Source organism: Capricornis sumatraensis, chromosome 12, assembly GCF_032405125.1.
Source record: "Capricornis sumatraensis isolate serow.1 chromosome 12, serow.2, whole genome shotgun sequence".
Lineage (NCBI taxonomy): Eukaryota > Metazoa > Chordata > Mammalia > Artiodactyla > Bovidae > Capricornis > Capricornis sumatraensis.
Window position 1 is genome coordinate 74,018,838 of NC_091080.1, and position 144,179 is coordinate 74,163,016.

General features: G+C 36.8%; 1 non-coding gene across 1 annotated transcript; it reads left to right on the top strand.

Annotated features, from left to right (window-relative positions):
* The first annotated feature begins 60,426 nt into the window (after positions 1 to 60,426).
* On the top strand, positions 60,427 to 60,499 carry TRNAS-GGA (transfer RNA serine (anticodon GGA)). The gene has a single exon. It is a non-coding gene; the product is annotated as a tRNA-Ser (tRNA).
* The last annotated feature ends 83,680 nt before the right edge of the window (positions 60,500 to 144,179 follow it).

The following is a 144,179-nucleotide window of genomic DNA, read 5'->3' on the forward strand; positions in this document are numbered from 1 at the left end:
TTTTATCTCCCTGTGGCCCGTGGCACTGCCTGGTAGTAAGGAAAGGACTTAAGAAGACACTCTAAATCGTACATACTCTAGAGTGCCATTAATGCCACTGAGGCAGTAGTGCACTACATATACTGCTGTGTATTCAGCACAACACAGGCTTCTCAGCAGGTTTCATGATCTATATATTTTACTGTTTCTATAAATCACAGAAAGAATATCAAAACAAATGTCCATTGGTCACGCACTTTGTGTATATCTTTGTATCATTAAGGGACAATATATTTACATTTCTAAAGTGTAACTACCAACTTGTGCTTATGGAAAGGAGATCAGACTTCAATCATAAATTTTAAGAATTATAACACACCTCTATACTAAATGACACAAATATTTACAAGATTCCCATTTACATTTCTGAGGGCTTTCCTGGTGGCTCAGATGGTAAAGAGTCCACCTAAAAAGTCCACCTGCAGTATAGGAGACATGGATTCAATCTCGAGGTCCGGATGATCCTATGGGGAAGGGAATGGCTACTCATTCCAGTATTCTTGCTTGGAGAATTCCACAGACAGTGGTGCCTGTCCATGGGATCATGTGGTGTCAGGACTAACACTTTAACTCTGTTTTCAGTTTAATATTAAATAGTTGGAATTTAAAAACTGAATGAAATTGTTTTCATGTTACATGGCATTCTGCCATATTTACTTCTAATTACCCTTCATGTGTTGTTTTTGATTTTCATTGTTAGGTCTTTGATACACCTGGATTCCATCCTTTCATGTACGACAGAGATCCAATGAGGACTATTATCCTAAATAGATGCTACAGTGAAATCTGAATAAAAATTCATAGTGGTCACCATTAAATTTATCTTGAAATTCTTGTTTATCATTAATTAGAAACCATGTTTTCAGTTTTAATTAACATATCAATATTTTCATCGTCTTTCATTTTCATTGTCTTTCCTATGTATCCTTAGGTATTGGAATTCTTATTCTTGGTCCTCCAAAGAATTCTAGAAAAGCAGTCAATTTTTCAAACTACTATCGAGTCACAACAAAACATGCTAATTTTTATTGCAAAAATCATGACTGAGAGTAAATAACCACTCTCTTTTTTAGAAAATGAAGTTTTATTCATTTTCATCATTTTGAGTAAAAAGAAAAAGTGAAGAATGCTATTAAGTTATTTTGGATGCTTTAGTCCATTATTATCCATTTGATAAACTGTCTTTTAAGAACACTGATTGGTAATGTACCTTCTGTAGATCTGTAATTTACATTATTTTTTTCTCACAGTGAGACATGACAATAGAGAAATTAAGTAGTTGAAATGAAGAGTAATTCAGGTTAAAATTAAACAGTAACTTCATAATGGGTTAGAAAATTAAATAAAACTTTAGAATAACAGTAACTTTGATAAATCCTTTTATGTAGCAGAAATTGGAAGTTTATGATCCATAGACAAAATTCTAAGGATATACTCCCCAAGGTGTAGGAATTTCTGGCTTTTTTACTCCTGGTTTATCTCCAGCACCTGACTGCAACATGTATGTAAAAGGTGCTCAAAAATAAATGATGACTAATTAACCAAGTAAATAGTGTTATGGATAGATAGCTGGATTAAAGTTTAATGGAATTCATTATGATTTTACTGATTTTCATATCTTCATATAATTATATGCATTTCTAAAGGGATGAGAATTTAGGGCAAGGAGATGTATAGCTGAAAACAAATTTGATAGAAGTCTAAGATCTTGGTGAAGGTAAACGGGATTAACTCTTTGATCAGCAAAGAATAGGTTATTAACATAAAAAGAAACAAGCTAACAATTGGAAAGGGAAACAAAATGAGAATTGTAGAATAAGGAAAATCAGTTGTCTTTTAAAAAATCTTATAATGCACACTAATTGAGGTAAATGTAGGTTCTGTAAAATTTACACAATATTTTGATAACTCTTACTAGTTTGATAAAACAGGTATTTTTTTTTTTGAGGCAGAAGTATAATATTAAGAGTCTGAGCTGTCCTTTATTTCTCTAGATAATGAGATGACCAGAACAATATGAATATATCTAACACATCTACATATTAAATATGAACACATATATATGAGTAGTCATTTAGTACACATCCATACCATAAAACTGGCAAGATATATGAATAATTTAACATCATCTAATTAGCATTTCAGAGTACATACCACTTCCTTGGGAGAAACTTTCAAACATTAAATATATTTCTTTCCTCAGAAAGATGACAACCTAATCCTTAGCTGGTATCAATGTGGCATTATATGATCTATTTTAAATAGCAGTTGTTTACAAGAACATAAATAAAGAGAAAACTAGATTTCACTGAGTCTGAAATCTCAGCAGGAAAACAACATACAGCTTTGAAAATAAATGTATTACTTGGAGAAAAAGAGAAACATAAAATTTCAGTCAATTAAAATTTAATGAGCCAACTGTTCTTTCAACCCTTTCTGATAGAGATGTATGAAGTATCTGCTTATTGATTTTTAAATACATAAAACAGTTCATGTATGAAAGCATTAGTCAGCATTCATCTTAGTTTTCTCATCCCTCTCGACAACGTGGGTCTGCCTTTCCCACAAGCAATGTTCTTTTCTGAGCAGTCAGTTCTCTGATCAAGTTTGTGACTTTAAGTCAGCAGCAGTCAATCGTATGAACAATTTAACAAGGTACATATTCACAAAACAGGCACACAGCCTAGAAAAGCAATGAACATGAATGAAGATTCACATTATAGGCAGATGAGGGTGACTACAACAGGTTTTAATGACTATTCTAGTAACTGCTTCACTTGAACTACCATAAACTTTATATGGGACACAATTAAGTCATTACTAAAATTTATCAGATTTACAAATAAAACACCTAAATGTTATTAAAGTATGACTATCAAGGTCTTGGTGCAAATAACTAAATTTATTTTAATTATTATTTATTTATTTTGCTACACTATGCAGCATGTGGGATCTTAGTTCCCACACAAGGGTTCAAACCCATGCCCCCTGCAGTGGAAGCATGGAGTCTTAACCACTATACCACAACCCCTTAAAAAAATTATTGACATATAGTTGATTTACAATGTTATGTTTAGTTTCAGGTGTACAGCTAAGTGAATCAGTTATACATATACATATATTCACTCTTTTTTAGACTCTTTTTCTCATAAAGGCCATTACAGAGTACTGAGTAGAGTTTATACTGTGTTATACAGTAGGTCCTTATTGGTCACTTATTTTAATACAGTATTATGTATATATCAATCCCAATCTCTCAGTTTATCCCTCTCTCGCAATTACTCCCTGGTGACCATAAGTTTGTTTTCTATATTTGTGACTATATTTTTCAGGTAAGTTCATCTGTACCCTTTTTTTATAGATCCCACATATATGCACTATCATATAATATCTGTCTTCTTGTCTCTTACTTCACTCACTACAACAATCTCTAGGTCCATCCATGTTACTGCAAATGGCATTATTTGATGTTTCTTAATGACCTCAGAAATGAGTTGTTAATTTTTTCACCTCTTTATACAAATAAAATCATTAATTTAATTGGTTAACAATAAACTCCCCTCATAGCTCAGTTGGTGAAGAATCCGCCTGCAATGCAGGAGACCGTGGTTCAGTTCCTGAGTTGGGAAGATCCCCTGGAGAAGGGATAGGCTACCCACTCTGGTATTCTGGCCTGGAGAATTCCATGGACTGTATAGGTCATGGGGTTGCAAAGAGTCGGACACAACTGAGTGACTTTCATTTCACTTCCCTTCACTTCAAACTTTCTGCTGCTGCTATTGCTGCTAAGTTGCTTCAGTCGTGTCCGACTCTGTGTGACCCCATAGACGTCAGCCCACCAGGCTCCCCTGTCCCTGGGATTCTCCAGGTAAGAACACTGGAGTGGGCTGCCATTTCGTTCTCCAATGCATGAAAGTGAAAAGTGAAAGTGCAGTCTCAAGACCCCATGGACTGCAGCCTACCAGGCTCCTCTGTCCATGGGGTTTTCCAGGCAAGAGTACTGGAGTGGGTTGCCATTGCCTTCTCCCTTCAAACTTTCTCCTAAATACAATCTAGACTAAAATTATGATATATTATGTACCTTGACTTTCAGTACATTCTTTTGAGTAGTAAAATATTTGAGATGCATTAAGAGTAATCTAGTCTTCTTACAGATTTAATATGCACATATTTAACTTGTGGCAATAAAATGTCATGATAGAAAATTCACGTATTCATTGATACGACTGTGAAAAATATTACTAGAAATCTATTCAGAGCACTGAGTGAGGCTAAAAGGAAATGTAATAGACATTAACATGCTCTATACAAATGAGAAGAAAATTTTGTTTAAAGACACTAGGAGAAGGACCAAATTCAGACTAGAGAGTAAGGGAACACAAGTCTGATATTTAAACAGATATTATGTGTGAATAAGTGTTAGTCAATTCAAGCTTAAGGCAAACAGTATTTCAGACACAAGACAGAATATCTGTTGAAGTCATAAAAATAAATAATTTTGTTATGCACTGAAAGTATTAATAGATCCATATTAATGTATAACCAATAATGGGTGACCAACTCTGCCATCAATTCAAAAAGCATATATTGTGGGACTATAGCAGATACGGGGGCTTCCCAGGTGGTAGTAACACCTAGCAGTATTACTCAAGACTCTTAAGAGTCTTCTCATAGAAGACTCTACAGTAGTAGGCACTAGCAGTAAAGAACTCGCCTGCAAATGCAAGTTAGACATAGAGATTCAGGTTTGATCCCTGGGTTGGGAAGATCCCCTGGAGGAGGGCACAGCAACCCACCCCAGGAGCCTGGCAGGATACAGTCTATGGGGTCAAAGAGAGTCAGACATGCCTGAAGTGATTTAGAAAACACGTAGCAGACATAATAAACTGCATTAGCTTACTAGGGCTGACATACAAATTATCATAGACTATGCAGCTTAAAATCACTGCAGCTGGTGACTGCAGTCATGAAATTAAGAGACGCTTACTCCTTGGAAGGGAAGTTATGACTAACCTAGATAGCATATTCAAAAGCAGAGATATTACTTTGCCAACACAGGTCCGTCTAGTCAAGGCCATGTTTTCTCCAGTGGTCATGTATGGATGTGAGAGTTGGACTGTGAAGAAAGCTGAGTGCCGAAGAATTGATGCTTTTGAACTGTGGTGTTGGAGAATACTCTTGAGAGTCCCTTGGACGGCAAGGAGAGCCAACCAGTCCATCCTAAAGGAGACCAGTCCTGGGTGTTCATTGAAAGGACTGATGCTTAAGCTGAAACTCCAATACTTTGGCCACCTCATGCGAAGAGTTGACTCATAGAAAGGACCCTGATGCTGGGAGGGACTGGGGGCAGAAGGGACGACAGAGGATGAGATGGCTGGATGGCATCACCGACTCCATGGACGTAAGTTTGAGTGAACTCCGGGAGTTTGTGATGGACAGGGAGGCCTGGTGTGCTATAATTCTTGGGGTCGCAAAGAGTCAGACACGACTGAGCGACTGAACTGAACTGATGCAGCTTAAACATCAGAAATTTATATTCAAAATTTATATTTATATTTTCTTACAGGTTTGGAAGCTAGAAGTCCAAGATCAAAGTATTGTCAGGTTTGATTTCTCCTGTGGTCTCTCTCCTTGGCTTGCAGATGGCTGCCTTTCTCTCAAATGGTCTTTTTGTTTTGCTCATGCATCGCTGTTGTCTCTTCTTTGTTCAAATTTCCCCTTCTTTTAAGGGTACTAAACATTGTATGAGGGACCACTCTAATGATCTTAATTTAATTTAAAGGCCTCATCTCCACATATGTTCTGACATTCTAAGGTACTAGAGGCTAGGGCTTTATCATATAAATTTTGGGTGGAAAAAATTCAACTCAAAACATAAAAATAAATTTTGGTATAAAACTGAATCAAATATGCAAAAATAATTTCAGAGTCCTTCTCTCTCTCCTCCAGCTTCCAAGTACAGAAAACAATTTAAAAAAATGAAAAAGAAAATCTGGAAAATAAAATGTAGCAGGTATAAAAAATAACAGAAAAGCAGAATATGCTGCTGCTGCTGCTGCTAAGTCGCCTCAGTCGTGTTTGACTTTGTGCGACCCCATAGATGGCAGCCCACCAGGCTCCCCCTTCTCTGGGATTCTCCAGGCAAGAACACTTGAGTGGGTTGCCATTTCCTTCTCCAGGGGATTTTCCCAACCCAGGGATTGAACCTGGGTATCCTGCACTGCAGGCAGATTCTTTACCAACTGAGCCACCAGTGAAGCCCTAGTAAGAATTGCCATAGTAAGAATTCCCTAATTTTAAATACTTATCTTCTCATTATGTACTTTTTACATCATTAACTATGTTGCTTTATTACTTAAGCAATATTTGTACATTTTTATTCTATTTATACCTTGGAAAGTTTAGGGTACACTTTTTCCAGATTGCAACAACTTTCAAATTAATCAACTTGAGATTATGAAAATTCCTGAGTCCTAAATTCCTGACTTCACTACAGTAACTTAGCAATATTTTCAGTGAATTAGATTAAACATTCAGAATCCCAGATACTGGGAAGTATCGAAGGCCAAAGGAGCAGGGGACGACAGAGGATGGGATGGTTGGATGGCATCACCAACTCAATGGACATGAGTCTGAGCAAGCTCTGGGAGTTGGTGAGGTACAGGAAAGCCTGGCTGTGCCACAGTCCATGGGACATGACTGAGAGACTGAACAACAACAAATCGTTGTAGGGGATGAGACCTCTCCTTTCTGCATTCTCAACTCTATTTTAATGGCGACTTCTGCTTATTGACTTTTACAACCCAAAGGAAATAGTATAAAAGCCCTCACAACAGAGGTGAGCAGAAACGTGTTTGTTTAGCCCAGGAAACAGAGAAGAGCTGGTGAGAATACAAAGTACTCCTATTAGTTCAGCAAAGAGCAGAGTTATAGCAGCCTAATCACAGCCAGAAAAGGTCATTTCTGAGGTAATAAACAACTAGCATCAGTGTAATTTTTGGAGGAAGCAGTATTTTCTAATATAATTGATAAACTATTTATGCTTACAGTAAAGTCTGAGCAACTGCAGAGGAGAGATAAAAGAAGTGTTGGTAAACAGTAAGTCCTCTGAAACAAGATACAGACAAACTCTTGACTTATGTCAGGAATCTTGTGGAGTAAACTGAGAAAATCTGCAGAATAAATGGATAAATAAAGACAATGTGGAACATATGCAAAAGAGACAGTTTTCTTAATTACATGGAATTTAGGGTTTTCAGGAAGATCTGACCAAGACAGATTTTCAGTTTCCTTCAGCTTGACTAAATTTACAGGCTTCTTCCTGATTCTAGGCTCTGACCATTTTGTTTCTGGAGTGTTTTCTTTAGCAAATTGGCAATAGTAAACTTTTTTCTGCTTTTTTGAGATGGAAATCTTTTAAAAGCCTGTTGTCAATTTTATAAACTAAGAATATCTTTCTCAAGGACCTGGGAGTAATTTCTTTGAAATATTAACAGGAAGGAATGCCCAATCTTCAAGGGGCACCTTGCTCCAACTTATAAAACTGCCTTCTGTTGTGAAGATAGAAGAATGTTTACTTTTCCTTGAGCGAAGTCACTCAGTCATGTCTGACTCTTTGCGACCGCATGGACTGTAGCCTACCAGGCTCCTCCCTCCATGGGATTCTCCAGGCAAGAGTACTGGAGTGGGTTGCCATTTTCCTTCTCCAGGGGATCTTCCTGACCCAGGGATCAAACTCAGGTCTCCCGCATTCCAGGCAGATGCTTTAACCTCTGAGCCACCCGGGAGCCAATTAGCAAAAACAGAAGGGCTGTGATTCCTATACCTCAGTTTTTAAAAACACTGCATCCCCTTCTTACAATTCTCCTTAATCACATGATGCTCAAGTTCAAGAAGGTGATATCACCCTATCAAAAAAAAAAATAAAATAAAGTCACTGAATTTATTCTCTATATTCTGCAAGCTTCCAGAAGTGACTGATCTATACCTATATTAGTGAGATTGTGTTTCCTGCTCAGACTATCCAACAAATACCAGCTATTATTAATAACACTAGATTATCTAGTCATGCTTCCCAGAAAATAAGCTGATTGTGTTGGGGAGGGGACAAATTTCCCCTCTATCCCTCTGGAGCTCTGTGGTTGGACTCACAATGAAGTCAACAAAAGTGAGAGATTAATGGAAGAAAAAGAAACAAATTTTATATTATGTGCATGGAGATCTTATGAAATGGGACATAAGAAGTGTCAAAGCAGGGAATTTTTATACTTTTTAGCCAAAGAAACAATACATTTGTGTGGAATTGATGGAAAAAAGAAACTTAGATTTGGGTGCTTAATTGGCAAAGAATCTAACCAAAGTTAGGACTTGGGGGAGTAAACTAAAGTAGCAAGGTTTTTATACAGACTTCTTGGCCCCAATTCCCTATCTCCACAATAATGTTATTACTTTCCTACCTACAGACACAGCATGTGCACCTTTCATATAAAAGATTTATTTTCTACTTTCAGGAAGAATTGGAGGGGTGTTAAGGTGTCTCTCTTGCATTAGCTCTTTCTTGAGTAACTTTAAATCAAATAATCCATTTGCTATTAAGGCATATTTTGGGGTGGCCTGCCCTGGGTCCCTAGACAACAGCATCCTGTGATAAATGTCTTGATCAAAAGGTTTGGGGTCAAAAAGAATTGGGAAATGCTTAAAAATATACCTCACCTTATGAATTTATTGCCAATAACTTTAAATTAAATGGAGGAAACTGAAGACTCCTTGTTAACATCTCACTGAAGTTCATTACAGTATTTAAATGAGAAACTTTAACTGCATATTCTATGGTGCGTGCTAAGTTACTTCAGTTGTATCTGACTCTGCAACCATATGGACTGTAGCCCACCAGGCTCCTCTATCCATGGGATTCTCCAGGCAAGAATACTGGAGTTCATTGCCATGCCCTTCCTCCTCCAGGGGATCTTCCCATCCCAGGGATTGAGCCCATGTCTCGTATGTCTTCTGCACTGGCAGGCGGGTTCTTTACAACTAGCCACCTGGATGAAGTCACTCTTATTTAAACACGTTTTTCAGAAACCACATTAGTTGCAATTCTATCCAGGCATCACAGTATGATTTTTTTTAAAGGAGAAGTGGAAACCTAAAATAATACTTAATGGAATAGTTTATTATATCACTGCCCAAGTTACTATTTTAAAATAAAATAAACAATGCATAAAAGTAGAATAACTTCTGGAATAGATTCTCACAGTTTTCACTCCTTTAAAGTTGCTTTCCTCTAATAATTTCATTTAAGCAACATAATTATATATTATTTATATTTGATAGTGTGAGTATCTATCTATCTAGGTGTGAGTATGTCAGTTCAGTTCAGTCGCTTAGTCATGTCCGATTCTTTGTAACCACATGGACTGCAGCTTGTGAGGTTTCCCTATCCATCACCAACTCCCGGAGCCTACAAAACTCATGTGCATTGACTCAGTTATGCCTTCCAACCACCTCACTCTCTGTTGTACCCTTCTCCTTCCACCTTCAATCTTTCCCAGCATCAGGGTCTTCTCCAATGAGTCAGTTCTTTGCATCAGGTGGCCAAAGTATGATCTCTGTTACGATGGACTGGTTGGATCTCCTTACTATCCGAGGGACTCTCAAGAGTCTTCTCAACACCACAGTTCAAAAGCATCAATTCTTCGGTGCTCAGTTTTCTCCATAGTCCAACTCTCACATCCTTACAAGACTACTGGAAAAGCCATAGCTATGACTAGATGAACCTTTGTTGGCAAAGTAATGTCTCTTCTTTTTAATATGCTGTGTAGGTTGGTCATAACTTTACTTCCAAGAGCAAGCGTCTTTTAATTTCATGGATGAAGTAACCATCTGCAGTGACTTTGGAGCCCTAAAACATAAAGTCTATCACTGTTTCCACTGTTTCCCCATCTATTTGCCATGAAGTGATGGGATATCATGATCTTAGTTTTCTGAATGTTGAGTTTTAAACCAACTTTTTCACTCTTTTTCACTTTCATTAAGAGGCTCTTTACTTTTCTTCAATATCTGCCATAACGGTGGTGTCATCTGCATATCTGAGGTTACTGATATTTCTCCCTGCAATCTACATTCCAACTTGTGCTTCATCCAGACCAGCGTTTCTCATGATGTACTCTGCATAAAAGTTAAATAAGCAGAGTGGCAATATACAGTCTTGACATATATTCCTTTCCCTATCTGGAACCGTTCTGTTGTTCCATGTACAGTTCTAACTGCTGCTTCCTAACCTGCATACAGATTTCTCAGGAGGCAGGTCAGGCAGTCTGGTATTCTCATCTTTTTCAGAATTTTCCACAGCTTGTTGTGATCCACACAGTCAAATTCTTTGGCATAGTCAACAAAGCAAAAATAAATGTTTTTCTGGAACTCTTTTGATTTTTTGATGATCCAGCAGATGTTGACAATTTGATCTCTGGTTCCTCTGCCTTTTCTAAAACCAGCTTGAACATCTGAAATTTCACGTTTCACATACTGTTGAAGCCTGGCTTGGAGAATTTTGAGCATTACTTTACTAGCATGTGAGATGAGTGCAATTGTATGGTAGTTTGAACATTCTTTGGCATTACCTTTCTTAGGGATTAGAATGAAAATTGACCTTTGCCAGTCCTGTGGCCACTGCTGAGTTTTCCAAATTTGCTGGCATATTGAGTAGTACTTTCACAGCATCATCTTTTAGGATTTGAAATAGCTCAACTGGAATTCCATCACCTCCACTGGCTTTGTTTAGAGTGATGCTTCCTAAGCGCCACTTGACTCTGCATTCCAGGATGTCTGGCTCTAGGTGAGTGATCATACCTTGATGATTATCTGGGTCATGAAGATCTTTTTTGTATAGTTCTTCTGTGTATTCTCACCTATTCTTAATATCTTCTGTTTCTGTTAGGTCCATAACATTTTTACCCTTTGCATGAAATAATCTCTTAATATCTCTAATTTTCTTGAAAAGATCTCTAGTTTTTACCACTATTTTTTCCTCTATATCTTTGCACTGATCGCTGAGGAATGTTTTCTTATCTCTCCTAGCTCTTCTTTGGAACTCTGCAGTCAAATGGGTATCTTTTCGCCTTTACCTTTTGCTTCTCTTCTTTTCACAGCTATTTGTAAGTTCTCCTCAGATAGCAATTTTGCTTTTTTGCATTCCTTTTTCGTGGGGATGATCTTCATCCCTGTCTCCTGTACAATGTCACGAACCTCTGTCCATAGTTCTCCAGGCATTGTATCAGATCTAATTCCTTGAATCTATTTCTCACTTTCACTGTATAATCATAAGGGATTTGATTTAGGTCATACCTGAATGGTCTAGTGGTTTTCCCTACTTTCTTCAATTTAAGTCTGAATTTGCCAATGAGGAGTTCATGATTTGAGCCATAGTCAACTCCCGGTCCTGTTTTTGCTGACTGTATAGAGCTTTTCCATCTTTGGCCGCAAAGAATATAATCAATCTGATTTCGGCATTGACCATCTATCTGGTGATGTCCATGTGTAGAGTCTTCTCTTGTGTTGTTGAAAGAGGATATTTACTATGATCAGTATGTTTATTGGCAAAACTCCATGAGCCTTTCCCCTGCTTCCTTCTGTACTCCAAGCCCAAACTTGCCAGTTACTCCCTACCTCAAATGCAATAAGCATCAATAAAAGGTTCATTTTAACAGACAATGGGTTTCACTACAAATTTTGAGATTTTTGATAAAACTTTTTATCTCAGTCCAAATTTTCTCTGGAAGTAGTAAAAGATTATAATTGTAGAGAGACCATTTCTTCTAGTGTGTGTGGAAGGGAGCAGGAAGTTTATGAATGCAAAACTGGTATAATTAAAAGCATACTGACAATAGTGGCCATGGATAAACATTTTACCAAAATCCCTTTTATGGAATTCTTTCCATATATAATGTATATAGTTTTGTATTTTTGAAAAATCATATTTTTCATTGGCTTTCTTAATATTTAGTGCTGACCCATCCATTAAAAATATTTTTTTTTACTTTATTTTATATTGGAGAAGAGTTGATTAACAATGCTGTAATAGTTTCAAGTGTACAGCAAAATGATTCAGTCATACCTATGCATATATTTATTTTTTATCAAGTTATTTTCCCATTTAGGTTGTTACATAATATTGAACAGAGTCCCCTGTGCTATATATTAGGTTCTTCTTGGTTAATCATTTTAATTATAGCAGTTGTATATATGACAGTCCCAAACTCTCTTTCTATCCTTCTCCCCTATCCTAATGACTATGTTCTCTAAGTCTATAAGTCTGTTTCTATTTAGGAAATGAGTTCATTTGCATCATTTCTTTTTGTTGTTTACTCGCTAAGTCGTGTCCTACTGTTTGTGACCCCATGAACTATAGCCCAGTAGGCACCTCTATCCATGGGATTTCCCAGGCAAGAATACTGGAGGAGGTTGCCATTTCTTCGCCTCATTTCTTTTTAGATTCTGCATATAAGGGATATCATATGACATTTATTTCTCTGTCTGACTTAATTCACTCAGTATGACAATCTCTATGTCCATCCATGTTGTAAAATGTTGTTTCCAAGGATATACAAAAACTAAGCTGATACTATTAAATACCAAGATGATTACAAAGGTATATGCATATATTCATTTATAACACTGTACTATCCTGTAAGTATGAAAGGTTGTCTAAATTTATCTAACTTACTTGGTACTGTTGAAAAATTTAATCACATATTTGTCATACCAAAATGAATGTATGCATGGAAGAAATATCAGATTGTAAGAAAGTGTATGAGATATAGAGAAAGATACTACTGTTTCCATAGTAATAGCATGTTCAATCAGTTGCTGTTGGATGATACTAACTGAAGAATAAATTATATGGAGTTCACACAAAACATAAAATGCACAAGATTAAGAGATTCATATTGGCAAAGCTGGCATCTAACTATAAGAATCCACCTTTTCTCAATTATATTTGGGATCAGGACTCCGCTTAGTCTTAAGCAGTTTGGCTTATGAAGAGAGGCCTATTGTTGCAATTTTTATAAGCACTGCTGTGGTTAATTGTTGAAATATGCTTGGCTGGTCTCTGAATGTTGTTATAAAAACTAGATAAAATCAGATAGTATATGAGAAAGTGCTCCTTAAATTGTAAAGAACTCCACTAATTCATGATTAAAATTCTTCTGAATCTTGATAATAAAATTCTGTCACTTCTCTCCTTAGTAATACCACTAGTTCTCATACATATTTTTCATAAAAATAAATTATTTTGCTCAGTTTATCTTGCACAATAACTTTATTTCTTTCAAGTTTTTCCCTAAGTATTTAACTCTAAGTTTCCCTTTTACTAGGAAAACTGGAAAATAATACATAGTCTACATGAGGTACCTAATAGAGGGAGCTTATGGCCTGTGGCCAAATTTCCTGGAACAGAACAAAAACTATTTGAATCAGATGGTCCAGCACCATGACAGATAATTTCTTGGCATTTTACTTGCAGATCTAATCTAAATGGAATATATTTGAGACTAACAATTTCTTAACATGATGGTTAAATTTAAATAAGAAAATAATGTTTTGTCCACTGTTTTGCATCTCCACTTTCAGAAAATTATGTTAAATACAGTGTTTCATTATACTATTTCTACTAGTCTACAAAAAGCATAGAAAATTTTATGTGAGTCAGTGACATGATAAAATATTACTTTTTATCTGTAGTCACTTTGCTATGCATGGTGAAATAAAGAAGTCTGAGCTAATGTTCTCAAAACAACAGAAAGAATTATGTTAAAACCATCCAATTAGTTTTTATGGCATGAAAGCAAAAAGTAGTGGTTAAGCATTTAGAGTTTTAAGATGCATTGCCTGGCTGCCAATCCAGCTCTGGTGCTTACCATTTCTAACATGGGGTAAATTACTTATGCTCTTTGCCTCATTTTACCATCTGTAAAAATAACAGATGATAAAGATAACAGATAAAAACTATGAGAAACCTAGACAGCATATTAAAAAGCAGAGACATTACTTTGCCAACAAAGGTCTGTCAAGTCAGAGCTATGGTTTTTCCAGTAGTCATGTATGGATGTGAGAGTTGGACCATAAAGAAAGATGCAGGGGGAGAGGGGTTAGTCGCTAAGTCATGTCTGACTCTTGCGACCCCATGAACTGTAGCCTGCCAAGTTCCCCTGTCCATGGGATTCTCCAGGCAAGAATACTGGAGTGGGTTGCCATTTCCTTCTCCAAGATATCTTCCTGACCCAGGAATCGAACCCAGGTCTCCTGCACTGGAGGCAGAGTCTTTACCAACTGAGCTACAAGGGAAGTCCCAGAAAGATGAGTGCCAAAGAATTGATGCTTTTGAACTGTGGTGTTGGAGAAGAATCTTGAGAATCCCCTGGACAACAAGGAGATCAAACCAGTCCATCCTAAAGGAAATCAGTCCTGATTATTCATTGGAAGGACTGATGCTGAAGCTCTAATACTTTGGCCACCTGATGCAAAGAACTGACTCATTGGAAAAGACCCTAGTAGTGGGAAAGATTGAAGGCAGGAGGAGAAGGGGACGGCAGAGGATGAGATGGTTGGATGCCATCACTGATTCAATGGACATGAGTTTGAGCAAGCTCCAGGATACAGTGAAGGACAGGGAAGCCTGGCACTGCAGTCCATGGGGTCACAAAGAGTCAGACAAGACTGAGTGACTGAACTGACTGAAAGATAACAGTATTCAAATCACAGTTGATCTGAAGATTAAATAAGTTAAATCCTGAAAAATAATTTAAAAGGTACCCAGCATAAGAATGGAGAAGGCAATGGTACCCCACTCCAGTACTCTTGCCTGGAAAATCCCATGGATGGAGGAGCCTGATGGGCTGCAGTCCATGGGGTCGCTAAGAGTCGGACACGACTGAGTGACTTCCCTTTCACTTTTCACTTTCATGCATTGGAGAAGGAAATGGCAACCCACTCCAGTGTTCTTGCCTGGAGAATCCCAGGGACGGGGGAGCCTGGTGGGCTGCCATCTATGGGGTCACACAGAGTCGGATACGACTGAAGTGACTTAGCAGCAGCATAAGAAAGCACACATAATAAATGTAATTATTAATATTAGGGAAACATTTATCTTTATTTGAAAATATTTCAGTTGTACTGGTCAAGAAAATGCAGCACTAAAAATGAAGAAATCAAATAGAAATAATAAAAATATAAATTTCCATAATATGTCAATTTCCTCTAAATACAAAGATAGGGAAGAGTTATTTCTCAGACAAAGATATACATAACAAGTTACACAAATAAACATCTATTCAGCCAAATATTTACTCATTTTTATACTAGTGAAATTTTGAATCAATAACTTTGATTTTGATAGTAATTTTCCATAGAGTACAGAGTTTATTCAATCTCATTTCCTGACATTTTAATGTCTAGCATTTATTCTTCCTTAAAGTATTTTGCATATTTTAGAACACTGTTATCTACAGGTAAAGACTAGAAGTCTTCTTTTTGATTCTTTAAGGGATTATTAATCTTTAAGCAGGAAATTTAGCTTTTACCAAATACAGTATTACATTGTATAATTTTTCTATGCTTTAGGTTACTGGCTACATGTAAGTTATTACCTCAGGTAAGATAGAAAGGATATTGAAAATATTAGAATAATCAGGCAAATAGTATGATTACGAATAGTAAATTATTTAATGTCTCTTAAATCTAGTTTCTTAGTTCTGCTTTTGCTCACTAGTAAAGTAAATATGAGCAATCACCTGAAAATCTCCATCCATAAAATTGTCATAATTAAGTCTAAATTTCAGGAAAATTTAGAAATAATGATTTTAAAGTGGATAAGGGATATAAATGCTAGAGATATAACATAAATTCACTTAGTTACAACATCAAGACAATAGATATTTATGCTTTTATAGAGCTTTGAATGACATTTTTCTTGGTGGTTACATCAAGTTTCTCAGGCTAAAGGGTCAACAAATGGTTATTAAATTATCAAAAAGTACATTATTGTCTTGGAAAGCAAGACTTCAAAAATATACATTAAGACTTCATTCTCAATTCCTGTTTCGATAACTTGACTACGCCAGGCCTTGTGAATTACTCTCTGGAGCCAGGGTTATAAATGTCTTTGACTGGCAGGTGCATGGCAATGTGAGTGCTTTCTATTCTAGCAGAAAGTATGTTAAGTTCCACCATAGCCTATACAGAATGGGTTTGCTGTAGTAAAGAGAGGTTCTGTTACTAAATATAATGAAAGTGATGTTAGTTGATTTTAAAAAATATACATATTCACGTTTGTGGAAATTTTTAGAGAAATTCATAGACCAATCAGTTGGTAACTCATAAGAAGTCACTGTTACTTACTACCTGTCATATTGAAGGGCTTGAATTATGGTAGCAGAATAATGACTTTGCCTTAAAATTTCCCAATAAAGCATAAGGTTGAATGAAAACCAGTGATGCTAAAGCTGAAGGTCCAATACTTTGGCCACCTGATGTGAAGAGTCAACTCACTGGAAAAGCCCCTGATGCTGGGAAAGACTGAATGCAAAAGGAGGAGAGGGCAGCATAGGATGAGATGGTTGCATAGTATCACCAATTCAATGGACATGAACTTGGGCAAACTCCAGGAGACAGTGAGAGACAGGGAGGCCTGGTCTTCTGTAATCCATGGGGTTGCAAAGAGTCAGACATGACTTAGTGACTGAACAACAAGAAATCATTGTTACTTACTACCTGCCATATTGTAGGGCTTGAATTATGGTAGCAGAGTAATGAATTTGCCTTAAAATCACCCAGTAAAGCCTAAAGTTGAAAGAAAACCAATATGAACTACCCACCTCCTGAGCAGTGAATCAGTATTTGCAACCAGACACTCTGCTCCAGACACCCAATGTTTTGTTGCACTTAAGGAAAAAAAAAAAGAAAGACAGTGCTAAGTTGCACCCAACTCTTGTGATCCCATAAACTGTAGCCTTCCAGGCTCAGTTCATTGGATTCTCCAGGCAAAAAATACTAGAATGGGTTGCCACTTCCTTCTCCAGGGGAACTTCTCAACCCAGGAACTGAACCCAAGTCTCCCTTATTGTGGCCAGATGCTTTACCGACTGAGCTATACAGGAAGCCCCCTTGTTGCACTTAAGAAACCATAAAACGTGAAATGTAGCCTGTCAGGCTCTTCTGTTCATGGGATTCTCCAGGGAAGGATACTGGAGTGAGTTGCCATTCTCTTCTCCAGGGGATCTTCCTAACCTAGGGATCCAACCCAGGTCTCCTGCCTTGTAGGCAGGTTCTTTACTGTCTGAGCCACCAGGGAAGTCCCCTCAGATAAGCCACCAAAATCTGAAAATATTTAAATCCTGCAGTCTGCCCTCCATATCCATGATTCTGCACCAGCTGAATCAATCAGTCATGGTTTTATAGTACTGAAGTTATTACTGAAAAAGATCTGTGTATAAGTGGTTTGAGGCAGTTCAAATCTGTGTTATTCAAGGGGGAGTCTCTTACAATTAAATGCAGTAGTAACTATACAGTAGTCCTTACAAAACATTCCAGTATATATGAGGGTATAGGGAGACACAGAGAAGGCAACATTAGCCTAAGGTTCACAGCTGGCATGTGGTGGAAGTAGGACTCCAGTCCCTGGAATATGACCCCCAGTTTCACAGATGCTGCAGTCCATAACCCTAACCCACATGCTATTCTTCCCACTATACTTACAGAGATCTGGGTTGGAAGAGAGAGAGCAAGAGAGAGAAAGTGAGACTAGTCATTTGTCATAGAATTTGTTTGCTGAGGCATCTTGGGAAATGTATACACTGATGTGTTCATAAACATTTTTATCTCACTGTGCTGTATTTGTCAAGGCATTGCAGGGAAGTATCAGAAAATAATTGTCCACTCTGCAAGCAAGGAATGAAAGAAATAGAGAGAGTCCAAAATTTAGAACTTTAAGTGTTCAAGGAGACAGCTTTCTCATTTTTCTCATCCCCAATTAGTTAAAAATAAAACTAAGAAAGCCTTTGATCAATAAGAATAGATTAAAATCCATACTTGAGTTAAGAAACAAATTAAGAGGATGATCAATATACCTGATATCAAAAGCTTTAAAGTGTCTCTGAGTAAAAGTTCACCTAAGCGTGTGGAATCAAGTAAATCCTTTCAACTTGAAGAAATTGCTCAGTGAAAAGGAAATAAATGTGTGGTTATCCCACAAAGTCTGGTAAGTTGAAAATACCCTCAATTAATTTGAGGGGAGCGGTAAAAGTTATTAGTTTAAATTGACAGTTCCAGGAAGGAGTAAATCCAGCATTCAGACAGGCAGTCTGAATAACATGTGTTCTTGAGCAGTTTCAAACAAAAAATATGTTAACAACATGCTACCAGAAAAATAATAAGAATTGTATTATATATCTAATCCTATCAACAACACAATTAGACACAATAAAATAAAATAATGGCTACAGAATTCTGAGCAAAAACAATCTTGGGTTGAGAAATTAGTAGTTCATAAAAATATCCACCAAGTATAAGAATAAAGACATTTTCAGATACACAAAGACTCAGAAAGTTTACTTCTTTCACAATATTGCTTAACAAAAATTCACATGAGAATGCATTCTGACAGAAAAAAAATCAAGAAGGAAGAAAGAAAACATGGCATTCTAAAAGTCTTAGTACAATACATGGATGTCCAGTAGACACATGAGAAGATGTTCAACATGGCTAATTATTAATATTTGAGAAATTCAAATAAAAACTACAATGTGGTACCACCCATCAATCAGAATGGCCATCATTTAACAGCATAAAATAATAAATGCTGGAGAGGGTATGAGGAAAGAGAACCCTCCTACACTGTTGGTGGGCATGCAAATTGGTGCAGCCACCATGGCAGAGTTTGGAGGTGCCTCCAGAGAACTAAACAAAGAGTTTTCATATGATATAGAAATCCCATTCCTGGCCTGAGAGTGTATCTGCATAAAGGTATAATTTGAAAAGATACATGTACCTGTATGTTCATAGCAGCACTATTTACAATAGCCAAGATGTGTAAAAAAAGGTCCTTCAACAGATGAATGGATAAAGATGTGAATAAAGATATATACAATGGAATAATAGTCATAAAAATAATGAAATAATGCTGTCTGCAGCTACATGGATGGACCAAGAGATTATCATACTAACTGAAGTAAGTCAGAAAGAGAAAGACAAACACCACAGAATACCACTAATATGTGGAATCCAAAATATGACCAAATGAACTTATCTACAAAATAGAAACAGACTCATAGACATAGAAAACAGACTTGTTCTGTTGCCAAGGTGGAAGGGAAGCAGGGGAGGGTTGGATTGGGAGTTTGGGACAGGCAGATGCAACCTATTACATATAGAATGGATAAACAACAAAGTCCTATTTTATAGCACAGGGAACTATATTCAAAATTATTTAATAAACCAAAATGGAAAATTAAAAAAATGAAAAAGGAGATATATGTATGTGTATGCTCATATATATATATACACATATATATATACAAATCACTTTGTTATATACCAGAAACTAAAACAATATTGTAAATCAACTATACTTCAATTAAAATAAAATTTTTAATGTCCTAGTACCAAAAGAACATTTCACAAATTTTTCCTTTTAGGGGATTTATACCGCAATTTTAGACTTGCCTGTTTTGTTTATAGTTTAACCTCACTTTCAGTAATACCAGTCAATTAGTAAAAAACCAAGTTTAAACAATTTGAATCCAATAGCACACAGTTAAACATTTACTCTGCTCTTCTATTTGTCACTATTTTCATTCTCAAAAAAGATATTTTTCATGAATTATCTGGATACTAATGTAGAATTTTACTTTTGCTTCTTTTATTATGAAAAACAAGCAACTACTGTAATGTCAAATTTGAAGCATCACTTCTTTATCATTCCTTATTTCTCCAGTTTTACAGGTAGCACTAAGATCTTCAACTAATGCTTTACCTAAAACAGAAACAATAAAACAGCATGCTTTATTGGATCCCTAAACAATTATATCTATATACATGATTAGTAAGTTTTCTATCAACTCATCATGATCAATGTATTGGGTTTTAACATTATTAATACAAATTTAAGGTTCTTATAAACTCCATTTATAGGACAAATTGAAACTTCATATTGCCCTGTGTTTGAATAAACACAAAACATTGAGCGTGCTTCTTTTTTTCTGTTTCTTTTGCATTCATTTGAATGGTGGATCTAATTCATTTCAAGTTATGCCCTTACCCTAGATATACTTATTCCAATGAGACTCAACGTTGTTTTCAAGTGACCATCTCAAAACTTCAGAAAAGGTAACTAGGTAGATGATGTGTATCTATCTCTTTAGGTATTAGCTTGATGAAAGCCTTGCTTAAATCTGTCCCTAGCTTACCCTCCAATGTTGAAAGCCATTACCACTCCAAAATACCACCAGTGGTATAACCATTAATATTTTACTCATACAATGGATTACAATGGAGATATTATATTTAAAGTATCATAGTGCCATTGTATGTGTTGTTGATAAAATGTCTCCAAACCTGAATCCACTCACTGAAGAAACAGTCAACCTTTGGGGAATACATTAAAGACTGTTTTAATTTAAATTAGTTTCACTGAAAATCCTGAGCTCTTTTCACCACCCTTAACTGCTGTGTTATCTTCTCTCTCCCCTACCTTACCTATACTCCCTTGCTTTCAAGTTATATGCTTATGTCTCTTTCTCAGTATCTAATCAGTGTGATGATATTTGAGGGCAGAAAACATATTCCTAATATCTGTAAATTCAGCACTCAGCAAATTTCCTGGCACACAGTAGGTGCCAAGTGAATATTTATTATTCTGACCTAGAAAAAGACTATTTGTCAAGAAGAACTGCCCTATTTAATCTGGGCAAGTGTTTTTGCTTTTTCTGAAGACTTTACAAGAAATAAATTACTTTTGAATGCACACATTATTCCATTATGCCATGCTTGGAAGGATTATTTGAAACCCTGTAACTAATACAATCAAGGTAGGGTGGCTTACACTATAAACAGACTCGTAGGGCTCAAGCAAGCATTTGGTAATCTTAACTTAGCTCACTGACATGAACTAATAGGTTTAATAGTTTTGTCAGAATACTGAGAAACTTCTTTGAGAGAGGCTACAATTCTTTTTGCACATAAATAGTGACAGATACAATTTATTGTTTCTATCATGTCTTATGAAGTCAGATCTACAGAGATTCTTATCAGCTGTCTTCAAAGGTTATTCCCATGTAAACAGGAAATGCAAAAAGAGCATCATCGAGTATACTTGAACTCCACAGTTAGCTGGATATCAAGTTATTTACACTTTTTGGCAGCTTCCTGGAGTATAGCAATGTTGTATCCTGCCATTAACAGATGGAGTCTCAATGTGAAAACAGCTACTGTAAAACCTGCAATATGTCGGGTTAAAGATTAAGTGAAATGAATGTTATAAGGTGCTATTATATCATATATTACAATTGTATATACTCTGCCGATTATAAGCTTCATAAATTTACTTATTAAATATCAAGATTTATAACCAAAAATTTCAGTAGAGATAAGGTGCTCTATGGAGACAATTTCATGTCCCTAACGTGAGTGACAGATGCTATAGAAGCTGCAGAACATCATGCTACTCTGCTTTCCAAATTAAAGATGTCTAAAACAAGAACATTTTTATTGGTTGCTGTTAAGGCTGATGGACCAAGAAGCTGACAGTCTCAAAAATGTTTTAAGTGCATTAATTGCATAATCAACATAAAGAATCTTTGTTTCTTCTTTTTCCAGATAAATGGTTTAATAATATCAAAGAGCACTAACTTGAAGTTAATAAATTTTATTGGGTAAATAGCTTTAAATGCTTGGTTTTGAGATGCTCATTTTAAGTTTAAATGCAAACATCTATTTACTAATACAAAGGATTGTACTGCCAAACTAGACACAAACAAAACAGAGACCTTACCCATTATCAAACTTTATTAATAGTTTTAATGATCCAGTCAGTAAGGAAGTACAAGTAAAACACAGAGAGGCCTGAGCCATTCCTTCCTTCACGTATCAGACACAGCATCCTTGGCCCAAGGTAATGAATGGGGTCTCTGTCTAACAAGGTGTACTGGTTATTACCTCACACAGCAGGGAGTATATAGGTTAGGAAACAGCTCTATCTTTTTGTAACAGATGTTGTACAGCTTACGTGATACTCTACAGAAAGCTATACATCATAAATCCATTGATCCTAGGTTTTCTTGACATAAGCAATTCTAAACCAGGAACATCCTGCTCAAAGCATTTTATAACAAGGTCTCTTCATCTAAAAAGTATCCTTACCTATTTATAGGAGGATGATCATTAGCAAGTTTGCAAAGAAACTGGGTTATTCATCTACATTCCTTTCCCCTACAGAGCAATCAAAGAAAAATGAAACCGAGACCATGTACATTACTTCTTTCTCCAACTATCAGTAAGTCAATTTTTCAAGAATTTTGCAATCATGGAGAAAAGAAAATTACCATCTCTGACAAGTGATCCCATATGCTATGCAAGTTTAAACAGAACCAAAAAAGGAAAATTGAATAAAATCACATTTGATACCTGTTTATTTAAATTTAAATGCAATAAAATTATTCTAAAGCATGTTTAGTATTTAACACATTAATCAATATTTATGATGCAAACTTACTTCTATGGAAACATCATTTACTTATAAAATCCTTACAATTTTAAGAAAACAGACAACTGCAATTCGTAAAACAGTTCTGCAACTGAATCAGATATTTAGAGGAATGGATTCTGTTTCTTCTGGGGAAAAGTTACCTATGACAAGACAGGCATTTAATTTACAGAAACAATTAGAAAGTTAATCAAAACTCATCCTCTCATTCATATTCCACAGAACATGAAAATGCAAAATCTGATTTGCTTACTAATTGATACTAAAGTGTTTTCAATTACTTTGTCACTCTATAGTGAGCGTCCCATGTATTTTGTTGCTGTTTTAGTTGCTAAGTTATTTGTGACCCTTTTGAGACCCCATGAACTGTAGCCCACCAGGCTCCCCTGTCCATGGAATTTTCCAGACAAGAATAGTAGAGTGGCTTGCCATTTTCTTCTCCAGAAGTTCTTCCCAACCCAGGGATCAATCCTGTATCTCCTGCCTTGGCAGGTAGATTCTTTACCACTTAGCCACCAGGGAAGACCTATGTCACCAGTAGAGTTGTACAAAACCCCAGGTAGAAAGAGTTTAAGGTCTGTGGTTACCATCTTAAAATTCTTAATAGTTTTATCTTTGAATTTGTACTCTAAATGTGAAGTCAGATGGGAAAATGACTCATATGCCTGGGTTTGGGTCTTCAGTTTCACCCATGGACCTGTTCCCCACTGCCGCCCTGATGCCCTAAATCTGGTTCTCAGCTACGAATCTGCTGACCCCTTGTGTTAGAATACCTGTCCAGCTCCTTTTCCCTATTAGCACCTCATGAACTCTGCTGCTCTCTGTCCCAGTGAGAGTCTGTGTATGACCCAGGGAAGGATGGCATGATCACCATGATACCTCTCGTGGAAAAGCCAGTGTCCCATGGATGGAGGAGCCTGGTAGGCTGCAGTCCATGGAGTTGCTAAGAGTCGGACACAACTGAGCAACTTCACTTTCACGCATTGGAGAAGGAAATGGCAACCCACTCCAGTGTTCTTGCCTGGAGAATCTCAGGGACGGGGGAGCCTGGTGGGCTGCCATCTATGGGGTCTCACAGAGTCAGACACGACTGAAGAGACTTAGCAGCAGCAGCTGGTACACACTTGGCATGTGAATAAGTGAGGGCCTTTTGTACATGTGTGCTAAGTCGCATCAGTTGTGTCTGACTCTTTGTGACCCTATGGACTGTAGCCAGCCAGGCTCCTTTGTCCATAGAATTCTCCAGGCAAGAATACTAGAGTGGGTTGCCATGCCCTCCTCCAGGGGATCTTCCTGACTGAGGAATCTAATCCGTGTCTCTTCCATCTCCTGTACTGGCAAGAGGGTTTTTTACCACTAGCGCCACCTGGTAAGCCCGAGGGTCTCTCACCCCCATCCAGTACAGGCACCAATTGTATTGCATAATATACAATTGTTCTTTATAATTTTTAAGTTGCCAAATTTAAATCCAACCTGAAGGCTGTACAGCAACAACAAGCTGAGGTTATCTGAACCTAGAAATTTGGAAGAGAGGTAACAAATTTGTAGGATCCATGCCTCAGAGAAATGGTGCCATTCAGATAGTGATGGTATCTGTGGAGCCTGGAGCAATAGAGTCACAAAAGTGAATTCTCAAGAGGTGAAAGGTTCTTGCCAGAGGGAAGTTTCTAGTAATAATGAGTCAACCAGAAGAAGTAAATCCCTTCTTCTATGTTGGCCTCCAAGTCTCCATCTAAAGCCAGGAGGATATAAAGTATAATGGGGAGCTCTCTGGCAAAGGAAGAGAATGGTATGAGTTTGGAGGTGAACAAGTTTCTAAAAAGTATGTAGCCTCAGTGAGCCTGCTCACATTTTCATTGATCCGTATCATGTTTCATTAACTTCTGCTAATGGACATGGTATTTACAGGTGTCTCATTCCAAATGTATAGATGCAAGTGTATAGATGCAAACTAATCCCTCAAAAATAATTAGGATCAATCACCCCAACCAATACAATATAATAACCTTCTTCTTAGCCTCTGGTCAATGGGATAAGGGCACTCAAAGCTACAAGTGGCTCTCCTGGCTTCAGGTTCAAAGGCACCTAGTTGTATCCTCTGGTAGAAATACTGTGCCTCTGGGAACCAAGTCGCCAAGTATATAGAGTTCAAAGAGAAATCAACACTTACTCAGTGAAAAACGGAGCCACTCTTACATCCATTTTTTGATCCCCATACTTGCACAGTAGGACAGTAAGAGAACTAAAAGAAGCATGCATAGGTTTGCCACTCTATTTGTCCATGGATTGCCTCGATTTAGCCTATCTTACCCTTAGTGTCATAAATAAATCTTCAGTTATCTTCTCCGCTGGGTGCAGATACACAGCAAACCACTTGAACAGCAAGGATTCAAGTCCATTAATACTTCTTTTACTTTCTAAAGAATATTTAAGTCAAGTTGGGGCATTGCACTGTTCTTTTATGCTTCAGGTAATTTTTTAGGTAGAATTTTATCAGTTAAAATTTTCTAATTCTTACATTACATCATTATTATAGTAGTTTGCCAACTCCTTATCTGTATTATTTTCTATTCACTTTAAAATGTTTTAACTTTTCCGGAACCAGAAAGTTAGAATGGAAGTTAGAATTAGCATTCTATGGTCCTTAGTTCATGGGTATATTTTGCTTTTAATAAAGTTAATACAGTGCCTTTAAATAATGCTGCTTTTGAAGCAGAGAGGGATAGGATATCCTTTTGATTTTAAAATTCACTTTTGTTTCTGTAATGTCCTTGTTTCTACTTTGCTCTTTCCTTCTGGGTTCCAAAGTATATCTCCTCATTCCAAATTGCTTTTTGCAACTTTCTTCTTCAGTGATAATTCATTTCTAAATTATCACATCTCCATCTAACATTTTGCTTTCATTATTTAAACATTATGGTGTTTTTGAGGAAAGTTTGAGAGATTAGGATTTAGGTACCCTTAGGAACCCAAAAATCTTACATGTATTTTGAATCCTATAAAATCGAATCACTATGATTATATTTTTGTTTTTATTTTCAGTCAATAATTTAGAATGAAGAAAATATTTTGGTATAAGTTTCACTGTAGTTCTACAGGTGACATATTTGTTTTTATTTGTCTTGAGGATGTCTTTATTTCTTTTTTTTATTAATTTTTTAATTTTACTTTATTTTACTTTACAATACTGTATTGGTTTTGCCATACATTGACATGAATACACCACGGGTGTACATGCGTTCCCAAATATGAACCCCCCTCCCACCTCCCTCCCCCATACCATCTCTCTGGGTCATCCCCGTGCATCAGCCCCAAGCATCCTGTATCCTGCATCGGACATAGACTGGCGATTCGTTTCTTACATGATAGTATACATGTTTCAATGCCATTCTCCCAAATCATCCCACCCTCTCCCTCTCCCTCTCCCACAGAATCCAAAAGTCCACTCTACACATCTGTGTCTCTTTTGCTGTCTCGCATACAGGGTCATCATTGCCATCTTTCTAAATTCCATATATATGCGTTAGTATACTGTATTGGTGTTTTTCTTTCTGGCTTACTTCACTCTGTATAATCGGCTCCAGTTTCATCCAACTCATTAGAACTGATTCAAATGTATTCTTTTTAATGGCTGAGTGATACTCCATTGTGTATATGTACCACAGCTTTCTTATCCATTCATCTGCTGATGGACATCTAGGTTGTTTCCATGTCCTGGCTATTATAAACAGTGCTGCAATGATCATTGGGGTACATGTCTCTTTCAATTCTGGTTTCCTCGGTGTGTATGCCCAGTAGTGGGATTGCTGGGTCATATGGCAGTTCTATTTGCAATTTTTTAAGGAATCTCCACACTTCTCCATAGTGGCTGTTCTAGTTTGCATTCCCACCAACAGTGTAGGAGGGTTCCCTTTTCTCCACACCCTCTCCAGCATTTATTGCTTGCAGACTTTTGGATCGCAGACATTCTGACTGGTGTAAAGTGGTACCTCACTGTGGTTTTGATTTGCATTTCTCTGATAATGAGTGATGTTGAGCATCTTTTCATGTGTTTGTTAGCCATCCGTATGTCTTCTTTGGAGAAATGTCTATTTAGTTCTTTGGCCCATTTTGTGATTGGGTCGTTTATTTTTCTGGAATTGAGCTGCATGAGTTGCTTGTATATTTTTGAGATTAGTTGTTTGTCAGTTGCTTCATTTGCTATTATTTTCTCCCATTCAGAAGGCTGTCTTTTCACCTTGCTTATAGTTTCCTTTGTTGTGCAGAAGCATTTAATTTTAATTAGATCCCATTTGTTTATTTTTGCTTTTATTTCCAGAATTCTGGGAGGTGGATCATAGAGGGTCCTGCTGTGATTTATGTTGGAGAGTGTTTTGCCTATGTTCTCCTCTAGGAGTTTTATAGTTTCTGGTCTTACATTTAGATCTTTAATCCATTTTGAGTTTATTTTTGTGTGTGGTGTTAGAAAGTGATCTAGTTTCATTCTTTTACAAGTGGTTGCCCAGTTTTCCCAGCACCACTTGTTAAAGAGATTGTCTTTACTCCATTGCATATTCTTGCCTCCTTTGTCAAAGATAAGGTGTCCAGAGGTGTGTGGATTTATCTCTGGGCTTTCTATTTTGTTCCATTGATCTATATTTCTGTCTTTGTGCCAGTACCATGCTGTCTTGATGACTGTGGCTTTGTAGTAGAGCCTGAAGTCAGGCAAGTTGATTCCTCCAATTCCATTCTTTCTCAAGATTGCTTTGGCTATTCGAGGTTTTTTGTGTTTCCATACAAATCTTGAAATAATTTGTTCTAGTTCTGTTAAAAATACCACTGGTAGCTTGATAGGGATTGCATTGAATTTGTAGATTGCTTTGAGTAGTAACTTTGTGAAGTAGTCTCACTAAATTTAATTTCTAGGTTGGAATAGATTCTTTCAATACTTTGAAGTATCATTACAGTATCTTCTGAATTCTATTGTTTCTTTTGAAAAATCACTTCCTAATGTCAGTGTTGATACTCTAAAGTGATAGTCCTAACATACAATTAAGATTTTCTTTTTTTCAATATTTAAAATGCTTAATTAATTTTATATAATATATCTAGATATGCATTCCCTTTTATTTATCATACCTAAGATTTGAAGCAACTTAGCAGCAGCAGCAGCAGCAGCAAGATTTGTAAGGTATGTTATATCTCTGGGTTGATATCATTCAATAGTTTTAGAAAATTCTCAACCATTACAATTCTCTCCTTTTACATGCAATTACATGTATTTCAGAGCTTTTCACTGCTTCCCATATGTCTCATATGTTCCTGCCATTTTATTCTCTATTTGGATATTTTCTACCGATATTATTTCCAGTTCACATGTCCTCTGCAGTGAGTAGTCTTCTGTTAAGTCCATCTCTTGCATGTTTAATTGGGTCACTGTATTTTACAACCTTTGAGTTTAAAGTTAATAGCTGAATTGATTTCAACTCCTGGTGAATCTTCCATCTTCTTATCTATTTCTTAAACAGACAAATCGTAGCTACTTAAATATCATGTATGATAACTTTAATACTCAAATTATCTATAATTCTCTTTGTTGCTTTTAGTGAACCTTTTGAACATTTGCACTTGTGCCCAGGAATATCTGGTACTTTTATTTTAATAGCAGACATTATGCACGAAAAAGAAATACTTAATTTAAACTTCTAGCAGATGCTATCTTGATTAAGAGAATATTGATTTTGCTTTATGGAATACTATTAGAATTAAGGTAGGTCTTTTTTTTCAGCTTTAATGATCCAAAATTGACATATAACTTGTATAATTTAAGTGGACAGTGGGTTGACTTGATACACATATATTGTAATATAAGTACCACTGTAGATAAAACCTCCATCATGTCACATAATTACCATCTTTAAAAACTTTATGGTAAGAAAATTAAAGATCTGCTCTCTTAGCAACTTTCAGGTATACAATACAGTACTGTTAACTATAATTGCCAATGGTGAGCATCAGTTACCCAGAACTTATTCATCTTCTAACTGGAGGTTTATACCATTTGGCCAGCATCTATCTCCCTTTCTCCCCACCCTCCACTCCTGGTAATCACAGTTCTACTCTCTGTTTTTGCAACTTTGGCTTTTTTAGATTCTACTTATAAATAATATCATACAATACTTGTCTTTTTCTTTCTGACTTCCTTCACTTAGCATAATGCCGTCAAGATCCATCCATGTTGTCACAAATGGCATGATTTCCTTTCTCATGGTTCATTAATATTCATGAATCCTAGGATTGTATTTTCTATTTCTGTCAAGAATAAGGCAGATAATTTTAACAGTCATGGAGAAAGCTCACTTGATTTTTTTAATTCAGGGTGTGTGTTTGTGTGTGTGTGTCTGTGGGTATGTGTAGTAACTAATGTATATTTTTGTTGTTTTTGTTCAGTCAGTAAGTCATGTTCAACTCTTTGTGATCACATGGACTGCAGCATGATAGGCTCTTTTGTTCTCCACTATCCTCAGTTTGCTCAAATTCATGTCCATTGTGTCAGTTATACTATCTAACCATTACATCCTCTGCCACCTCCTTCCCATTTGCCTTCAATCTTTCCCAAAATTAGAGTCTTTTCCAATGAGTCAGCTCTTACCATTGGATGGCCAAAGTACTGGAGCTTTAGCTACAGTATCAGACCTTCCAATAAATATTTATGGTATATTTCCTTTAGGATGGATGGATTTGAACTCCATGCAGTCTAACAGCTTCTCAAGAGTCTTCTCCAATACCACAGTTTGAAAGCATCAATTCTTCTGTGTGCAGCCTTCTTTATGGTCCAGCTCTCTTGTCCATACATACTGGAAAAACCATAGCTTTGACTATTTGCACCTATGTTAGCAAAGTGCTATCTCTTCTTTTTAATATACTATCTTATGTTTGTCACAGTGTTCTTTCCAAGGAGCAAGGATCTTTTAGTTTCATGGAGGCAGTCACCATTCACGGTGATTTTGGAGCCCAAGAAAATAAAATCTGTCAATGCTTCCACTTTTTCCCCTCTGTTTGGCATGAAATGATGGGACTGGACGCAATGATCTTAGTTATTTTCACGTTGAGTTTTAAGTCAGCTTTTATAGTCTCCTCTTTTACCATCATTAAGGAGCTCTTTAGTTCCTCTTCACTTTCTGCCATCAGAGTCATATATTCTGCATATCTGAGGTTGTTGATATTTCTCATGACAATCTTGACTCCAACTTATGATTCATCCAGCCTGGCATTTTGCATGATGTGCTCTGCACATAAGTTAAATAATCAGGATAAAAATATAGAGATTTTTTATATTCCTTTCCCAATTTTGAACCAGTCAGTTGCTCCATGTCTGGTTCTAACTTGCTTCTTGACCCACATACAGGTTTCTCAGGAGACAGGAAAAGTGGTCTGGCATTCCCACCTCTTTAAGAATTTTCCACAGTTTGTTGTGATCTACACAGTCAAAGGCTTTAGTGCAGTCAATGAAGCAGATGTAGATTTTTTTTCTGGAATTCCCTTGCCTTCTCCATGATCCAATGAATGTTGACAATCTGATCTCTGGTTCCTCTGCCTTTCTAAACCCAGCTTGTATATTTGGAAGTTCCCAGTTCAGGTACTGATGAAACCTAGTTTGAAAGATTTTGAACATTACCTTGGTAGCATGTAAAATGAGCACAATCGTATGGTAGTTTGAATATTATTTGGCACTGGCCCTTCTTTGGGATTAGAATGAAAATTGATCTTTCCCAGTCCCATGGCCACTGCTGACTTTTCCAAATTTTCTGACATATTGAGTGAATCACTTTAACAGCATCATCATTTAGGATGTGAAATAGCTCAGCTGGAATTTCATCAACTCCAATAGCTTTGTTTGCAGTGATGCTTCCTAAGCCACACTTCACACTAAAGAATGTCTGGCTCTAGATGAGTGACCACACCATCATGTTTTTCTTGAAGAGATCTTTAGTCTTTCTCATTCTGTTGTTTTCCTCTATATTTTTTTTTTCATTGTTCACTTAAGAAGGCTTTCTTATCTCTTCTTGCTATTCTCTAACATGCTGCATTCTGTTGGGTATATCTTCCTTTTTCTCCTTTGCCTCTGGCATCTCTTCTTTTCCTAGCTATTCTTAAGGCTTCCTCAGACAACCATTTTGCCTTCTTGCATTTCTTTCTCTGTGGGATGGTTTCGGTCACTGCCTCCTGCACAATGTTTCAAGTCTCCATCCATAGTTCTTCATGCACTCTACCAGATGTAATCCTTTCAATCTATTAGTTGCCTCCACACTGTAAAATCGTAAAGGATTTGATTGGGGTTACATCTGAATGCCCTAGTGGTTTTACCTCCTTCCTTCAATTTAAGCCTGAATTTTGCAACAAGGATCCCATGATCTGAGCCACAGTCAGCTCAAGGTCTTGTTTTCGCTGACTGTATAGGGCTTCTCCATCTTCAGCTGAAAGAACATAATCTGATTTTTGTATTGACCATTTGGTAATGTCCATCTGTAGAGCTGTCCCTTGTATTGTTGAAAAAGGGTATTTGCTATGACCAGTGTGTTCTCTTGACAAAACTCTGTTAAGACTTTGCCCTGCTTCATTTTGTACTCCAAGGCCAAACTTGCCTGATACTCCAGGTATCTCTTGCCATCTTTCCTTTGCATTCCAATCCCCTATGATGAAAAAGACATCTTTCTTTGGTGTGAATTCTAGAAGGTCTTGTAGATCTCCAAAGAATCTGTCAACTTCAACTTCTTTGACATCAGTGGTTGGAACATAGACTTGAATTACTGTAGGGTTGAATGGTTTATCTTGGAAACAAACTGAGATCATTCTGTCGTTTTTGAGGTTGCACCAGAGTACTGTATTTTAGACTCTTTTATTTACTATGAGGGCTACTTCATTTCTTCTAAGGGATTCTTAGCCACAGTAATAGATATAATGGTCCCCTGAATTAAATTTGCCCATTCCTCTTCATTTTAGTTCACTGATTCTTAAGATGTTAATGTTCAGTCTTTCCATCTCCTGCTTGACCACATCCAATTTACCCTGATTCACAGACCTAACATTCCAAGTTCCTATGCAACATTGTTCTTTATAGAATCAGACTTTACTTTCACTTGATTCACAGAGCCTACTAGAAAGCAGCAGATGTTTTCAAGAGTGACTGATGCTCTGTCAGGGAGGACATAATTTTGCTATAGAGATTAAGGGGTCTATGATAGAGTTCCCCAGAGCAACAGAGCCAACAGTAGAGACAGAAGTAGAAAAAGGGATAGAGATATATAGAAAGAAATTCATTATGTGGGATTGAGACTTGAAATTAATCATCACAGAGTCTTTCTGCTAATTTCTTTTTGGGGCCTGAAAAAAGATTCTACTTAACATTCCCGTCCTTTTTATCACCTCTTACATATATGGCCCAAGGGGCAGAACAGATTTCACAGCAGCCTGATCATTTCTCTAAATTAAGCCCTACCAAAATAGATTCAAATCCAAAATCTGTCTTGTATTAATGGTATGTGTGTGCTAAGTTGGTATGTGCATGCTAAGTTGCTTCAGTAGCATCTGACTCTGAGGGACCCTATGGACTGTCACCCTCCAGGCTCCTCTGTCCATGGGATTCTCCAGGCAAGAATACAGGAGTGGACAGCCATTCCCTTCTCCAGGGGATCGTCCTGACCCAGGGATCAAACCCATGTCTCTTATGTCTCCTGCTCTGGCAGGTGAGTTCTTTACCACTAGAGCCACCTGTGAGATACTTTGAAAATTATCATGAGCCATCAAGGCTCTGTTCCTGAAATATAAATATGGTATGGAACAAACCCTACTTTCTAAAATTGGAAAGAAAATTATATGAGTAGTTACCTGAAGTGATATTTTACTGCTAACATGATATATAACAACAATTTAAATGGTAGAAGAAACTTCGATTCTTTTTACTTGGTATCTAATTGCTAAATCCAATCAATATATTTCAGTTGGGACTCAAGGCATCTTTGTTTTCTGTTTTTGTTTTTGTTTTTTAATCTTCTTCATTAACGTTATTTATAGGATAGTGGCTAGTTTTGGGTTTTTTTTTCTCAGGGTGGGGGGTAATAATTTTGGGCAACTCTTCTTTTTCACACATACAGAAAGAAGATATTGCTGAGGTTTCTGTCTGTCACCTTTTTCAAGTCTCACCTATATTCTTTCACGCTGGGTGATCTAATTTATTTATGCCTAATACTTCCCTTCTCAGCTACATGCTGATGACTCACAAATGTTTATCTCCACCCACATGCCTTTTCCCAGCAGAACATTCACATATGTATTCCAATATCTTCACAACATCTTCCTCTCACATTTCCTCTCATATTTTACCTCAACCCACAATTACACATTTAATAATTTCCATTATATTTTCCTTTCAAATCTGACTGTAAGAAAACATTTTTACTAAATCAAGTAATTTCTATTATCTATGGTGTAAAAAAGTAAATGTCTTTTTGAGGACTCTCTCTCTCTCTCAGAGCCTGAGAAAGTGTGGAGAAAATGAATTTGTCATAGACACTCACTATAGTGAGTCCTATAGCCTCCAGGCCACACTGTGCCCTGAGGGCATGTTTACTGTCTGGAGTTCCAGGTTCCTACAAAGGTGGCTACCCTGGCTATTCTTGTGCCATATTGTATACAAAGATTTTTGAAAATTTTAATAATATGCTGTCTAGTCAGGCTTCACTGGGCACACATCTGCCTCCATTCCTCTACCAGATCCTGGCTGCCATGTGTAATCTTTGCCAAGGAATGTGTTTAAAGGCTCAAACATCCACAGAATTCAAAATCACAGTCTCTTTCCCATTTTGACTCTTTGCCAAGGAATGTGTTTAAAGGCTCAAACATCCACAGAATTCAAAATCACAGTCTCTTTCCCATTTTGACTCCCTGTACCTTGTCAGCAGTTTCTGCTTAGTTCTGCCAATCATTTTCTTTAACATCTTCCAACTCTGTGAAATTCTGCATAATCTCCGTCTATAACATTCTGGAGTGAAAGGATGAGAATAAGAAATAATATGTCATCTTTTTATTTTCTTTGTAACTCATCTTGTTCTCTCTTCTCTAATAAGCAGGATGAATGCCACTTTCTTTTAAAAAGTTTTCTCAATTAAGACAATATTAAGTTTGGCCATTGTCTCAGAATTCCAAGATAATCTCTAGGATTTCTGCCATCTGCTATATACACTACAATTCTCTCTGCTTGAGTGTGGATAGAAAATCTACATCCATCCATCATATCATTTCATCCATCCTAGCAGACTATAGGAGATTCTTCTGCTAAGTTTGATTATACAAGTTTCCATGTTTCAAGAAGAGTACATGGCTAGGACATGAGGTAAACTTTAAGGACTGAAAACAACTTCTAACCTATAGCCACCAAGAAAATAGTGGAACCTCAGTTCTATAACTGAAAGGAACTGAATTTTGTCAACATCCACCTGAACCTAGACATGGACCCACCTCATTCTAAGATGACATGGTAGTCTCTGCCAAACCTGTAAATGTAAGGAGAGACTCTGAGCAAAAAAGTCCTAGCTAACTTGTAACTGGACTACTGAATCATGATACTGTCATACAATAAATGCACATTCCAAGCTATGTTTGTGGCAACCTGTTACACCACAATAGGTAATGAATGCATTGGTCTTCCCTCCTGTCAGTAATCCTATGAGCATTGCTAATACAGTACTTAACTTCCACATTTCTTAGTTAGAAGTGAAACAGATTTTAGTGATATTGTCTAGTTTCTCCCTTTTCCTAATGAATACTAGCTTCAAACTGTATATGCTATCTTTGACTGGTCTCATCAGATCTCAGAGTTTTTGCTTAACAATGCTTTCCTCTGCTCCACTGACTAGATACAACACTGTCTGCTTCTAACAAATTGCCACCATTTATCAGCAATTAATGGCAGACTAAAAAAGAAGAGAAAGAAATCTCCAAGGATTAGAGAGAAAAACTTCACTTTCTGACCTTCCAATCTGTGTGTCAAAGGCAAGCTTTGGATTTGTGTTTTCCTGGAGTGTTATTAAATAAAGTACTTAATTTGAATATACAAATTTGCATTTGCATAGTAATTTGATAGTTCATCTTCATAATACAATTGTGAGAAGATATGAACAAGTTATCATCTTCATTTTGTCATTCATTTGACTTCGCCAAGGTTATTTAAAGGATAAGGGCAACACTGACCCTGGAATCAAATTTTCTTTATATACCATGCCTATGCATGCTGCTCATCTGCCTTCCCTACTTCCTAAGAAAATGTAATCACCCATATTCTGTTTTTTGTTTAATCTCAACCTTCATAGCATTCTTAAAACTCCTATTGAGTCTCTATCTTGCTTTAAAATGCTTGTTCTTTTTCCAAATATTTTATGGACATCTTCAAGAATATAACTGAGTTGAAAGAATTTCACCATATGCATTCACATACCCACCCACAAGATTCCACTCTTAACATTTTACTATACTTCATGTATTATGTATCTATCCATCCTTCTATCTGTCTACCCACCATTTAATCTTATTTTTGATCACTGCAAATTAAATTTCAGATGTAAGTACAGTTCCATAAATAACATGCATATCATCAAAATTTATCACTTAAAATATATTTTATTTTGATATAAGCTTTACATACAATTGAATCCACAGATCTTAAGTGCACATTGCCTCAGTTTTGACAAAGGCATGCATTTATTTAAGGTGCCCAAAACATACTGGCAACCTTTTTAGGTTTGTGTACAGATTAAGTTTTTATTGGGTAACTCCTCCATCCACATACTCCAAGCTTAAGGTGCCTGCTAAAAACAAAACTTGCTTAAACTGTCAGTTTTCCTCGTTAAATCTTAACCTGTAGAATATACTTCCCCAGTCATGCTTACCCTTAGGCTATATACTTTTGAGAACTGCCTTTCCTGACATATCACATGCTTGTTTCCTTGTTCTTTTTACTCTATATCTACCCTGCATAATGTAAAAAGTTTGTTTATGGCCAGAAGGCAAAGGGAATCTTGCTTTCACAATGACCCTACTGCTAGTGGTGAATCAAGACTCTCTCTTTGTGGTTCCACTCCGGACTAGGGAGAAGAAGGCTTTGGCTCCAAGGCATTTGACAAATGAACATAAAACTCTCTGCTTTACGGCACAAAATTGTACCAAATTATTACACATTTGGTGGATGTGCCATGGCTGATTTACTAAATACATGATTGATAGATAGAGTCTTATTTTGACACATATTTTTCTATATTCCTATGTTACCTTTCCGATTTACTTTTTTACAGACTCTTACAAGCAAGAAATAATACAGAAAAACCACAGCATCACTTTCAAAGTAATAGGGGTTCACTGCAAATTGAACTTTATCCTGACACATATTCTTTATCAGAAATTAAAATAATCCTCAAATAAGTATTTGAAGGTGAAATTGCAAATAGTTAAAATGCATAAATATATGTAAGTAAATCCTAGTGTGTTGTTTTTTTTTTTTTTTTTTAAGTACCTGGATTAGTCAATATCCAGTTCAAGAAGATATTAGTCACTTTAACCAATGAGGGATTTATTACAATAAGCTTGGTGCTTACAAAAATTATGAAAAGTTTGAAGGGCTAGATCTTTGGATAAGCTACAAAGAATATTTCTCACAATATACAGAACTGGCTCTAGCCCACATTTTGTGGCTTGACTGAAGTCAAGAAGTCACCCTTTTCCCTAATGCCGACAAAGAGACTGCATCTTGACATGTAGGAATATGGACAAGGGATAGCCAATGCAAGCAGTGAAAGGCTCTAATAAGTTGTCACTGTAAATACTTCTGCCATTGATGCCATCATATCCATATACCAAATAAATACAGAAAATTCACACATGTTTTTCCAAACTCTCATAGGAAAAAACCAGGGTGTGTAAGAGTTAACTCCTGTGGCAGCCCATTAGTTAAAGAGGATTCCATTTAGATCTTCAAATGAAAGTGCAAACTATTAAAGGATTCTTAGAACACAGATATCTCCAACTAGGGAAAAAAGCGAGGATGGGTTGAATGTTCCAATCTATGTTAACTATGGATGCCATATATGACCTACTTAAGACCAACAGTTTATTGCATACGTAAGATTGTACACAGAAATATCCTGTTTTTAGCTAAGAGAAAAATACTCTTTACAAGTAAGTTTTCTTATTCTGAACAGGTCATGTTCACATAATTTAAATGAATCTGAAATTAAATTGGAAAAGTGGATGCAAGGCAGTTGATGTAGAATTAAAATGACTGCTCCTTTTGAAGTGAAAAAACACACAAATTAAAATATGCTCCCAATGAATTGGTGGAACAAGAACTCAACTAGTGCACAGAGGTGGAACCCAGTTTCCACTAATCAAAAAAAAAAAAAAGAAAGAAAGAAAGAAATGGCATAAAATGACCATGCATTTCTCTAGGAGTTTCTGTTACATTACTGGAAACCAGGTCATATGGGATGCGCTAAGTGTATCCTTTCTCTATTAAGCTAGGTGATACCATTTGGCAGAAAATAAGAACAAAGGGGTTAACTTAATTTTGAGTTCATTTTTATTGCACTCTCAAACCTCTGTGATAAATGAAAGTGAATTGCCTAAGTGGTTAAAGAGTAAAAACAGATGAGAACAGTTGATCCCCAGCTCTTGTAAAAGGGTGGTTTAGCTTATTTCTTCCTTAGAACAATAAGTCTTACTTGATTGTCAGAGGCTGTTTGAACCAAAAAGACTGACACAAATTCATTTTTCAACAAGTATACTCTTCTTCAAAATAACTACTAGTCAGAGATTATATGTTAACCACAGTGGCAAAATACTTTATGTTTACAAGAGAGGGTTCTTGTAATTTAGTACTTTCTGTTTCATGTGCATTTTTATTTAATGCTAGCAGAGGCTAGAAAAGGCAACAAAATTGGCCAATTTGCCAATGTAAAGATATATTGAAAAATACCCAAGAATATTTCATACTAGTAAAAAAAAAGTGTTTTGAAAGTGATAAATGTTACATTTCTCATAAAGATGGTTCCCTATTAATTATGACTGGAAATGTACGCAATACCCATAGGGCCCCTAAGATCATTACCAGAATCCCTTTATTAAAACAGATAAATAGGACCTCCCTTTATCTCAAAAATATTTGAACAATATGAGCAGGTCATTATTTATAGCAGAGCATATTTTGATGAAACTTGCCATGATGACAATTATGGCACACTACTGCCCTAACAGACACTATCATACCACCTAATTTTTCACCTTTGTCCACATAACAAATAACTTCAAAGACATGCAGCAAATGACTGTATGGAACACAATAAACTGTGGGAAATTCTGAAAGAGATGGGAATACCAGACCACCTGACCTGCCTCTTGAGAAACCTATATGCAGGTCAGGAAGCAACAGTTAAAACTGGACAAGGAACAACAGACTAGTTCCAAATAGAAAAAGGAATACGTCAAGGCTGTATAGTGTCACCCTGTTTACTTAACTTATATGCAGAGTACATCATGAGAAACTCTGGGCTGAAAGAAGTACAAGCTGGAATCAAGACTGCCGGGAGAAATATCAATAACCTCAGATATGCAGATGACACTACCCTTACGGCAGTGAAGAGGAACTAAAAAGCCTCTTAGCTCAGGCGGCTCTGACCGGCACGCATAGTGCGGCCAAGAGGAGCTATCCCACGTCCAAGGTGAGGGGCAGAAGCCAGGAGGACCCCATGCCCAAGGGGTGGTGGCTAAGAGGAGTTACCCCACATCCGAGGTCAGGGGCAGCGACCAAGGGTGTCAGGCTGCGACAGCGCAGGAATGGCCGAGAGGAGCTACCCCACATCTGAGGTCAGGGGCAGCAGCCGAGAGGAGCTACCCTACGTCTGAGGTCAGGGGCAGTGGCCGAGAGTGCCAGGCTGCGACAGCACAGGAGCAGCCGAAAGGGGCTACCCCATGCCTGAGGCCAGGGGCAGCAGCCGGGAGGAGTGACCCCACATCTGAGGAGTGGTGGCTGCACGGGTGCAGGAGGGCCTAGAGGAGCTATTCCACATTCAAGATCAGGAGGGGCGGCAGTGACGAGATACCCCTCGTCCAAGGTAAGGAGCAGCAGCTGCGCTTTGCTGGAGCAGCTGTGAAGAGATACTCCACATCCAAGGTAAGAGAAATCCAAGTAAGATGGTAGGTGTTGTAAGAGGGCATCAGAGGGCAGACACACTGAAACCATACTCACAGAAAACTAGTCAATCTAATCACACTAGGACCACAGCCTTGTCTAACTCAGTGAAACCAAGCCATTCCCATGGGGAAACCCGAGACAGGCTGGGTCATGGTGGAGAGGTCTGACAGAATGCAGTCCCCTGGAGAAGGGAATGGCAAGCCACTTCAGTATTCTTGCCTTGAGAACCCCAAGAACAGTATGAAAAGGCAAAGTGATAGGATACTGAAAGAGGGACTCCCCAGGTTGTAGGTACCCAATATGCTACTGGAGATCAGTGGAGAAATAACTCCAGAAAGAATGAAGGGATGGAATCAAAGCAAAAACAATACCCAGTTGTGGATGTGACTCGTAATAGAAGCAAGGTCCAATGCTGCAAAGAGCAATATTGCATAGGAACATGGAATGTCAGGTCCATGAATCAAGGCAAATTGGAAGTGATCAAATTAGAGATGGCAAGAGTGAACATCAACATTCTAGGAATCAGTGAACTAAAATAGACTGGAATGGGTGAATTTAACTCAGATGACCATTATATCTACTACTGCGGGCAGGAATCCCTTGGTAGAAATGGAGTAGCCATCATGGTCAACAAAAGAGTCTGAAATGCAGTACATGGATGCAATCTCAAAAACGACAGAACAATGAGTAATTGAATGGCAAACCATTCAATATCACAGTAATCCAAGTCTATGCCCCAACCAGTAATGCTGAAGAAGCTGAAGTTGAACGGTTTTATGAAGACCTACAAGACTTTTTAGAACTAACACCCAAAAAAAGATGTCCTTTTCATTATAGGGGACTGGAATGCAAAAGTAGGAAGTCAAGAAACACCTGGAGTAACAGGCAAATTTGGCCTAGGAATGTGGAATGAACCAGGGCAAAGACTAATAGAGTTTTGCCAAAAAATGCACTGGTTATAGCAAACACCCTCTTCCAACAACACAAGAGAAGACTCTACACATGGACATCACCAGATGGTCAACACCGAAATCAGACTGATTATATTCTTTGCAGCCAAAGATGGAGAAGCTCTACACAGTCAACAAAAACAAGACCAGGTGCTGACTGTGGCTCAGATTGTGAACTCCTTATTGCCAAATTCAGACTTAAATTGAAGAAAGTAGGGAAAACCGCTAGACCATTCAGGTATGACCCAAATCAAACCCCTTATGATTATACAATGGAAGTGACAAATAGATTTAAGGGAATAGATCAGATAGATAGAGTACCTGGTGAACTATGGACTGAGGTCTGTGACACTGTACAGGAGACAGGGATGAAGACCATCCCCATGGAAAAGAAATGCAAAAAAGCAAAATGGCTGTCTGGGGAAGCCTTACAAATGAATGTGAAAAGAAGAGAAGCGAAAAGCAAAGGAGAAAAGGAAAAATATAAGCATCTGAATGCAGAGTTCCAAAGAACAGCAAGAAGAGATAAGAAAGCCTTCCTCAGCGATCAATGCAAAGAAATAGAGGAAAAGAACAGAATGGGAAAGACTAGAGATTTCTTAAAGAAAATTAGAGATTCCAAGGGAACATTTCATGCAAAGATGGGCTCAATAAAGGACAGAAATGGTATGGACCTGGTAGAAGCAGAAAATAGTAAGAAGAGGTGGCAAGAATACACAGAACTGTACAAAAAAGATCTTCAAGACCAAGATAATCACGATGGTGTGATCACTCACCCAGAGCCAGACATCCTGGAATGGGAAGTCAAGTGGGCCTTAGAAAGCATCACTATAAACAAAGCTAGTTAAGGTGATAAAATTCCAGTTGAGCTATTTCAAATCCTGAAAGATGATGCTGTGAAAGTGTGGCACTCAATATGCCAGCAAGTTTGGAAAACTCAGCAGTAGCCACACGACTGGAAAAGGTCAGTTTTCATTCTAAACCCACAGGAAGGCAATGCCAAAGAATGCTCAAACTGCTGCACGATTGCACTCATCTCACACGCTAGTAAAGTAATGCTCAAAATTCTCCAAGCCAGGCTTCATCAATACATGAACCGTGAACTGGTTTTAGAAAAGGCAGAGGAACCAGAGATCAAATTGCCAACATCTGCTGGATCATGGAAAAAGCAAGAGAGTTCCAGGAAAACATCTATTTCTGCTTTATTGACTATGCCAAAGCCTTTGACTGTGTGGATCACAATAAACCATGGAAATTCTGAAAGAGATGGGAATACCAGACCACCTGACTTGCCTCTTGAGGAACCTAAATGCAGGTCAGGAAGCAACAGTTAGAGCTGGACGTGGAACAACGGGAAAAAGAGTATGTCAAGGCTGTATATTGTCACCCTGCTTATTTAACTTATATGCAGAGTACATAATGAGAAACGCTGGGCTGGAAGAAGCACAAGCTGGAATCAAGATTGCTGGGAGAAATATCAATCACCTCAGATATGCAGATGACACCACCCTTATGGCAGAAAGTGCAGAGGAACTAAAGAGCCTCTTGATGAAAGTGAAAGAGGAGAGTGAAAAAGTTGGCTTAAAGCTCAACATTCAGAAAACGAAGATCATGGCATCTGGTCCCATCACTTAATGGCAAATAGATGGAGAAACAGTGGAAACAGTGGCAGATTTTATTTTTCTGGGGTCCAAAATCACTGCAGATGGTGACTGCAGCCATGAAATTAAAAGACGCTTACTCCTTGTAAGGAAAGTTATGACCAACCTAGACAGCATATTAAAAAGCAAACATATTACTTTGCCAACAAAGGTCTGTCTAGTCAAGGCTATGGTTTTTCCAGTGGTCATGTATGGATGTGAGAGTTGGACTATAAGGAAGCTGAGCACCGAATAACTGATGCTTTTGAACTGTGGTGTTGGAGAAGACTCTTGAGAGTCCCTTGGACTGCAAGGAGATCCAACCAGTCCATTCTAAAGGAGATCAGTCCTGAGATTTCTTTGGAAGGAATGATGCTAAAGCTGAAACTCCAGTACTTTGGCCACCTCATGCGAAGAGTTGACTCATTGGAAAATACTCTAATGCTGGGAGAGATTGGAGGCAGGAGGTAAGGGGACGACAGAGGATGAGATGGCTGGATGGCATTAACGACTCGACAGACATGAGTTTGGGTGAACTCCGGGGGTTGGTGATGTACAGGGAGACCTGGCATGCTGTGATTCATGCGGTCATAAAGAGTCAGACACTACTGAGAGACTGAACTAAAACTGAACTGAACTGATGGTAGGCAGCATCACTATTTAATTATTTAGAAAGCTGAATTGAAGATTTTTAAAGACAGCATCAGCCAGGTAGTTATTCCATGTCTTTATATACCATCTGGAGAAGGAAATGGCAACCCACTCCAGTATTCTTGCCTAGAGACTCTTGTGGACAGAGGAACCTGGTGGGCTGCTGTCTATGAGGTCACACAGAGTCGGACACCACTGAAGCGACTTATCCTGCATGCATGCATTGGAAAAGGAAATGGCAACCCACTCAATATTCTTGCCTGGAGAATCCCAGGGACGGAGGAGACTTTTGGGCTACCATCTATGGGGTCACACAGAGTCGGACACGACTGAAGCGACTTAGCAGCAGCAGCAGCAGCAGCAGCAGCATATACCATCAGAAAGTAGAGAAGAACCAAAAGCCTACAGGTAAAAGGTACTAGTCAACTAGAAAATAAGGTATCCTCATAAACTCTTCAACATGAGTAATGGTGACAAGTAATACCACATGACACCAATATCTGTTCAGGAGAAAACAGGCCTGAGACAACTGGTTTCAGTAAAAAAGGAAATTAATTCCTCTGTTTTAAAGCTCTCGTATATGAAAGTCAAAGTTGCTCAGTCATGTCTGACTAATAGACATCCCATGGACTGTAGCCTGCCAGGCTCCTATGTCCGTGGGATTCTCCAGGCAAGAATACTGGAGTGTGTTGCCATTTTCCTGTTCAGGGAATCTTCCAAACCCAGGGATCAAACCTATGTCTCTTGCATTGCAGGCAGACTCTTCACCATCTGAGCTACAATGACCAACTATAAATTATGCCTAAAGCAAAGAATTCCTAATTATACTTTAAAATGTTGAACTTGGAGAATGATAGGGAGCTTTTTTTTTGTAAAGTAATAAATAAATGACAAAAATTGTAGCATATGTTCTGCCTTCTCTGTATGAATTATACCTCATGGAACCACATAGCTGATGTGTATGTGAAAGTCACTCAGTCATGTCCAACTCTTTGCAACCCCTTGGGGGTTCTCTAGGCAAGAATACTGGAGTGGGTTGTCATGCCCTTCTGCAGGGGATCTTCCAAACCCAGGGATGGAACCCAGGCATACTGCAGACTCTTGTATCATGTGTGCCACCAGGGAGGCATATACACAGTTGATGTGAGATACTTCAATTTCTATAAGTTGTCCAGATGATGAAGGAATAAGGTATGATAGAATCATACTATTACCATTTTGCCACCACAAATGAAGAAATGAATCTATGCAATAATTATTAATATTTAAGAGCAATGCAGACAGATAGATGTCAGGGAGTGTGTAATTTCCTCGGTTCTGTCTCGTCACAACAAAAATTTCAAGCAATGGATCTTAAAGCCCTCAGACAGACCATGTCTCATCTCTTGGATCGACCATGTCACAGCCCTCGGACAGACTGTTCACAGCTCTCTACTTTCAGAAAGACCATGTTACAGCTCTCGGACAGATAAGTGTTACAGCTCAGTTTTATTTAGAAAATAAAAGGAAAATACATCCTAGTCTTGAGGGCATGCCGACCCAAAAGACATCAAGAGAAGAGAGAGAGCCCCGGTCCTTTGGCTCTTCTTTTTATATGTTTTTCTCCTGCTCCCGGGCCTGCCCTGTGTAAACTGGGCTAGCCAGGAGTGCTGTTTATTCTACCTGAGGTACTCACTCCAGTCCTTGGACCTTTCTTTGTTCTCTTTTCGCAGGCTTTCCCCTTCCTTGTCTTTTAGCCACCACCATTCTGAACTCCTTTTTCCTATTCTAACTACCTAGCATAAACAACAGAATATTATTATTTGCCTCCTGAAATATATATCACCTGTTAAGTATCCATGACCCAAATCTTCCACACAACAATCACACTTTAATTTGCTCAAGATTCTAAACTATTTACAAAATATAAAAGTAACTGCTGCTGCTGCTGCTAAGTCACTTCAGTCGTGTCTGACTCTGTGCGACCCCATAGATGGCAGCCCACCCCACCAGGCACCACGTCCCTGGGATTCTCCAGGCAAGAACACTAGAGTGGGTTGCCATTTCCTTCTCCAACGGAATGCTATATCACACTATGTGAAGTGAAGTCACTCAGTCATGTCTGACTCTGCAACGCCATGGACTCTAGCCTACCAGGCTCATTCATCCATGGGATTTTCCAGACAAGAGTATTGGAGTGGGTTGCCATTTCCTTCTCCAATCACACTATATGGATGCTATCAAAAATATCAAGATGATGAGAAGTTCTATAGGATAAATGACCCAGAAAACTTGGTGAAAATCCTGAGTCTACAGATCTAAGAACTAGGGGTATCCAGAGTAGGATAAATACAAAAGAAATCTAAATACACTCATCATGACCACATTGTCAAACTCAATGGCAAAATTTCAAAGGTAACTGTAGCAGTTAAAACCCTGTTGCACACAAAGGAAAACAATTACAGGAATGATGGCTGACTTCTAATAACCTTGGATGCCAGAAAGCAAACAATAATACTTTTCAAAAGTTCATGAAGCAGGTAAAAATATTAACTCAGAATGCTATATCCAGTGAAACAATCTTACAAAAACAAGGGTGAAATAAAGACCTTTTAAGAGAAGATAAGTAAATGCATTAATAATGGATCTGTGCTCCCTAGAAATGTTAAATAAAGTTCTTCAAATTTAAGGGGAAATTTACCAGATGAAAATTCACATCTAAGAGAAAGGGGAAGAATGTCACGAATGATAAAAATATGGGCAAATATAGACTATTTTTTTCTGAAAGTGAAAGTTGCTCAGTCATGTCCAACTCTTTGCTACTCCATGGACTATACAGTTCATGGAATTCTCCAGGCCAGAAGACTAGAGTGGGTAGCCTTTCACTTCTCCAAGGGATCTTCCCAGCCCAGGGATCAAACCCAGGTCTCCTGCATTGCAGGCAGATTCTTTACCAGCTGAGCCACCAAGAAAGCCCTTGAATACTGGAGTGGGTCGCCTATCCTTTTGCCAGAGGATCTTCCCGACCCAGGATTCAGACAGGTATCTCCTGCATTGCAAGCAGATTCTTTACCAACTGAGCTATCAGGGAACTGATGTCAATAGTCTGGTTTATTATCCTATTTATATTTTATTTTTTATTATTTAGGAGAATATGTGAGGTTTTTTTTTTTCTCTTCTCTTTCCTTCATTTCATTAAAAGCAACTAAACTGTTTAAAGAAAAAGTTGCAGCATAGGGTACATTGTATGTTTAGAAATGAAATAAATGACAATAAGATTCAGTTCAGTTCAGTCGCTCAGTTGTGTTCAACTCTTTGCGACCCCATGAATCGCAGCACGCCAGGCCTCCCTGTCCATCACCAACTCCTGGAGTTCACTCAGACTCAGATGCCATCCAGCCATCTCAGCCTCAGTCGTCCCCTTTTCCTCCTGCTCCCAATCCCTCCCAGCATCAGAGTCTTTTCCAATGAGTCAACTCTTCTCATGAGGTGGCCAAAGTACTGGAGTTTCAGCTTTGGTATCATTCTTTCCAAAGAAATCCCAGGGCTAATCTCCTTCAGAATGGACTGGTTGGATCTCCTTGCAGTCCAAGGGACTCTCAAGAGTCTTCTCCAACACCACAGTTCAAAAGCTTCAATTCTTTGGCACTCAACTTTCTTCACAATCCAACTCTCACATCCATACATGACCACTGGAAACACCATAGCCTTGACTAGACAGACCTTTGTTGGAAAAGTAATGTCTCTGCTTTTTAATATGCTATCTAGTTTGGTCATAACTTTCCTTCCAAGGACTAAGCATCTTTTAATTTCATGACTGCACTCACCATCTTCAGTGATTTTGGAGCCCCCAAAAATAAAGTCTGACACTGTTTCCACTGTTTCCCATCTATTTCCCATGAAGTGATGGGACCAGATGCCATGATCTTCGTTTTCTGAATGTTGAGCTTTAAGCCAACTTTTTCACTCTCCACTTTGACTTTTATGAAGAGGCTCTTTAGTTCCTCTTCACTTTCTGCCATAAGGGTGGTGTCATCTGCATATCTGAGGTTATCGATATTTCTCCTGGCAATCTTGATTCCAGCTTGTGCTTATTCCAGCCCAGTCATGATGTACTCTGCATAGAAGATAAATAAGCAGGGTGACAATATACAGCCTTGACATATTCCTTTTCCTATTTGGAACCAGTCTGTTGTTCCATGTCCAGTTCTAACTGTTGCTTCCTGACCTGCATATAGCTTTCTCAAGAGGCAGGTCAAAGTGAAAGTGAAAGTGAAGTCGCTCAGTCATGTCCGACTCCTTGTGACCCGATGGACTGTAGCCTAACAGGCTCCTCCATCCATGGAATTCTCCGGGCAAGAAAACTGCAGTGGGTTGCCATTTCCTTCTCCAGAAGATCTTCCCGACCCAGGGATTGAACCCAGGTCTCCTGCATTGTAGGCAGACGCTTTACAGTCTGAGCTATCTGGGAGGCAGGTCAGGTGGTCTGGTATTCCCATCTCTTTCAGAATTTTCCACAGTTTATTGTGATCCACACAGTCAAAGGCTTTGGCATAGTCAATAAAGCAGAAATAGATGTTTTTCTGGAACTCTCTTGCTTTTTCGATGATCCAGTGGATGTTGGCAATTTGATCTCTGGTTCCTCTGCCTTTTCTAAAACCAGCTTGAACATCAGGGAGGTCACGGTTCACGTATTGCTGTAGCCTAGCTTGGAGAATTTTGAGCATTACTTTACTAGCCTGTGAGATGAGTGCAATTGTGCAGTAGTCTGAGCATTCTTTTGCATTGCCTTTCTTTGGAATTGGAATGAAAACTGATCTTTTACAGTCCTGTGGCCACTGCTGAGTTTTCCAAATTTGCTAGCATATTGAGTGCAGCATTTTCACAGCATCATCTTTCAGGATTTGAAACAGCTCAACTGGAATTCCATCACCTCCACTAGCATTGTCATAATGATGCTTTCTAAGGCCCACTTGACTTCACATTCCAAGATGTCTGGCTCTAGATGAGTGATCACGCCATCATGATTATCTGGGTTGTGAAGATCTTTTTTGTACAGTTCTGTGTATTCTTGCCACCTCTTCTTAATATCTTCTGCTTCTGTTAGGTCCATATCATTTCTGTCCTTTATCGAGCCCATCGTTGCATGAAATGTTCCCTTGGTATCTCTATTTTTCTTGAAGAGATCTCTAGTCTTTCCCATTCTGTTGTTTTCCTCTATTTCTTTGCATTGATCGCTGAAGAAGGCTTTCTTATCTCTTCTTGCTATTCTTTGGAACTCTGCATTCAGATGCTTATATCTTTCCTTTTCTCCTTTGCTTTTCACCTCTCTTCTTTTCACAGCTATTTGTAACGCCTCCCTAGACAGCCATTGGCTTTTTTGCATTTGTTTTCCATGTGGATGGTCTTGATCCCTGTCTCCTGTACAACATCAAGAACTTCATTCCATAGTTCATCAGGCACTCTATCTATCAGATCTAGGCCCTTAAATCTATTTCTCACTTCCACTGTATAATCATAAGGGATTTGATTTAGGTCATACCTGAATGGTCTAGTGGTTTTCCCTATTTTCTTCAATTTGAGTCTGAATTTGGTAATAAGGAGTTCATGATCTGAGCCACAGTCAGCTCCTGGTCTATCTCTCTTTAATTGCTGACTTCGTCCCTGCTTCAGATACCCTGGATCCACGGGGGCTGGACCCAGGCAAACACTTCTTATATCAGTAAATGATAAAACTAGTACACAAAAAATCTGAAGCATTTATGCTTTTGGACAACACTGTCAACATTTATGTCATTCATAGCCATTATGTATGGTTTCATATATATGAATCTCAATATAAGAGAAAATTAATTTGCAATGGAAAAATCGGAACTGTGGTATGATGGCGCTTAGTTTGAAGAAGGTACAAAGAAGTTCCTGGGATAACAGGAATGGATTTTGACTGGGGTACTGTTAACACAGATGTATACATCAGTCACAACTCACAGAACTGTCACTCAGTATCTATGTATTTCATTGTATGTAAATTTTACTTGATTTGAAAAAACAAATGAAGAGAGAAAATGTAGATTAAAACATCAAGAGGACACCATTTATTGCAATATATGGACATTGTTTGTATTTGGATTTAAATATATGATAAAATCACTTAAAGACACCATGGGGCATGTGAACAGTGGCTGAAACCTATGAAGTTACTTTTAATTTCTGAGGGATCTTACAAAGTATATAAAGCTGATAGAGACAGTGTCAAAGATAACAGAGAAAAAAATTCTAAGAGATGCCCAAGTCCCTAATATCAGTGGGAGCTCTTGTACTAGCCTGGGATGATTTCTGAACTCTGAGATATATGGAGGAAAATGGCCAACTGTTTAAGCCAGTTTATCAGGCTCTTGGTTGTGAATATAATAAATAATTCATCTGACTAGATTTTAAAAGCCCTTGTTACAAATTTAATTTATATTCTCTATAAATTCAAATAATTTTCACTCTGGCCAATCTACTGGCTTATTTTTTAGGAGGCAAGATTGATAACCTTCTTAATAACCAATGAGGGTATTAAGATAGAAAGGTTTTCACTGCCTGCTTCACCTTCAGCATCAGTCAGACCAGGTCAGAGGAACAAAAGACAAAATAATTTTACGGACTATTTATTCCTTTATAGGCCCTCCTGGAAGCCTTACTCTGTGAAGTCTAATTACATGTCATTGGTCCAAACATAATCACTTGATACCGTGAGAGTAAGGATTACATTGTAGATAGTGTCACAGTCAGAAATGAGAACAGCAGGTGGACATCAGTGAGGCAAATCTTGCCCAGTCTCTCCACGAGATTTTATATATATACACACATAGATATGTGTGTACAAGGAGTCAGTATGACAAATTAAGACAAGTCTCTTAAGAAAACAAGTGTATAACCAGTTATCCTAATCTACCTGGTCTCCCACAGATAATTTCGAATTACCCTATTTTACATAATGCTCTTAATAATGAATGTCAGAGCAAAAATTTTAGACAAGGAAACCAGACATATTGGAATATCACATTTATTCAAAACAGAATTCTAACTGAAGGCTGTGGAAGAATAATTTGGTCTATAAATGAAAGATTTTTTTGTTTTGTTTTGTTTAAAGGAATATATTATCATTTGTTCCTATTTATCAAAAGAGCAGATAATTAAGTGGTCAAGTGTCTAGAAAGAAATCTGAAAAATCTGTGGGTGCCAATATGGTCCAGGCTTTCAAGTATTTTAGAAATTCCTCTCTATATATAATAGGCAGGAATAATTTAACACTGAAAGAAAATACACCCTTTATCTCCCAAATACCTATCTACATTGTATTATAACAGGTCAAGGAATTTTTCTGAACTTTATTATGCATGCTATATATGTTCACTCTGGAAAAGGGGTAAGATACTAATATTATTGGTAATTTAACAAATTAGCATCAATAAGCTTCACAGCAATGAAATTAAAAGACGCTTATTCCTTGGAAGGAAAGCTATGACCAACCTAGATGGCATATTAAAAAGCAGAGACATTACTTTGTCAACAAAGGTCCATCTAGTTAAGGCTATGGTTTTTCCACTGTTTATGTATGGATGTGAGAGTTGGACTGTAAAGAAAGCTGAGTGCTGAAGAATTAATGCTTTTGAACTGTGAATTTGGAAAAGACTCTTGAGAGTCCCTTTGACTACAAGGAGATCCAACCAGTCCATCAAGGAGCTCAGTCCTGGATGTTCATTGGAAGGACTGATATAGAAGCTGAAACTTCAATACTTTGGCCACCTGATGCAAAGAGCTGACTCACTGGAAAAGACTCTGATGCTGGGAAAGAGTGATGGGAGGAGGAGAAGAGGACGACAGAGGATGATGGACATGGGTGTGGGTGAACCCTGGGAATTGGTGATGGACAGGGAGGCCTGGCGTGCTGCAGTTCATGGGGTCACAAAGAGTCGGACACGACTGAGCAAATGAATTGAACTGAACTGAAGCTTCACACAACAGTTGTTACAAAGCCCTGAAGAGACCAAACCAAAACCGGTAGTCTTCAGAGGCTGAAAGTCCAAAGTTGCAGAGAGTATGCAGTGTAAGCAATGTGAGGCACACCCCAAAGGGCCTGAGAGGATGGCAAAGCCAATTTCATCAACAAAATCATACCTAAGGCTCTCAACAGGTAATTATTTAAGCAAAATATTAACTACTCTTCTAGATGTTCATGTGGTGATGGTAAATAATATGCCTTATTTTGAAGTCTTTTTCAATATTTCTAGTGGAAGCTTTCTGAAGCTTTGTGGGGTTTCTTGGTCTCTTCTAGTATACCAAAATCTCTTCGGCTTCCTGGTTCTTAGGAAGTGTTGACTGTCAACTGACAAACTAGAAAACAGTGGCTTTAGCTCTATGATGGTTAAAGTGTTGGCACATCACAGAAAGCAACAAAACATGAAAGAGACCTGCTATAAAGCATTTCCCTTCTCCCTCTACTCCCACTTCCCCTCTCCTCCCTCTCAACATATATATTTACATAGATTATTTTTTAATGTATGGAAGGATAACCTACTGATGATTGAAGTACATGATGTGAACTATGATTTATACTAGAGCCACTGCTTTTCAACTAGACTTACACCTATGTAACTCACATAAATCAAGAACTACAAAGATGCTCTTGTGCTTCCTCCCATTCTACAGCCTCTTCCTTAAAAGTAACCACTCTTTTAATAACTTGCAATGTTGACTAGGATTGCTTGCTTTTGAAAATCATATGAACACAGAATCACACATTATGTCCTCTTTCATATCTAAGTTCTTTCATCTAACATTATATTCATAAAGTTCTTTCATGTCATTTGTGGGCATTTTATTCTTTTCTACTGATTTTGTAGACAGGTTCCTCTTGCCATTACTGCTATTACTCATGTCATGACACCTTCAGTGGCATATATCCAGGCACCCTATAAGTTATAAAATCAGGCATAGAGCTATCGGAAGCATTTTATTCCCAGAAATCATTGACTCAGCTTCCATTATTCAGGTAAATTTTGAGTTTCTGTACAGTTTTATTGCTTTTCTGCCTACCCTACTTAAAATTAAAGTTAAATTTAATATTTTAATTAAATATTAAAATATCTTAAAATTAATTTGAATTAAAGTTAAAATTAATTTGAATATTCCTGGATGTGAACAATTTGTACATTCTCTTTCAACAGTAAGTATAAATGAGGACAAATGGGTTGATTTACTTCTAATAGCAAAGTGTATTCAGAAATTCACATTATTTAAGCATTTATTTAATTATTTTAAAAATACACGTTGATCTCTAATAAGAGTCAGAAACTACATTCAGTTCAGGCAATGAATGATAAAGAAAAAATGTCAACTATAATAAGAAATCTGTTTCAGGAACATTTTCCCCCTAAGGTCCATAAGTGTAAAATCTGACGACACACTGCATAAAGTGTTAGGACAGAAGCATATATTTTTTCTAAGGTACTGATGATAAAGGATTAAGTGTGCTGGAGCTGGAAAGGAGAGATAGAAGTGGTGAATGGAACCACTAAACAATTTTCAATGGAAGGGACACAAGCTACCTTGTGTAGTATAATACTAAATTCTTCCTGAGTTTATGGCTTAATACACTTGCATTCTCAGTAAGGAAATTAAAAAGCAAAATGCATGCCATACATCTCTATATAAACACAGACAAGAATGGTTTTTAAAATACACGTGAATTAGAAGATATTGAGGATTAGTCACAATAACTTTTTTTTCCAGCAATAACAATATTTGGAGTTCATTCATACTAGTTTTGGCTAGCACTTAATTTGGCTGCTTTTTAATGATCTTTGTACCTGTTTGTCTTGGTACAAAGGACCAGGATATGTTATTATGTTATAACATGTTATCATAAATAATACTGTAAAACATTTTGAATATTGGATTTAAATAATATCATACAAAGGCACTCACGTCGTGCCCGACTCTTTGTGACCCCATGGACTGCAATCCACCAGGTTCCTCTGTCCATGAGATTTTCCAGGCAAGGATACTAGAGTGAGTTGCCATTTCCTTCTCCAACATAGAAATATAATTTCCTGCATTTCCCATTTACAGATATTTATTCCTATGTGTGAACCAGATCCTTGTTTTCTCATATCAGACTTCAGAGCAATGTTAGTTTAAAAATGAATTAGGTGCAAAGGTCTACTGAGATTTGTTGGTCAACTTGAAGATTTTTCTGACCTGCATTCTTACAATACATTATGTCAGTGTATTTCCTTTTGTAAAAAAGGGTGTATTCTATATTAATGGAGATGTAAAATATATATTTTCAGATAGAAGAAAGATAGCACCCTTCTTAGTTATATGTCATATTCACTTATAGAGAGCTCACAGATCTCTGTTAAAAATGTTTAACTGATCAGTTTCAGCACTGGTAATTGGTTTCTTCGTATCTTCTATTTCTTCCTGGTAAGTCTTGGGAGATTGTTAACTAACACAATCAATGTCATTGTCAATATCAATGATTCTAAGAAAACAACAATAAGAACAAGCTGCAATAAAGTTTTCTGATAACAGGCAGCCTAGTGTGAAACTATTTAGGATCAAGATTACTTAAATTCGTACTCAAAATCTCTAATAAAAAAGTAGATTTTTATGAGCTTATTGATTTTGAAATTTAAGAAGTGTGTATTTTAGTTTCCCTGTTATGGCAAGGGAAGAAAGGGAACTTGGCTATATCAGAAAGAATGTTAAAAACCATCGCTGGAGAACTTTTCTTTTTGAAGGCTTTTATAAAATATTTACCCACAAATAAATACAATGAAGGGATCAGAGTTACAACACTTAGATCCTTCAGCTGTCAATCTCCATCAAAGTTGCCCTCAACCTCTCAAGAGAAAGTTACACATCAAACGAAAGGTGATAAAGTTCTCATCAAACAGTTAAAAATTCCTGCAACTCTCCTTGACTTTCTTTCTCAAGATGGTTTAGAAGTGATTGAAGTAGGTAACATTCTGTCAAAATAGCATTATGTGAAAGGAATTTCTCAAGAAAACCTAGCTGTTTCGCATAATTTTCCCACATAGTTTCCATCAGCTTTTGTACATACCACTATTTTCTCAAGTAGGGTTTACTGGATTTATGAACATGTTTAATCAGTGAGGTTTCCTGTGAGTTATAATTAACAAACTATAGCAGTTCTTATTTAAAACAAGCTTTCTGAAACAAGGCCCATGTTGAATTTTAGATTCTTTAACATATGTAATTCTCAATAAATGTCAGGTCATTATTGTGCATTATTTGCCTTGAAGAGTTTAGTATTAAGGAAAGAAACAAATGTTTTACCATATAGTCTAATTTTTTGATATTTTTAAACGGCTGAAGAATAATGTATATTGCATGACTGACTGGCAGTTTTATTCGTTCAGGAAAAATACCTTACAACTGTCTATCATACACATCTCCTCCATCAGTTCAGGTAAGTTTGTACAGTTTTTCTCTTCTGTGGAGAGAGATGCCAAAATCTTTTGATTATGACATAGATATATTCGAATGGGAATTACTCTTCCATTGAAAAATACCTTTTCTCCCCAAATATAGCTAAACAACAATTTCAAAGATAGAAATATTTTTCTTGAGTTTGCAATGAAAGAACTGCAGAGACTCAGAATTACATAACCTTCACCTTGGTAATTCTTATGGTACTTTTTCTAACAGGTGAAATTAGAGAAGCAAAACAGCCTACCAACAGTCATATTCTTTTAGTGCCTTTGCTTAAACACATTAGTTTTTTATTAGAATACCCAAAGCTCTACTATCTCCTCCTTTTAAAAAAAATAATAAATAAAACTTCTATTAATATAGTGGCTTTAGAAAGAGAAATTCCATTAAGTTGGATTTTAGAATAGAATACAGAATTATAGTCAGAATTATATGGTACTGAATAACATGTACACTTCCCATTAGACCACAAGTTATCCCAGTGAGAAATGCTTCTTTGAGAAACAGGTTCTCATGGTAGCAAACACATGTCTTTACTTCGTAGGACTGTGAAATCTGAAAATGCTAATTTTAATCATGCTGTGGTTCAGAAATATATAAATGAAGACAAAATTTAATTTTTGATATCAATAGGAGTTTCAGTTCAGTTCAGTTCAGTCGCTCAGTCATGTCCAACTCTTTGCGACTCCATGAATCGCAGCACGCCAAGCCTCCCTGTCCATCACCAACTTCTGGAGTTCACTCAGACTCGCGTTCATTGAGTCAGTGATGCCATTCAGCCATCTCATCCTCAGTCGTCCCCTTCTCCTCCTGCCCCCAATCCCTCCCAACATCAAAGCCTTTTCCAATGAGTCAACTCTTCGCATGAGATGACCAAAGTACTGGAGTTTCAGCTTTAGCATCATCCCTTCCAAAGAAATCCCAGGGTTGACCTCCTTCAGAATGGACTGGTTGGATCTCCTTGCAGTCCAAGGGACTCTCAAGAGTCTTCTCCAACACCGCACTTCAAAAGCATTAATTCTTTGGTGTTCAGCCTTCTTCACAGTCCAACTCTCACATCCATACATGACTACTGGAAAAACCATTAGGGAGTAAAAATAATTACACAACACCTTTACCAATTTTAACAAGATGATGTGTAACATAATAATGGGTTCCATTCTCTTAGCCAGACTTCAAAGGAACTGGTAAAGTTCCTAGTAGGAAACTAAAGAAAAAAAGCATGCTTCCATACACTCAGGAGATTTACTTGGCTGCTGCCAAAACTCTTTTCTAGGCTGTGCTGGCAGCTAATAGAAGCAGCTATTTCTGTATGTTGAAATTCAATGATTTACCTGGACTCCATGTCATTAATCAACAGTGTTAAAGGCTTGCAAGCATCTTGCATATATTTAATAGGAAGCAAAAGAAGCAGAGGGCTAAGATAAGCCAGAGGTGGTCCTCCAAAAAATTATGATTTTTTAAAAGCACCACCATGAGAGTTACCTTTCAGAGATACTTATATTTGTTATGATTTCCTGTTCTCTTCCTTTCTCTTGAAAGTGCCTAGATTAATTGCAAGAAGATAACCTCACTTAAGCTATCTTAAAAAAGGGTATTTCCTGTGTTAGGTAGGCCTTTTCCATCTCTTTCTCCCTTGATTGCTAGGTCTCATCTGTTCAGTCTTCTCTATTTTTCATCTTTTTCTCAATTCCAGGTTTTCAACAATAATTTTAGCTATAATTCATTCACAACAACTTTTACAGATTTTTTTTTTTTTTCCATTTTCATGTCTCCAGCCATGGCTTTATTTGTAAATGAACTTTAAAGGTATTGAGTGCCAATGATATTCAGATCAGTTCGGTTCAGTTGCTCAGTCATGTCTGACTCTTTGCAACCCCATGGACTGCAGCATGCCAGGCCTCCCTGTCTATCACCAACTCCCGGAGTTTTCTCAAACTCATGCCCATTGAGTTGGTGATGCCATCCAACCATCTCATCCTCTGTCGTCCCCTTCTCTTTCTACCTTCAATCTTTACCAGCATCAGAGTCTTTTCCAATGACTCAGTTCTAATACTAATCCAGTTTAGTACATTAGATACAAACTCCACAAATGCCTCACTTCACTTTTCATTGAAGTCCTTATCAGAAATCCACGTCTGTTTATATCAGTCAAATTCTAATGCTTTATAAACACCAAGTGTAAAACATTTGGGCCTATCACAAGCAACTCCCTTTAAGCTTTATTTAGCTCTCTACATACTCATATTCTTTCCCTAAAGTACTGAGTTTCTGTTGAAAATAATAGTTTTCTCTGCAACTCTCTTAAGCTGAGACTCTTTTTTTTTCTTCCCCCAACTTCCCCTATTCAGGTTTTCCTGGATTCACACTGTTCCTCATTACCCCTTTCAAAATATTTTTCTATCCTCCTTCTTCAAAATTCAAGGTCATTTGACACTGAAGTCAAAATATTATAGTACCCAACATTTCCCTCTGTAGTTGTCATTTACTCCCTGGGCACTCTTCATTATTGTTTTTGTTTATATTTTTTTTCTTCTACCTAGCCCTCCTTCTGTGATTAATCATGGTGATTTTCATCTTCATTCACATGAAAGGTTTATCCCCAAACCAGACTTCTGAGTTCCTTAACTTCTTGGATCCAACAGCATTTTTCCAACTGATCCTAGCTATCAACTCCCATGGTCACCCATGATTTTGTTAGTAATACTGCATACAATCCAATACCTCAAGTTTTCTGACGATAGTATTACCACCTCAGTAACTCCACAAACTCTCTGAAACCACCAAACTTTTAATTCCATGTCTTTTTAAAAAATTTAAATACATTTTTCACGATGCCTTAAGAAAGCACATAGACAGCAATTTAACAAACTTTTAAGCTCCTTCTAGATGATTCCCCTTAGATGGATCAGTTTTGATTCATTTACCTATTTTGTTTTCATTTTCAGCTATTATTAAAAATACTATTGTTTCCTTTCTACTTTATATATGATATATAATGATTGCAGGAGCTGAGACTTTAACACTAACAGTTTCTCAAACCCATAGGGCTAATCCTCTACAAATCAAATATAACATTTTCAGTAAATCATCATTCATTGTTAATATTTTATGAGCATGTAAATATCACTGAGATTTCAGTAATGGAGTGTATAATTTACATAACAATGTATGTATACCCATTTCTTCTACAACACTGTTTTTCTTCAGAATTAAGACATTTCTTTTTAAATGAATACATGGTTATTGCCTCCCTTGCAATTAGATTTGGCCATTGGATTCCAATCAAGCTGTTTAAAATCCGTCAAGAGCAGTCAACAACTTTGAGAGAAATACAGTTCAGTGGAAGTAGCTCTGAACCCCTGCCCTCAAATTCCTTTATTCTTCCTAAATTCCTGGAATTTGAAAATGATTGCTGGAGCCTCAAAAGTTAATTTTGGTTTTACTATTGCTTTAACTTGATTTTGGCTCTTTTTCTTTGATAAATGTGGCCATCATTTTAATCTGTCTTTGTCTTTATCTTTTGCTTTTTCCCCACTGTCAGGAGAACTCTAACCAAGACTTCTGATGTTCTAAGTTTGGTTCTTTTTTCTTCCTATGTTTCCAATATTGTAAATTTGTTGTTACTGTTGTCCTATTTTCTAGAAAATTTCCCCCATTCTATTTCCAGCCCTCTTAGTAAACTTAATGAAAAAATAAATCTAATGTGTGCCTCTTGAAATAGTGACTTCATAGAGTAATAACATTTAATGTTAAATTGCTATACTTAAAAATTGAAAGTACTTTTTTTCTCTCAGAAATCAGAATTGTATCTTAGAGAACTTCATAGGAAAACAGGAATGTTTCAATCCTCAGATGTATTCTGCGTATAGACCTTAAAGGACTGAATGGATGGTTGTATGTTACTTGACATGTGGGCTCACCAGGTAGCTCAGTGGTAAAGAATCCCACTTGCCAATTCAGGAGATGCAGGTTTGAAGCCTGGGTCAGGAAGATCCCCTAGAGCAGGAAATGGCAACCCACTTCAGTATTCTTGCCTAAGTAAATCCCATGGACAGAGGAGCCTGGTGGGCTACAGTCCATGAGGCTGCAAAGAGTCAGACAATACTGAGCACACTTGCAAGCATGCCATCATAATAAATGAAGATTAAAGAATATTATCTATAACATATCTTTTTACATATATATTTTATTTAACATATTAGTATGTTTTCTTTAAAGTTATTTTGAGTTTGAAAGCTACCATAGCTACACCAAGATCTCATTAATATTTTTGACATATATGAATGTATTTATTAAAAAGAAATTAACGTTATTAAGTTTCATATGATTTTGCATTTTTAAGAAAATATTTTCTTTTAAATTCAAATCATATAATGAAATTACATATTTTCCATTTATTTTGCATATAATTTACCTAAGATCTCTCTCAGAAATGTTATGCTGTTAATTAAAGAGGAAGCATGTGGTAATGGCAGTTTTCTGTCTTAAAAAAATACTATCTCATATATCAGTTGTTGTTCAATTGCTAAGTCATGTTTGACTCTTTGCTACCCCATGGACAGCAGCATACCAGGCTTCCCTGTCCTTCACTATTTCCTGGAGTGTTGTTCACTCAAACTTGTGTTGACTGTGTCAGTGATGTCATTTTACCATCTCATTCATTCTCTGTTGCCCCCTTCTCCTCCTGCCTTCAGTCCTTCCCAGTGTTAGGGTCTTTTCCAATGAATTGGCTGTTAGCATCAGATGACTAAAGTACTGGAGCTTCAGCTTCAGCATCAGTCCTTCCAATGAATATTCAGGGTTGATTTCCTTTAGGATTGACTAGCTTGCTCTTCTTGTTGTCAGGGGACTCTCAAGTCTTCTCCAGCACCACAATTTGAAAACATCAAATCTTCAGCACTTAACCTTCTTTATGGTCCAAATCTCACACCATACATGACTACTGGAAAAACAACAGCTCTGACTATATGAACCGCTCTTGGCAAAGTGAAGTCTCTGCTTTTTAATACGCTATCTAGGTTTGTCACAGCTATCCTTCTAAGGAACAAGCTTTTAATTTCATGGCTACAGTCACCATCTGCAGTGATTTTGAAGCCCATGAATATAAAGTCTGTCACTGCTTCCACCTTCTCCCCTTGTATTTGCCATGAAGTAATGGGAGCAGATGCCATGATCTTAGTTTTTTTGAATGCTGACTTCTAAACCAGCTTTTTCACTCTCTCCTTCTGCCCTTATCAAGAGGCTCTTTAGCTCCTCTTTGCTTTCTGCCATTAGAATGGTATCATCTGCATATCTGAGGTTGTTGATATTTCTCTTGGCAATCTTGACTCCAGCTATTCATCCAGCCCAGGATTTCACATGATGTACTATGAATATAAGCTAAATAAGCAGGGTAAATTTGATGAACTCCTTTTTCAATTTTCAGCCAGTCCATCATTTCATGTTCAGTTCTAACTGTTGCTTCTTGACCTTCATATAGGTTTCTCAGGAGCCAGGTAAGGTATTGCATTATGGTTTCGTATTATAATCTATTTTATCTTAGGCCATTTATTTAGATGATATCTATCAGACACTTTAATAGAGGTAAAAACTGAGCTTAAAATCATGAAATATACTATCAAAGAAAGAGCATGTTGTATTAAATTTTATACATTAGCATTTAACTTGTGGCACTAGATGTAATTTTCAGTCGTGTAAGACTGATTATTAATTTTTAAAATTTCATGAAATAATAATGTTTAATCTTCTCATTCAGGGAAACACAAAATTCTGCTTATGCAGTGCAAGAAAATAACTGGACATTTATGTTATGGTATTTATAAACATATGATAGTAGCTTTAAGCTCAGGTAGGAAGGTAAAGTTTGGTATTTCTTTCATTAGCATACTTTCAGATTCTATAAGCCAATATTAAAGTCTTAAAATGAATCCACAGTACCAAAAACAAAAATACTGACCAGGAAATATTGAGTCATTAATAACCAAGAGGAACATCTTAACAAAGTTCTAGTCTTCTATAAAAATTCCCCATTGGGGTGTGTGTATGTTAAGTCACTTCAGTCATTTCCAACTCTTTGTGACTCCATGGACAGTAGCCTGCCAGGCTCCTTTGCTCATGAGATTCTCCCAGCAAGAATACTGCAATGGGTTGCCCTGCCCTCCTCCAGGGAGGAGGATCTCTTCGCCATCCAAAGATCAAACTCACATCCCAAGTCTCCTGCACTGCCAGGCAGGTTCTTTATCACTAGCACCACCTGGGGTAGTCAAGAAGTTAATAGTGAAGAAGTTAAAGGTCCCTGGTGGGGTAAGTTGTTGGGGTCCTTTAATGGACTAAAACCTGGTGGTCTGGAGTCAACGATAAGAGAGTGAAAGAAGGAAAGAGGCTAATATTCCCTGGGTTAGGCATCCGGCCTTCGTGCTCCAGGGAATCAGCCAGAAATGGAGAGACAGAGAGAGAGAGAGAGAGAGAGAGAGAGAGAGAGAGAGAGAAGGAAGGATACAGGGACCCAAGTCTGGTGGAATAAAGGTGCTTTATTGAATTCTGTGTGAGTATATATATACCATATATATACCATATATATACTCACAGAATTCAATAAAGCACCTTTATATACATATGTGTGTGTGTGTATATATATATATATACACATACAATTTATATATACCATTTATATATACCATTGGGGCTTCCCCGGTGGCTCAGAGGTTAAAGCATCTGCCTGGAATGCGGGAGACCCAGGTTCGATCCCTGGGTCGGGAAGATCCCCTGGAGAAGGAAATGGCAACCCACTCTAGTACTCTTGCCTGGAGAATCCCATGGAGGGAGGAGCCTGGTAGGCTACTAGTCCATGGGGTTGCAAAGAGTCAGACGGGACTGAGTGACTTCACTCATATATACCATATCACAACGTAGCTTCTTCAGATAAAGATCAAAAGACCAGGCTTCACAAGTTACCAAGGAAACAAGCAAACAACCTCTTCTAACAACACAAGAGAAGATTCTACACAGGACATCACCAGATGGTCAACACCGAAATCAGATTGATTATATTCTTTGCAGCCAAAGATGGAGAAGCTCTACACAGTCAACAAAAACAAGACCAGGAGCTGACTGTGGCTCAGATCATGAACTCCTTATTACCAAATTCAGACTCAAATTGAAGAAAGTAGGGAAAACCACTAGACCATTCAGGTATGACCTAAATCAAATCCCTTATGATTATACAGTGGAAGTGAGAAATAGATTTAAGGGCCTAGATCTGATAGATAGAGTGCCTGATGAACTATGGAATGAGGTTCATGACATTGTACAGGAGACAGGGATCAAGACCATCCCCATGGAAAAGAAAGGCAAAAAAAGCAAAATGGCTGTCTGGAGAGGCCTTACAAATAGCTGTGAAAAGAAGAGAGGCGAAAAGCAAAGGAGAAAAGGAAAGATATAAGCATCTGAATGCAGAGTTCCAAAGAACAGCAAGAAGAGATAAGAAAGCCTTCTTTAGCGATCAATGCAAAGAAATGGAGGAAAACAACAAAATGGGAAAGACTAGAGATCTCTTCAAGAAATTTAGAGATACCAAGGGAACATTTCATGCAACGATGGGCTCGATAAAGGACAGAAATGGTATGGACCTAACAGAAGCAGAAGATATTAAGAAGAGGTGGCAAGAATACACAGAAGAAGTGTACAAAAAAGATCTTCATGACCCAGATAATCATGATGGTGTGATCACTCATCTAGAGCCAGACATCTTGGAATGTGAAGTCAAGTGGGCCTTAGAAAGCATCACTATGAACAAAGCTAGTGGAGGTGATGGAATTCCAGTGGAGCTGTTTCAAATCCTGAAACATGATGCTGTGAAAGTGCTGCACTCAATATGCCAGCAAATTTGGAAAACTCAGCAGTGGCCACAGGACTGGAAAAGGTCAGTTTTCATTCCAATTCCAAAGAAAGGCAATGCCAAAGAATGCTCGAACTACTGCACAATTGCACTATCTCACATGCTAGTAAAGTAATGCTCAAAATTCTCCAAGCCAGACTTCAGCAATACGTGAACCGTGACCTCCCTGATGTTCAAGCTGGTTTTAGAAAAGGCAGAGGAACCAGAGATCAAATTGCCAACATCCGCTGATTCATGGAAAAAGCAACGGAGTTCCAGAAAAACATCTATTTCTGCTTTATTGACTATGCCAAAGCCTTTGACTGTGTGGATCACAATAAACTGTGGAAAATTCTGAGAGAGATGGGAATACCAGACCACCTGACCTGCTTCTTGAGAAATCTGTATGCAGGTCAGGAAGCAACAGTTAGAACTGGACATGGAACAACAGACTGATTCCAAGTAGGAAAAGGAGTACGTCAAGGCTGTATATTGTCACCCTGCTTATTTAACTTCTATGCAGAGTACATCATGAGAAACGCTGGACTGGAAGAAACACAAGCTGGAATCAAGATTGCTGGGAGAAATATCAATAACCTCAGATATGCAGATGATGCCACCCTTAAGGCAGAAAGTGAAGAGGAACTAAAAAGCCTCTTGATGAAAGTGAAAAAGGAGAGCGAAAAAGTTGGCTTAAAGCTCAACATTCAGAAAACGAAGATCATGGCATCCGGTCCCATCACTTCATGGGAAATAGATGGGGAAACAGTGGAAACAGTGTCAGACTTTATTTTTTTGGGCTCCAAAATCACTGCAGATGGTGACTGCAGCCATGAAATTAAAAGACGCTTACTCCTTGGAAGAAAAGTTATGAACAACCTAGATAGCATATTCAAAAGCAGAGACATTACTTTGCCGACTGAGGTCCGTCTAGCCAAGGCTATGGTTTTTCCTGTGGTCATGTATGGATGTGAGAGTTGGACTGTGAAGAAGGCTGAGTGCCAAAGAATTGATGCTTTTGAACTGTGGTGTTGGAAAAGACTCTTGAGAGTCCCTTGGACTGCAAGGAGATCCAACCAGTCCATTCTGAAGGAGATCAACCCTGGGATTTCTTTGGAAGGAATGATGCTAAAGCTGAAACTCCAGTACTTTGGCCACGTCATGTGAAGAGTTGACTCATTGGAAAAGACTCTGATGCTGGGAGGGATTGGGGGCAGGAGGAGAAGGGGACGACAGAGGATGAGATGGCTGAATGGCATCACGGACTCGATGGACGTGAGTCTGAGTGAACTCTGGTGGTTAGTGATGGACAGGGAGGCCTGGCATGCTGTGATTAATGGGGTCGCAAAGAGTCGGACACGACTGAGCGACTGAACGGAACTGAAGGAAACAAGGAGCAATAAAGGCCATAAGGCCAAAAGGCAATCCATATCAAAAGAGGGTCCTAGATAATCCCTTTCACCATATGGAAAAGCTAATGAAGGAAATCCTATGCAAGAATCCCATCTCTTTGACCTCAGTCCTGGGAGTGGCTTCACTCCTCTCAATCCTATCAGAAACTGATAAGGAACAGAGGGTTCAAGAGAGATAGGAAACAGCACACAGGAAGCCTCCTGTTAAACATTCCCTGACAGTAAGTCATCACTGAGCTCCCTCACTTGCGTGCTCTGACCAGCTCTCTGCTGAATACTTGAAGAGGATGCTACACGATCCAGACTTTTCTCTCATCCAGCTCTCTCTTCTTCATAACTCTGTTTTATGAAGCTGAGCCACCTTAGTATCCCTGGTTTGCTCCACCTGCTCAGCTCAGGAAATGTGCCAAGCTTTACAGGATTCTCCCCCACTTCACCTTGGGCCTAGAATCCACCTTGTGGCTCTCTCAAGGCTGTCAGCTAGGACAACGGTAAGACTCACCGGTTAGTTTCCTTTCCATCAGGTCTCACTGCCCTTTGTTGCCTGATGTTCAGTGTCTTGAACACTGTTGATTTAGTGTTCTTTTGCATTTTTTTTAAAAGTTGGTTCATACAGTAGTATGGATCTTGCCCCTGGTATTTTCATCTTGTCAGAAGTAGAAGACCTGCTTGCCTAGTTTGTTTGTTTTTTTCCTTCCCACTCTCCAGTGTAATATTTTGAGGACAAAAAAAAAAAATGGAAGTGCAGGGGAAAAAAAAGAGGAGAAAACAAACCCAATAACATCTTTGTGTAAAGACCATGTCACTATTTTGTTACTTCCCTAACCATGGCGTTATCCAGGAAAGGGCTAGAGCATTACTTACTTCTTCCATCCAGCTCATCTTCTCTTCCTTGGGTGTTCATTCATTCATTTACTTGTTAATTCTACATATTTGGCAATGCAAAAGGAGCATTTCCTCAGGTGATTACCCTGATAAATCTTACATACTCTCCCTGGATGATGCTGAGATCATAACCTATGCATTTATGACTCCTTTGGGGATACAAGGAGGCACTGACATATTACAACTAGAGATCTAAGCGTCAAATTTCTAACACGGGAAGATGACAATGACTACAATGGAAGCGGTGGATTAAGTTAAACGTGTTTAGAAAGGAAACCAATTAGTGGATTAATAAGGTGATCTAGGCAAGAAATGTTGAAGGATTGTAGTCAGATAGTAATAATTTCTAAAAAAAATGGAGATACTATGGACCAGAAAAATATATCTAGGTGACAAAATTTAAAATGTTAGATGATTTACTGGATATGGCATATGAAGGAGAAAAAGGTTTCACTGGTGGCATTGACTGATATCTAGAAATGAACTGAATACTTACCAAGCTCTTTTCAGGAGAAAGGTTTTCCTAATGCAAGCATGTGTGTATTTGCTAGACAACATTCTTTAGAAAGAGCCAAATGATGTGGATACTATTAGCCAAAGAAAGGCATATAAGGATTTCAATCACCAAGGTTATCAAATATCTAATTACACAGGAAAGTTTTTTAATCTGGCTTTTCAGTTCACTTTTTCTCCAAGTGGCAATAATTACTATAAACACTATATAAATATTTGAGAGGATAAAGCATTATAACAAACAGAAAAACATTAATATAGTATCTAGCCATAAAAAGTGATATAATCTTTATTTTTAATATTGTTATTATTTCCCTTGTTAACCAAGCAGTGTTATTACTATAATTTTGAATATGTCTTTAAGAATTAAGAAGCAATATTGATGATTTAAATATTTAGGCTTCTCTATTAAGTAATATTGACCAGTGTAAATTATATTAATATTTGCACTTTACATATTTCTTCAGATTTTTTTTTAGTTTGAAACAGTTCCTTTGAGTTGAACTATCTTTAGATACTCTGCTCAATATGGATTTTAGAACTATAATTTGAAGCTAAGATAGAGTAAGATGACCCTCCAAGGAACAATTACCCTGAAAGTTAGGTTCTGTAAAATAAATAATTGCTTTTTCAAAAGATATATGTATTTACTGCTCCCTAACTGGAACTATAATAACCTCGAATTATAACCTTAATCTCTCCTAAAGAATCCTAGAAAATATGGAACCAAGATAGATTACTCCACTGAAGAATTAAAAGAACTTTCTCCTCATAAATATTAGTATTGTTCAATAATCTTATGCATAGTTTTGGAGTGAGAGTGCAGACCTTAGGAACATTCTCTGTCTCTCTATAAAACAGTGAAGACAAAAGCAAAACCACTGAAATTAACTCCTGAAGAACACTAATAATTAACAAAGCTACAAAACAAATTATCCTAGAGAAACTATTGAATCAGTGACACAGCAGGGTCTTTAAGTTTTAACTTAGGGCTATTCCTATCACTTCCTCCTTCTCCAGCTCAGTGGTATGGTAGCTAAAATTAACAGCATTTCAGACAAAGGAGAGACTGGGCCTCTTTTGGAGTTCCCTTAAAAGCACCACACCCGGAACACGGTCAACATTTTGTCTGAATTTGTAATTTCCTACAAAATCTCTATGTTCAGACTGTGTGGATTTTTTGAAAATGTAATTCAGTGAGCTGAGCTCAGCTAGGGGGTGGGCTGCATGAACAGACCATTAAACAATAATGATTGGAGACTTCAATACTTCACTTTCAATAACAAAAGGAATAACTAGGGAAAGATCAACAAATAAATAGAAGATTTAAGCAGTATTATAAACCAACTAAATTTAACAGACATTTGTGGAACACTTTCCCTGATGACAGCAAAATATACATGCTTCTCAAGAACACAAAAGTCATACAAACACAGCAAATTATAGTTACCAAGTCTATAATGGTACTGGTGTACAATACCAGAACATCCAATAGAACGATGGACTAGAAATGAGGTTCCAGAAGTTATAATATTTACAGTCAACTGATAGCCAACAGAGTGCCAAAACTATGCAGTAGAGCAAAGTCTAGTCTTTTCACACCTGGTGATAGGACAACTGAATATCCACACTCAAATAATGAAATTGGAGCTCTTCCTCAAATCATACACAAAAATTAACTCAAAAATAGATCACAGACCTAAGCCTAAAGCTTAAAATAAAGTTCATAGAAGAAAACATAAAAGTAAATCTTCATGACCTTGGGTTAGGCAAATGGTATTTTATATACCACATACACTAAAAGCATAACTAGTACAGAAATAAAATAGATAATTTGGGGCCTCCCTGGTGACTCAGTGGTAAAGAATCCACCTGTCAATGTAGAAGACATGGGTTCGATCCCTGATCTGAGAAGATCCCACATCCCATGCAGCAACCAGGCCCCTGTGCCACAAGTACTGCCTGTGCTTTAGAGTCCAGGAGCCACAACTACTGAGCCCATATGCTGCAACTACTGAAGTCCGTGCACCCTAGAACCTATGCTCCACAACAAGAGAGGTCACTGCAATGAGAAGCCCGGGCAGCACAAGTGCAGAGTAGCCGCCACTGGCCACAGCTAGAGAAAAAGCCCATGTACAGCAACAAAGTCCCAGTTCAGTCAAATAAATAAAATAAAGTCTTTGGATTTTAAAATAAAGACAATTTGGATTTAATCAACATTAGAAACTTTGTGCACCAAACAAGAAAGTTTAAAGTCAAGCTTAAAGTGAAAGGAAGCATTTTAAAATCATGTATCTGAGAAGGTCCTTGTATCCAGACAACCTTACAACTCAACAATAATTAGTCAAAAGTTGGTTCACAACTTCAGGCATTCAATGGATGAGATTCAAAATTGGCCCATGCACAAAGGGCAAGGAGAATCCAAAGAAGGAGGCAGGTCACTTCAGATTGGAAGACAGAAATTTTAATAAGCAAGGGAACTTACATATGAGTCTTCTCTTTGGTGAGAGTAGGACGAGTAGCTCTCCACATCTCTGTGCCAGAATCTTAAATAGATTTATAGAGACCATAATGAGGTTCAGTTACTATATGGTCCAGATGATCTCAATAACCCATTTCTCTCTCACGGTTGAACCCTTGAAGTAGCTTCCAGTATGGGAACACTGGGCAGAAAATACATTCCCAGGACAAGGGACAAATAGGAAACATCCGAATGCCTGGAATAAGAAACCTCCAGTTACTGGGTGAACAGGCAGTCACACACACTAGATAACCTCTTTCAACATTAAGTAACAAAACAGGTAAAGAATATGAATAGATATTGCTAAAAAAAAAAAAATATACAATTAGCCAATAAACATATGAAAAGATGCTCAACATCATTAGTCACCAAGAAAAGGAAAATCAAAACTACAAAAGGACACTACTTTTATGCACTAGGAAGCCTATTTTAAAGCCTAATTTAAAGTGCTAGCTTCAAGGCTGATACAGTGCTCCTGTTTGAGGTTCCTAAGCCATACAGCAAATTCCCATTTGCCACCTATGTTATATATGGTAATATAAGTTTCCATGTTACTCTTTCCATAGACTTCAACTTCTCCTCCTCTCTCTCCATGTCCATAAATCTATTCTCTCATTGTTGCCCTGTAAATAAATTCTTCAGTACCATATTTCCAGATTCCTTACATAAAACAGCAAAATTCTGTAAAGCAATTATCCTTCAATAAATAATAATCTAATTAAAAGCCTTAAAAAAAAGTGCTAGCTTCTTCTCTGAAAAAAGCACGGTATTATTAATGAAGCAAATGACAGCTTTACAGCTGCCACAACTTCAGGAGATTATATACAATTTTTTTGAAAACTTGATTTCCTTCTTTCCTAAAACCCGTATTTCTACCCATAACCTCTGTATTCATCACAATACCTCATGCATAGTAAGCGTTTCTTTTTTTTTCTGATGAATGAGTACATTAGTTGGTTTGAGTGGTAATTGCTTTGCTTTACTTTATACCATTAACTCTAACATAGAACTTGAGACACAGAATTTCATACATTCATTTATTTTTCAGTATGCCTCTTCTTTTCTCATTTGACTACTTCTGCTTAAATTATTATCAGACTATGAATTATTATTAATATCATTACTGTTTCACTGTGTGCTCAGTGGCTGAGTTATGTTCAACTCTTTGCAACCCTATGGACTCCCACCAGGTTCCTCTGTCCATGGAATTATCCAGGCAGGGATACTGGAGTGGGTTGCCATTTTCTCCTCCAGGGGATCTTCTTGTTTCATTACCATTATCATTATGATAATGATTCTGCCTCGTGGATCTATTCATTAGTAGTACTTTGGGAACAAAATTTTTCAAGTTAATATATGCTTTTTAAATATTCATTATTCCTTAAGAATCTTTGTCTTTGACTAAATATGAAAGAAACATTTCCAAAATATCCTAAGAAACATTTTCAAAAGAGTACTTGCTTACTCTTTTACAATATCTGGAGCAATATCTGATGCGTAGAGGATATTGGGGCTTCCCTGGTAGCTCTGTTGGTAAAGAATCTGCCTGCAATGCAGGAGATGGCCAACAATAAAGGACACCATCAATAAAGGATGGGTGGGAAAGATCCCTGGAGTCGGAAATGGCAACTCACTCCGGTATACTCACCATAGGAAATCCCATGGACAGAGAAGCCTGGAGGGCTACATAGTCCATCATGTCACAAGAGTTGTACATGACTTAGCAACTAAACCACCATCACTACAGAGGATTATTATATGCTGCAAATTATATGCTTCCTGAATTAAATAATTCCTTAACCTCTATTTTCTGTTATTGTCTATAAAATTTCTATTTTCCAGGTCCCTCTAAAGGATAGGAACTCCAGATTATACTTGGCAGTATTCTTTCTCCTTCCAGTCTGACAATGCCAAATGAGGCTTCTGATCTATAGTCCCTTCTAACCAAGTTATTCAAATAAGTAAACTTAATTGTTTGAGCAACCCTAAAATTCTGTATATTTAAGGCAGTTATGCTTACTGAATCTCTTCAAGTGCGTAAACTAAGGGAGAGTCAATGCCTTTCCAAGCTACTTTCCCTAATTTCTGGGCCATGTATGTACGCTCTAAATCAAGTTTAAAGGAAATCTTCTGTTGTGGGTGAGTGGAAGGCACTGCTTTATTCTTTCAAATCAACAAAATTAAAAATACTAGTCTTAAGGCATTTAAAATATGCAAAACACTGTAACAATTTTCAAGCATAAAATTATGGTGGTATTGAAGTGTTTTCCTATTAATAATTTAATACTTGTGAGAATTTATAAGTGCCTTTGAGAACTTTGGGCGAGTAAAATGTAGAAATCAAAGATAATAATAGATAAAGTCAGATTCAGAAAAAATACAGATGCAGAACACTGATATCTTAGAAAAGAACTAGTAAGATTCATAAAGAAAAAAGTTTTTAAATCCTAAAGAAAGGTATTATTACTGATACATATTGCCTTGAAATCCTTTTAAGTATACAATGATTTTTTTAATGGAATAAATGCTAATGTTTCTTTAAATTTTTTAAGGTGATTTACAGTTCAAACTATAAGATATATTCTTAGAATAGTTTGACTCCACAGTCTGACACACTCGGACATTCACTGGTAGTTACAAGACTTTCACGTGTATGTAATTAGGTCTTTAATTTTTTAAGTTTAAAGTTCTTTTTGTTTTACTTCAGAATTCAAATTGTTTATTTTGAACACTATGATAATTCTAAGAAACTTCTATTGACATCTTTATTTTTTCCTGTTTACATATATTTAATTTAAATATACATATAAAATTTAAGTTGATTTATTCTACTCAAGCAAAAATACTTGTATTTCTGGAAATGGGAGAGAAATAAAAATTCCTTAGGAAAGAATAAGAGGAATTTAATCAGAACGTTTAACAGTAAAACTGTGGTTTTGTATTCTAGCTTATTGTTCAGTTCAGTTCAGTCACTCAGTCGTGTCCGACTCTTTGCAACCCCATGAATCGCAGCACGCCAGGCCTCCCTGTCCATCACCATCTCCCGGAGTTCACCCAAACTCATGTGCATCGATTTAGTAATGTCACCCAGCCATCTCATCCTCTGTCGTCCCCTTCCCCTCCTGCCCCCAATCCCTCCCAGCATCAGGGTCTTTTCCAATGAGTCTACTCATGGAATGAGGTGTCCAAAGTATTGGAGTTTCAGCTTCAGCATCATTCCTTTCAATGAACACCCAGGACTGGTCTCCTTTAGGTCTCCTTTAGGATGGACTGGTTGGATCTCCTTGCAGTCCAAGGGACTCTCAAGAGTCTTCTCCAACACCACAGTTCAAAAGCATCAATTCTTCAGTGCTCAGATTTCTTCACAGTCCAACTCTCACATCCATACATGACCACAGGAAAAACCATAGCCTTGACGAGACGGACCTTTGTTGGCAAAGTAATATCTTTGCTTTTTAATATGCTATCTAGGCTGGTCATAATTTTTTTCCAAGGAGTAAGAATCTTTTAATTTCATGGCTGCAACCACCATCTGCAGTGATTTTGGAGCCCAAAAAATAAAATCTGACACTGTTTCCAATGTTTCCCCATCTATTTCCCATGAAGTGATGGGACCGGATGCCATGACCTTTGTTTTCTGAATGTTGAGCTTTAAGTCAACTTTTTCACTCTCTTTTTTCACTTTCATCAAGAAGCTTTTTAGTTCCTCTTCACTTTCTGCCATAAAGGGTGGTGTCATCTGAATATCTGAGGTTATTGAGCTTTCTCCCAGAAATCTTGATTCCAGCTTGTGCTTCTTCCAGTCCAGCGTTTCTCATGATGTACACTGCATAAAAGTTAAATAAGCATGGTGACAATGTACAGCCTTGACATACTCCTTTTCCTATTTGGAACCAGTCTGTTGTTCCATGTCTACTTCTAACTGTTGCTTCCTGACCTGCATAGAGATTTCTCAAGAGGCAGGTCAGGTGGTCTGGTATTCCCATCTCTTTCAGAATTTTCCAGTTTTCCTTTGTGGAAAACTGGAAAGGCTTTGCATAGTCAATAAAGCAGAAATAGATGTTTTTCTGGAACTCTCTTGCTTTTTCCATGATCCGGCAGACGTTGGCAATTTGATCTCTGGTTCCTCTGCCTTTTCTAAAACCAGCTTGAACATCTGGAAGTTCACGGTTCACATACTGCTGAAGTCTGGCTTGGAGAATTTTGAGCATTACCTTACTAGCGTGTGAGATGAGTGCCATTGTGCAGTAGTTTGAGCATTCTTTGGCATTGCCTTTCTTTGGGATTGGAACGAAAACTGACCTTTTCCAGTCCTGTGGCCACTGCTGAGTTTTCCAAATTTGCTGGCATAGTGCTATGTTTAGAAATTGACAAATTTAGCAGATATTAGACTGAGAAAGGAAATCAAACAAATATTTTGAATATAAAGGAGGAAACATGTGGACCATGGGTTATATACTTTGTAGAATACATTCATTAATATATAGCTTTCATTTATTGGTATACAGAAACTCATGTCAGGACTCGAAAACAAATTGGATTAGCCCGTGAAATTATTTAATGAATTCATAATGTCAATATAAAAGATAGTGCCTCCCTAATATATGTCACTTAGCATGAAATGTTTATATATTACTTTCATAAAAACTGAAATGTTAATTTTCTTTCCTATGTATCTATGACAAAAATAACTTGATTCTAAACTCTCACTGAGATGGGCTATATGAATGTGTAAAACTTTCTATTTTTACAGAAGGACCTGCCATACTGCCATCACCGATAAATAAGGGCACTGCCAACACTGATTACTAGGGTTCATTCAAGTTCTTACCTTTTCTTGATATATTAAACCTTCCTGAAATGTGAGTCAATTTTCCCTTTTATATTTTTGCTTTATCAGTGAAATGAAGAACAGCTATCACAATCCTCTCTCTGAAAATGTATTTATAGCCTGAGAAGGGCCTTGGGAGATCATTGATCCTCTCCACTTATGGTGTTGGGTAACAGTGAAGGTCACCTCGTAAATTCACGGTGTGATTGGACTATAGGAGCAATCTTTTGACAAGCCTGAGCTTTCTCTAGTTTTCAAAGCTTAAGTACATTAGTGAATCACTCCAGAGCTTTTTTCTTTCCAGTTTAAAGAAAAAGAAATGATTTTATGATTTACTTTAAATCATAACCATTGGATAGAGAAGCAGAAAATACATCAGTGTAGTCAAACTTCATAAACTATGAGAGAAAATGCTTAACTCCTTTGAAGTTGGTTACCTCCTCGAAGTTTAAAAAGGAAGAATCATGTATCATCTAAGAATCCCTTCCAGAATAAAGAGTTTGTGTTGATATTGTAGCTCATATATTTAAGGTTTACTGAAATAAAGCCATTATAAAACAAATTAGCAGGAAATTATGGAATTGTCTGTGTATTTTGTGTATTGGTAATGAAGGACACAATATTTGTAAACGGTTTCTCTGTTTTCACTAAAGAAAATGAGACAGTTGAGGTAACTGTTATCACTTTAAGCATCATCTGCTTGTCACATAGGCAAAATTTCTAGAAATAAATAGAGGAAAACATAACAGATGTACTCTTAATAAATGGACATATTTACTTTTTATTTATACTAAATTGCTACGTAGTATATGATTACGTGAACAATACAAACTGCTAGTTTTATATATTTTTCTTATGTTAAAAGTAATATTTTAAATCTTATTATTTAACATTTTGTGGTTAGGAATTTATTTCAATCTATGCACAATGTAATATTTTAGACATATTTTAATTCATAATTCATCCTTTTTCCATAATTACTGTGATAATTTATCACATTACACACAGTTGAGCTGATTTATCTATATATACTGTTACTGCAGCAGTTAGACACCTGAATTTTCCTGAAGTTAATAAATATAAATCATAAAGAGAATATACCCCCTGTCTAGGTTTTATTAAAGAAAAAACAACAAAAATGATGCCAAAGTACACTGAATTTTTTAAATTAAAATGCTGATAGAAATATATACAAGAAATTAGAGGTATGATGGATAAATAATAACACTTGGATAAAAATGAAAAATAGTTCTAACTTTATTGTTTTTCAGATTCCCATAGCATCTCTCAGTCTCTCTCTTTTCTGCCTTCCACACACACACACATAATTGCAAATATATACATTATATATATATATATGTTTTATACACAAACATACACAATTCATTCTATTCTTAAATGTCCTGCTTGTAAGGTTTTTTCTGTGTCTTAAGACTCATATCCTAGAAGAAACCAATATGAACTGTGAAAATCCTCATTTCCACTGGGAATTTTATTTTTAGATTTTCACTCTCCATCCATCTGCCTTTGAGCAATTTTCCATGCTTCAAGCATGAGCAAGCAGTATTAATCCAATTTCTAGTTTCTGTGAAGCACATTATGTTAGATCATATGCACTTCAGTGCTTCTTTTTAGAAACTTTGTGTTTACTTAACTGTTTCATTATCAACTTTTATCGACAATAGTAGCAAAGAAATACAAGAAGCTAGGTAAAAATGTGATTAATTTTATCTCCATCAAAATAAAGTACACTGTCTCAAGGAAGACGTAGTCTCATGACAGGATGATATACTCTCTGACAGAACAAAATTACACTTTGATAACTGAGTAATTATCAATACTATAAAAACTAGCATTATTTTTCTAGTGCTCATATACTTCAATTATGTTTGAAGGAGCATATGAAAACATCTTCAGTATTAATAGAACACAATTTTATATGAACTCATTATAATTTATAAAATTTTATTTCCTTCATTTAAATTTTTTTGAGATATTAGAATATACAGTATGTTTAACCCTATGTGTACAATTTGGCCTTTAATATTTGCCAAATAAGTCACAGCTCTCACAAAACAGATTCAGTATGACTCCATGATACAAATTTTTTAATATTAACATTTAAACAGTATACTGTATTGATGAAAAATCTGAAATGAATGAGCTTTTCATTATTCCCAAATTTCCCAGTAATTCCAGAGATATCAACAAGGTTTACTGTTTTATTTAAAGGGAGTTCAATCTGAGCATATGGTGTCAATTTATCAATATATTTAGTAGTGCTACAAATAAACAGTTGGCCCTGAGAATTTCATGCTAGGAATTATAGAACATATGTTCTTCAACTTAAAACAATCTGTATAAAATTTCACACATATTTAGGTAACGACTAAATAATAGGCTCTGCAGTGTTAGCTGTGTTAAGTCAAATTTCTCAAAAAAAAAAAAAAAAAACTGCCTGCCAATGAAAGGAAATATAATGAAAATAAATACAAAAGAATAAAAGAAAATCATATGCTCATTTTTTTCTAGATTGACTGAAGAATGACAAAAACATCAGATATACTTAGGTATACAACTTGATATTTTGATACATAGATACATTGTGAAATAAATCATTACCACAAGCAAGCTAATTAAATATGCATCAACTCACATAGTTATTTGTGTGTGTGTGTGGTGACAGCATTTAAGATATAGCCGCTTAGCAAACATCAGATATCCAATACAGTATTATTAGTGTTTTCAATCTATACTATATATTTCCAGAACATATTACATTAATCTTACATAACTAAATCACTGTACCCTTTGGCCAAGTGTCTCCCAATATCCCTCTCTCACCAGACTCTGGGGACCCTGCCAGTCTCTGCTTTTATGAGTCTGACTATATTACATTCCACATAAATGAGATCATACAGTATTTGCCTTTTGGCTTATTTCACTTAGCATAATATCCTCCAGGTTCATTTTTGCTGCCACAAATGACAGAAGTTCCTTCTTTTATTTTTTTTATTTTTTAATTGGAGGGAAAGTGCTTTATAATGCTGTTTGTTCTGCCATACAACAACACAAATTAGCCATAACTAAGAATTGATGCTTTTGAAGTGTGGTGTTGGAGAAGACTCTTCAGAGTCCCTTGGACTGCAAGGAGATCCAACCAGTCCACTCTGAAGAAGGAGATCAACCCTGGGATTTCTTTGGAAGGAATGATGCTAAAGCTGAAACTCCAGTACTTTGGCCACGTCATGCGAAGAGTTGACTCATTGGAAAAGACTCTGATGCTGGGAGGGATTGGGGGCAGGAGGAGAAGGGGACGACAGAGGATGAGATGGCTGAATGGCATCACTGACAATGGATGCGAGTCTGAGTGAACTCCGGGAGTTGGTGATGGACAGGGAGGCCTGGTGTGCTGTGATTAATGGGGTGGCAAAGAGTCGGACACGACTGAGCGACTGAACTGAACTGAACTGATACATATATCAGGGAATTCCCTGGTGGCTCAGACGGTTAAGCATCTGTCTACAATGTGGGAGACCCGGGTTTGATCCCTGGGTCAGGAAGACCCCCTGAAGAAGGAAACGGCAATCCACTCCAGTACTATTGCCTGGAAAATCCCATGGACAGAGGAGTCTGGCAGGTGACAGTCCATGGGGTCACAAAGAGTTGGACACGACTTGAGTCTCCTCCCTCCCATCCTCCAACCCTAGCCCTCTAGGTCATCACAAAGAACTAGGCTGTGATATATAGCAACTTCTCACCAGCTATCTATTTTACACACAATAGTGAAAATATGTCAATGCCACTGGAGGAGAAGCAAGATGGGGAGATCACCTTCCTCCTCACAATTACATCAAAAATACATCTGCACGTGGAACAACCTTCTGAAGGCTGGCAGAAGACTCCAGACTTCCAAAAAGCCCAACTGAATAAGTAAGCCCTGATAAGCCACTACTTTCAGTTCCTTACGTCTCCGCAGGGAAAGGACACCCGAAGGCAATCCACAAGCAGCTGCTGCTGCTGCTGCTGCTAAGTCGCTTCAGACGTGTCCGACTCTGTGTGACCCCATAGACAAGCAGAGGTGAGCCCAAAACCAAATTGGAGAACCAGAGGCTGTGTGAGCAAAGGGGAAGGGAATTCACTCCTGTAGTAGCTGGTGCAGTGGATTAAATCCCAGCAATTTAGCCTGAGTCTGTGGCCTTTAGGGGGTAATTGTGGACTTTGGAAGCAAGAGCAAGCTAGAGTAAGGCCAGATCTGAGTCTGAGCTAACCACATAGCATCCACAGCAGGTCCACAGACCTTCCTAGAAATATTGGAGGACTTCCTGAGTAGACAGATTGGCAGGTGCTCACTGTATAAAGAAGACAGAGAACTCAGGAGGACATTTCTTACTTCTTTTTAAAGACTGAATAATATTCTATTATGTATGTATACATTTAGAAATACATAAATATGCTTCCCTGGTGGCTCATATGGTAAAGAATCTGCCTGCAATACAGGAGACTCAGGTTCAATCTCTGGGTCGGGAAGATCTCCTGGGGAAGAGAATGGCAACCCACTCCAGGAGTTTTGCCTGGAGAATTCCATGGACAGAGAAGCCTGGCAGGCTAAGTCCATGGGGTCACAAAGAGTCAGACATGACTGAGCAACTAACTACACAGAAACATATACATGCATATATGATAACACTTAATGAGCAATGGCAAGAATATAAAAATATCTGTAAAGATTTTACATAGAAATTTATCTCTGTCAACAAACATTTAAGGTATTTCCACATCCTGGCTACTACTGCAAGGATCTTTGGAGTGAAGATATCTTAAATACTGATTTCATTTCTTTTGATATATACCAAGAAGTGGGATTAACAGTTTAGATGGTTCTTCTATTTTAATTGTTTGAGGAAGCTTAGTACTGTTTTCCATAACAGCAATTTACATTCCCAACAACAGTGCACAAAGGTTCCCTTTTCTCCATATCCTCACTTACACTTATCACTTGTCCTTTTAATAACAACAATCTTAACATGTGTGAGGTGATAGCTCATTATTGTTTTGATTTGCATTTCCCTGATGATTAAAAGTGTAGAGCACCTTTTCATATACGGGCTGTTCATTTGTAAGTCTCCTTTTTAAAAAAGTCTATTCAGAGCTTTTGCCTATTTTTAATTGAATTATTCTTTTTTGCTATTGAGTAGTGAGAGTTCCTTACATATTTTTGTTACTAAGTCTATATCACATGTATTGCTTGAAATATTTCCTATCATTTTATAGGCTGCCTTTTCACTCTGTTGATGGTTTTATTTGCTGTGCAGAAGTTTTTCAGTTTAATATAGCCCTTAGTTCAGTACAGTTTAGTTCAGTCGCTCAGTGGTGTCTGACTCTTTGCGACCCCATGTATTACGGCACGCCAGGCCTCCGTGGCCATCACCAACTCCTGGAGTTCACTCAGACTCACGTCCATCAAGTCAGTGATGCCATCCAGCCATCTCATCCTCTGTCGTCGCCTTCTCCTCCTGTCCCCAATTCCTCCCAGCATCAGAGTCTTTTCCAGTGAGTCAACTCTTTGCATGATATGGCCAAAGTACTGGAGTTTCAGCTTTAGCATCATTCCTTCCAAAGAAATCCCAAGATCTCCTTCAGAGTGACCTGGTTGGATCTCCTTGCAGTCCAAGGGACTCTCAAGAGTCTTCTCCAACACCACAGTTCAAAAGCATCAATTCTTTGGCACTCAGCCTTCTTCACAGTCCAACTCTCACATCCATACATGACCACAGGAAAAACCATAGCCTTGACTAGACAGACCTTAGTCGGCAAAGTAATGTCTCTGTTTTTGAATATACTATCTAGGTTGTTCATAACTTTTCTTTCAAGGAGTAAGCGTCTTTTAATTTCATGGCTGCAGTCACCATCTGCAGTGATTTTGGAGCCCAAAAAATAAAGTCTGACACTGTTTCCACTGTTTCCCCATCTACTTCCCATGAAGTGATGGGACCGGATGCCATGATCTTCATTTTCTGAATGTTGAGCTTTAAGCCAACTTTTTCACTCTCCACTTTCACTTTCATCAAGAGGCTTTTTAGTTCCTCTTCACTTTCTGCCATAAGGGTGGCGTCATCTGCATATCTGAGGTTATTGATATTTCTCTCGGCAATATAACCCTACGTGTCTATTATTCCTTTTGTTATCTATGATTTGAGGATCATATTCAAAAGACTTTTGCCCAGACCAATGTCAAGAAGCATTTCCCTATGTTTCCTCCTAGTAGTTTTATGGTTTCAGGTCTTACATTAAAATAATTCATCCATTTTGAGTTAATTTACGATTATACATGCATACCTCAGAGATAATGCATCTTCAGGCTGATGACCACAGTAAAAAAAACTATGGCAAAAAGGCAAGTCACACAATTTTTTTGCTTTCCCATGCATATAAAAGCTATGTTTACACAATACCATGCTCTAAGAGCATTTTGTCTAAAAAACAATGTACATACCTCAATTTAAAAATACTTTATTGATGAAACACATGAGCCTTCAGTAAGTCATAGTAGTAATATCAAAGATCACTGATCACAAAGCATCATAACAAATACATTTATAACAAAAAAGTTTGAAATACTCCAAGAATTGCTAAAATGTGACACAGAGATATGAAGTAAACAACACTGTTGGGAAATGAAGCCAACAGACTTAACTTCATGGAGGGCTGTCACAAGCCTTCAATTGTATGAAATATATATATATATATATATATATATATATATATATATATATATATATATATATATATATATCTGCAAAGCACAATAAAGTCCAATAAACTTACTTAAAAGCCTATATACATGGTGTGAGATAATGATCCAATTTAATTCCTTTGCGTGTAAATGTCCTATTTTTCCAGCACCATTTACCGAATAGATCATCTTTCCCTCATGTGTATCTTTGACACCCTTATTGACTATCAGTTAACAGAAAGTTCATGGATTTATCCCTGGGCTCTTTATTCAGTTCCACTGGTCTATGTGTCTTTTTTTCCTAGTACCATATTATTACATAGTTTTGTAATATATATATACTGAAATCAGGAAGTGTGATGCCTCCAGCTATGTTTTTTCTTGCTTAAGATTGCTATGGTTATTTGGGTCACTTGTAGTTCCACATGAACTTTAGGGTAATTTTTTCCTATTTCTGAAAAGAATGCCATTGTTTCAGATTTTCTTCAGGATTATATTGAATCTGTAGAGAGTTGTGGGTAGTTAAGGACATTTTAATACTAATTATTCCAATCCATAAACATGAAACATTTTCATTTTCCAGTGTCTTCTTTAATTTCATCAGAGCTTACAATTTTTAGTTATAAGTCTTTCACCTCTTTGGTGAAGTCTATTCCTAGGTATTGTATCCCTTTTCTTGTTATGTATGGATGGGATTGTTTACTCATTTGTCTGTTGTTTGCACATAAAAACACCAGGCTTTTGTATACTGATTTTGTATACTGCAACTTTACTAAATTCATTTATTAGTTCTAACAATTCTTTTGTTGAGTCCTTAGAATTTTCCACAAATTTATTTTAGTGAGTAGAAACTACTTGCTTTTTCCTCACAACATCTTTATTCTATGTATTATCCACTCAAAGTATACTTTGAATTAAGGTGATTAGTCATTTCTGAAATCTTGGATAAACTGATCCTTAGAGGGGTTCAGGATGGTAGGACACATGTACACCCATGGCTGATTCATGTCAATATATGGCAAAAAAACACCATAATATTGTAAAGTAATGAGCCTCCAATTAAAATAAATAAATTATTTTTTAAGTGTAGGCATTTAATTGTTGTTCAGTCACAAAGTCCTGTCCCACTCTTTGCAATCCCGTGGACTATAACACAACAGGTTCTTCTGTCGTCCAGTATCTCCTGGAGTTTGCATAAATTCGTGTCCATTGAGTCAGTGATGCTATCTAATAAATTCATCCTCTTGCCCCCTTCTCCTGTGCTCAATCTTTCCCGGCATCAGGGTCTTCTCCAATGAGTCGGCTCTTCGCAACATGTGGTCAAAGGATTGGAGATTCAGCTTTAGCTTCTGTCCTTTCAATGAATATTCAGGATTGATTTCCTTTAGGATTGACTAGCTTGATCTCCTTGTTGTCCAAGAAAGTCTTCCCCAGCACAATTCAAAAGTATCAGTTCTTCGGTGCTCAGCCTTCTTTTATGGTAAAACTCTTACATCTGCACATGACTACTGGACAACCATAGCTTTGACTACATGGACCTTTGTCAGCAAAGTGATGTCTCTGCTTTTTAATATGCTGTTTGTCATAGCTTTTCTTACAAAGAACAAACGTCTTTTAGTTTTCTGACTGCAGTCATTGCGTGCAATGATTTCAGAGCCCAAGAAAATAAAATCTGTCACTGTTTCCACTTTTTCCCCTTCTGTTTGCCATGAAGTGTTAAGAACATATCCATGATCTAATTTTTTTTAATGCAGTTTCAAACCAGCTTTTTCACTCTCCTCTTTCACCTTCATCAAGAGGAACTTCAGTTCCTCTTCACCTCTGTCATTAGAGAGGTATTATCTGCATATCTGAGGTTCTTGATATTTCTCCCAGCAATCTTGATTCCAACTTGTGATTCATCGAGCCCATTTCACATAATGTACACCATATATGTTTTAAATAAACAGGATGACAATAAACAGCCTTGATGTAATCCTTTCCCAATCTGGAAGCAAGTGGGTTCAATTTAGAATAAGTCACTTGTTTCAGGTCAACGTTTTGCTTCATGATCAGCACACAGGTTTTTCAGGATACAGGTAAGTTGGTCTGGTACTCCCATCACTTGAAGAATTTTCCACAGTTTGTTGTGCTCCACACAGTCAAAGGCTTTAGTGTAGTCAATGAAGCAGTACTAGATGCTTTCCTGGAATTCCCTTGCTTTCTCTATGATCCAATATATGCTGCAAATTTGATCTCTGATTCCTCTGCCTTTTCTAAATCCAGCTTGTATGTCTAGAATTTCTCAGTTTACAAACTGCTGAAGCATAGCTGGAAAGATTTTGAGCATAACCTCACTGAGGTGTGAAATAAGTACAATTGTATGGTAGCTGGAACATTCTTTGTTGTTACCCTTCTTCAGGATTTAACTGAAAATTGATCTTTTCCAGTACTGTGGTCACTAATGAATTTTCCAAATTTGGGGACATATTGAGTGAAGAACTCTCATAGCATTATCTTTTAGGATTTTAAATAGCTCAGCTGGGATTCCATCACCTCCACTAGCTTTGTTAGTAGTAATGCTTCCTAAGGCCCACTTGACTTCACATTCCAACATGTCTGGCTCTAGATGAATGACAACACCATCGTGGTTATCCGGGTTATTAAGATCTGTTTTGTATAGTTCTGTGTATTCTTGCCACCTTTTCTTAATCTCTTTTGGTTCTGTTAGGTCTTTAGCATTTCTGTCCTTTAAGTGTCCATCCTTGCATGAAATGTTCCCTTAATATCTCCAATTTTCTTGAAGAAATCACTAGCCTTTCCCATTTTATTGTTTTCCTCTGTTGTTTTGCACTGTTCACTTAAGGTCTTCTTATCTCTCCTTGCTGTTTTCTGGAACTCTGCATTCAGTGGAGTATAACCTTCCCTTTCTCCCTTACCTTTTGTTTCTCTTCTTTCCTCAGCTATTTATAATGCCTCCTCAGACAACCACTTTGCCTTACTGCATTTCTTTTTCTCTGGAATGATTTTGGTCACTGCCTTCCATACAATGTTATGAACTCCCATCCATGGTTCTTTGGGCATTCTGTTTACCATATCTAATCCCTTTAATCTATTTGTCACCTCCAATCTATAATCATAAGGGATTTGATTCAGGTGATCTCTGAATGGCCTCCTGGTTTCCCTCCTTTCTTCAATTTAAGCCTGAAGTTTGCCATAGTCAGATCTATGTCTTGTTTTTGCTGACTGTATAGACGTTCTTCATCTTTGGCTGCAAAGAACATAATCAATCTGATTTCTGTATTGACCATCCAGTGATGTCCATGTGTACAGTCGTCTTTTGGTTTGCTGGAAAAGAATGTTTGCTATGACCTGTGTGTTCCCTTGACAAAACTCTGTTAGACTTTGCCGTTTCATCTTGTACTCCAAGGCCAAAAAAGTGAAAGCATTAGTCGCTCAGTCATGTCTAACTCCAAGCCAAACTTGCCTGCTATTCTGGCTATCTCTTGACTTCCTACTTTTCCATAGGCCTTTGCAATATTAAATAGTCAAAATATAACTCAAATCAGGTGCTGATCTTCTTTCTTAAACTGCAGGACTCTCCCAGCACTTTACCACTGCTCAGTAAAAGTACTAGGATATTGCCTGTGAGGGAGTACTTTGATGTATTATAAGCTATTGTCATTCATTTAAACCCATGGGAGATTCATATAACAGATAAAATAATTTCTAGCAAAAAAGGAAGGGGGATAAAAGCAATGAGAAAGACAAAAACTGAATATAATAATCTTCACAACCAAGGACAGAGTTTGGACTAGAGATACTAAGCCAAGGGCATAAAAATGAAACAAAATAACAAGAATTAAAAAATAAAAACTCACACCATCAAAAACAAGGACACAATATGGATCTGGGAAAGCCCAGAAAGGAAACAAAAATTGCTCCATATGATGAATATAAAGAGACTGATTAAGAGTTATAAGCAGGGTTAAAGGAGTAAATAAGGTATAGTCAGGCATTCAGATACTAGCAATGTTAGGAAGCCATTACAATCTGTACACATGAAGAGAAGAGGACAGAAAATATTTTAAAACTCCTCAGTGAGAACCTGAACTAGTGGAGGAAGGGATACCCAGCTGCAGTTGTAGAAAGAAGCAGCTGCACAGAGAAAAATGCATACTCAAGGCAAAAAAGAATGAAGAATCTCTCTTCACTCTCTCTCTCCTTCTAATCTCACGTTAGTGTTCATTTTTTGTTAAACCTAATAAGAATCCAGAAAGCAACAGGCCCTTGGTGAAGCTGTCCATAGTGGTTGACCCCTGATGGTTAAGTGGATAAGAACCAAATATGTGGGGTGGGTAAGCAGAAAAGAACCACCACATAATTCCATTGCTCATATTTTCAAGGTTTACCAGAATGACAAAAAAAGATGTATTTGCTGGTCTTTTATAGTCACTTTTATACAAATTCATCAAGTAACTACAAGTGTCTAGTAACTATAATGGGTCTAGAAGATCCATTTCCAATCTGACACACCAGTACAATGTCCAGGCTTTGGAAGACAGAATCACATTGTCAATGGCACTGTTGATTCAAAACAAAAGATACTGTTGTTTGGGGGAATTTACATTGCCTCACATTCCTCACCTTCATTGGTACTGAATATCATTTTTATTTCATATTTCATTTAATATGCTCATGTTTTAAGGTTGTACTGAACACATTTTATTTTGTAAAACCTTTGCTTATAGATGGAAAATTTAAAGTAACTAAATATCTTTTCCTTTTGGGGGCAATTTAAATATAACTTGAATTTTGAAAAGCATGACCCAGTTCCTGAAAGGGGAGTACTATCTAATCTCTTGAATAGATATTTTATTTTCTTAATTATGTAGTGGTACAACATCAAAATGTCTATATATTTTTTTTTTATTTTTAGCCTCATAAAGATTGCTAGATATAGAAATGGTGAAATCTGTCCTGATAAGCCAGAAATGAAGGAAGCAGAGAGCTATCTCCAGCTTCCACCCTATTTTTAATGCATTTTCATATGATATTTACCTTTTCCTTTCATATGATATTTCCATACCATTTAATATGATATTTCCCCTTTCCCTTCTCCAGGGGATCTTCCCAACCCAGGGATCAAACCCATGCCTCCCACATTGCAGGCAGATTCTTTACCAGCTGAGCCACAAGGAAAGCACTCAAATGATAGTATTATGAGATTTTTAATGAGTCTCCTCTTTCAATGTCTGACATTAACAACATGTATGCCGAGTCGCTTAGTCATGTCCAGCTCTCTGTGACCCCATGGACTGTAGCTCACCAGGCTCCTCTGTCCATGGAGATTCTCCAGGCAAGAATACTGGAGTGGGTTGCCATGCCCTCCTCCAGGGGATCTTTCCAACCCAGGGATTGAACCCAGGTCTTCTGCATTGCAGGCAGATCCTCGATCATCTAAGCTACCAGAGAAGCAATAATATACTCATCAAAAACTTCTATTAATGTTTTATTTTTCAGATTATAAAGTTAAATTAAAAGTATAGTGGAAATAGCATTGTATTTGAGAGGAGAATTTATCTAAGATTAAATCCTGACCAGTCCTCTTTTTCAACCTTCCCCCAACACCCACAAATAAACCTGTTCACCAACTCTTATTCTTTCTTTCTGACTCTAAGTTTGTGCAATGACAGCAGTATTTTGTAGTGAATATCCTCTTCTCCCTTCTAACATTAAAGCAGATATTGCTGATTCATGAGGAGTTGTTCTTATTGAATAGAGATGCACCCAAAGATTTTTTCTCATCATTTTCTGCAGCCAGAATGAATTCAGAGGTAGTTGCAAAAAAGGTGAAACTTACTTTTCTTTTTTGGGCTAATAACTCAGTTTTATCAAAATTTAGATTTTTGATGATGAACTGAAATTAGAATACCTATATTTAACAGTATTTACTTATATTTCATAAGAGTGAAGTATGTAAAGTGTCTGACATTTTGCAGGCACTTTATAAATGTCAACGACTTTCTCCTTCAACAATCAATACCATAAAAAATAGCTACTTAAATTACCTCATTGCTTCTATACCATGTCACTACATAATAGTTTTTATACTAATGACTCTTACATTTATTTCATTTACATAATTAAGTTTACCAAAGCTAACATAAAATTTAGTGAATTACTAATTAACCATATGGTAGAGATTATACATATATGTATATACATATTTGAACTCCTGGAACTCTAGTGTGTTGCCTTGGTACTTTTTTAATACCAGTCTCTTCTAGGAAGCTCTGATATTGTGTAAATGCTAAGTGCCCCAGAAATATTTTAGAATTGAATAGTTGAAGTAACTAAATATGTTTAATTACTTAATTTAGTTCTTTAGTTCTTAATTATGTCATGGTACAACATCGAAATTTCTATATAATTTTTTATCTTCAAGCTCATAAAGATTACTAGATATAGAAATGGTGAAATTTGTCTTGATAAAAATGAAGGAAGCAGAGAGCTGACTGATCTCCAGCTTCTACCCTATTATTAATACATTTTCATATGATATTTTCCCTTTCCCTTCATATGATATTTTCATATCATTTCATATGGTATTTCCCCCCACATCATGTTTCATATGATAAATATAACTAAATATGTTTAGTTACTTCAACTATTCAATTCTAAAATATTTCTGGGGCACTTAGCATTTACACAATATCAGAGCTCCCTGGAAGAACCTGATGTTAAAAAAGTACTAACGCAACACACTGGAGTTCCAAGGGTTCAAATATTGAGAGAGGAAACAGATACATAAATTAAATACATTCAGCAACTCTGTTGACCATTGCTTTTTACATTGGTTTTAACAAAATTTTCCTCTTCCTCAGTCAATCTATATAGGTTGATCTCATCTCATATTAAATGTCACTATCCCAGTCATAGTCAAATTAGAAAAACATGTTGGCCTTAATGGAATACTCAGGAATTACCTATTTTTCACAGAATTGCTTCATGCAACTCTAGGTGTTTTAACTTTGTACCTTCAAGTTGTTTTCCAAAGTTCAGATGGCATTATAAATATTCTGTTCCTCCAATTTTCCAATTGTTACATGTTGAAAATCTTTCATTTGTGCCTATATGCATACATACCCTTCTAGAATAGTGCCAATTCTATAAAGTAAAAATAAACACTTCCCCAACTGCCTCATGACTCACAAGTTCACATAACAGTAATAGAATCAACATGACCTTATTATTATGCACTGCCATGATGCTTCCTCCTCTTCAATTTTCCAACCCTCCCACCTTTTCAAATGTGCTATTTCAGATCTATCTGGAATAATAAATTGGCTAATACTGACCCATAAATCTATATAGCATGCTACCTTAACTACACTAAGACCAGGCAGAGGCTTTGAAATTACTTCTTATACGTACTTGATCAAATTCTTAGCCAAGGGCCATTCTTCTCCCCTACCACTCTATGGGGAAGAGACAGTCATTTTCTTCTTCCAGTTACAAGAGCTTTTCAAGAAGAAACAAGTAGTCTGTGATTTTGATTGCTATAGAGAGGTCCAGTCAAGTAAGTACTTACAAGAGACCATTGAATTTATTAATTAGTAGGTCATTGGTGAATTGAGCTCTCAAAAACTGTAGTTTCAGGAAATTGGTAGGAGGAAAAAGTAACAGAGAGTAAGCTGAGACTGAAACAAAACGCAGTAGAGGCAACAGTACTATTTTGAGAATTTTTCCAGTGAACAAACTGAAAGAGAGAGAATGGAGACTGGCTAAATACTGATTTCCATGGTTGACACTTTGCTATCAAATTGGAGAATGTTCAGTATTCATGACTAATAAGCCATTATAGGTCTTTCTTCTTTTTAAAGAGCCTGAACTTTAGATATACATTATAAATAGAGGCAATTTGTATAGGAACCAGCTTCTTTTTTGGAATGGTTAGATAATTGATATATCTTAGTTGGACAGTCTGTATGAAGTATTTTGAATGTTGGTCTGATTTTTTTCTTGAGACTTGTTTGTATGTCAAAATCATTATCAAACTCCTAGGACTGGTTGGGATGTCTACCACACCATTATCTCTTCACTGTTAGGGGTGGAGGAAATACCCCTTAGGTGTCTGTGAGGGTACTAGGATAGCCCTGTAGAAAGGATGAAAAAAAAAAAAAATGAAAGCTTTGAAAGTCTTGGCAATGTCCCAGTGGGCTGAGAGATGAGGTTTTTAACAGGATAGCCCAAGTCTCATACAATTGGGACTCTAAGTTAATCTCATCTCCACCCTAACTGCAGTCCATGTATTCCTCCTCGGCAGGCATGGAAACAAACTGGTAACTCAGGAGAGCTTCCTTTCCTCATACCAAGTATAGTGGTAATGGATTGGCAGCAGCCATCCTGTCTCATCTCTTTGGTGGTTTCCCACTGTCTAGAACCTCTACAAAACCTCATTCATTGCTATGTCCTAAAGCAATCGCCCCTGCCTGCATAAAGAAAGCAGGTGTGAAGCAACACAGCCATGGATCCCTACAGAATGTAGATCCAGTTCTCCTCAGTCCTGGCCCTGCCCTGTTGCTTGCTGGGAAACCACAGTCAAATCACCTAACCATAGAATTTTAAGTCTCCTTATCCATGACAAAGAGGTATCGGTGATATCTTTGTCCTAGGGTTCTCCTGGAAAATAAATGATCTCTATTAGAAACATCCCTAGCCTAGCCAATCCCATCCCTAGCCTCACCAAAGTGTACTTCATATTTGATGACTGAACCACTATGTGTTCATTGTTCAGACCACATGAAAAACAAATCCAAAAGTCTTTGGGCAAATCTACAGAAAAATAAGCCTGGCCAAGATTAAGAAAAACCATGGGCAATAAAAAAACATATTAGTGTATGTCTATGTAATAGAATGGTGTATATCATATTTATCCCTTTGTTAGATACATTTATAAAAATAAAAATTACTGAAGGTGAAAAATGAGAAGAAATCAGCATTATTAGACACTAAAAGATGAGATGGTTTCTGATTGTTTCAAAACAAGTTTATATGTATAGAGTATCATTTCCTATTACATTCTATAATATATGTCTGCAATTGCTTCTTCAGGAAACGAAAGCATCATCAAATGTGACTGGAAAGAGAGTTATGCCCTTTGCTCTCAAGGAAATTTGGAAAGCATATTATATTAAATAATTTGAGAAAAAAATTTTTAAAGGAACATGATTAATTTTATCAAGCATTTGCCTCCAAGCATTGAAATGTCACAAGACTAATGTCTTGTACAAAGCACTCTATAAGATGTTGAACTAGTTAGAAACAGGATTTCTTATTCCATCTCTGACCAGACACTTTAAAACTTTCTGAATGTATAAAACCTATCCTCTTACTAAAACCTCACATGGATGGGGAGTAGATACTTGACTGTAATAGTAAAGATAATGGAGAAAAAGACACAAAGAACAAGATCAAACTAGGCTTTGTACAGGTCAGTGGTCAGGACTACGAGGAAAAGCCAACTTGTCAGAGGAGTCGAGTTTCTTTTGTCGTAGTATACAAATATAGTCTGTCATTCTGCCTCAGAGTGTTTCATTTCTGGTAAAAATTTGTTTATACTTCGCACTCTTTCCACAGTTTCTAGAAGTGAGTTAGGAGGAGCCAAAGTCGTCTGCTAGTTCTTATAGCTCTGACTCCATAACCCTTAGTGAAATTCACCATTGGAGATGTCTTCATGCTGAGCTATTACACTGCAATTTGACACTTTTGTTGAAAAAGAAAAACAAATTACATGACTGTGCCGTTTAGAAAGCAGTACTTCCAGACAAAATCTCCTTTGATGTCTTCTATTCCATAGTGATTGAAACATTTACAATATCCATTTTAAGCAAAAAGTTGTTGGCCATGGTTTGGCATCAATTACAACCGTGAACCCCATATATGTGTTTCTTTCACCATTATGGTTTTTGAGATTGAAAATGCTTTTGAAAACCTTAAGAAGTTTAGTTGAACTTTTTTCTTTCCCCTAGTATATTATCCCAAAGGAGAAGTTTTATTCTGCAACAGAAGGCAAATTTAGGTATTTTCTCTATTAAAAATCAGAGGAATTGGTTTATCTGCACATTATTAATTATTTTATTGATTTAGTCTTAGCAAATTGAGTTTCAAAGATAAAAGGTATAGATTTTTTATCCCCTCAGATATTATAGATTAATATGACGTAGTTATATCAAAATAATTCCAGGGAAGCATATGGAGCATCATAATAGAGGAATGTACCATGTCCCAAAAACTGTGGTAGCACAAAGGTTGAAATAAGCAGTTCTTCTTAGTGCAGAAGGGGCTGAAGCATGGACTGTAAACTGGTATTGATTGAAGACAGTCTTCATAGAGATTACTGAGATGGAGCTTAACAGGTCAAAAGGTTTTTTGATGCTGTAAGATGTGAAAGGCAGAGAAATCACAGAATCATGTGTAATGCACAGACAGGATTTTCACAGTTATTAAAATATAAAAGTTAGGTGATATGATACAAAGTCTTAAATTTATAAACTGAAAATAACTTATAAATTAAATGTATCTATATGATTTAGATGCCATGTACATAGTTTCAGGATGACATATAGACTTAAATCTTGGAAATGTAAATATTTTGTTGAATTGTCAACTTGATCCAGTACACAGAATCATTAACTAATCTGGAATATTGAAGAAATATGTAGTTAGATGAAAACATGATGTAAGTTTTGATATCATCATGTTTGAGGTACCTGTGTATATCCAGATGGACTATCTACTGGAGGAATTAAATACTTTAAATTAACTCTCACAAAATAGGTATTGTCTATAGCCAGTGGAAATTTATTGTATGATGTAGGGAGCTCAAATCTGGTGCTCTCTGACAACCTAGAGGGGTGGGAGGGAGATTCAAGAGGCAGAGGACATACTTATACCTATGGCTGATTCATGTTGCTATACGGCAGAAACCAACACAATATTGTAAAGCAACTGTCATCCAATTAAAAACAATTTTTTTTAATTTAGAAGAGATAATATAATTTTAATGAACAATTTTATATCTATTTTAAGGTAGGTGCCTTAATAGATTCTAGGAATATATTTTATGAACAGAGGTGACATGTTTGTTCTCTCTTTGAGTTGGCAATTTATTGAGTGCAGAGAAAGATGCTTCCGTGTGCATTGCACAGCATGCTCTTCAAGGCTATTCAGTTCTTATCTTTCCTTTCTTTAGATCTGTTTTACAAAAACTCTGTAAGTTGTAGGCATCTGATAGCAGTGAAAAATAATTAGTGCCAATAGATATGTAAAATTCTTTCTAATTCAGTCCATTTAATTGACTTCCATCAGGCACCATGAAAACACCCTTCACTGCTTCCATATCCATACTCATTTTGAAATTTCTAAACAGTAAACATGTTATTTGGAGTCTCCATTAACTTTGTTAAAACATCATCTTAACAATTCATTACATAAAATCCTAAACATACTTATTTTTTACACTCATAGGACACTTTCTTTTGAAAACTATCTTTTCACACAGACAGTATATACACTGAACATACACTGACAATAATACATCCTTTGAAATGAACCACAACTCTAATTTGTTAGTAAACCACAAGGACACAAGCCTTTGTCCTCCTCAGGAGATACTACAAAGATGACAATAAGAAAGTTTGGTGGCAGCTAGCCAGATGAATTATGAGAGGGTTCAAAGAGAAGAAACAGAAAGTTTAAAGACTTAGATGCAAATAAAGAAGGTGCTGAATTAAAGGAATGGACTCTAAATTGGATGTAAGAAAGAAAAGAGAGTTTCAAAAAAAACAGTCAAAAGCAGACACTCCAGCTCTTTCAAGATACATACTTGCTCTTAAAGGAAATAAAATGACATTTAAAATGGAATGTAATGATGAATTTTATCTTTTTTCCCCCACTCTAGATGCTGATGGGGAAAAAAAAAATAAGGGTGACAGGTGAATACATGGAAACTAATTAGAAGTAAGTAGAAGGGAAAGGGCTTCCTTGGTGGCTCAACAGTAAAGAATCCACCTGTAATGAAAAAAACAGAAGAGACGTGGGTTCGATCCATGGATGGGGAAGATCCCCTGGGGGAGGGCATGGCAAGCCACTCCAGTATTCTTGCCTGGTGAATCCCACTGACAGAGAAACCTGACAGGCTACAGTCCATGGAGTCACAAAGAGTTGGACATGACTGAAGTGAGCACACAGGCATGCAGAAAAGAAATACTACATAGATATTTATAATAACAGCATCTTGGACATATAGTTAATAATATTTATTAATTGAATGAGCATAACATAAAGAATTCAAAATATCCTAGAACTCTGAATTATGCAATTTAATGACAGGCAGTGTTATCTACTGAGATAGAGTTTATGGTATAAGAAAGTTTTAAATGTATTTAATGGTGACAATATATAATAAACAGTGATAATATAAAATAAAGAGATTAAAAATAAAGACTGAAGAAGGAATAATCTATAATGTTCATCTGAAGAAAACAGAATATATGATACAAAGTTCAGGATGAAGAGACTGCATCCCTTTTCCATTGTGAAAGCAGGGAGAGAGTGTATGGCACAAATGTAATTAGGCTGGTACATTTAAGAAGTGAAGCTGTTACTATATAACTGCTTCTATTTCATCTGAGAAACAGAAGACAAAGTTATATCCTGATAGAGAGGAAGGAGATGGTACAGTTAGCACAGTTTGACACAACTACAGAAAATCAAAACAGACATGGTGAAATTTTTGATAGAGAATCATCAAGGGAAATGTGGAATAACAGTAGACACTCATTGCTGAGATCTAGTTGTGGATGGTGATCATTATGGAACCTCTGCTGAAAAGTTAAAGCAATTGTTCTTAGTATTGTCAAGCTGTCTGTGTGTGATCACAACACAAGTACATATGACTTGGGAGTTTCAGCATGGAGACATCACACAAAGAACATCAAGTAAGTGAGGTTAGAAAATTAGGAAGAAAAGAGTCGAAATGATTCATCATGGTCTAAACTTCACGAAGAAATAAGGGAAATGAGAAGTTCTGTTCAATAAGGTGAAAGTAGAAAGGGGAAGAAAGCGAAAGTGAAGTTGCTCAGTTGTATCCAACTCTTTGCAACCCCATGGACTGCAGCCTGCCAGGCTCCTCCGTTCATGGAATCTTCCAGGCAAGGATACTGGAGTGGTGAGCTATTTCCTTCTCCAGGGGAAGTTCTCAAGCCAGGGATCGAACTCGGGTCTCCTGTACTGCAGGCAGACTCTTTACCGTAAGCCTCCAGGGATGCCCTTCCAAAAACAGAAAGTAGGAGAAAGTAGGGAGATAAATATATTGATGGGGCTGATGAAGTCAAAGAACAGGTGAAATGAGAGACACTGAGCAGGCAGGCTGGTCACAGAAAGGACTTAAGAATTAGTGAAATACAGATATAGGAGTTTCTGATGGAAAGAGGAGTTTTTTTCTCATTTCAGTCCCCACTCCCATTCTACAATTCACCAGCTCCAGGACATCAAGCTGATTGCTTCATACCTCTGAAGCCTCTTCCCCCCTCCACCATTAAAATGGCATTGTCAATCAGTTGCTCAGTTATGTCCGACTCTTTGTGACCCCATGGACTGCAGAACACAAGGCCTCCCTGTATATCACCAACTCCTCGAGTTTACTCAAACTCATGTCCATTAAGTTAGTGATGTCATCTCAACCACCTCATCCTCTGTTGTCCCCTTCTCCTCCTGCCTTCAATCTTTCCTGGCATCAGGATCTTTCCCAATCAGTCAGCTCTTCGCATGAGGTGGGCAAAGTATTGGAGTTTCAGCTTCAGTCTTTTCAGTGAATATTCAGGACTGATTTCCTTTAGGATAGACTGAAAGGATCTCTTCGCAGTCCAAGGGACTCTCAAGAGTATTCTCCAACACCACAGTTCAAAAGCATCAATTCTTTGGTGCTCAACTTTCTTTACAGTCGACCTCTCACATCCATACAAGACTACTGGAAAAATCATAGATTTGATTAGATGGATCTTTGTTGGCAAAGTAATGTCTCTGCTCTTTAATATGCTGTCTAGGTTGATCATAACTTTTCTTCCAAGGAGTAAGAATCTTTTAATTTCATGGGTGCAGTCACCATCTGCAGTGATTTTGGAGCCCAAAACAATAAAGTCTATTACTGTTTCCACTGTTTCCCCATTTATTTGCCATGAAGTGATGGGACCAGATGCCACGATCCTAGTTTTCTGAATGTTGCATTTTAGGTCAACTTGTTCACTCTCGTCTTTTACTTTCATCAAGAGGCTTTTTAGCTCCTTTTCACTTTCTGCCATAAGGGTGGTGTCATCTGCATATCTGAGGTTATTGATATTTCTCCTGGAAATCTTGATTCCAGCTTGTGCTTCTTCCAGCCCAGCGTTTCTCATGACGTATTCTGCATAGAAGTTAAATAAGCAGGGTGACAATTTACAGCCTTGACGTACTCCTTTCCATATTTGGAACCAGTTTGTTGTTCCATGTCTAGTTCTAACTGTTGCTTCCTGACCTGCATACAGATTTATCAGGAGGCAAATCAAGTGGGCTGGTATTCCTCTCTCTTTAAGAATTTTCCACAGTTTGTTGTAATAAAATGGCATAAGTCAGTGTTTTTCAAATTTTAGTTTTATAAGAATCATTTGGATAGTACAGAATCCAGAGACTGATTTTTTTTTTTTTTTTATCAGAGTTTGGGCCTCAGAGTATACAGTTTCCAAAGAAAGTAAGGTCACAGTTTTATCAGTACTGCTATGGACTGGGCTATCTCACAGATAGCATAAACTAAAGAGATAATGTATAAAAATGTTACTTGTTATACAGCAAGTAATCAAGTATCAGTTACTTTTCTCTTCTCAATGAATATTTACTTGTTGCTATTATAGGAAAGGTGAAGTATCAAAATCTAAAGAACTGTAATAAGTGTATTAGTAGAAGGAACCCTAACTACCCAAGTAAATTGCATCTGAGTCATTTTCAAGTTTTTACTTTTGACATTCCCAGTCTCTCTTAGTCAAGTGATGAGAGTGCACAGACTGAAACAATACTGTAAAAGGAGACTTCACAAATATTTCTGAAGCATTTTGGTCTAAGCATTGACTTAGTACATCACTGAGATGATATGGTTTCCAGAATTATTCTTTTATTCCCTAACCATTTATCTTATATTCTTTTGCCAAATACCTCTTCACTTTGATAATTCCTATTCCTATATAGTCATTGTCACCAATAGCTACATAATTCTTGTTCTGCTATTGTGCGCCCCCCACAGATCCAACTCAATTTGTTTATAGTTTATGAATAATTACAACAAATACAAAGTAAGCTTTAACGAAGCAATAAAAGGAAGCTGATTAGCCCTAGATTTCATTGAGCTAAGAGTATTGATTCTATGTTGTTTCCTTCCAAGAAGACGTGGGTGATGGTAAAAAAAAAGTAGATGCAAGTAATAAAACTGCTAACATAGTATGTTTATGAAGAATGCTATGGAAAAAATGGAGAACAATACATACTATTATTATGTGTGTGTGTGTGTGTGTGTGTGTGTGTATAGTCACTTAAACTCAGTGTTCACTTTAGCTCAGATTAGGTACAGAAAACTATAACGATTTCATATAATTCTCATTACATAATAAAGGGGGAAAAATTCAATGCCTCAGGATAATTTGTATTCTTTCCTAGAAATGACTTTTAAAAGGAATTTATGGCTTCAGACCTTATTCAGTAGATAGTGAACAAAATAATAGACAATGAAGTTTAAAGTACTTTTGCAATTGAATTCAGGTCATATACAGTGAATGTGGAATTTAACCCAGGCTCAATGTTCCCAGAGATTACTGATGCTTAAACACTTCTGCCCCCATCCAACACACACAATTCTGCATTCCAGAATGAGCTAATTCCAGAAGACACACCCTTCTCTATAAGACTTACTGTCCATTCTTGTTCACAGCTCCTGTAAATTCAAATTTGCCTTCTTTATCTGCCTCCTTTATCTGCCTCCATAGAACCCCAAACCCATTTCCTTTTCTTTGAGACGTTCCCTATTAATGATCATCTTTCTATACAATAATCTGAATAAAACAATCTCCTTAATCATGTAAGCCATATGGCCAGTCACATATCTTCATGCTGCACAGGAACTGAGAATAAAATATTAAAGAATTTTTTCTTTTCAGGGTCTCTATCTTGCTCACTTGGCTAACTTCTTTTCTTTACTTAAAAAAAAAAAAGTTTAGAAAACAGGTCAGACATCTAATCCCCATTACTTTAGAAAAAGTTTAATTTTTACACATCTGTTTTGTGAGCCTTGAGGCCTTAAGCATTCCCAAGGCCTTATGTATCTATCTGTACATACTTACGATTCTAAGTCTAAGAAAATAGCAAGTAATTTTTGAAAAGGTGAAGGAATAATGAGGTCAAATTTAAGAAAGAATAAAGAAAAAAAAAAGAATAGCTTCAGGTTTTTGTTCTCTCCAGGTGTTTGGTCTTGAATTGCTAATCTTCGCAAAATTTTCCATCTATGAGCCTAGCAATTTATGATGGTCATCTCCACCAAAATGAGTTCATCATGACACTCCTATTTGCATATTCTGGTTTACTGCTTGTACTGCCTGTACTTTTCTGGTGAAAACGAATTTTGAACAAAGAGTTCTGCTCTCAACATTTATAATTAGGATGTTAGCATTTCCTGTGCTTAGGTTTACTTTTTAATTCTTTTTTTTACTTCATTGTCCAACTTACATATTTTACACATTTCATCCTTCAGAAAACAGCACAGATTTTCTTCACTGTTTTCCTTTCCATACAAAACTAAAATGAGCTATTACAGAAAACAGATATGCACATGAGAAATGCTTTTGCCTTCCAGTCTTAGCTGGACTTCTGCTCAGGTACCTTAACCAAGACCTCTGTAGAGTCAGTCCCAAACAGGTCCCATGTTTTCTCCTCATTCAGCCTCCAATCTTACTACCAAATATTTGAGTCTCCTTCTCAAAATTTTACACAGCAACTATCTAAGCTAAGAGAATATGACATCACTGTACAATATGGAGCATTTCACTTGTTTACTGATGTAGAAATTAATCTGCCACCAACACATAAAACTTCAACTGGTATAAGAGTCAGGATTTGCTTTTTACTTCTTATATTTAATATTAACCATTATACATTCTTATTTTCATAATTTGTTGCATGACAGCAGGTTTACTTCTTACAAAGCTTGGTGACTTGTATTTGCTGAACTAAAATGAAGCATAACCACTGTTTCATCCTAACACAATCATCCACCATAGTAACTAGAGCTATTGTAGGTGATCCATGAACAGCTTTAAAAGAACAAATAAATCAGGCATTATATCATCTCTGCAAATGTTATTTTCATTCACATTACAACTAGACCTCAAGAATGGCATTTTCGTAGTTTAGTTATATTGCAAATAACATAGGAAAAAAAAAAGAGGTGTATAAAAGGAGATGGAAGTTTTAGCAAAATATTCCAAAATCAAGCATTTATAACATTGCATGTAAGTATCATAATGGCAATTACTATATATTTAATATAAACATTTCATAAAGATGCTGAAAGAAATGTGAAAATATTTTAACCACTCTAACCGCAGGCACTTTTATTGGCCACTTCACCATCAACATATGCTCATTTTCAGTCTAATATTTTACTTGCCAAATTGATAAAGTTGAAATTATTCTTGGGTAAAATATACCATCACCTTACAAATATTCAATTAAATTTGTGTTAGTCATAGTTTTGATGTGCACAGTGATGCAAGAGGGAGCACTTGAAACATTAGATAGTTGCCAGTTATAAGTATTCCTTTCAAACTATAAATTTTTAGCTAAAGTAAAATTAAATGCTTTTGCTGAGAACTTATTGTTCAAGTTGTTTACAGTCAATAAATCTCCTTAGAAAGTATTATTTATGTTGCTAAAGAGTTGAATGGAAGAAAAAGGTATGTAATTAGTATAATGACCTGGGGAAAAGATTATTATGAATTGAAATCTGTCATTAGGGAAACCCAACTATTGATGGGCTTATTTGTAACCTTAATTTTAAAACTCTAGAATTTAAAAAAAAAAGAGCAAAAAAGGGCTATCAAGTAAGAGAACAGTAGCTAAAGATATAAACATTCCCCTTTATTTAAATTAGGTAAACTGTAATTTAAAAACAATTATCCCCATATATACCTTGGTTTAGATTTTACATAGCTTATTTTTTGACTACAAAAAAAAAAAAGTAAAAATGAGTATCCTTAAGACATTTTGGAAAGCAATTCATGAGCTATTTATTGAATCTACTATCTTACAGTGATAAAAGGATATTCCCTTCGGCAGACTGTTCACTTTTCCCACAAAAAGAAAAGGAGTAATTACTAAGGATCTCACAATATTGTTTTTGATAATATAAACAGAAAAAGATCCCAGTACCCACCCAGGGGAGGTGGTTACATAATGTATACACTACCTATGCTATAAAATACCTGAAGCATTTCAAATGAATAGAGTAGATATATACGTACTAAAATGCAAACAGAAACATGATATACTTTAAAAAGACATGAATCCTGTATTCAATATCTGTAAGAAAAAAAAAAAAAACAGTGTGTGTGTGTATGTGGTAGAGTGAATACAAATTTCTACTTCAAACTCCTGCTTCAAAAATATAACTTTAAAAAATCTTTTCTGTAATTCACTTTAATCTTTACATTGTCAGTAGGTAAAACTTTAATCTCAATCAATTTGAGAGTACATCAATCTGTTTAGCCTACCACTCTCCCTCACAGTTTCCATATAACCCTGGGATCTTCCATAGTGCGAAGGCACCCTTATTCCTTGGCAGGTGTCCATGCTGGAAGTATACTAGGATTTATTCATCATTTATCTGATCTTCTGCTGTCACTACACATGGCTAGAATTTATGGATCCCTTGACTGTGAGAGCAAAGCTCTTACAAATAAACAACTTTTGAGTAAGGAAGTTCAGGAATGCTTATGCTGCAAAATTATCTGTGTCGGACATAGCCAGGTAGTGACTCTCCTTACAAGATTAAAAAACAAAACCGAAGTTGAGGTGGGGAAAACAAATTACTCTCCTCCTTCAGTTTAGTATCAGCCAAAATTAGTTCAAGCTAAGGTGGGGACAGGGGATAAATACAGACACATTCTAACTAAATTTGTTACTAAAAAATTTTTTGTAAAGGATACACCCTTTTAATAAAAGGCAGATTTTTTTTTTTTTCTCATTTAGAGCTCAAGAGAGAATGTGGCAAAGAAGTTCTTTCAAACCACTTGACAAATTTAAATGGAATCTGGAAAGTCCCACACAAAATATCTAATAATGAGCTAAGAAGCTGATCATAAATTATGGCTGTCACAGATTTTAGATTAGAAAACATGCCAAACAGAATAAATAATAGGAAAACCAAATAGTCCCATATCTACTAAAATACAAATATATAATTAAAATATTTATAAATGATCAAATCCCAGATGTCTTCTCTGCCAAATTCCACATATATATAAAATCAGAGTTTTTATACATATACACACACAACTATACATTTGTTTCTTGCTTGATTTTATGAGGTCAGAAAATTCTCAGTTTTAAAATCTTACTAGGATATCAAAAGGACAACAATCAGAGGCAATGGCAACCTCTCTCATAATCATAGTTGAAAATCCTAACCAATGTATTATCAAACTGAATCTATCTATGTATAAAAATAATAATATATGCATCATGACCAACTGCAGTTACAACCAAAAGAATACATGAGCAAAAGTCACTTAATTCACCATAGAAACAGAAAAATGGGAAAAGACTAATTTACTTCAATAAATATGGAAAACTAATTTGATAAAATTTAATATTCATTAATGATTAAAAATCTGCCATTGGCAACAACAAAGGGATTACACTAATAAGACAGAGAAGACAAATTCTGGGTGATCTCTCTCATATGTAGAATCTAATAAAGAAATAAACCATATTCATGGATTCATAGAAAAGATTGGTGGTTGCCAGAAGCAAAGGAGGTGGAAGAAATGTGTGAACTGTTTTTATTGTTCTCTTTACTAGTTTAAATAAATTGAAAAAAAAAAAGTGCTCATTGGTTCAAAGAGGATTAATAAGGTTTATGAGACATGGGGTCTCTACATATAAGGTAACAAAAATGAAAAGCTGCTAACAAACTACACTAAAACTATGTTATTTTTTGTAAAGAGGTGTATGCTTATCAGGGGTCAGAAAGCTTGCAGCCATTTTAGAATTCTAACATTAATAAAATTCAGAATTATCATTGGTACATATAAAAATTGTCAGCATTCAATATAATCAATGGTGAAATATTTTTTTCCTTAAGATTGAGAAGGAAACATGAATGTCCATTCTCACAACTTCTATTTAAATATCCAACTCCTATTCAACTCAATAAAGCAAGAATAAGAAATGGAAATCACGAAGATTAAACAGGAAAAATTAAATGTCAGTTTTACAACATCAAGATTGTATACATAAAAATTTTTAAATAATATCCCCTCAAAACTGTTAGAATAAATTCCTGAAGTGTGCTAAAATAAATACCAATATACAAAATTCAAGTGTAGTTCAATATACCATTAGAAAATATTTAAAAATTAAATTAATAAAATCATTTATCATAACTTCAAAAAACTTCAATACCTAAAAATAAACTTAATGAATACTGTTCAAACATTCACCTAAAAAAAAAAAAAAAACTACTACAAAATAGTGAAAATAAATGAAGCCTATATGTTTTCACTACCCATGTTCATAGACTGGAATGCTCAATATTTATAATGTCAGTTTTCCCAAAATTACTCTATAGATGTAGTGCATCCTCAAACAAAATTTCAGAATTTTGTTTTGGATTCCAAAGTTCATATGGAAATCCAAACAACCATAGACATCTGAAAAGCTGCAGTATTAGCAATTAATGCAATGTGATATTGGCACTTGACAAAAAGAATATGTAAATACCGTTAAGACATGGAAAAGGTGCCAAAACTCATTAGTCATCAGGAAAATTCAATTTCAATCCTAGTGATAGACCACATCAACAGAAATCAGCAAAATTACAAAGACTAACAGACAATAAATTACAGAAATAGTGGTACTATTTATGCTGAATTGATGGGCTGTATATTTGTATATCCATTATGAAAAACTATTTAGCAGTATTTATGATTTGTACGTTAATGATTTGTAATTAATGATTTGTACATTCTAAAACCAGCTGTTTTACTCCCTGGCATGTATAAATCATGCATGTAAAAATGTGAACAAAGTTATATGTGTGTGTGTGATGTGTTAGTTGCTCAGTTGTGTCCAACTCTTGTGACTCCATGGACTGTAGCCCAGCAGGCTCCTCTGAGCATGGAATTCTCCGGGCAAGAATACAGGAGTGCATTCGTATTCCCTTCTCCAATATAAATAGAAGCATTACTTTCATAGTCCCAAACTGCAGTAATGTGATTGAATTTCACACACACACACAGAGTAAAATATCAAATGGTATATAAATTTCAAAAATGGGACAACTTGTACTTTTCCCAGTTCTGCAAAATCATTGATCTGACATCATCCCTCCATGTTTGGTGATTATATCATCCTGGTAGAGTGTCTCCTCCAAACTTGTGTCATGACCTTCTATTCTCAGCATAAGGAAAATGATTCATTCCTTTCCTAATCGAAGATTTTTCTTGTGGTTGACTTTCCCTTGTCTATTCTCTGGTGTACCATCACTATTTCATAAAGCAACCTTATGGTATTTCAGGAGCTACAAACAACTGGTCTCCAGGTATACAACTTTAAACGTTTTGAATTATATATTTTATTTGATATTTACAAACACATGCTTCTGAAATCTTCTAAACAGATGGAAAACCCAGCTAAAGGCAGATTCAATCCCCTGTGGCAACTGCCAGCCATGAACTGAATGAACAGAAGCTACCTAGTAGGGCACACCCACCCTAGTTAGCATAATCCCTCCCTGACATAATGATTGCATAAGCATTTATCCTAGCCACAGCTCATTTGTTTTTTCTCGGTCACAATGGGGATTTTAACTAATTGCTTGCTTGCTTCCCTTCAGTCCTGTTGGATTCTTTGCGACCCTATTGGATTGTAGCCTGCCAGGCTCCTCTGTCCATGCGATCCTCCAGGCAAGAATACTGGAGTGGGTTGCCATTTCCTATTCCAGGGGATCTTCCTCACTCAGGGGTCAAACCCACATCTCTCGTGTCTCCTGCATTGGCAAGCGGGTTCTTTACCACTAGCGCCACCTGGGAACTTCTATTAGATTTCCTAAAGGGCTACCAAGCAGCTCTTGCCATTTCCAAATTTAGAAATTACTCTTGCCTCTGAGACTAACTCCTTACAAAGGCAAGAACCGGTTAGTCTTTGAGCTATTGAAACCTGCTTCCAGTTTATTCTGCAGTTTATTCTTCCAGTGGGGCTGAAGATGAGTCATCTCTCAAAGGTTGATTTTCCAGAATTCTCTTATATGAGAGCAATTTGACAGCAACTAAGGTGTCCATGACTTCTTTTAAACTTTCTTCCCTTCACTGAAATCTGTTATTAAGGATATGTGCTACACAGAATTTTAGCAAGTTACTACCTTTCGTTTTCCACCTGAAATCACATAGAGTAGTTCTCTATTGTGACATATTGTGGGCTTCCCTGATAGCTCAGTTGGTAAACAATCCGCCTGCAATGCAGGAAACACCAGTTCGATTCCTGGGTCGGGAAGATCCACTGGAGAAGGTACAGGCCACCCACTCCAGTACTCTTGCGCTTCCCCTGTGGCTCAGCTGGTAAAGAATCCGCCCACAATGTGGGAGACCTGGATTCGATCCCTGGGTTGGGAAAATCCCCTGGAGAAGGTAAAGGCTACTCAACTCCAGTATTCTGGCCTGGAGAATTCCAGGGACTGTATAGTCTATGGGGTCACAGATTCGAACACGACTGAAAGACTTTCATTTTCACTTCCATTGTAGCATAACAAATCATCAAATCTCAGCAACTGCGACATGCGTAATCTTACAATTTCCGCACACAAGTCGGCCAGGCCAGACTCACCTGTATCCTCTGCTCTGGGTCTCAGGAGGCAGTCATCAAGGTGTCCTCCTAACGGCGGCTCCAGGGCTAGAAGAGGCGGCTCCCAGATTCACGGAGGTGGTTGGCCCCAACTTCCTGCTGACGGCTGACAGGAGGCACCTCAGGCCCCTAGTGACCCCCCCCCCCCAGCACCTGGAGGCCACCAGCATCTCCCGAAGGCAGCCCACGGTTCCTGGTAGCAGTCTGGTACCAGGAGGCCTCCGAGGCCCATGTTAGTACTGAGCAGCGTCCATCACTTTGCTAGACCCCACAGTTGAGAACCCAGCTAGGCAACCACTACGCAGTGAGACTGGAGGTCTCAGTACAGAGGCCTGAAAGTTTCCTTCCGCCCAACCACCACGTCCATTTCCTGGACCTGAGCCTTGAAGAGCAGCAGGCCAGCGAAGGCCCGCAGGGGATGCTCTTCCAGGGCGTGGCCTGCTGGTTATCCTTCAGACTTGCTCGCCACGGCCTCGGCCGGCCTCGCCTTGGACTTCAGGTCGGCTCCCAGGTGGAGCAGAGACACTCCTGAGGCCCAGACCCTGGCCTGCTGGGAAGCGCCCTGTGCCGACACACCAGGCCACACATGGAGACCCGGCAGGGCCAGAGGACACCCTGCAGCCCCCAGAGCTCACTGCCCGCCTGCCTCCGTTGCACGCCGCGCCCCAGATAAAGACTCCGCTCCTGACCGGAACTTCCGGCCACTGCCACCGCCTCTGCGCCTGGGTCCAAGGTTCTCGCGCGGAGGTAGGAAACCTGTTTGCGTTTCTTAAAGCCTTGCGAATTGCGTCAAAAAAAACCTTGCAGACATTAAAAGGATGAGTAAGCTTACAAGTGTAAAGGCAAACATTTTTCCAACTCAAATCAAGTAACACTGAAGATCAAATTTCTTAGCAAATTTCAAGTGTGCATGATAGGATTATTAACTATAGTATGTTTCTTGATCTAGTTCTTTTTAACCTTAAAATTAGTTACATTGACTTCCCACGATATTGAAAAAAAATCTTAATGAATGATATTTGATGTAAACTCGAGATTTCTTGACCTCTCTCTTTTTTCAATTAAAACCAATGGTCCCAGTTTAGGGAATAAAAATATAACCTTCTAAATAAATTAACAGATACATTATTTTCCACATATAACTGCCAACATTAGTTTGTTTAAATAGTAATACATGGAATAACTGGAAATAATGATTGACTTAGGTGCCATTTTAAAAGAAAATATCTCTACTTGTCTTTCACACAGATGAATAAATGTAAATATATAATTTGTAATCAATAAAGTAGGTGGAAGCAAATAAGGAAAAGCTGAACCTACGGAAAAATAAAGAATTATATAATGTACTAATCTGGATTTATGCATACAAATTCAGGAAGCTTCAAAGCAGGAATTCGGGGAGATAGATGTTTGTCATCAAATTTTTATAAATAACTAGAATCTATAATGATAAATAATATATAGGAACAACAAGTGTAAATGCCTTCGAAAAACACTATGAGACAGTCTTTTAGATTCTGCTTAGGAAATCATTCAAAGTATGTGTGAGTTGGGAAGTGGTGGAGATGTCAGCTAATCTATCAAAGCTGCAAAGCTACTCAAATAGTTCATTTTAATATTACTTTGAACTTAGTGCCTAATTTATTCAAATCTGTTTTTTCTTTCCTCCCTCTCTATCCCTGTTGAAGTGAATAGACTATCATATAGTGGATAATAATGTAGCCTCTAGGTTCAAACTTAGCAAGTCCGAGTGTTCACTTTATATTTTATGATGGTTTGTTAATTAATGAGATAGTACATGTGCCTCTAGGTTCAAACTTAGCAAGTCCGAGTGTTCACTTTATGTTTTATGATGGTTTGGTAATTAATGAGATAGTACATGTATTAAGTTATATAACAATGCCCAGTACATAAAAAGTACCCAATATATCTTGACTATTTTTATCAAGAGAAAAAATACACACATGCACATATGAATGTCTGTGCATTATACATATAGGTATAGGTATACACTTATATTGGAAAAGGAAATGGCAACCCACTCCAGTATCCTTGCCTGGAAAATCTCATGGACAAAGGGTTGCAGTCCATGGGGTCGCAAAGAGTTGGGTACGACTGAGTGACTAACACTATACACTTATATATGCTATCATATGTAATATGCAAAACTATGATATGTACACGTACCTATTTTTCCACATTAAATTAATAAAAATATAGGCCAATATATTTTTGTATATTAGCCTATAATATATATACATATATAACTTACATATAACTTGTTATATAAGTATATAAGAATATAACTTATACTTTAGCATTTCACAGTAACTGAGCCACAAAATATTGAATTAAATGTTTAAGTGACAGGACTTGACAGCTTCCAAAAGTGAAAGAGAAAAGTGTCATTGGTGGAAACCACATTGTGGGCTACTTAATACACTTTGACTGTTAGCTAAGGAATTTGTAAACTGTCAAAGATGAATAGTTATCTGATGCTCCCTATCCAACCAGTTTTATAACTTACTTTAGTATTAGGTGTTAGCTTAGTATCCTTCCATTATTGAGGCTATGACATTTTATTGTAAACTTTCCAAACAGTTTTATTCCTTCTAATACAATTCTGCAGATTTTATCTGTGTACTGTCAATTATGTCATAAGCATAAACAGTGACATATTAAAATGTGAAAATAGCATTTTTACTTAAATATACTTCATTTGCAAATTTGCAAAACTACTCCAATACATTACAGCAATAATGTAATGTGCTGTTAATATGACCTATAATACCAAGATAAGACTAATTACTCCACAGTAAAATGCAGTATGTCACCAAATGGTGCCAAGGATACAGAGAAACAATTTCACATACTTTGGTGGTAAGAATGTAAAATGGCACAACCAGTCTGAAAAATATGTTGGCAGTTTTTAAGAAAATGACAAAAACTAAAAATGTTCTTTATCTATGACTCCGCAACCTCACTACTAGCCTTTTATCCCAGAGAAAATCAAACTTATGTTGATACAAAAGCATGCATGTTATGCTTTATTTGTAACAGCCCCAAACTAAAAACAACCCAAATGGCCTTCTGTAGATTAATGGTTAAACAAACCAGGGTGCATCCATATCATGAAGCACTATGACAAGAAACAGGAACTAGCTACTTCTACTCAGAACAATTTAGAGTAATCTCAAAGGACTTATGCTGGAAGAAAAAAGCCTTACTCACACACACACACAAGTATACATATAAATATATGCATTGTGTGCTTGCATTTATTTGACATTCTTTAAATGACAAAATTATAGGGATAGGCTGGAAGGAGATGTTAATGAAAGGCATAAACTGAAAAGGTAGCAAGAGAGATCTTGTGGTGAAAAAACAGTTCTATATCTTGAGTGTAGACACATGTATAGACATACACACGCATACAAGTGCAGGTAAACTAGTGAAATCTGAAAAAGTTCTGTGGATTGTAACCTATATCTTTTCCTGGTTTTTACTGTGTCAAGATAAGCAAATTCAGTTACCGATAGTGAGGGCATATTCTACTAGTGCAGCAAGAAAATAATACAGCATGAATTCAACTTTTATTCTTATCATAAATAACTGGGTACTTTAAGGAAAGATGAGAAATTATGGAAGAAGATGAGCAGAGGCTTAGGAGAGTTAGGAAACTGAAAAAATGCAAAAATCTGGAAGTGGGTGGTTCAGTTCAGTTCAAACGCTCAGTTGTGTCCTACTCTTTGCAACTCCATGAACCGCAGCATGCCAGGCCTCCCTGTCCATCACCAACTCCCGGAGTACACCCAAACCCATGTCCATTGAGTCGGTGATGCCATCCAACCATCACAACCTCTGTCGTCCCCTTCTCCTCCTGCCGTCAATCTTTCCCAGCATCAGGGTCTTTGAAAATGAGTCAGGTCTTCGCATCAGGTGGCCAAAGTATTGGAGCCTCAGCTTCAACATCAGTCCCTCCAAAGAATACCCAGGACTGATCTCCTTTAGGATGGACTGGTTTGATCTCCATGCAGTCCAAGGGACTCTCAAGAGTCTTCTGCAACACCACAGTTCAAAAGCATCAATTCTTTGGCGCTCAGCTCTGTTTATAGTCCAACTGTCACATCCATACATGACCATTGGAAAAACCATAGCCTTGACTAGACAGACTTTGTTGGCAAAGTAATGTCTCTGCTTTTGAATATACTGTCTAGGTTGGTCATAACTTTTCTTCCAAGGAGTGAGCGTCTTTTAATTTCATGGCTGCAATTACCATCTGAAGTGATTTTGGAGCCCAGAAAAATAAAGTCAGCCATTGTTTCCCCATCTATTTCCTATGAAGTTAGGGGACCACGTGGCATGATCTTAGTTTTCTGAATGTTGAGTTTTAAACCAACTTTTTCACTCTCCTCTTTCACTTTCATCAAGAGGCTCTTTAGTTCCTCTTCAATTTCTGCCATAAGGGTGGTGTCATCTGCATATCTGAGGTTATTGATATTTCTCCCAGCAGTCTTGATTCCAGCTTGTGCTTCCTCCAGCCCAGCATGTCTCATGATGTACTCTGCATATAAGTTCAATAAGCAGGGTGACAATATACAGCCTTGACGTACTCCTTTTCCTATTTGGAAGCAGTCAGTTGTTCCATGTCCAGTTCTAACTGTTGCTTCCTGACCTGCATACAGGTTTCTCCAGAGGCAGTTCAGGTGGTCTGATATTCCCTTCTATTTCAGAATTTTCCACAGTTTATTGTGATCCACACAGACAAAGCTTTGGCATAGTCAATAAAGCAGAAACAGATGTTTTTCTGGAACTCTTTTGCTTTTTTGATGATCCAGCGGATGTTGGCAATTTGATTCTCTGGTTCCTCTGCCTTTTCTAAAGCCAGCTTGAACATCTGGAAGTTCACGATTCACCTATTGCTGAAGTCTGGCTTGGAGAAGTGGGTGGTTAGTTTATGTGAAACCCATCTGTGTTTGCTGACTGGCCCTTTTCAAATTTAGGTTCCTATCCTGCCACAGAGACTGGGAGACAGGGGCCCCACCTTCAACTGTTGAGTGGGAGAAACAGTCATTTCTTTGGACAACCTTGAGTTTTCTCAGGCAGGTCCTCTATTATGAGAAGCTCTGGTCATTCTAGCAATGAAGCCTTTCTCTTAGAATCTAGTGTTTGTTTAAGTCTTTATGGGTCAAGGTTGAGGCCTAGTGGAGAAGAAGGCTCAGAGGAGCCTGGCTACAGTTTGGTCAATGAGAGAACTTTGTCAACTGTAGTTACATAAGATGTCACCATTAGGAAAAACTGAGTTACTAGTACACCATCTCTTTACTATCTTTAAAACTTCCTGTGTACCTTCCACATTTTAGGTGCTTAGTTAGTTTTGTATAGTAAAAGAATATATGGATGATCAGCTTATCAGTGTTTATTAGGATTATCCAATTCTCTTTAACAAGGCTTTATATTCACTAGAAATTTTGTATTTAGTAGCCTTATTTAGTAAAAAGCACAGTTTCTGTCTTGTATCTTGAGAGAGTATAATCTTTACAACATAGTATAGGAAAATAATGTTCCACCCTGAATTTCCTGTTTTTTAAACATATATATTGAGTTGTTTCGGAGAAGGCAATGGCACCCCACTCCAGTACTCATTCCTGGAAAATCCCATGGATGGAGGAGCCTGGTGGGCTGCAGTCCATGGGGTCGCTAAGAGCTGGACACGACTGAGCGACTTCACTTTCACTTTTCACTTCCATGCATTGGAGGAGGAAATGGCAACCCACTCCAGTGCTCTTGCCTGGAGAATCCCAGGGACGGGGGAGCCTGGCAGGCTGCTGTCTATGGGGTCGCATAGAGTTGGACACGACTGAAGCGACTTAGCAGCAGCAGCAGCGTTGAGTTGTTTTTCACTGTAAATCTGTAAATTGGTATTAGGTGTCATTCAGTGGTCATCTTTGAGTTACGGTACAGGAAATTCATTTTCTGGATTAGATTCCTACATTAATGGAATCAGTATTCCAGACAAGAAAACTAAAAGCCATGTCCTAGGCTATTAATAGTGATCTAGGATCTTGTGAAACATACAAGAAGCTCCTCCTATTTTTTATATATTTTCTATTATAAAAATTAGTGTACATTGTTCTTGTTAACAACATTGTTAAGGTGAATTGCTTGTAGGAAACAGTATTCAACAGCAATCTGCATGTTACAGGAGTTACATGGAAATAATTTAGCTTTTCCTTATCTAGAGTGAGATAAAGGAAAAGCTAAATAATTTGAGAGTTCCATCTCACCAGGAATTTCACTAAAGTCAGACTTGACCTCAAATAGATAGAAGACTCAAATATTATAGAATCTCTAGTCTGCTGTGAAATATTCCTCAATAAAGCTTATAACTTAAACAGTTTTCTCTTTTGCATCTTTGTATTTTTGAAGTACAAGCACAGTGGCATAGAGTGTTCTAGCCCCTCAAAGGTCAGAGCCACATGTACAGTACAAGGTCTGTACGTTGGCTCAACTCCATGTCAGCACACTGTCAAAATAAAGAATGATGCATAAATCTATACACTCTGCCAACAACAGCATATAAACTACCTGGAGTTTATCCAGCTCTACACAGAGGGCACCTTTATGCAGCAAGCCCAGAATATTCTTATGATGTCATGTTGGTGAAGGATGCTATCAAGGGTAGAAATTTGTGGAATTTTCAACAATAGTAGTGCATCTTTCCAAATGCTTATATTCTATGTATCCTTTGTATTAAAAAACTAAGTATTTTGTGTTTATTGTATTTTATTTAAATAATTGCATGTGTTTTAAATATAAATTTTTGAAGCATAAAGATATATGTCAGAAATATTAAAAATCATTTAATGTAGGTGAAAACCAGATTTCTGTATGTGGAAATAAATTATCACAGGAAGAATTTTAAGAGAATAAAGAATGAATTGAGAAGGAGACAAAAGATTGATACAATTAGGCTTAAGTGATTTCTAGATGTGCAGTACACAGAGTGCAGCTACAGTCTTGGGTTACTAGAAACTGTCATTTGAGAAATTTCTACTTTTTACTTGGAAGTATTTGATTAAAATACACATTGAGAGAAGGATAAGCACTCTATCAAGGATTGGATTGGCTTGCAGCTAAGAAATGCTAGCAATCCAAATGTTGCATAAAGCCAGACAGGGAAGTTAATGATACAGCTCACAGAGCTAACTTCTTAATCATGATTGTGACTTGAGATTTTTCACACTGTAATAAACTCTGATATCATTTTTTTGCACAAATAGCTATTTCCCTAGGTGATGATCTCCAATGTGGGTAGGAGAATGAGAGAGGAAAGGTGCATCGAGTTCATAAAAACTATACTGAGTAAGGGACAAAAGTAAATTTGATGCTTCTAGTCATAAAGATGGAAAACTTTTAATAGTGAGGTTGCTGCTGCTGCTGCTGCTTCTAAGTCACTTCAGTCATGTCCAACTTTGTGCGACCACATAGACGGCAGCCCACCAGGCTCCCCCATCCCTGGGATTCTCCAGGCAAGAATACTGGAGTGAGTTGACATTTCCTCCTCCAATGCATGGAAGTGAAAAGTGAAAGTGAAGTCTCTCAGTCGTGCCTGACACTTAGCGACCCCATGGACTGTAGGTTCCTCCATCCATGGTATTTTCCAGGCAAGAGTACTGGAGTGGGGTGCCATTGCCTTCTCCAAGTGAGGTTGCTACCAGTGGTAAAAAATCAAAAGAGAGCTTCCTATTTAAAATATCCCTCAGAGGGATGGTACGGGGAGGGTGGAGGATGGGGGATTCAGGATGGGGAACACATGTATACCTGTGGCTGATTCATGTTGATGTATGGCAAAACCAATACAATATTGTAAAGTAATTAACCTCCAATTAAAAGAAATAAATTTATATTTAAAAATAAATAAAATATCCCTCATGCTTTCCTCATAATAACTTCTCTTGTTGCTGAAGCTGAGACAAATTAAAAATACTAGAGTTGCTGACTCTTTTAAACTGATTTCAAAAAGGAAAGGTGAATCTGGGCTTTTCTGACTCTATCCAAAAAGTCTACAAACATTTCTCTTTCTAATATCTTAAGAAAGGTACTTTAAAAAAGCTGTTTTTCATTTATTTTAAGTAAGAAAAAAGAGAGATGTTGCAGAACTTTATTACATATAGTGAAATGCCACACCCCATGCTATTTTCCATTTCCTAAAATATTGTCACTATTTTTTGAAGAGATGGAACAGTAGTACGATGTGTAGCTCTTTTCCTTTAAAATTGGTAGACTATAACAATTTCCTTTTAAAAAGGAAAGTTGTATAAAATGTAATATTATTATCAAGTTTTCAAACCATAACTTTATAAGTAATATAAATTATGATATTTACAAATGTAGGGGAGAAAGACTTTTCCTTTCTTCTACGCAAGGTTCTTTGATTGGCCTAACAATTAAATTGACATAAAACAGATTAACAAGAGAAAAACAAATTTAATTTCATGTTTATAGAAGCCCCAAAGATATGAGACTGAAAGAAGTGACCAAAGCAGGTGACTTTTATACCTTTAAGACAAAGAAACAGTAAGCTTTTGAATAATTGACAAGATTGGGCTTGGGAGAGTAAATTAGTGAAGAAACAGTATGTTTGTTTATACAGTCTTCTCAGACCTAAATTCCCTGTATCTTGATAAGGATTCCTTCTCCATTCCTGGTACAGGAAGGGCATCTTTCACATGAAAGATTTATTTCCTGTGTTCAGAGGGGCAAGGGAAGGTCAAAGTGTCCTTGTATCCTCTGTTTCTTAAATAACTTTAATTCAAAATAGTCAACAGCCAGAGTAGCACACTTTGTCATGTTAAATTACTGAGTACTTTTGGTCATGTCCAAATATTAATTGATTAGTCATTTCTATAGTTAAAACTTCTTAGTTTAAAACATTCATTTTGCTTCAGAAAAGTTATTTCTCCTGATTTGTCAGAAATAAAATGGAAAAGAATAATCTCCCTTATAAATTGAAAATCCTTTTGCTTTGAATTCAAATGAAGCTTCTTCTACAATCCAGAATTTGAATTTTCAGAAACATTTACTTGTGTTACTTGAAAAATAGCTTTGACTTAAAAAAGAGCTACCGAACTGTTTAGTTATAAACAAGCAATTTGTATATTTAGTTTAAATATTTAAAACCAACTTATCTATTAATCATAAAACGAAGACAGAAATGAAATCTCATTACATGCTTGAAAAAATACTGATCATTTATCTTAAGAAAATTTACGTTTAAATTGTATTTCTATCCATGCAGTTCATATAAATGGTCTTCTTAAATTTCACAAATGTATTTTTATATATTCTAAAAATCTACATTAAGCAAACAAGAAATCCTTCTTATTTTTATTCCACAGCTATTGAACTGTAAGGTACAAATAACAAACTCATTATCACACTTCAGTTTGTTTTGGAGAACTATTATAATTTAGTGGAGAGAAGAATTTCAGTAGAAGGATGATGCATAACGACCAAATGTAGCATAGAATATTTAGGTTGTAAATAGTAGAATATAAATGTTAGGTTACCGCTATTCTATTCAACCTTCTCTTAACTCAAGAAAACTTCAGTGTGTAATATCAAACTCTATAAATTCCTACAGTTTATTTCTTATGGATTCAGCTCAGGAAACATGCTGCATTCTATCAAATCATTACAAATTTCCTTCTAAGTACTATTGGGTACATAATATTCTGTTTTTGCAGTTAGATGAACTGAATAAAGATTTATTGCTATGTTTACTTTGCCTGAAGTTGAAAAAACTGATTGGATGAAGCAAAATTATTTTCCTGGTGTCAGAGTTTATTGTTCTGATGAAAAGTGTTTCTTCTTTTCTTTATATTAGCATAAGGGAAAAGCAATTATTAAGTTCTGACTCTCTTACAGATACTCTAATAGTATATTAATGAAATTAATTGAAACAATCATTTATTTAAAAACCACTATTGAATGTTTATTTCAATATGTTTATTTCAGTTTATTTTGCTCAGTATAATGTGGGCTAATAGTTTTTCACACATATACTTCAGAACCAAGATTCTGTCCAATAAATCAAAGTATGTGTTGGGAACTGTTTATACAATCTAGCATTGTAGGGAATAAAAGCTTATGTAAAAATTAGCAAAAAGTATAACATTTTAAAAACATATTTTGCATATTGGAATTAAAGAATTTTAAATCCAAAAAGCAGTATATATAAAGTCCCCAAATCAAAGGAGCATCATTGCTATAAACTTTGCCATAAACTTCAAACATCATTTTGCACACAAGTAATTTTTAACACCTGGCATTTTTTTCCTTTGGTAGTTCTTTTTAAATAATAGATTCTAGCCTTAGGTACAGTTCTACTTTTAATTTAAGTGGAACTCTAAAAGCATGAAGTTCTCCTTTGTAGACAATATTCTGCTACTGCACATAATTGTTAGAGGGATAGGCCGTGCCTGACTTTGTAGTCTTCATTATAAAGGACCTCATCTACAGTTATTCACCTCACACTAGAGAAGAATAACCCCCCCTTCAAAATTTGAAGATATACACAATATTTTTATATAAATTAAAAAATGGAAACATTTTTAAATGGAGACATGATGTGGGGTTCTCAGCCCTTAACAAATTTATCCTAAATTATCACTAATATATCTATGACAACTCAGAGATAAGATGTATCTAATGAAAAATATAAAAAAATTAGACTAATAATAAATAAAACTGTTTCCAGAATCTGAGAGTTTTCTGAGCTATAATCAGATGTGACTAGAGCTATTCTCAAAATTTCAAGTATTAACTCACTAGTTTTGGAATTGTGAATATTTATTTGCCTTTGCTTATACAGAAGGGTCAGGAAGATACCCTGGAGAAGGAAATAGCAACCTACTCCGGTATTCTTGCCTGGGAAATCCCACCGACAGAAGAACCTGGCAGGCTATAGTTCATGGGGTTGTGAAGAGTTGGACACAATTTAATGACTAAACCACTACATACAGAAGGGTAGATATTGTATAAAGAGATGCTGACACCACTAAAGAGCTCTGTTTCTATGCCAATCTGGAAATTAGACAGGGGACTATCTTCTAAAAACAGTCTGTTCAGATATCCTCATCCACTTCTCCCCCAGTAGCTCTCCTTGGGCAACTGGGCATTTTGTTCGAGGACCAGTTCTAGAATATACAATGGTGTCTGTCATTAAGCCTTGTAATGACAGACACCATCCGACTCATCTTCTGGTCCTTCATGATCTCATGCCTAATTCTCCAGTGTGAGAAACAGACAAAAAATTAGCAGCCAAGATTGAAAAATAAATAATCACAATTAAACAATCCAGAAGTGTCAAGAACAAATCTTTGGATGACATTTTGCAACAGATTTGTAGTGCAATCATTTGGACTTCCCAGGTGGCGCAGTAGTAAAGAATCTGCCTGCCAATGAAGGATGTGCAAGAGATGTGATTTTGATCCCTAGATTGGGAAGATCTCCGGCAGTGGGAAATGGCAACCCACTTAGTATTCTTGCCTGGAAAATTCTATGGAAAGAGAAGCCTGGCAGTTTACAGTCCAGGGGGTCACAAAGGCTCAGACATGATTGAGTACACAGTACATAAAATCTACTGTTAAATAATTAGTAAAACAAAGACACTTGATGATCTCAGAGATACGGTGAAGAAAGCCTTACGCTCTTCAGTCAACAATAAAAATGAAACATTTTATGGAGAAAATTTGGCTGTATAACCTGTGGTCTGTGTGAAGGAAGCTAAAAGATTACTTGACTTTATGCAGTTAATAGAATATTTTTTTTAATGATTAAACTAATATTATATTAAGTTTAAGAGAAAGCTGATTTTGTGTCCTCTGCTAGTTCAATGATATGATTGTTCCGCAGGTAATATTTACATTACTATCTTGCAATAAAAATTATTTATGACCTTTTGTCTTTCAAAATCAGTGATGTAGCATGAAAGAATTATAGCCATGTAATAAAATTTTAAAGTTATAAATATATTGTGAAAGATAATATGTCATTGAAGACCTGAGAGGAAGGAGAGGTTGGAGAGATACAGCAGTACTAGTTTTCACATGCATATAAAAAATTAAAATCTACTATATAAATTTGATGATTCAAGTTATATTTTAACACTGTATTCAGATTTATAAAGTGATAAAAAAAGGAAAACCCAAGTAAAAATTAAGAAAGATTGGAAGTAATTTAGGGCAACTGGGAAGATTGTATAGGACAACTATCAGTCTCATCTCTTGTAGTAGAGTATAAAAAGATAGGCTTGATGTTGATAAATAGGTAAAAATGTATAAGCACATTATTTATAATTATAAAGGTAACCACCAGAAGAACAAATAATAGAAACTATCAAATAACATGATTTCCAAGGGGAAGTTTTTCAGCACTGTTCCTTAACTTTTAAAAGCTCATATCAGTTTTGAGATTTAAAAAAGAAGTAAGGAAAATAACAAGTTCTTAGTTAAATCATAAGCCCATAAGAAGCTGAGATGAATAAGTATTAAGTTAATGTGTTAATTGAACTTACCCACTCTATAAGCAATAAAATAGTATAAATATTGAATAGTCATTTTAAAAAAGGCACTTAGGTCATGTTATTTATTTCTCCCTGTAATCACTAGCTATTAAAAGCTGCTTGATAAAGTTAAATGTGAAACACAGTGCTTCTCTAGGCCACGATTACATTTGTAAAAAAAAATCCAGAACCATGAAGGACACAACTATAGACAGGTGTACATAAGACCTATGCACATAAGACTGCAACACCTAGGTGGCTGCAGTCAGCAGGAGTGTCAGATTCTGGGATAAAACAATTATGCATAGATAGAAAAAGTGTTTTCTGCACTTTGGGAAATAATTTCCAGGTGTGACCTAGCCTGGACCTTGTTTTCTATAACCCCCTCCTAGCATTGTAGCACAAACATAAAATTGTTCCTTTGAGGTCAAAGGCAGTTTTGACAGGCACAGTTTTATCAACACTGAAGAAAATATTCCCCTTTATTTCCAGATGATATGAGATTGTACAACAGATAACAGAGAAAACAACATGATATAATCTGAGCTCCAGAAAATCATATGATGAAAAACCTATACTTGGCACCTGAATTTCATCAAGGCCGTATATTATCACCCTGCTTATTTAACTTCTATGCAGAGTACATCATGAGAAACGCTGGACTGGAAGAAACACAAGCTGGAATCAAGATTGCCTGGAGAAATATCAATAATCTCAGATATGCAGATGACACCACCTTTATGGCAGAAAGTGAAGAGGAGCTAAAAAGCCACTTGATGAAAGTGAAAGAGGAGAATGAAAAAGTTGGCTTCAAGCTCAACATTCAGAAAACTAAGATCATGCCATCTGGTCCCATCATTTCATGGCAGATAGATGGGGAAACAGTGGAAACAGTGTCAGACTCTATTTTTGTGGGGCTCCAAAATCACTGCAGATGGTGATTGCAGCCATGAAATTAAAAGACACTTACTCCTTGGAAGGAAAGTTAAGACCAACCTAGATAGCATATTGAAAAGCAGAGACATTACTTTGCCAACAAAGGTCCATCTAGTCAAGGCTATGGTTTTTCCAGTGGTCATGTATGGATTTGAGAGATCTGTGAAGAAAGCTGAGCACTTCACAGAGCATGAGCTTCACTTCAAAGCTGAGCATGCTTTTGTACTGTTGTGTTGGAGAAGACTCTTTAGAGTCCCTTGGACTGCAAGGAGATCCATCCTGGGTGTTCATTGGAAGGACTGATGCTGAAGCTGAAACCCCAATACTTTGGCCACCTCATGAGAAGAGTTGACTCACTGGAAAAGACCCTGATGCTGGGAGGGATTGGGGGCAAGAGGAGAAGGGGACAACAGAGGATGTGATGGCTGGATGGTATCACTGACTCGATGGACATGAGTCTGAGTGAACTCCGGGAGTTGGTGATGGACAGGGAGGCCTGGTGTGCTGTGATTCATGGGATTGCAGAGCCGGACATGACTGAGCAAGTGAACTGAACTGAACTGAGCTGATAGACAAATAAATTGAGAAAACTTGGTAAAACATATATTGTAGAAAGAAGATAATTACTGATTGACTGATTTGAAACACAAAACGTTTCAAAATTTAGAACCATGAAACAAAAAGAAAACAATAAACATCAGATACAAGTAGAATGGTGAAGTTTCCCTTGCTCACATCCCTCAAGAAGAAAAATGTCAATTCCTAGATGAGACTGAGAGTTAAAAATCACATTGTACTTATAATGGTGTATTAATTTTAGGCATGGATGGATGGATATGTGTATTTACATGTGAATTGTCTAGTATGTGTGTTTATATATTCTGATACTGAATTATATATTGCTCATTGCTTAATATTAACACGATCTCCAGTGACGCTTATGTGTACATGATTCTATAAAAGTCAGATTCTGTATAAAAAGTCTAGGCAGCTTTCTTAAAGAATATTGATTATTACAGGCAGAATAAAGCCTGCCTAAAGATGTTTATGAGTTCCCTGGTGGCGCAGTGGTGAAGAATCCACCTGCAAATGCAGGAAATGTGGGTTCAATCCCTTTTCCAGGAAGATCCCCTGGAGGAAGAAGTGGCAACCCACTCCCGCTTTGTTATCGGTAAATCCCCATGGGCAGAGGAACTTGTCAGGCTACAGTCCATGGGGTTGCAAAGAGTTGGTCACAATTTAGCAACTGAACAACAAAAGATGTTTACATTCTAATCCCTGGAACCTGAGAATATGTTAATATACATGGGGTGGGGGGAAAGACCTTACAAATGGAATAAAGGTTAAAGACCTTAAAACATGCAAAATATTGTGTAATATATGGGTAGACCCAATATAATCATGTGGGCTTTTACAAGTATTAGAGGAAGGCAGAAGACTGAATCAAAGAGGTGTCACAGAAGAAGTATAAGAGATTGAAGATGGAACAAAGTCCACAAACCAATATGGGCAACCTCTAGACACAGAAAGCAACACTCAACTGAAAGGGAAATGGAGACCTCAGTCCTACAGCCTCAGTGAACTTAATTCTGCCAACAACTCAAATAATTAAGGAAATAGATTCTTACCTAGAGCCTCTAGAAAGTAACTCTATTTTCCCAACATATGTATTTTAGCCTGGAGAAACCCCTGTTAGGCTTTTAACATAGAGAACTATAAGATAATAATAAATATGTGTTGTTTTAACTTGCTAAATGTGTGATAATTTGTTGTGGCATCAATAAAAAACTAATTGCTTCCAAACCATTACTCTGCTATAATTATGTGCCTGATTATATGTGTAATATGAATTTATTATGTGAACAGTGATAGTAAAGTACATTAGTCTACTGCTTACAAACTTATGTCTTAGATTATTATTATTTCCATCTAACAGATGAGAAAACTGAAGGCTCAAAAGGAAAAGTACGTTTTTAAAAGCTAGATTGCTGGTACACTCTGTGACTTATATTTGAAAACAAGGCTTAAAATCAGCTTGTTTTAAAACACTGTGCTCTATATCTATACTTTTATATGTATAGCCTTCCACACATGCCCACTCATACCTTCTGCATTTCCTACATTCATCTTAAAAATCTCTAAGTAACATAAAAGTTTATGGATTATGGGTCAGGTATTTTATTAGAGTGTTTCTCCATTTGAATAAAAACTGATCTTGTGATGTGTATTTAAATGAAGGTTAATTACTTTGCTTAATTCTTTTGAATACATTTACCTTAAAAAGATAGTAAGCATTTTTACTGAATTTAATACTAAACGTTTACTTATATAAATTTTGAAACTACTTCATATTGCCAAGGGTAATTTTAGCAATGTAAATAAAATATGTGCATTTAAATACATGCAACGTAAAATAAGTCCCCAAATTAAATGAAGTTTAACAACCAGTGTCAGCTAAAAATAAAATTAATTCTAAGTCACAAAAGTCATAAAAATAACAAAACCTTAAACAACTCCCATATAACATGTCTGAGGTTTAGTTTGCATGTTAGGCAAAAAAAAAAAAAAAAAAAGTGTTAATATTTCATTATTTAATTTTTCCTGCATTTTATTTTAGCATTACCGTTTTGCACCACTACCATCATTACCCACTTTCTCTCAGAGGAGACTGAAAAGTTCAACTCATGCCAGGGGCAGTCTAAGTGAGAACTGAGGTCTTGAGAGCCACAGCTGAGCAAACATTGGCTCCTTGAGATAGAATGAGACAGCAGGTACAGGAGTGAGCTGAGTTGTGTAGGAGTAGAGGTGATGTTGAAAACTAAGGGTAGAACTTGGGGACATATAGAAAAGATTTATTTTTATGGAAACAAGACAGAATAAATTATAGGACCAATAATCTGGATTGTGTCATTTAATTTTTGAAAAGTACTAGGGTAAAAAACAAATATTTAATAGGTATAATAATTCTGACTTTACAGTAAAATTCTCATTTAAGGAAACAGTAATGCCCTTGGAAGGGAGGGTGTGAATAATTGCTACTGTCTCCATCTGTGGTTGGAAGAGTTCTAAGAAGGTCCCTCAAGATTCCCATTCTAATAACCCCACCCCCTTTGGTGTGAGTGAGAGCAGTGAGCATAATGGGATACAACTTACATAATAGGGTAACTTTGAGACTAGCCCTGACCTCAGTGAGTGAGATCTTTAAATGAAGGTGCTGTATCATTGAAAAGTGATCTTGTAGGCCTGAAAGAAAGCAAATAACCGTGTATGTTGTAAACTACCTATGGAGAAAGCCCGAAGACTATGACCTGAAAAAGGCCTCTAGAATCCTCTAGAATCTAAAAGCTAGCAAGATGGGGATCTCAGTTCTAATACCAGAAGGAACTGAATTCTTCTATTCATCTTCTGAGATTTGATGAGCACTCGAAGCTCCAGATGAGAAAAGTACCCTAGCTGGCACTTTAATTTCTGTTTTATGAGGTCCTAAAAAGATGACTGAATTATGTCATTCTTGGAACTTCTGATCTACAAAAACTAGGACTATAATTTTGTTTTCATTTAAGCTAATGAATTTGTGGTAATGTGTTATAACATTAAATTAAAAGTAATATAAATGTTGGTATTTTGGAAGTGAAGTGCCACTGATGTTTAAAAAAATATTTTGGAGAAAAAATTTTAATATGGGAGCAGCTTTGGAATCAAGCAGTAAGTGGAGGATGAAATAATTTTGACGAGAATGAGCAAGAAAGTCTAAATTGCCTTTAACAGACTACTGGTAGAAATTGGTGCTCTAAGGATGATGCCTGGGAAGGCTCAAAATGAAGTCAAAAACATGTTACTGGAATTTGGAAGAAGGGGCGTCCTTATCATGTAGTGGCAGAAAACTTAGCAAAACTGCACTCATATTGAGAGAAGAATTTTGAAGTGAAGAACAAAGGTGAATAAGGAGATTTCTACTAGAAATGTAGTGTAAAACATGATAACTATAGTTAAGAGAACTGTAAGGGATATTTAAAAGTTGTTAAGAGAGTAAATCCTAAGAGTTTTCATGGCAAGGAAAACCTTTTTTTCTTTTTTGTATATGAGATAATTGATGCTTTTAAACTTACTGTTATAATCATTTCACTACATATATATGTTTAAGTTGAATCAGTGTGCTGTATACATTAAACGCAGTGCTCTATACCTTAAACTTAGTGCTGTATATCTCAATTATATCTCAATAAAACAAAAAAAAAATAAAAATTTCCATCAAAGACAAAAGTAAATATATTAAGCATTAAAAAAGCAAATTATAATTTTGATTAAAAAAAAGAAATTTCTAACCAAAGCGTTAATAGTGTTATCTGTTTTCTTATTGCTACTTAGGATAAAATGCATGAGGGGAGATAAAATTGAGGTAAGAACTATTAAAGAGGAGCCAGGGATGTCTGATTTTGAAGCTTTCAGTTACTTTGAATGACAGAAGATTCTAAATTCAGTAATGGCTACTAGAAACTTGACATAGAGAAAAATATTTGTCACGGATGTGTCACTATATAACCTTTTACTGCAATCTCAGAAAAACCAAAACTCAAAAGTATTCAATAACGCAAAGGGACTTTTCAAGAGATTACGGATATGCTTTATGAATTGAATCCTCTCAATCAAACTAGAGGTTCTCTAGGAAGCTTAAGGCGTTGTCACTCAACCATCCACTACAAACCAAAGATAGAGAAGAGATTATCTCAAAAAGCCTTATGTCTTTGACTAATGGACTGAAACCTGGTGAAATTCATACAAGATCCAGAAAGTTTTGAGAAACTTATTTTAGCAGAAACAGTACCAGCTTAGATGGAAAGGACAGAGTAAAGATGAAATTAAAGTAAGCTGTTGGCTTAATAAAATTCCATTGTATCTATATAGACAACATCTTATTTCTTTATTTTTTGATGGACACAGGTTGTTTCCTTGTCTTGGGTGTGGTAAATAATGCTGCAATAAATTCAGATACCTTTTGGACATCTTTTCAATTCCTTTGGGTATATACTCAGAAGTTTGACCTTGTGGTAGCTCTTATTTTTAATTTTTGTTTTCCTTACTGTTTTCCATAGAGTCTGCACCAATTTACATTACCACGAAGAGTCTATAAGGGTTCCCTTTTCTTCATATCTTTGCCGACACTTGTGATTTCCTGCCTTCTTGATGATAGACCTGACAGGTGTGAAGTGATGTTTTATTGTTTTGATTTGCATTTCCTTGATGATGAATGTTGTTGAGTATTTTCCCATGTATCTATTAGCTACAGAGATATCTTCTCTGGAAAAATGACTATTCAGTTCTGCCAATTTTTAAAATCGGATTATTTGTTTATTTGTCATTGAGTTATATTGTTTAAAGGTACAAACTTGCAGCTGCTGCTGCTGCTAAGTCACTTCAGTCGTGTCCGACTCTGTGCGATCCCATAGACGGCAGCCCACCAGGCTCCCCCATCCCTGGGATTCTCCAGGCAAGAACACTGGAGTGGGTTGCCATTTCCTTCTCCAATGCATGAAAGTGAAAAGTGAAAGTGAAGTCGCTCAGTCTAGTAGATAAATAAATTCTGGAGATCAAATGCACAGGATAGTGATTGTAGTATGATTTTGTCTATTGATGACTACAGTCAGGTGTCCAGATGTTCACTTCTCTTTCAAATTCCTCTATTTTATTCATTTAGGGAGGTGTTCACCACCTTCTTTAATGTGAATTAAATTTCTTAATCTCTTTTACCCTTGCATTTTTCTTTCTCCCTTGAAAACTTCTCTATAACATTAAACTTCTTTTTGCCTGTATTCTTCTTATTGCCTGCTTATAAGGAATATGTCACTTTCCTCTGTTTTGGACTAGTGACATTTTCTTTATCCATTAAACTAAATGACTTCTGTTGCCTCTGGGGCCTTCAGCCTCCTTCATTCCTTCTTATCTCATCAGTTTGCAAGCTTTCTCCTTCCACTAGCACTTCTTTTCTCTCCCCAAACATCCTTAAATCTTCCCTGTGTCTTATAGCAATTCTTTTCCGTCATGTCTGACTCTCTTCTTATTGTCAAGTCACTTCTAGCAAACTATATTCAGTCTCCACTTATTTCCACAACATACTCCCCTCCATAGCAGTTAGAGTTCTGTCAGAGAACAGAAGTCATTCAGTTACTGTAACAGAGAGAATTCAGTGTAAAAAAATTATACCTAGGTATAAAGCTAAAAAGATAGACATTAAGCTCCAATGTAGTGTGAGGAAGCAGCTGTAGAAAATACCTATAATCCCCAGGGCTAGGGGATCCAAGGGAAGTTGTTGGCGTTATTAAAACTTTAAAGAGTTTGTCTCAGAGATGAGAGTCAGACCTTTATGGTTAGAGTAGCTGTCCCCTCTTGTTGATGGACCTGAACTTGGATGAGAGCCCTGTGGGAAGGGACTCTGCTTAGGTTGTTGCATACTAAGTACAAAGTTGGGGTGGCACATTTTGGGAAAACAGGATTCAGCTGCTGCTACAGAAAGAAATACCTGCTGCAAGAGTGAAAAAGCTATATTGGAGTGATGGTCACAAGCGTTAGAAACAGAATTCCCTAATTAGGATCCACATAGGATAAATCCCTTCTTTCTCTTCCAGTATCTATAGTCCCCTAATTTAAAAAAAGTTTATAGGCAATTTTTCATATAAGAGAACGTTAAAAAACACACACAGAAATTTTTCAGTGTGCAGTAAACAATTTGACCTTGCAGTAAACAATTTGAACAATTAGAGAAGTCTGACCTTTGCCTTTGGTTCCTGAGAAGTAAACTCTATAGCCTTGCAATGTCCTGCTTTATAAAAGTGTCTTTGTTTGTCCAGATCCTTGGGCTGTGCCACCAAATGTAACAGTGCAATTTACGGTGGTAGGATTTGAGGAACAAAATATCAGCTCAGTAGCTCCAGAGGGGCTGGGGGCTAAGCTCAGTTTTGGAGGCTGTCTACCATGTCTACCTGAGAGAGTCTGACAAAGACTCTGGAGATCAAAGCTTGAGAGACCTTCCATGGTTGGTTGTGCTCTGTACATATAGCCAAGCATCATTACTCACAGGAGTTAATGTTGTCCACAACTCTATGGAAGGAGCAAAACGGAATGCTGAACTTTTGGAATCCTCCGCCACATGTGTCTCTTCCTTTAACTGATTTATATCTGTGTATTTTCACTGAGATATGTTGTAACCACAAACATAATTGCTTTCAGTGAGTTTTGTGAGCCCTTCTAAAAAATAAAGCCGAGGGTGTATTTGGAACCCCCAACTGGCTGTTAATGGCAGAAGTGAGGGCCGTCTTGGGGACTACTCACTAATTCTTGCTCAGTTTATGAAAAAAAAATTCATATATACAAAAATAACATATAGCTTAAAGTGGCACAACTTTAGGTTGGCACTGTTTCGGTATTCTTAATATGATTAAAGAATTAAAGAGGACAGTGTAATTTATGGCTTTATTGTGTGTGAAAGTCGGTCAGTTGTGTCCAACTCTTTGCGACCCCATGGCCTATACAGTCCATGGAACTCTCTAGCCAGAATACTGGACTGGGTAGCCTTTCTCTTCTCCAGGGGATCTTCCAAACCCAGGGATTGAACCCAGGTCTCCTTCATTGTAGGTAGGTTCTTTACCAGCTGTGCCACAAGGAAAGCCCAAGAATACTGGAGTGGGTAGCCTATCCCTTCTCCGTGGATCTTCCCAACCCAGGAATTGAACTGGTTATCTCCTGCTTATAGGTGGATTCTTTACCTACTGAGCTATCAGGGAAGCCATGGCTTTATTGATGTCATTTTAAATATTACTTTCATGAATTATTGAAATATAACTTTAAAATAAACATCATTGCTATTTTAAATACTCCAGAAATTTTCATAACATTTCATAATTCTGATATTACTAACAAAAGGTAGGAAATCAAAGACCAACTCAATGAATATACCAGGCACTGCACAGAAAATCAAGGTATTTGAATTTCAGACCTAGCTATTCTGCAGATGAATTATCAAGGCCTTCAGGATATCACTTAAACATTTTCCCTTCTGTTACAATTTTGCTTGAGAGCTGAGTGGTGTACAGGATGAGAAAAGTATCTTTTTCAGGGACATTTTCACTTCTATGAATTTATCTTTTTCAACCAAATTATGTAGAAAAACATAAGAAATAACTTATAAAATCTAGAAAGTAGAAGTTTTCTATATTATACATGAAATGACTCAAAAGCATCTGAGAACGGATTACTTGTTCATGTAGAAACACCCACTTATATTAAGAATGTCTTTTCTAAGCCAGGTAATCATTTGCATTACCTTTAAGCACTTCTACAAAGTTCACTCAGGTTATATATCCTGTTTTTAGATGATAGACCATCACTGTACTCTTCCCCTAGTGTTTTGGCTTTTGCTAATTAGAACTACTTTATTTTATTTTTTTTATAATAGAACAGATCTCAACCCCTTTCTTACAGATTGTAGACTACTCCTCATCAAGGATTTAGAAGTCAAAGGGCCCGTTTTCAACACTGTCAGAAGGGAGAGAAATTGAGTAATCCAATTTATGATAACTACTGAACTTTCTTGCTATGATTGGGGATTGTTCTGGATCAGAATTCTCTGTTCGTTTCGTTATCAAAGCCACATCCTGAAAATAACTGCAGTTGGACCCAGTCATGCCCTTTTCACATCTCTAAACCAGCATGAGGAAGGCCCATTCAAACTACTAATTCCTCTTTTAATTTAATACATGCGTTGTGTTGACCAAGCACTTACACCTAAGTAACAATGAGTAAATTTCCTCCACATGCCCTTTTCACATTGGTGTCCTGATTCTTGTAACCTATACAATTGCCTGGTCTTTTCTCAGAACTGGTTTCCTCTCTTGCTTTCTTCAGGTCATTCTCTTGAAGTTCATTCCCAAATACTAACATGTAGTTATCTGTAGGAAGACAAAATAACTGGCAAAAACAGATTTTCTGCACTTATAATAATATATTCTCATATATTTCTTGTCTGATGAGACACCACTAACTTGTGTCAGATTTCTTGATGTTGAACATTTTCATGTTGGGTTCACTGTTATATTCTACTCTGCTTCCCACTACCTGAAATCTAGATGGTCTTCCTAATATTTTCCCTGCTCTTTTAGGCAAGATGTTGCAACTGTTGGTTTTAGGATACCATTAACACACTCCCACCCCCCGACACACATAAATTTAACTGACAAATAAAATTGACACATCCTGAATTGTGGCTACACTTCATTAAAGGTGCAAGTAGGTCTACAAATCATAGCAATAAAATAAAATTTAATGTAACATTTTCAGTACTCAATAAAGTCTATGAATATATCATTTCATAATAATTCTTTATGAATTTTCTTTGCTTTGATTTCACGATCAGCAGTGCTGATTAGTGTGAAATCTCAATTCTCCTAGAAATAACTGAAAATTCAATTTAAGGTACAGAATTTAGCTAGATCAAACCCAGCAGAGATTATAATACTTATACTGAACATGGGGGAAAAATCAATCAGAAAAGATGTAATCCTTATACATAGAGGTACAAACCTTTAGAAACATCAAAGGAAAGTTAGGTGATGAATTAGTTTGATTAAAGTAACATGAAAAAGTTTGAGTAAGAAGGTACCAATGAAAATGATCAATAACCTGCTACCATGCTACCTGGATAACATGGTTCAAGAACACTGATGCTGAGTAAAGTGAAAACAAATAAAATGCTCTCAGTCAAATGCAGATTCTTCCTCATTTGCAGTCAGTGTCCTGAATATGTTTGGAAACCAAACCTCAAAAGTGTAAAAATTAGACTTATAAAGTGTAAAAATATTAAATAATATTAAATATTACTCTTTCAAGGAAGCCAATAAGCAATTTCTAAAAATTACTGCAATATTCCCATCTCCTTCTTAAGTAAATTTCAGCAGGAGAGGGATAAAATTTATGAGACTCAGATATCATGGAAACAAAAACATTCCTCCATCATTATATCCTCATTGGCCATTATCTTTTAAATATCTGAAGTGAAATGGGGGACAGTAAATTTCTTCTTCCCTGGATAACACATTTGACTTGTTGTCTTTCTGTTCCTATATGGCCAAAACCTCAAGGAGAGTCTCTGAATTCTTCACCCACAAACCCTGAAAAAAAAGTAAGAGAAGATAAGGACCTATAAGTACCAACCAACTCTGGATACTTATAGGTGATACATCTCATGGGGTTGCAGAACTCTGAAGCACATTGAAAAGAAAGGGGCAAGTAAGATTTTAGGCCAGTTTGGAGTGAGGCTGGTAGAAAGTCTGCATATCAACAATACTCTTCCTCATTTGTATAAATATTCTTTATGTGGTTTTGGAGAAGACTCTTGAGAGTCCCTTGGACTGTAAGGAGATCCAACCAGTCCATTCTGAAGGAGATCAACCCTGGGATTTCTTTGGAAGGAATAATGCTAAAGCTGAAGCTCCAGTACTTTGGCCACCTCATGCGAAGAGTTGACTGATTGGAAAAGACTCTGATGCTGGGAGGGATTGGGGGCAGGAGGAGAAGGGGACGACTGAGGATGAGATGGCTGGATGGCATCACTGACTCGATGGACGTGAGTCTGAGTGAATTCTGGGAGATGGTGATGGGCAGGGAGGCCTGGCATACTGCAATTCATGGGGTCGCAAAGAGTCAGACACGACTGAGCGACTGAACTGAACTGAACTGAACTAAGTAAGAGATTGAAATAAAAGAGATTCTCCTACTCTAACTAGATAAGAGATCACCATAAAAAGGATCCAAATTACCTTTTGACAAACTGAGTATAAAAATAGTAGATAATATTAATGACAAGTTGTATAAAACTGAAGTTACATAGATTGCATCAAAGTCCAAACATATGTTGTTTATCATCTGTATCTGATTTCTTGACATTTAACTCTAAAATATGTTATATTTAAATTTAAATGTACACGATATGTTTTAGGGGAAAAAAATTCTTGTCATGTCTTATTTGGTCAGAAAATAAACTGGAGAAATGTAGGAAGAGGGTTTTATGGACATGCAGTCAGCAGAGCCATAGATTTATAATAAAGCCATCTTGTCATATAAGTATTAAATTATTGAAAAAAGTAAGTGGTGTTTTCAATATTCTGTGACAATGCAGCTTTCCTTAATAGATAGGGAAATTTAAATTGAATTTAATGCCTTTTCTTAATACTTAATGCCTAAATGAATTTATGTTGTCTATGAGGATCATGACTGGAATGAGATGACCCCAAGTTTGGAACTGCTACTACATGCTATAATAATTAAAAACATAAGTAAAAACACTGTCATTTTTATTCTGTATTTATATAAACATATTGTGCCATCAAACCTAAGTAAAAGTATAATTGAAAATAACAGCTAAGAGTCATGAAATAAAAAATAAAAATAAAATATTTTAAAAGTTCCCGCAAAGTAAAGGGAGCAAAAAGGAAGAACTCTGAACAGGGTAAATGATTACCAAAATATCTCTACTTCAGTGCCATGCACATTTAGTTCTATGAAGGGACTTTGCCATGTATGGGGCTAATCTTTCTTTCAAAAGGTTTATTAACCTACTACAGATGAGTTACTGTAAACTAAGAGAAAAACAAAAAACTATTCATTTGAGGTAATTTAGACAGAAGAGCCAGAAATAAACAAAAATGGAAAAACTAATGGAGAAGACAGAGAGATTAGATTAATAATTACATTCTGATAATGAATGCTCCCATTTATATCAACAATTACATTATGTCTCAATAACCTCTGATTTATTATACATGTATGTGTGCACTTCTGTTAATATGTTTAGATATGTATGTATAACTATATCTATACTAACTTTTTTAACTTTGCATTGAAAAGATTAGATTGAAATGAGTCTACCCAGACACCCAAATCTTTCTATTATCATTTTCCACTAATAGGAAACCAATAGCTGATTAGAGATCAGGGACAGGGAACATACAAGATGATCCTGGACTATCTTGAAGTACCAAGAAGTAAAGGAGGGCTCAAAAAAAAAAAAAAAGTGATAAGGGCATGTAAAAATGGTACATGTGCCAACCTGAAGGAAGTTCCAATGACCAATTTGGAATAATTTTGAGAAAAAATAAATAATATAGTATTGACTTATAATCCAGTGCATACAGTTAGTATTTGTGAGTCTATGCTGATATAAATTAAAGAAAAAGAAATGCAAAAGAGGGGAAATGGTTGGCTGAGGAAGACTTCAAATAGCTGAGAAAAAGAAAGAAACTAAAGGCAAGGGAGAAAAGGAAAGATACACCCATCTGAATGCAGAGTTCCGAAGACTAGCAAGGAGAGATAAGAAAGCCTTCCTAAGTTGTCAATGAAAAGAAACAGTGGGAAAAAAATAGAATGGGAAAGACTAGAGATCTCTTCAAGAAAATTAGAGATACCAAGGGAATATGTCATGCAAACATTGGCACAATAAAGGACAGAAATGGTATGGACCTAACAGAAGCAGAAGATATTAGGAAGAAGTGGCAAGAATACACAGAAGAACTATAAAGAAAAGATCTTAATGAACCAGATAACAATAACTGGTGTGATGACTAACCTAGGACCAGACATCACTTTCCAAGTGAAGTGTGCTTTAGGAAGCATCACTATGAACAAAGCTAGTGGAGGTGATGGAATTCCAGTTGAGCTATTTCAAATTCTAAAAGATGATTTTAGAAAGTTCAGTACAGTCACTCAGTCATGTCCGACTCTCTGCGACCCCATGAATTGCAGCACACCAGGCCTCCCTGTCCATCACCAACTCCTGGAGTTCACTCAAACTCACGTCCATCAAGTCGGTGATGCCATCCAGCCATCTCATCCTCTTGTCGTCCCCTTTTCCTCTGGCCCTCAATCCCTCTCAGCATCAGAGTTTTTTCCAATGAGTCACCTCTTTGCATAAGGTGGCCAGAGTACTGGAGTTTCAGCTTAAGCATCATTCCTTCCAAAGAACACCCAGGGCTGATCTCCTTTAGAATGGACTGATTAGAGTCTTCTCCAACACCACAGTTCAAAAGCATCAATTCTTCGGCACTCAGCTTTCTTCACAGTCCAACACTCACATCCATACATGACCACTGGAAAAACCATAGCCTTGACTAGATGGACCTTTGTTGGCAAAGTAATGTCTCTGCTTTTGAATATGCTATCTAGGTTGGTCATAACTTTCCTTCCAAGGAGTAAGTGTCTTTTAATTTCATGGCTGTAGTCACCATCTGCAGTGATTTTGGAGCCCCCCAAAAAATAAAGTCTGACAATGTTTCACTGTTTCCCCATCTATTTCCCATGAAGTGATGGGATTAGATGCCATGATCTCCATTTTCTGAATGTTGAGCTTGAAGCCAACTTTTTCACTCTCCTCTTTCACTTTCATCAAGAGGCTTTTTAGTTCCTCTTCACTTTCTGCCATAAGGGTGGTGTCATCTGCATATCTGAGGTTATGCACTCAATATGTCAGCAAATTTGGAAAACACAGCAGTGGCCACAGGACTGGAAAAGGTCAGTTTTCATTCCAATCCCAAAGAAAGGCAATGCCAAAGAATGTTCAAACTACCCCACAGTTGCACTCATCTCACATGTTAGCAAAGTAATGCTCAAAATTCTCTAAGCCAGAGTTCAACAGTATGTGAACCGTGAACTTCCAGATGTTCAAGCTGAATTTAGAAAAATCAGAGGAAGCAGAGATCAAATTGCCAACATCTATTGCATCACAGAAGAAACAAGAGAATTGCAAAAATACATGTGCTTCATTGACTATGCTAAAGAATTTGACTATGTGGATCACAGCAAACTGTGGAAAATTCTTAAAGAGATGGGAATATTAGACCACCTGACCTGCCTCCCGAGAAATCTGTATGCAGGTCAAGAAGCACCAATTAGAACCAGAAGTGGAATGATGGACTGGCTCCAAACTGGGAAAGGAGTACTGTATTGTATATTGTCACCTTGCTTATTTAATTTATATGCAGAATACATCATACAAAATGCTGGGTTAGAAGAAGCACAAGCTGGAATCAAGATTACCGGGAGAAATATCATAACCTCAGATATGCATATGATACCACCCTTAATTACAGAAAGCAAATAGGAACTAAAGAGTCTCTTGATGAATGTGAAAGAGGACAGTGAAAAAGCTGACTTAAAACTCAACATTGAATAAATGAAGATCACTGCATCTGGTCCCATCACTGCATGGCAAATTGTCAGGAGCCGTTTTAGGCATTACTGACAAAATAGAGGCATGGCCCTAAACCCCCTCCCTTTGTTCTCTAGGCACGGACCCGAAATGAAGGAGTTAGGCTTTGTGATTCTGACTTGTTTTTTCCTTTCCTCGGCTGAGTTGACTGAAGAGAATATTAAGGCGCTTATTGTTTTTGAGAAGAGCATCAGAAGGCATAAAGCCTTCCGCAGCTGTGCTCAAAGAATAATTCATAAAGTTAATCACTGACATTTGTTCAAGGACTTTTACAAAAAAGTGTTCCAGGGTGAGCACACAGGCTGCAGCTTGAGGCCATGGGAGAGATTGCTATCTGAAGCCCATTTGTGAGAATAGTGTTTTTGGCTTAGGAATAATTAAAATAGTTAGAAGCTAAAGATTTAAGGATTGCTGTAATGTTACAATATTCTAATATAGCTTATAGAAATTAGGGACTTTAGAGATATTATTAGCTAGAAGACCTTTCTAAGAAATGAGGAGCTTAGGATACTAGGGGCAAACAGGACTTAGAAAGATAAGAATTAAACTGAGGAATGTGGTATGCAGCCCAGACATTAGCATGAATTACAGAGTATTCACAAGGACACATGAGAAAAAGTAGATAAGAGAGTCACTGAGGAAGAAACTCCTTTTGAAGGGCAACAATGATTTTTGGAGAAAAATAAATCTGGGTCAATGGGAGCTAAAAATATCAAACCTCTGACCTAATGCTTTTGCAAAAGTATAAAAGAGAATCATAAGCTTGAAATAAACAGGCAGTCCAAGAAAACTGAGAGGCTGCCTCAGTTTCTTGCCGACACCGCTCACACCTTCAGGTTGAATCCCTGGCTGCTGGAGCTGGACTCCGGCAGCAAATAGATGTGGAAACAATGGAAACAGTAAGAGACTTTATTTTTTTTTCAGCTCCAAAATCACCATGGATGGTGACTGCAGCCACAGCATATTAAAAAACAGAGACACTACTTTATCAACAGTCCTTATAGTCAAAACTATGGTTTTTGCAGTAGTCATGTATGGATGTGAGAAGTGGACCATAAAAAAGCTAAGCACCAAAGAACTGATGCTTTTGAACTATCAAAAGTAGGAGAGTCCCTTGGACTGCAAGATCAAATAAGTCAGTCCTAAAGGAAATCAACCCTGAATATTCATTGGAAGGATTGATGCTGAAGCTGAAACTCCAATACTTTGGCCATCTGATGCAAAGAATTGACTCATTGGAAAAGACCCTGATGCTGGAAAAGATTTAAGGCAGGAGGAGAAGGGTATGACAGAGGATGAGATGGTTAGATGACATCACCGACTCAATGGAAATGAGTTTGAGCAAGCTCTAGGAGTTGGTGATGAACAGGAAAGCCTGGCATGCTGCTGCCCATGGGGTCACAAAGAGTCAGACATGATTGAGTGACTGAACTGAACTGACATAAATAAATAATTAGCTAAATAAATGAGGCAGCATATGAAAATTTCCAGTGCAGAAGAATTGCACTCCATAAAGTGGAGTATAACTCTAAAGACTTTAAGTATGGGCTGGGTATAGTGATTTCTTTTAAGGAGTGTGGTGTATAAAGAAGGAGAGGTAACTTTATGGTAGAGAAACCTGACAAAGACTCCTTCAGAGAGCTGGTCAAGCTTAACATCAACAGTTGTAAAGCAGTTCAGTAGAGTATACCCTTGATATGATGTTAGGAGGATGACACTTCTCCTCTTTTGTCTTCTTACCTAAATGCCATAACCTGTAGTTTTAGTATGAGAAAAACTTCAGACCAATCCCAATTGAGGGTATTCTTGTAAATATCCGATCAGTATTCCTGAAAATGACAAAAGTCATCAAAAAAGAAGGAAGATTTGAGAAACTGTCAAAACAAAGGAACCATCCTAAGGAGTTATGATTACTAAAAGTAATGTGGTAAAATCTAGATGTGATTCCAGGTCACATAAAGTCATCAAGGGGAGAAAAATGTGGGGAAATATGAATAAAACATAGACTTTAGGTAATACTGTGTGCTAACATCATTTCATTAATTGTGACAAACATACCATAGTAATGTTAACAATAGGAGAAATGTGATGTGGTGGTATAGATGAGAACTTTTTGTGAAATTCTTGTAACATTTTTTGTAAAGCTAAAACTGTTTTAAAAAGGAAGTTTACTAAACATTTAAATAATACATGAAATAAAATACAAGATAGAATGATTAAAATCAATTAAATTCATTTTATATTCCACTAAAGTGCAAGTCATACTCTGTCAAATGTCTACAATGCTTATTATGATATAACATGCATAATGTCAGTTAGAGAGACACTATGAAGAAAGAAATATCAAGGAATTAGAATGAAACTACACTAGATAAAGCTTTTTGATCTATAAGCAATGGAGCATCAACTCAGGATGCCTTAAGCAAAATGTTGAATTAATTGAATAGCGTAGCCAAACCACAGCAAGAACAGGGATGGAGAGAGCCTTAGGAATTACAGCAATCAATGATTCTAGTCCCATCTACACTCCATCTATCACCTCAGTTGATTTCAAGTTAGTCTTATTGTTTGAGCTAATCATTCTCTGTGACTGTTAGCATTTTCATTCACAACTACAGTGCCCCAGAAAAAGAACAAAGAGGACTCTTTTCTTCCAGTTATAGCTGAACAATCTTAGGTAAGATCACTGTTTGGCAAGTTTCGAGCCACATGTATAGCAGAACCACAGGGTCCAGAGCAGTGAGCATATATCTCTATATCAGCCTGTTATTGCAGGCGAGGAAGTAGAGTCATTAAAGAAAAAGTACCTACTAATTAAACATGGCTCGGTGGAAGGAGAAGGAAGTGGAGGAGAAGGAAGTGGAGGCACTGGCAAGTGACTATAGCTGAAGCCAAACTTTTAAACCAGATATGACATTTATATAATTTATTATATTTATCATTTTCCCCAAATACAAGGAAATTCAGAGTGAAATTTAAAAATTGTTCTTTAAAAATATGTATGATGCTATTATTTAAAATATTTTATTGGTTTGTAATTGCTTATTAGCCAGAGTGTCCTTGATCAGTATCTATATCTCCTTGGTCTTTCAGATCTGTCTTTCACACTTTCTTTTTTTAAGCTTTGATTCTATACGTTTGTTTGATTGTTTGTTTTTCCTTTTTTAATGACCCATATCAACTGCTTTCAGGACCAGGGAATCTAAGATTGGATTCTCCAACAAACAGATGCCAAGACAAGACTGGAAATGCAAGCAACTTACTGGGGGAACTGACTATGAAGGAAAGAGTGGAGGAAGCAGGACTTGGCAGAGAGAGCTTGCAGACTACAGTGCAGGACTGGCCTGTGACAGGACAGGGCAGAGGGAAGAACCTTGCAATTATAGCATCTCAGCATGCTTTCTTCCAAAGCATTGAGGACTCTCCAGCCAGTGCCACCTGTTAGAGCACTTCTGTGAGCTACAGGAATAGGTCAGTACTCCGAAGGGGACCCTCCCCCAGACACTGGCTGAGAGTCATCTCAGGTATAGGACTTGAGCAGAAATATGGTGCTTGATCCCCAAGGGTGACAGCTGGTACGGTTGGTCAGCCACATTCTATCCATCATGGAGTCTGAGTGGTACATTTTTATGGCTTCCTCCAAGAGGGGAAAAAATTATAATTATAAACAAGTATGCTGCTGCTGCTGCTAAGTTGCTTCAGTCGTGTCTGACTCTGTGCGACCCCATAGACGGCAGCCCACCAGGCTCCCCTGTCCCTGAGATTCTCCAGGCAAGAACACTGGAGTGGGCTGCCATTTCCTTCTCCAATGCATGAAAGTGAAAAGTAAAAGTGAAGTCGCTTCAGTCGTGTCGGACCCTTAGCAACCCCATGGACTTCAGCCTACCAGGCTCCTGCGTCCATGGGATTCTCCAGGCCAGAGTATTGGAGTGGGTTGCCATTTCCTTCTCCATAAACAAGTATAGACTCCTTGAAATTCAATAGTAATATACTTAAAAGTCATAAACCAAAACACAAAAGTAAATACTGATGTGTGGCCCCAGGGAACAGGCTGTGAATCTCCCAGAAAGGTAAGCACAAGTTGTCAAAGCTGTGTTCAGAGGGCTAGAGCCATTGTCTCCACTGGGCACCAGCCTTGCCAACAGAAGAAAGATGATGCAAGTTTGTGTGCTGGCTGTTTAAAGGGTTCCAGGCATCTGATGACCTCCAGGCTTTTCCTTGTGCTCTGTTTGGAGAAGTTTTCTCCCCTTCTTACTGGCTAGACAGCCCTGGGTTATTCACCAGGCACCCTCTTTTCTTTCCCCCAGATGTGATCTCTTCAAATGTTTAAACCATGGGATTAAATTAAATGAAAGGAAGTAAATTATTCCTACAACAGCAAATGTCAATCCAGAATTTCTTACAAAGCAAGGTTTGGAGAGTTTCTGATTGTTCTTTGAGAACAGAACATAGATGTTTTAATATAAATACGCAAGAGCTCATGTTTATGCTCTTCCAGATAACAGACTGTCCATTTTCAGCATCCTGTTATCAAGATGCTGGTTATGTGACTTTTAAAGGTGAGCTTCTTAATAACCCGGTTGCATTAAGCAACGTTCTCCAGAGAAGTAAAGCCAATAGATTATATGAAGAAATATGTAACAGATGTATTATAGGAATTGGCTTCTGTGGTAATGGACCCTAAGAAATCCCAGGTTCTGCTGCCTGTAATCTGAGAACTAGGAAACAGGAAGGTATAATTCGGTCCTACTTCAAAAGCCTGAGAACCAGAGGGTCACTGGCATTAAGTTCTAGATACAGGAGGCAAAGAACCAGAAACTCTGATATGAGAGGGTGTCCCATCTCAGAAATCTCACCCATCCTTTGCCTTTTTGTCCATTTGGCTCTCAGTGGATTGGATGATGAGGGGAATCCCCATTGGTGAGGGGAATCTCTTTACTCAGTCCACTGATTCAAATGCTGATCTCTTCCAGAAACACCTTCACAAACACACCTAGAAATTATGTTTTACCAGCTACCTGAGCATCCCTTAGTTCAGTTAAATTGAAACATAAAGTCAATGAGTACTCTGATTATGATTTATCTGTGAGTTTCAGGAGTGGAAGAGGGAATGATGGGATGAATCATCTTCTGAAGGAGTGAGTACAGATTGTCGGGGCTTGGGCTCTACACAACCAAGAATGACAACCCGGCAGTGCTTACTTTGCAGGGGTGTCATTATCATTATAATAAAAAATCACATTCTGATCTTTTGTTCTAGATCATCTCTATATGACCCTATGGTTATCAAAGAGGATGGCAAATGCAGAATAGTGGTAGAGGGTAGGGGTGGTTTGTTTCCTTCTGTACTGAAGATACCATCTCAACTTCACAGCCATTTCAGAATGAACAAAAAATATACAATACAGACAGGTGGTATCACACATGTCCAGTTAACTTTGCCCAAATATTTTCTCTTCAATCCCCAACTGTGTGGAGAAGGAGAAACCTTATGAGAGTTTCCTGATGATGACATTTAAAAGGAAGATGCTGTAGTTGGTGCCTTGAGATATAACAACGTTTACATTTGGGTGTTTAGGGGACTTTTCTTTTTTTCTTTCTCCTTTATATCTGCCACAACATCTGTTGTGATTTCTTTCATCCTTGTTATTAAAATTCAGTGCTGGTAGTTATAGTATAATCAGGATCGATGATGGATAATTTTCTCCCTTCTCTGCCTTCTTTGCTATTATTTCTTAAAATGGAACAGAAGCAGAGATATATTTAGAAAATAAAATGCTAAGAATTGCTGAATTGAGAAGGATATTAAGGCTTATATGTATAAATACCCTGTGCAATATTCTCAGAGGCTTCTGTCAATTACCCAAAGCCACTGGGAACCAGGGTTGGATTCAGTATCTTAGTATTTTCTGCCTGGTGGCTCCATTCCTCTCCCCAGTATAGTTGTATTCACTTTTTCTGTTACATCCCCAATAATCTTTTCAGTAACTCTTTCTTCACCTGAATACTCACACCGCTGCAGATATGTGGCTGATTTCCCCAGGTAGGCCTGGCTTTATAGACAGTTATCAGCAAAAACCTCCTCCAATAAGCATAAGAAATTCCTGACGAATTACCTTAGGTCCCTGCTCACATCTGCATGCAATGATCTCAGAAAATTGCCACTCATGATTTTCATGGAAATGATTGTCTTGAGGGTCTAAATCCAAAGACTGTGATAGTAGTTGAAGATTCATGTATGGATCTGAAGGATAAATGTTTAAGAATGTGTATATGGTGGGTGTAGAATGGATTAGATGGTGAGGCTTTTCTAGTACATGTCTCCAATCAGACAGAATAATTGGTTTGACCCAAACCTAAAGCCATCCACAGTTAGGAAATAAAAATGATCTGAAATAGGATCAACTTTCCCTTGAAGTTGGAAAAATCAATTTATTCCAATTTGTGTTTTCTTCTCTAGGTGAACATCGATAAAATGTGTTAAGAGAGCCAATTTAGTACAGTTTAGAAACTGAACAAAATGGACATTAATTGTAGAAAACAGCATAGAATTGTAGTCTAGTACATGTCTTACATTCCCTCAAAATGGAATAATCTAATACATCACATTTAAATAATAATTTATAAAAATCTCAAGGTGACAAGTAGATAGATATATATATATTTTAATTTATTTCTTAAAGTTAATTATTTGTGTGAAAGAAAATTGCACTACAATCAAACCTGTTTGCACAGGAAGCACTCTGTATATTTCTTACATTGAATTACATTGGACCAGTAAATATTATGAGTTAAAAGCAGTGTTGTACCTTGTTGGTAATTTTGGAAGTAGTTTCACTGACCAGCATAATGATCTAGTTCTCTAGTTCCCACTGTGAGCCCCTTTTGCTGTAAGAAATGAAAAACAAGGGAACTATAAGAATATCATGGCAACCATTATGGAGTCCAGATGAATTTATTCTTCCTTTAGAATGAAAAAGAAGAACACAATTCAGCAAAGTTCCTGGGTTCCAGCAAGCAAACACGCGTACACATGCACATATACACAAGTGTACAGCTAGAACAGTGAACTGGGCATGTGGTCCCTAATAGTTTATTCTTTGTTCCTAAAACTTTCACAGGAATTTAATGCGGTTGCTGAGGATCATGAACTTTTAGACGTTTGAAAACCTTTCCCTTCTCACGAATCTAATTTCTATTGGAACAATCATAATATTTTGCTTATACACATTTTAAATTCTATTCTGTAGGAAGAAATTATCAAAATATCTTTATGAGGAAATTAAACAGAGATATAGCTATTTATTTTTTAATTCGTTTCATTTTTCTTTTGTTTCACTCATACAAATAAAAGAAAATTACATGAAAAATCGATTAGAGTACCTAAATTATACAAGTTCATTACAGTATATATTGTAGATTTTGAAATTTTAATTGAGGATAGCATAATTTGAATCATGAGGAAGAAAGATGCCAAATCATGGTATTTTCTGTCATGCTTATATATAAATAGTTAATGCCAGTATAGGTCAATATATTTGCTTTTTAAAAATAAATGACAGAAATAAGTCATCTTAAGAAAATAACTGAAAGCCGACTTTTTCACTTTGACACTTCAAATGGCATTTGCAACTGTGTGTGACTGATCCCAGTGCGATAAAATGGCTTCCTTCGGTCAGTCTCTATGTGAGAAATACAATTGGAAATGGTGTGAAAAATTTCTCCCATGTTATTTATGTTTCAATTCAAAATCAGAACAATGGAACAGCATTTTCTATGCATGAAAATGTGTTGAAAGAAAAAGGTAAATGCGGTCCTGAGAACAGGTATTATTAGCTGCCTAATGTTCAGCAGAACACGTGAAAGTGAAGTCGCTCAGTCGTGTCCGACGCTTTGCGACCCCGTGGACTGAGGCCCACCAGGCTCCTCTCTCCATGGGATTCTCCAGACAAGAATACTGGAGTGTGTTGCCATTTCCTTCTCCAGGGGATCTTCCTGACCCAGGGATCGTGCCCAGGTCTCCCACAATGCAGGCAGACACTTTAACCTCTGAGCCACCAGGGAAGCCCAGCAGAACACATGGTTTAGAACATTAGAGTGAAATGATAGGTTCCCCCTACAGCCTCACTAGTCCTACTCTGCCACCTCCAGCAAGTTACTTACTTTTTTAAGATTCACTTTTATGATGTATTAAAATTAGATATTAAGTGCTTCTTGAAAATATATTAAAACCATAAGTAATATAATAAGCTTAGTCCAGATGTGGCATATTATAATGAATTAATGTTATTTTTAACTTGATTTCATGAAATTAAAAGACAGAAGTTTTATGTTTTTTTTTTTTTTAGCAGTGTTTGTGGCTAGATGCAGCTATATTTTATTTGAGTTTTTTTTTCAATGCTTATATAAATGATTAAGAATGTCTATATCTAGAAGTTCTTACAAAAGATTCATAATTGTCAATCTGTAATTGTCAATTTATATAATCCCTCAAGAAAGAGTCACGTGCCTTTGGAAAAATCTAATGCTATGTTTACAGAGAACAATTAAATCTGAGCAGCAAAATCCCTCCTCATTAACATTGTTGTTTATATATAACTTGAAGATCCAGTATCATGTTTTTAACACATAACAAGTTAATATTTCAGAAATACTAGGTTATGCTAAAAAAGTGGCAGGAGTCATTGAAAAACTCTCTACTTCCTATGAGTTAACTTCTTAATTTATGAACATGCTGAAGTATACAGAGACGTGATTTATAAGATGCAGGAGAAAAAAAAGCTAATATGGTGAGTACTTCAGATACAATTAAAATTATATATATGTGTGTGTGTGTATGTGTATACATGTAAATATACATATACATATATTTAAGAATACATATTTAATACACGTATTACAAATAGCTGTGAAAAGAAGAGAAGCAAAAAGGCAAAAGAGAAAAGGAAACATATACCCATTTGAATGCAGAGTACTAAAGAGTAGCAAGGAGAGATAAGAAAGCCTTCCTCAGTGACCACTGCAAAGAAATAGAGGAAAACAATAGAATGGGAAAGACTAGAGATCTCTTCAGGAAATTTAGAGATACCAAGGGAGTATTTCATGCAAAGATGGGCTCAATAAAGGACAGAAATGGTAGGGACCTAAGAGAAGCAGAAGATATTAAGAAGAGGTGGCAAGAATACACAGAAGAACTGTACAAAAAAGGTCTTCATGACCCAGATAATCACAATGATGTGATCACCCATTTAGAGCCAGACATCCTGGAATGTGAAGTCAAGTGGGCCTTAGCATCACTACGAAAAAAGCTAGTAGACATGATGGAATTCCAGTGGAGCTATTTCAAATCCTGAAAGATGATGCTGTGAAAGTGCTACATTCAATATGCTAGCAAATTTGGAAAACTCAGCAGTAGCCACAGGACTGAAAAATGTCAGTTTTCATTCTGATCCGAAAGAAAGACAATGCCAAAGAATGCTCAAACTATTGAACAATTGCACTCATCTCACAGGCTAGTAAAATAATGCTCAAAATTCTCCAAGCCAGGCTTAAACAATCTCTGAACTGTGAACTTCCAGATGTTCAAGCTGGTTTTAGAAAAGGCAGAGGAACCAGAGATCAAATTGCCAACATCCTCTGGATCATGGAAAAAGCAAGAGAGTTCCAGAAAAACATCTATTTCTGCTTTATTGACTATGCCAAAGCCTTTGACTGTGTGGATCACAATAAATTGAAAAATTCTTAGAGAGATGTGAATACCAAACCATCTGACCTGCCTCTTGAGAAACCTATATGCAGGTCAGGAAGCAACCGTTAGAACTGGACATGAAACAACAGACTGGTTCCAAATAGAAAAAGGAGTGCATCAAGGCTGTATGTTGTCACCCTGCTTATTTAACTTATATTCAATGTACATTATGAGAAACACTGGGCTGGAAGAAGCACATGCTGAAATCAAGATTTCTGGGAGAAATAATAAAAACCTCAGATATGCAGATGATACCACCTTTATGGCAGAAAGTGAAGAAGAACTAGAAAGCCTCTTGATGGAAGTGAAAGAAGAGAGTGAAAAAGTTGGCTTAAAGCTCAACATTTAGAATACTAAGATCATTGCATCCAGTCCCATCACTTCATGGCAAATAGATGGGGAAACAGTGGCAGACTTTATTTGGGAAGTGGGGCTCCAAATCACTGCAGATGGTGACTGAAGCCATGAAATTGAAAGATGCTTACTGCTTGAAAGAAAAGCTATGACCAACCTAGACAGCATATTAAAAAGCAGAGACATTATTTTGCCAAAAATGGCCATCTAGTCAAAGCTATGGTTTTTCTAGTAGTCATGTATGGATGTGAGAGTTAGACTATAAAGAAAGCTGAGCGCCGAAGAATTGATGCTTTTGAACTGTGGTGTTGGAGAAGACTCTTGAGAGTCCCTTGGACTGCAAAGAGATCCAACCAGTCCATCCTAAAGGAAATCAGTCCTAAATATTCACTGAAAGAACTGATGTTGAAGCTGAAACGCCAATACTTTGGTGACTTGTTGTGAAGAACTGAGTCATTAGATAAGATAACTGATGCTGGGAAACATTGAAGGCGGGAGGAGAAGGGGACGACAGAGGATGAGATGGTTGGATGACATCATCAACTCAATGGACATGAGTTTGAGTAAACTCTGGGAGGTGATTATGGACAGGGAGACCTGGTGTGCTACAGTCCGTGGCATCACAGAGTCGCACATGACTGAGTGACTGAACTGAACTGATGTATGTTTTCAATCACACAACATATATATGTATATATGTGTATATATATATATATTTAAGATTCTTTAATATGATATATCATAAGGTACTTGAGATCAATTCATGTTGGTGTGGCAGAAACCATCACAATATTGTAAAGCAATTATTCTCCAATTAAAAATAAAATTTAGAAAACTATATTGATTATTTTTATTTGCTTAAATACAGTTATCTCTATTCAGAGATGTAAACAAGTTATACCATTCCCAAATGACATTATATACCAATCAGGGCTTCATAAATCTGTCATGATTTCTATATATGATATATTCCACAAAAACTATCATTATCTGTTTAGTCTTACTAAGTCCTTGCTGCACGACATCAGATTTCATATGGAATTCAGACATTCTTAGCACAGATGTTCTGTGGCTTATGCATCACACTCCTGGAATTCCTGGTGCTGTTGGTTTTGTCTCGGCTGTTCATACTTTTATAATTATTTTTATAATTTTCACAAAGGTCATAAGGAACTTTCATCATTTGCAAATATATACTTATGGGGGCTCAACAATATTAAAATGTCTTTGACTACATATTAACAGAATGTTCAGATGACTGACTAGGTTATATAATGATTTTTGAAATAATAAATCATAATATGAGTGAAAGTTTGATTATATTTGTGTTTAGTCAATTAGAAAGCACACAGGATAGGGCAAGTAAATCAGGTTTCCCTAAATTCAAGGTAAAAAATAAATGTAAGAAAAAAACTATATGGTATGCAGAAATATTTTTATTATTTTAGGCTATGCCAAATAGGTCACTCAGCGCTAAAGAATCCTCCTGCAGTGCAAGAGACACAGGTTCCATCTCTGGATCAGGAAGATCCCCTGGAGGAGGCCGTGGCAAAAAACCCATAGACAGAAGAGCCTGGCAGGTACAGTCCATGGGGTTACAAAGAGTCAGACAGAGCAAACCAGCACAGCACAGGACAGGAAATTTGAAAACCATGCTTAAATTGTTAAAAGGAATCAATTTCTTCAAGTCTTAACAATTTGAAAGCAAATTTGTGTCCTGTGGAAGTATATTACTTGGGAGATGAACGCTTGCGTATATAGTGTATACACTTGTATGTATAGTGTATAAGCAGTGACAATGACAAGTAATTCATTGTCTTCCCCGAAATTTCCTTTACAATATAGAATGATATATTTTCCAAATAATCTATCATATTTCCATGTTATTATTTTTCTTCTGCAAGTTCTTAAAGCTAATTTAAGCTCTCAGAAATTTCAGGAGCTCCAAAAAGTGCACAAGAGATTTATCTGCCATTGCTAGAGGGTAGGAAGAAAAACAGAGTATCTACAATCTGGAGAAAGGTGTCAGCTACTTTAATTCTGAGCAAAATGTTATTAAAATATTTGCTCCCTTAAATAATATATATATTCAATTTATCTTGTCCATTTTGTGTGTTTCACATATATTGTTAATTATGTGATTTAAAATTTACTTTTAGTGTTAACTATATTGTGAAAATAATATAATGATAATATATTAATATAACTTTTAATATAAACTCTGAGACTTTGCAGTATTTGTTGTTGCTGAAATTGTTAGAAGATACTATACCTTGCCACTTAAATTCTTATACTTTAGTAAAGTTTTAGAATGGCAATACAAAGGTTTGCATGCTGCACATCCGAAAGGGTAAGGCCATTTATGATCTAGAGCAGAGGACAGACTAAAATGGCCCTAAAAGTTTCTATTAGGACATAAGAGTAAATCCACAGAAGTGAACTCTGATGAATGAATAAAAGTCTTAACCTTGTTATGAAAAAAGGCACCGATGCCAAAACTGCCAAATGAGCTCCTGGCAGAAAATGATTCTATAGCAAAAGCAAGACTTTCATAGCTCCCCATTTTGTTAAATCTTAATTTCCAGAAAAACCAAATAAACCAAGATATTATAGTGATATCCTAAGCGTGATTTTGTTTCCAGGGAGTTCACAGTATAAAAACAATAGAAACAATAAGCTTATTACATCAGCTGCCTTAGAATTTGTTTTGAATGCTATCTTTATAGAACTCCATATAGTTTCTTTAATTCGATTATTTTTCTTCACAGCCGAATGCATAGTTGACTAAAGTTCGAAAACTGTCTACTTGAGGCTAACAATTTTAGACATGCCTAATGGATTTCATTTTTGCTCTACTTTTATCAAAGATAAGTAAACCATGCTTTTCAAGCTGATTTGACAATTTATATTTGTTTTCATTTTTCACTCGTATAAGGTTATGAGCAAAATGAAATCTGTCATTCAAAAATGCACATATACTGATATACTAAGTTGATGATTTTGAAAAAACCGAATTGTTACAGTCAGCAGGCAGCAATATAATAGCTCGAAATGTCCTTTCACTGGCTGAGGTATGAAAATCTGAATCTGGCATACAAAAGAAGATAAGCAGGCCAATGTGCAATGCATGAATGTTGAAAAGATGAAAGTGAAGTATATTTTTCTAGACAAGATCAGCCCATCTCTTAAAGAAGTAGAAAAAAATAATTCACACTTACAAAAAAATTGCTAATCTGAATTAGTAGATGTGAGAACACAGTATGTCATGAAAGAATTCCAAATGGTTTAAAACTCATTTTCCTCCCCATTTTCTTATCTTTTTCATTTACTATGTGTGTTTACTATTAAGAAACTCATTTGAATTAATATTAACTGTGATGCATACTACATATGTCAATTCCCTTGCTCCTCTCTCTTTTTTTTTTTTTTTTTAATATATACAGTGTAATTTGGCCAAAGTTTGCATGTAGGTGTTTAACTCTAGTTAAAAAATGAAATTCTTTGCCATTATCTTTCTATATTTTTCTGATTTTTCACAATCCTTATATGGAAGTCACTTTTATTTGAAAAATAGCTCAGTATTTTCAGATACATTGTTTTTCTGGAATAAGAGACAAACCCAAATACAACTTTAAATATTTTTTGTGTGTTTTAACATTTTTAAAACAATCAGACCATAAGCTTGGAAATTATACACATGTTTGAGGGACAGAGACCAGTCAGATTACAAGAAATGTAGAATTTATATGAAGAAATAATAACGGAGAATGTTAAAAGGCAAAGCTGTGAGGCATATAATGGCAAACCTTAACTAGAAAACAAAGGAGTTTTGTCAACGCTAAATGAAATAATTGACAAATTATAAAAAGTGAAATTGACTTTATTCAGGAATGGTGGAGGAACTGTAACCCGGGGCAAGCAAATTGTGGTGAATCACATGCAAATTTGAAGAATCAGAAAGAAGATCAGCTTTTATAAGGTGCGAGAAGGAAACTGGAGAGGGTTGTGTTAAGCAAATTTTATTGGAGAACAAAGCATTGACATTGTTGCCATTTCTCATTGTCTTCAAGTAGTGGTTAGAGTGTTGTTGGGATAGAGAAGGATCTTTCTTTTTTTTCTTAAAAGCAGGAGATAGAATTCCCAGATGAAAACATCTTCCCTTGTCAGATTAGTTCTTACCTTCTGTCTCCCTGCTGGTGATGTAGCCTGCCAGGAGTAGTACTTCCTGAAAGCTTCCTCTTCAGGGCTTCCCCACTCCAATGTAAGTGAGATTTCTTATATCTTCACAGTTTAATTCAGCAAATAATGGAGAGTCACTGAAAGTTTGCTGGGCAAGAGTTGATGTGATTATGGAAGATGAATATGACACAAATGAGACCCAAGAAGCAGCAAGTTAGAAGTTTTTTTTTTTTTTTTTCTTTAACATTATGGAACAAAATGCAATGTGTACAAACTATTTTGATACAATTAAGCATATATAAGATGGAGAAGAGAAAGCAGCACTTTAGCACAGATTAATAATGATTCCAGTGAAATTCACTTAAGGCTTTAAATGTTTACTCTTTTTAAGTGAATGAAAGAGTATTTTCTTAAGTTCCTAGAAGGTTTAAGAACCACACATTCATAATTAA